At 42.3% G+C, this 144179-nt stretch overlaps 2 protein-coding genes across 51 annotated transcripts; one reads left to right on the plus strand and one right to left on the minus strand.

The window, feature by feature from the left end:
• Nucleotides 1-10333: 10333 nt before the first annotated feature.
• LOC148316169 (PIH1 domain-containing protein 2-like) lies at nt 10334-11114 on the minus strand. Its single transcript, XM_088287037.1, has 3 exons — nt 11021-11114; nt 10594-10868; nt 10334-10510 (listed from the first exon to the last, which is right to left on the minus strand). The coding sequence occupies exons 1-3, from the start codon at nt 11112-11114 to the stop codon at nt 10376-10378; spliced, it is 504 nt and encodes a 167-aa protein (XP_088143163.1). The 3' UTR covers nt 10334-10375.
• A 24946-nt stretch (nt 11115-36060) lies between these two features.
• On the plus strand, nt 36061-103481 carry LOC148316170 (uncharacterized). Of its 50 annotated transcripts, XR_015840304.1 has the most exons (18): nt 36061-36121; nt 36251-36351; nt 43438-43622; nt 45619-47606; nt 56353-56521; nt 57496-57693; nt 63967-64054; nt 65416-65480; nt 68340-68431; nt 68513-68595; nt 70082-70173; nt 74102-74229; nt 74327-74561; nt 79540-80641; nt 80720-80820; nt 84285-84314; nt 86742-86807; nt 88038-89051. XR_015840304.1 is itself a non-coding variant. In XM_088286993.1 (13 exons), the coding sequence occupies exons 8-13, from the start codon at nt 65425-65427 to the stop codon at nt 84480-84482; spliced, it is 621 nt and encodes a 206-aa protein (XP_088143119.1). In that variant the 5' UTR covers nt 36061-36121; nt 36251-36351; nt 43438-43622; nt 45619-47606; nt 56353-56521; nt 57496-57693; nt 63967-64102; nt 65416-65424; the 3' UTR covers nt 84483-85052. The 50 variants fall into 50 exon arrangements, 16 of the variants coding, with proteins under 16 accessions (XP_088143119.1, XP_088143118.1, XP_088143120.1 ...); XR_015840296.1 differs by lacking the exon at nt 68340-68431 and having other exon boundaries at nt 63967-64102; XR_015840299.1 differs by having other exon boundaries at nt 74102-74561.
• Nucleotides 103482-144179: the final 40698 nt, after the last annotated feature.

Consider the following 144179-nt stretch of genomic DNA (forward strand, 5'->3'; position numbering starts at 1 on the left):
AGATAATCAGCAAGGTCGCTCTGTCGCTCTCTTTTGTTTCAGTCCCGCAGTGATGTGGAGGCGGAACGTGTTCCTCCTCACCTACCTTGAACATACTGGCAAATAATTTATTGCAGAATAAGTCGATATTCCATAATGGAAACACTCTAAAATATAAACCTCCATCCATCCATTAGAAGAACAGAAAAAAAATTCCAGAAAATGTAAAATATACCGGCGGTCCGGTGGACTGGCCCCACAGTGCAGAGGTGCAGGGTTCGATTCCGGGAAAATTCCCCCGGAGCTCCGTGCCTGAGTGCGGGCTGTGAGCCGCGCTGAACGACACCTGTGTTGAGCAGATGATTAATGCGAGTCCATGAGGATTTTGCCATCACTAGTTTTAGATAGTTTTAATTTTTGAAAGAGCATTTTCATTTTACAGTGAACCCTCCTCTTCACCACCTCGGCTCGCCTCACGCACATTTTGTCGTGATCTTTCTTGACTCATCCGACTTGTGTTTCGCTGCTGTGACCCCTTTGCTTCGAGAAAAAGCAAGTCAAGGTTTTCATCGAGCCCCCTGGCATTCCAAAAGTGCTTTCCCGCCACTTTTTTTTTTGGATTCTTTTTTACTTAACTTTTTGGACTTGCAGTGCTATGAGTAATTTCCCGGGATTTATTTATTTTGTTGGCCCCTGCGGTGCTGTGGTGACCGCTTCTAGGGCACGGCACATGGCTTAAAGAAGGAGAATGTGGCCGTTGAAATCATTTGGAGTGTACGGCAATTCTCAAAACGTTCGATGTTTTTGCGTGCGCTCACCTCAAACTTCAGTGGATAATTTACCGATGAGACTGCCAAGTTTGGTGAAGGTACCTTTGTAACCTGTACGGCTTTGAATCAGTTTTAGCTTGTGACATTTTGAAACAACCGAATGTGTCCACAGTTTGCCGATGCAGAAGCCTATTTTGCGCCGTGCGCCAACGATGTACAGTTACCAAAAAAAAAAAAAAACAACAACAAAAAAACGCTACAGACAGGCTAACAAAACTAACATCAATATATACATATTTAGTGACGGAGTGCAAACGGTGCATGTGTGGAGTGTGATGTGAAATGTATTATCATCAAAATCAACCATTTAAGGAATCAAAAAAACCCGCCGGATCGCGAGTCGGCATCGTTTATGGTCGGAACTACGACGGTATCTGATCGTCTTCGAACCTCCGACTTTCGTTCTTGACTGTTATGCTGATGATACGCAGTTATACATGCCGTTGGATATAACAAATCCGTGCGACTGCTATAAATTAGAGGCATGCGGAAATTACAAGAATTGCATAATTAAGTATGTGAATAATAATAATAATAATAATGATGATGATAATTATGGGAGAAACAAAACAAATGCATCACCCTTGGGGAAAAAAAGAAAAATGATTCTTATTTTTCTTGGGGGGTGGGGCGTCCTTTCTTATGTCAAAATTCCGTTTTTCTTCAACGGACAGCGGGGGGCGTGACTTGCCTTCATTCTTGTGACAGGTAAGTCACGCCCTCATGGAACATCAGCTGATAAAGACGGGCCACAATTAGTCTTCCAGACTTTATCTGCGGTGCTTTCTTGTATTATTAAGATTTTCAGTTTTCGCGGGTGGTCTCTGTCCCCATTAACCGCGATAACCGGGGTATTACTGAGCTCGTGTGTACACATTTGCTATGAGAGGCATTATCTCATAAGGGAAATATTGGACAATCAAATTAATGACTGCCCAGGCTTCAGGATGTCTTTTTACACTATATAAAGGTGGAAATTTACATTGGAAACGTTTGGTTTAGCTGTTATAAAAGTTTGGTACACGTGTGTTCCTATAACAACGACCACATACTTCCATGTTTCCGAGCTGTTTCGCGCGGTTCGGACAGTACCAGAGCTCCGGCCGGCGTGCGTGGCAGTTAAGCCGTAGAGGAGCACCTTCCCCGGGCCACAAGCGTATAAAAACCCTGTGCCTTAAATAATTTATTTCTACATCCTTTGCAATGACATAACAGCAGAAATATAATTTTGAGACCTATTATTGCGTAGATCTCGAAACTCAGTACTCAGTGGTGCAAATATGGTACAAAACATTTTAAACGATTTTATCTTGGCCTCTTTTTTTTTTTATCCTAAAGTGGTCTGAATGTTAACCACGTTCTTATTTTCTGCACAGTAGGGAGACGAGGGCCAAAAGATCCTCGGCATCGAGAGGAGCTACATCATCGCCGAGGCCGAGTTTATATTATATATTCGTGCAATGATGGACTTTCCGATCAATAACGTAAACATTTGGACCAGTGCTCTGTCTATATAGGAATGTAGTATTATTATTATTGTCTTATTATTAGGGCCAGAGCAGCGACTGTAGAAATGCCCCGACACGCTGGACTACAGTTACTTGTGTAAACATTACGTCATGAGTGACGTCGTCTCTTTTGCGCATGTAGGTCACTTGTGATGTCACATGGTGATGCCACCCAATGATGATTGACAGCCTCACACCAAAAATGAATCTTGGCAGATGATGTCAAAATCCCAAGCAAGAGGAAAGAGCCCTTGGCCTTGAGACCAGAACAAAATCAAAATTACATTTCATGAACTCACCCTTGCCTGTTGAGGATGCGGGCATAACAATTTTAATCTGAGGAAAGCATTTATTTGCCTACAAAACTCCAAGCTCCGCTGTTTTGTAATCACGCCACGCTTATTTATGTGGGTTGTCGTTTTGGGTCCGATCGGCCCGTTCCCAGAGAGTTTTACTTCATTCAGTGTCATTCAGTATTATTCAAAATCTTTCAGTGCATAGATACGCCGCTTCTGCTCCGACCGCACCGGCCAATGCATTTTTAGTGCTGTAAATGCATTTTCAGCTCGCGCTAAATCCGACGGCTATCACCAACCTATATGGGGCACTTGAGCGCTGCATATACATATATATGTGTATATATCTATATATATATATATATACGACTTCCTGTAAAACCTAGCTCATTGCTCCAAGAGACTTTTTTGAGGCAGCTCTGAGTGTGAGCCACAACTGTGAGGTTGAAGAGTGCACATCCTTGCATACTTGTATCTCATGAAGGTTATAATAATGACTTTTATGCATTTCCACACTTATTCATATGCGCAAAGCTGCAATTTAGTAAGCATCTGTGCACATTTGCATAAAATAAGCAAAACAGTGCAAACACGTGTCGTATTGATTCAGCCAGCGGTACCACTGTCATTGTTCCGTAACATTTTTTAACTGAAATATTTCTCAAGCTAAAATGCAATTAATTTTACTATGCATGAATTGTCAAGTCAATTGTGGTCAATTGTCTAAAATAAATTTAAAAAAATGTAACACTCTGTCACATTCACTTCAAAACACATTTTGAGTTCCATATACTGTTGCTGGGCCACCTGGAATAACAGCGGAGCTATGCAAGGACCTCACCTACAAAAATGAACGACCCCGTAGTTGCTGACAGTACAGCAAAGCATGTGGAAAATAAAAAGAAGAAATTAAAAAAAGAGCACTCGGTAGATAAAGTCAAGGGGACTTTAGAAGAATGTGGTGCGGAGAAAGAGAAAAAGAAAAAGAAGACGGCGGTGAATGGTTGTGATGCAATAGATGGATTTGGCAAAGAAAGCCAGCAGACAATGAATTTTCAGCACTAAAAAAACGAAACTTCATTAACAGCTAAACCAAACGTTTCCAATGTAAATTTCCACATTTACTCACTTACCAGCTCAACCCCCCGAAAAATACCCTGCCCTCCAACATTACCCGAGGGCCGGCTATGAGCCGCGCCGTGCCCGCCAACAGCCTTCCACGGTCGGATACAATGTTTATTGGGCGTGATCGGGGCGGCCCGGGTGTCCATAACGGCGTCACTCTCATGCTAGTGATTTTTTTTATATAGTCATTGTTTGAGGCTGAGTGGCTTTTGTATTATTTTCATTTTTTTTGGGTATATTGATGGCATTTGATTGTCCAGTATTTCCCTTATGGGATAATGCCTCACATGGACACCATTGTTCGCAAGTTGCCCGCTGGAATGGGCACATAGAAGAAATTTCGAGGATAAAATCCTCCAGAGCGCCAGGGCGGCAAAGTCGGACACCATGGCCGTGAGCATCGCTCGTCCGGAGATTCGGCCCTCGTTCTCCGATCATTGGCAGTAAATGACACAAGGAAGATTACCTCTACATGAGCTAGTCCGCTGGTGAAGCAGCATGAGGTTCATTGTTATTGTTGTACACTCCGTTTCAGTATGAGGCCGCTCAATATTTAATAGCCGTTGCTCGAAAGCAGTTCTTGACCTTCACCCTGCCTATCGATTGATGATCTTGACCGAAGAAACTGTGTGTGTGTGTGTGTTTGTTGGGGGGAGGGGCTTATTACGTGCAGCTTTTTTTTACCTCGGGGCGTTGACATGGCTCACTTACAGAAACTGGCAGCTAAACTAAAGATCAACTTGATTGTTTAATTTCAGACTTGATACTGTAAGTGGGCAGACGGCCAACCTTTTTTGTATTTTATGATGTCATGGAAGGAATTTTGCTCTCCTTCTCATTCCACTACAGTATACCAGTGCTGCTGTGCATTAGAAGCCAAAGTCACAAATTCTCCTCATGAGATCTAATGTCGTCCCCGTAATGTCCCACTCCTCTCCTCTTATCTGAGACCACGGAGCCATCTGCGAGGCACATGCAAACGAATGAGAGTGGCAGAAAGGGGTCATGAAGAGTCAGGGATGAGAACACTGGCCCGCAAAACATCCCACCAAGAGAAAAGCATTCATGAGTCTCCCGTGAACTTTGAGCGAGCATTGACATTGACGTAAATGCCCCCCCCCCCCCTTTTTTTTGGGGGGGGGGGGTGACCGTGAGCGAGTGGTCCACCACATGGCAGCCCATCCGAGGACCTCACTAAGCCATCCAATCGGATGGCCACCTAGATGTGGAGAGGCATAAGTAAAATAAAAAAACAAAAAAACATCTTTGTTTTGTCTGCTTTTAATGAATCAGTCAAATATCAATAATAAGAAGACAAAATGAACCTAATACAAATAAATGAATGCTTAATAACTCCCCTGCACATGCTCCAAAATAACTTAAGACATTTATGCTATTAGGGTAACAATAAAATAAAATGATTTGTTATTCAACACACAGCAAACTACTCTTTCAGAAGAAGGACAATTCCTGCAATTTCTTGAGATGACAAATGTGTGATTTTCATTTATGATAAATACTTTGATGCGCTAAATATATTTCAAACATGTCTCGATCTAACGAACATGCATCTAACGCAAGCTTTGCCTTGATTTTGGACAACAGTGTGAGCAGAAGTTTCCTTTTCATTTCCTCAAAGTTATGTCACATGAGCGTCCTAACATTTCCTGATAATGCAAAGGTGAAACAGGTGTTCGGAAGGGAGTTCCTTTACCCGAAGAGATAGTACATCTTAGCTTCGTTATTTTCTGGAAGAAATACAGATTTAACTTTGCTATTTTGGAAGGCTTGTTGGAAGACTCCACCTTTATATAGTGTAAAAAGACATCCTGAAGCCTGGGGACGCTCTTCCCCTCACTCTTTCATCATTCCACGGGCGGTGCCAAGCGGCCCCTAAGTTTAACCGAATGGAAGGCAGCCCGAGTGTAAGGTGGTGATGGAATTTCTCTATGAGTGATGATAGCTGTTAGCATGCGGACCCTCACTGCGGTTGGTGTGTCCTGTACAACACTACGGCCAGCGTTTCTTTGTTATTGTCATGGCTCTGATTGATTTTTCGACGGGGCGCCGGAGCCTGCTGGGGAGACTGTGACCTGAACGCAACTTAACAGTGGTTTTTGAATTCTTCTTTGGGTTTGTTAAAAAAAAAACCCCAGGAGGCGTGGGTTATTTCTGTCAGGATGATTGTCCAATATTTCCCTTATGAGATAATGCCTCTCATAGCAAAAGTGTTCACTCAACGCGGGCACGTGGAGAACATACCATCTTCTCTATTGATTTTATTAGCACTGAATATGCTCGCTCTTGCTTTGCTACTTCCTAAGAAAGTCATAACTTCAGTAAATATTGGATTAAAATGACTTCAAGACCACAAATTGAAAACAATACAATGAAAAACAATGAGTGTTTGTACCTACACTGACACGCCCGCCCTCCTCCCCCGGAACTTCCATTCGGTACTTTGAATACTTGACATTTTTCATTCCAGGGTCAAAAGTTATTGGTGCATTGGGCACTGTTGTTTGAAATCTTGGAAGTTGTTCTATGGTTACCTGACGACAAACGCCGACCTAGCTTCTTTTTTTTTTTCTTTGTAACTCTTTGGTCGATCGAGAAGAAAACCAAACGGTTCACGACAATTTCATCTGACGTTTCACACGTTGCTAATCCTTGATCAAGTAATAAAACATGAAATGATGGCGTTGGAAAACGCAATCTTTCACAAACAAACAACACTTCAAAAATCTTCATTTGAAACACGCCACATCCTTCATTTGAACATGCACACATAGTTTCCATTCCTGGCTATTATCGTAAACGAAAACGAACGCAATAACAAAAATTATTTTTAAATTACATTTATTATACTCATTATGATCCCTCAATAAAAAATATTCGGGGGCATTGTAGTTTCGCCGAGCGGCACGACGGTGTTTTCTGAAAGTATTTTCTTATTTCTCAAATTATTTTGTCAGGGGGGTGTTGAAGCCCAGAAGTCTCAGTTTGATATATATATATATATATATATATATATATATATATATATATACCCAATAAAGCACTTGGAGCTTGTGGATGCTTTTTCCTGACTCCATGTTCTGCAAGGTACGGGTGGTCGTGTGTGTGTGTGTGTGTGTGAGTTTAGAACTGTCAGGTTTGCGTTCGTGGGGACCCCGTAGAGCCATTTTTATTGTTGACATAAATCATAGCTAATCATCTTCAGAATAAATGTACGTACATTTAAGACATATACAACAGATCGGGAGTCGTGCGGGCGTGAGCATGTCACAATACGAAAGTCTGTGTCTTCTTGTCCCTCACTTGCTTGGAAGACATAGAGTACGTGTGTCAAACTCAAGGCCCGGGGCCAGAACTTTTGGCCGACGCCGACGCCTGGCTGTGCAAGCGCAGGGCTTTATTTCAAGATATTCAATATCATTTTTTACATTTTGACGTACTGCACGGTGCCCTTTTAACGAATCTGATTGAAAATTGGCCATTGAGGATCGAGTTTGGGCACCCGTAGACAACAAAAAGACAATTGAGTTTCAAGACTTTCAAAATAAGGGCCCCAATAATAATTTCTACACAAAGTCCATTGTGGTGACCCGCCCATAATTGATGTTGAGAGAATGTAACAAAGCCTAGGAAGTGACAGAAAATTAAACCCAAAAATGTTTGCAAAAAAAAAAAAATACCAGAAGGCTTTATATTTTAATGGTACTCATTTTAAAATAACTTTTTTGGGTTTATAACTGTATATATTCTTTAATTTGTAATCTGCACTGCTCAGGAATAAGTGTTCTTTACTGATTTCTAAATGTCTAAATACTCCGCAGTTTAATATTCAAGGCAAATATACATGAGAGGAGTCAAGTCTTGCCTGGGTTGTTCGTGGAAGTTAGGAGACTCTTTACTGCATGTGCATGTAATGTATATACAATGGTGAGGGTTAGGGTTTGATTTTTTTGCCGCGCGCGGATGCCAAGACTCCTGGGGAGACTGTGACCTGACCGACCAGCACAACTTCCACAGTGGATCGTCTGTTCTGTGACACTGGCCATCGCGCTGTACACATTTGCTATGAGAGGCATTATCTCATAAGGGAAATATTTTAGAGGATTTTTAATGATATGCAGAACAAACAGTACCTCCATAATATTAAAAGTTTCAGTTGCGTCACAAAATTCGGCAGAGTAAGATCATTGTCTTGAATCTTTTCTGACTCATTTTCAGTCGTCCGCCTTTTACACGATTAATGCGGCGACTTGGAAATAGTAACGGCAGTCTGACTGTCATAAAAGACCACGCGGAATAGTCTAAAGGACCCATTCCGAAATTGAACATGAAGTCAGTTATTTGGTGAGAATTCCTGCCCCAATATCACTTGATTGATGGCGCAGTAGTGGCTTTTCGGACAGTTCCCGCCGCACTTTGATGGTCGTTTCCACCCACAAATAATTGACACGTGGCATTTTCGCTGTCTTTTGTCATTTGGCTTCTAAGCACATTGATTAAGATTAAGACCAATAAAAAAAATGCATCCAGTCTTGTTTATAGTTTGTGGGTTGTCTAATTAAAGGGAAAATGCCACGGCTTGTCTCGGGGACACAAACCTCAAGCACACGCTACTGCATGCTGCAATGCATCCTGGGTACCGGAGAGTTGCCGAAAGGTCTTTTTTGCCCGTTGCTTCACAAGAATCGTTGCCACTCATTTTGTGCTTGTGATGGCCCCCAGTGGTCTTCATCACCTTCTGTTGTCACGTGATGACTTGAGCTGCTGCTTGTAGGCTCCGCCCCTCTGTTGTCCTCACTCTCATCCTTGTTTTCAACTTCAGGGACAACGTTCTAACAATTTAAAATGTGGAAGTTTGCGCCGATCCCCAACCTAGGTAGTACGTCTGCTGTAACCTAGGTAGTACGCAATCCCTATGGCCGCCGCCATTGTGCGCCGTCCACGGCCGTAGTTGGCAACTGTTTGAACGCCACCTGCTTCTCACTAGCTTAGTATTTTTTAGTCTTCGGATGATCATGGGAACGTGTCGCCTACATTAATCCATTTTTCTTTTTTGGACCATCTTTAACTGAACCATGATGGTGGAACCTCAAACTGCATAAGCCGAGGAACAAGAAAGTAGCATATATTTTTTTTTTCAAACCTTCTGATTGACGATCAACCGGAGCTGCCAAAAATATCAACAGTCTCTGCGGACCTGATGTCCTCCGGCAGGCTATTCCATAGACGAGGACCAGAATGGCTGAATAGTCTTTGGAACTCCCCAGACATATTTGCTTTATACAAAAAATAAATCAAATAAATAAATAAATAAATAAACCTCCTCCTATACAAATCCTTTAAGGCATACAATTGATGCTTTCGCCCACCAATGTCTTGCTCCTTGATCTCATCAACAGGTATGGATGATATAGATGAAACGGTCACCGATATTAAAGAGGAAAAAAAAAAAAAAAGAAGAAAAAAAATGTTGTTGCTCACCAAAAGGGAAACCTCAACCCTCCTCTCTGCTAAATGTGGAAACAACAGGTGGATCAAATTGTATCTTCTGCCATCTACTGGACAGACTTTTACACCCTCGCTGTACCAAAGAGAGATTTCGCCGCTCCTTCCTGCCAACTGCTGTCAGACTTTTTAACAAGAACATTGGGTCAGGCCTACAAACGGGAGGGCATTAGTGCAATTGTGCAGTCCTAGGATGCAATATTAACTACTACCCCGAGTATCCACGTCTTGTAAAAGTTCACGATGCGTACCCTGTCCCGATATGTGGCATGATACTCCTCCTACCAGTTCGGGACTGTAGAGTGTTATTTGCAATGAGGCCGAGCTGGAAAAAAGAATATCACGATAGTTTGAGGATATTTTTTAAAGATTTTTCTTTTAAATCAGTGTTTATCACATAAAAAATCCATAATTAATTGCTATATATCACTTTTTCTTATACTACTATTTTTTTGTAAAGCTTTTAAGGAGTATTTAATTGAATAATGAAATGGAATAAATGAAGAAAATCACCAAACATGAAGTGACTTCGAATAGCATTCTTTGATCCTTGAATACAATCTAAATGGAGTGGCCCACCTCGTGTCTGGGGGAAGGCCATCGGAATGTGGGCGCATTGTCATTGATATCGTGAATCTCTAAAGTCGGATTTGTCAAAAGGGCACCGTGCAGGATGTGAAAATTAAAATAAAAACACCGGAACGAGCGCCGTAAAAGGACACGGACGCGAGGCAAAGAGGCCTCGGCTCTCGTCGCGGTCGGTCGGTGACCCCGCGGTGGAAGGAGTCTGCATTAAATCGCTTCACTCGGCAGATGCTTTCCCATACATTTTATAACAGCTAAACCAAACGTTTCCAATGTAAATTTCCACCTCACACCTGCTCGACGTCTCCCACCTTGGGAAACTCCAGAGTGGAAGAGACGACTGGTACCAGAGCCCAGGCTGTGTGTGGAGGTGAGCCCGGACCCTGAAGGCGGGGGGGGGGGGCGGTTGGTTAGCCCCTTGAACAACTCTACCTATTATTAACTTAATTTTCAGTTTGAGAAGTTACCTTGGTGCATTTTCAATATTTTATTTTGACTTCCATGCAAATCTTTCCCAAGACCAGAGATGTCACAAAATATTCGCTGTTATCCTAAGTTTTCGATTCCGCTTGTTAAAGATGGCAACGGCACTGTTTTCATTTACAGCTTTTGGGAAGTCCAGAAGCAAGTAGTAAATGTCCTCCACCTCTAACAAGACGTCATCCTGCGCAGAAAAAAAGAAAAACATTATCAAGAGGTCCTTGCTGTGCCTTGTACGTCCCTGCTAGAAGAGTAATCAGGCCTCACCTTGGACATCTTGAGCTGCCACTCTGACATGGAGCTAATCTTGGGCAGCTCCACGGTCAGCTCCAGCTTGGATGGAAATCCCTCGGCAAGGGTTTTCACCTCAAGTCGATATTCGGGCTTCTCGGGCCGCTCGAACGTGGTGGAGGAGATTACCTCGATCAAGCCTTTCTTGCGAACAGCAGGCCGATGGACGATATCGGCCGGCGGGCCCGTGTCGTCTTTGGCCAGCCGCAGAGAGTTGATCTGCTGCAGGAGAGTGTCTTGGTTCTGACTGGCTGTAGATAAAAGGGGCTTGATTGTTATGGACGATGGTGGGAAGTGAAAGATGAACTCGGACACAAAAAGGGCCTGCAGCAGCATGTCAAGGTGCTGACTTATTACTCTACCTTCATTTGATTGTTCGGCCGTATCTTGAAAACGGTTGAACGGCCAGCGGCCTTCTGGCAACTGAGCGTCTTGTGTCGCTGGCACTGCATCAGCGACATCTCGTTTCCGGTGCACTTGACGCCGCTCAAAATCATCTCGGTCACATTGCCTCCTCAATTACGACTTGAGGCTCAAGTGGAAATGGACAAAATGAGCCCAACACTCTGCTTTGATGCAAAAGGTTGGACTTTTCAGGCACACCTTTTTTACTTTTCTTTTTCTTAAATCTTGAGTCCATGTTTTCTTTTCAACCATGTATCACACAATATCGCAAATCTTACGACCTGGAGGGATGCCTTTTTCCAACACCCTGGCCCATACATAACGGACCGGGAGGAGGTAAATTTGAAGATTATTGTGATCTTGAAATATTAAAGTATTAGCACCTTGCTGTCACATATTCGAACAATCCTCTGTTACGCACACGACTTCAGCATGCTTGTTTGTTGGAGCTGTGGTCCTCACACCAACATGGAAATGCAAAATAAAAATGTAATTACAATGCAAATTATTAACTTAAAAGCTCTTCCAGTATTGGCAAAGTCTGTTCCTGGGTGCAGTGCTCCAAAATCCTTTGTTTATTGTAATACATTAGACGTTAAAATATCAAATTTTTCGCCATGCCCGATGAGACTGCCAAGTTTGGTGAGTTTTTGTGCATGTTTCGGGGGTCAAAAATGCGATCGAACAATCGGGCAGCTCCTTGCACGTGGACGCCAGCAGCTCCAGCAGCTGACCCAAGTTGTAAGCTTTTTTTTTTTTTTTTAAACCCATCTTAAGGTCCATGTACTAATACACAATTTTGTCGTCACCGAGCCCAGCTCTAGGCTTTTTATTGCTTCCCTTGTTCGCATTTTGTGAATAATGTTTGTAACAAGTGGGACAGTTGTTGCAAAATTGACTCAAAGCGTCATTTTGCATACAGTCTGCAGGACTTGTGGAACGCACAAATGGAACTGACTTATCAAGACAAAGAAAAAAAAAAGAGACAATGGCCAGACTGTGTTTCAATCACAGCAATGAGGATAGTGCCAGCCGAAGGAAGGACACTATCCCCTTTTTATCCTATATGGCCTCACACATAGACTCTCAGGTTCATCAGAACCACCAGCGACTGGCACATCTGTCCCAGTCCACATGAAAGACATGTTTGACCACAATTACTGGCCAGTGTGTTTTGATCCACAGATAAACCACGTCCATGTGGGAGACCAACTCTTCCTCAAGGTGCTGAAACGACCTCGTTGGGACAGTGAACGCTGGGACGGCCCTCATCAGGTGATTGCAGTGACCCCGACGGCAGCAAAGGTCGAGGGGCGTGGCGGCTGGAACCATCAGTCGCAGTGCAAGCTTCTCCGGTCCCTGCTGAAGGCTGAGCGACGCAAGTCCCTTGGAGAGGATCTCCACCACGTACACTCCAATGTACCAACAAAAGACCACAGAGAGTTCCTCACGATTCAAAGTATGGCTTTTTTTAGACGAGCTATACATTACTTTGCAATATATTGCAATAGTTAAGGCAAAAAATAAAACCGCAATTTCACGGATCTCAGCACTACTAAATTGATTTTAAATGATTATTGAATGAGAATCAAGAAAAAAAAAATAAAATAAAGAATTTGTGATTGCCGCGTCTCACCGGTACCTGCCTTGATATTGATGACCCAAAATGCACGGCTAAAATTTTTTGTTTCCGAAATACTATATGACGTAAGCTGCCCGATTGCTTTTTACGTCAAGTCACACGCACTACGGGGGGCGGCTGGGCTCGCCCGTACGGACTCGGGTCGACGCGGCCGAGGCCAACGCCCCGCCGCGCCCGGCCGCGCCAACGTGGCAATCGGTAGCTCAAGTATGAACGTATTTATTTACATGTTTGTTTTCTTATAGCGAGTGATAATAAACCCGCGGCTGTGTCTATCTTTCATCACCTGCTGCAGTATCGCAATAGTTAGTCACTTTTTTTCTTTTCTTCTGCGAGCCGAGTCGAGGTTCAGACCGAGAAGCTCGACCTCAAAGAGGAAGAAGAAGGTACGCGACTCGTCGCGGTGGTGCAGCGACCACGAGTATTCAAACGAAATATACAAAATTTAAAATAAAATAAATTAGAATTTTTTTTAATATTGTTTGCATTTCATCCAGTTTTAGTCAACGAAAACTAAAAAAAGGGTTTTAGGGAGTGGGCTGAGGCCATGTTGTCTGTAAGTCTTTTTGTTTGATCCGGGGGAAATGCTGACTCACTTTTAACCTCTTAAGCCGGGGAAGGTCAAATTGATTACTGCGGTGTGGCATTTTTTTTTTTTTTTAATTTTCTTTTTTTTTTTTTCAATTCTTTTATCAGAGTTACTTACAGGGGGGCCACATAGGAGGACGCCCTGGTGTAAAATATCTGCCATTCTACCTCAGAATAATTTATAGCATCCTTGTGTCTGCTTGTCTCTCGGTTTTTGAAATGGCTCCTTTTTGTGTCGTACTTAGCATGCCCCCCCCCACTCCCTCTACCCTTCAATCACTCCATTCCTTTTCTCCTTCCTCCCGGCGTGCTGACAGAACAGGAGAATGCTCCCTCAAGGTCTCACACCACCACCACCACCACCACACCACACCCACTCCCTGGTCGCCCTGTGTCAAGGAAGAGCAACTGAGATGAGCTTGAGGATTTTCTCACAGCAATTGAGAAGAATAAACTTATTTATGAGGAAATATGAATTTATTCACAATCTTTGACTAACACAAACTTGTGAAATATACCCCCACCAATTCGACACTAGCACGCAATGGCGTCTTACCGTGGACTCAAATTACCTTGTGAATTGTGTTTCGCACACGTTAAACATGTTGCTTGGTAGTTTCAATGGGCACTGTCTGAGGTGGGATTCGAACCCACGCCTCCGGGGGAGACTGCGACCTGAACGCAAGCTGCCGCTTTGCCAGCATCTAAATTAGTGTTTTACTGGCTGCCTCGCACCCACTCTGAAAAGAACACCCAAGAGTGAACGAGTTAGTCTTTTGTTTGTTCTATTAATGTTCATGCTGACTTAGCATCTACAGAATGTGGCTGCTATGACCCTTGAAGCAATGGATATTTGCTCACCAGTGGTGTAGCAACACATATAGACATACAGTACAATACAAACATTTCCATCTGCACAACAACCAGAGTACTTAATACGATGAAAAAAAGTTGAATTGGTGTTTTGTAACTCATAATGCTACCTTCGAAGTTGTCTATCCGCTTTGGATTGACATCTGCAGTACGGTTTTATTTTGTCACACAGTAAGGCGATTAAACAATTACATAGGAACTTAAATTAGGCTACTACTTCGTAAATTAGGTTAAGTATTGCATTAATTTACGACGAGTTATTGGAAATGGCCGCCATTAGGTTGCCAGCATCACTCTTATGACTTACTCGTTTATTTTTACGCCGCACAGGTTTGGTAGAATTTTGTGACGTCATCGTGAACGCTTAAAAGATTGCAAGTCAAAGTGTTTAGTTAGTAAACAACTCTAGGTGAAGTAGATAAATAAACTGTCTTTTATATTTACTCAAAATATTTGTTTGATAAATCGTATTGTGTTTGTTGCAATATAAATGAATTTATTTATTTACATTTTTGTACAGCGGAAGCAGGAGAGACCTTGGAAAGCAATCGCATATTCAATCCCAATCACAAAAAAATAACAAATCACAATTAAAGTTATTTTTCATAATCGTTCAACACGATCAGAAACTAAACTATGGCGGTTGGACAAGTTGCGAGAAAAAAAACAAAAAAATAGCCCGTTGGTAGTCGGCTTCAAAACTCGTACACACGAGCATCTAGAGATCACAGAAACTAAATTTATGAAAATAAATCTAGGTGTAGAAATTATTATTGGGGCCCGAGCAGCGACCGCGGCGAGGTCCCTATTGTTTATGTAGAAATTATTATTAGGGCCCGAGCAGCGACCGCTACGAGGTCCCCATTGTTTTTGTGGAAATTATTATTATTATTATTATTAGGGCCATACCACACAGACAAACGCACACACACACTCTCAGGATGGCGGAGCGGTCGATACTTGTGAGGACACGAAGGCTTAAAGGGACTTGTGGGCCCTAATAACAATTTCTAGAAAAACAATAGGGACCTCGCAGCGGTCACTGCTCGGGCCCTAATAATAATAATAATAATAATTTCCACAAAAACAATGGGGACCTCGTAGCGGTCGCTGCTCGGGCCCTAATAATAATTTCTACATAAACAATAGGGACCTCGCCGCGGTCGCTGCTCGGGCCCCAATAATAATTTCTACACAAAGTCCCTTCATGAGATATTGCAACACTTAGAAAAAGTGTACAGCGCCAGGGCCGCTTGGCACCACCCGTGCCCGGGGAAGGTGCTCCTCTTCGGCTTACTGTGACGCGAGCATGCCCTCCTCCTCCGGAGCTTCCATTCGGTTAAACTTAGGGGCCGCTTGGCACCGCCCGTGCCCGGGGAAGGTGCTCCTCTTCGGCTTACTGTGACGCGAGCATGCCGATAGTCTTTCGCCTTCTTCAGAGTGTCGCATGATGGTGCCATGCAATCACATGTCCACCATTGCTCCTGTTTCTTATTAATTAAGGGCTCTAATCCAACCCCTCGTCGTGCGTGTGCGTGCGCGCTGGCAGCCGAGAACAAATTTTTAGACCGACGCGTCCTGGGGAGACTGCGACCTGAACGTAACGCCTTAGACCGCTCTGCCAGGATCTATACAGCTCTTCAAAGTCTGCTTGTCCTGCAGGTGGGGAAAGGAGACCACTATCAATCTTTGTCTTCAGACTCTGCGGATCAGAACATGAGAGAGGGGAGAGAATCATTGGAAAAGCTCAAGAAGCAAAAATTCCAACTCCAAATGTTCTTTGCAAAAGAAAAACACTTGAAACAGCCAAAAAAAAAAAAAAAAAAAAAAAACCCTAGTTGCAAATAGGCAGAGATTTTATTTTATTTTATTGTCATCAAATTATTTAAATATATAAGAGTTTCCCATAAAAGTGGTAGTCTTCGTTGGTGTGGGGCGGCCCGTTGTAGTACAAGCCTGCAAGAGAACAAGTAGGCGTATAAGACTGGTCGCCAATGTTCCAAACTTGGCAGTCTCATCGGGCATGGCGAAAAATTTGATATTTTAACGTCTAATATGAACAGGAAGTGAGTTATGAATTTTTGAAAGTCCGACTGTTGCGGCTATTCGATGCAACTTCAGGCGGCACGCTCTCCAAAACCGACGTGCTGTATACGGTGGCGTTAAACGTTGGCGCGTTGTCGTTCACGTCCAAGATGTTGCATTTGTGTTGCTTTTGGAATCTGCACAACTAACGTATAAAATATGGAAATCTTAGGTATGCAATAGATGTAAATTGCCCATTCATTCTGTTAAAAATAACTTCAAATATAACTTCATATTTTTCACATATTTGATGGATGCGAGGCCGGGGCCGGCAGGGGCCCTCCGATGGCGGGCTGTCAATAAAACATTACGTTTGCATGACAAAAGGAGCAACGTTGAGTCTGGGTTCTTAAAGAAATTAAACACATAACCAACGTCGCTAACGTCATATTACGTATCCTGACTCGCTGTCTAAGTTAACTAGGGGTTTTCCCCCAACCCACTCGTGCTATATGTGAACAAGCGCATGCTGCAAGGAATGCATCTCGGCAGGAGGCCCAGAGTCAAGCGCGCTGCCTCTCGAGCGCCGTTGCATCTTATTGAGCTGCCGCTTCTATAGGACGAGCCACCGGCGGGTATATGTCGGACTTAGTGCAATTCGGCCCACCTCGCGCTGGAGGCTCTGAACGGCAAGAACGACTCCAGAGCAAGCTTTTGTCAACAATAACAATTACAGTACACTTCTCACCGCCAGGTCTTAAGATGCTACAGACAGAATTTTAAGGCAATCAGATGAAGCCTTTAGGATCAGGGTGCAAAAGAATGACCCCTGTAAACATGCAAAAAAGGGCAAAAGTCGGACTTTCAAAAATTCATAACTCACTTCCTGTTCATATTAGACGTTAAAATATCAAATTTTTCGCCATGCCCGATGAGACTGCCAAGTTTGGTGAATTTTTGTGCATGTTTCGGGGGTCAAAAATGCGATCGAACAAAGTAGCGAGGGTTCACTGTATGTATAAGACCAAGACCTACAAAAAAGTCTCTTGGAGCAATGAGCTAGGTTTGACGTCTTCGCTCAACTGCTGATTTCAATGGGCTTAAGTAAAAGTGCTGCCTGTCTGTATATGCGCCCTGTGACTTACTGGCGACCACTCCAGGGCATAGTCCACCTTTTATTTTCGTTGATTTTTTTCTCCGGGCAGGTTAAATGTTGAGCTTCCGGGAGAAAATTGCACGCCGTCCCATATCACCTCGGACAGCGGTCGGGTAAATTAATCTCTTGAGGGGGGGTTGTTACGGTGTGTTTGACCATGGGAAATATTGGACAATCAAATTAATGACTGCCCAGGCTTCAGGAAATAATTGCTACCTTCCATCTTGCGCTTTGCTGATGGACGATTCTACATTAAATGCAAATTGCAATAACTGCAAATTGCGATCCTTTTTTTTTTTTATCCTCGAAGCTATTGATTGTTTCTCCGAAATGTCGCCCCGCTAGTGCCCGGGCGGAAGTTGTTCCTCTTCGGCTTAACTGCCACGCACGCCGGCCTCCTCCGAGGAGGAGGGCATGCTCGCGTCACAGTAAGCCGAAGAGGAGCCTGTTTGGTGACCTGTCAGGTTTAAAACGGCCCTGACGCCTTTTTTACACTGGGAATTATTTAAATAATGATGGCTGCATGTCCAAAGTCAATCAAGCAAAGTTTTATTTTCCAATTTGCGAGTTGGTGAGAGAGAGAGAGCCGGAGGCCGAACAGGCCTGTTCGGCCTCCCACACTCCCTTCATCTGACCCCCTCCTCTGACTCTCCTCCGGACATAAAGAGACAAAGAGGGGGGCTGTCTTCTGGAATTCTAGCAGGCAGGCAGGAAACAACCAATCACAACAGTCAGTTTAAAACTTCAGCTCGAAGATTCAGAAACTTGAAACCGAATGTGTGTGTGTGTGTGTGTGTTCAAGCTGTGCTCATGTGTGCTAAATGAGTGTCTGTGTGTATACAGTTATTAGTGATACAAATAGTGTATGAAACATGATTATGAATACACAAAATTGGTGACATATCCTAACATTCCCCCCTGTTGTGAATTCAAAATCATGGCCCTACGGCTTTAGGACAGATCATCATTATGAAATCATACAACAGTGTGGTCATCCGTGGAGAGGCGAAAAACCCTCAGTAGGGACAAAAATTCCTCTCCTCTCTTCCGACGTGGAACGAGATCTTCATCATTTGATGACCATCAGGGAATAAAACATATAAAAATACATTTCAATGTGCCTAGTGAAAAATAACAAAACTGTCTCCACGCAGAGCTTGTCCCTGGGGTGACTTGATGCAGGCCCCTTGCCTCGCTGTAGGAGGAGACAGCCGTCTTTACCTCCCGGATCTTCGTGTGTGGTGTATGTGTATGCACGTGTGGGGCTTGAGCGACAAGTCCATATTCTTTTTACGTTTCAGTGTCCAGTTCGAGTCCGTCATTGTCCAGTTCGAGTTTGTCATACTCAACATCAATCAGATTGTAATGTTACTTTTGGACAACAAACATGCAATTAATCATCATTTTTGTCATAAAAATAAAGCAACAAAAACAGTCTACACATAACAAAAATGAAAACCATAATTATCCCGATATATTGTCTTTCAAATTCTTCATAGTGGTCATAATATCAATAATTGTTTCATTTTTAAAACTTTAAATGCAATTATGTTCTTCAATCAAGGCTAAAATTTCTTTATGTACGTCATTAATTTCCAAACCATATCTAATCTTTTTATTCTGTGGCTTCAACATTCGTATCTGTGGCTGGTGGTGTGGTTCTGATGTGCGTGTGGTCCGAGATTGTGACTCGGGGAGGGATTCGCGTTGCTAGGCCTTTAGCTGGAAACCGGTGAAGTTTGTACTGCAACTGGTGGATCCAGCTGCCACGCCCCGCGACCTTTGCTGCGTCGGGGTCACCGCCATCATCTGGCGAGGGCCATCTCAGCATTCACTTCCCCCCAACGAAGTCGTTTCAACACCTTGAAGAAGAGTTGGTCTCCCACACGGACGTAATTTCTGTAAATCAGAACAACACTTGACCAGTATTGGCGTCTTTTGGATCTTTTTCGGTCAAACATATTTTTCGTTGGTGGTTCTGATGAACCTGAGAGTCTATAGGGGATAGTGTCCTTCCTTCGGCTGGCATTGTCCTCATTGCTGTGATTGAAACACAGTCTGGCCATTGTCTCTTTTTTTTCATTGTCTTGATAAGTATGGCCATAACAGTTCAATTAGTGCGTTCCACAAGTCCTGCAGACTGTATGCACAGTGACGCTTTGAGTCCATTTTTTAACAACTGTCCCACTTGTTACAACATCATTCACAAAATGCATCATTTTCACTTCAAATCACTTCTTGAAATTCCAAATGTCAGGATAATTTGATTACACAACACTTTTCCCAATCGTTTTTAGCATCAGCATGTGTTGATGGAAACAACTTAATCCATTTTGAAAACATTTTAATTATAACCAAACAATATTGCAACCCAAACAACTAACACCTTGTCTAAAAAAAAAAGTTTTTTGTTGAAAAGTCTATATGTGGGAACAATTTCATATCATACTTCCCCCTGTTGACACACGACTATCTGCTCGTGTGTCAATCATCTTATTCCTCTAATCAATGAATTAGGCAGCCAGGATTTGCCATCTGCCAATTTGCTGATCCTGTCCTCAGCAATGTTTGCACCTTTGTTCTCACATGTGCATGTTCAATTAGTGATGCCTTTTTCCCTGGCCTGAGATCAACTTGTCAAGTTGATTTACTGTGTGTGTGGGGGGGTGCGTGTGTGGGTGTGTGTGTGTGTGTGTGTGTGTGCTTTCATTAAACCTCTTGTGCTTTGTTGACTCTGGGGTTATGGCTTGGCTCCAGCCTTTATTCAATCGTAATCGTGTCATTTTCTGTTCAGATAATTTTTTTTTTATTTACAAATACTTACTTAGACGTGCTTTATGCGCAACTTTTCTTTTATCTTTTGTGATTTTTAAAGCACCCGTTCGCCCAAAATCAACAGAACACAAGAACATGTTATCTTGACTGTGAGTTCCCATTGTAACCATACAGCTCATACAAGATGGGAAACTCCAAATTTTAATTAGCTCACAACCGCCTACGCTCTTCCTGCTTATCCTAACAATTTCTCTCTTTTACAAGTTATCTGTTGGTATCACACTACTAATACTCCCATCGCATAAAAGTCAGCGTGATTTCTTCCTACAACCTTGGTTCTCAGACACTTTCTTATCAGTCTGGAAGGTGCACCTGGTCTTCATGTCTTCACACGTCTTAACTCCTCCAGTCGGGAGGAAAAAATGTCAAAAAGTCAAGTCCTGGGTTTGGTGAAAATTTGGACGGCTCCACAGTCGTGTGGCGCCTTCTAAATGGTGCGTGGAAAAAGAATGACGCTGGGCTTAAATGCATCGCACCTTATTAATGTAATGTTACAATTAAATCGCCGTGCAATGTGAATGTCGTGTGATGGAATGTCATTTTTTCATTCCTTAAAGCAGCAGTGAAAGCTCTTGATCACACTCTTAAGTGGTTCTCTGCCACGAAATCCAAATTGTTGTGACTAATATGCAAATGGATTCACTTTCCTGTGTTTCTGCAGCAACACAAGTCCATGAAGCCATTTTTTGCAGTCACTGTTTGCCCAAATGGCTTATAATAATAATTTGGTAGTGCATTAAGATGCTTTGTAAATCCAATCTTGCAGTGTATCTCCACAAGTTCCAACATACACAACCCATTTTATGGCCATGATACTGTTGTTTTAAACTCACCCTAAGCCTGTTGGGCTCTTTCTCTGCCGCATAAATTACAGCCCTGAGAGACTTTGGGCTCCAACTTTATCTATGAAAGGTCAGGGACTTAATGGAGGTCATGAAAGTCCCAAGGAAGGCGTTTACACAAAAGTGGTCTGGCAAAGTTTTATTACTATTTTTCTTCCCGCTTATCACTGACAATGCGACCTTTTAAAGTTTTGACTTTTGTTTAAATTCGCCCTTGCTTATTGATTCTGATATTAAAGTCCAATTGTCAGTGTATCACGGCTTAATAAGCAAAACGCATGTTGATGTAGAAGTCCTTCTACACACACTTTTTATGTTAGTTTTTTTCTTTCGCCATGTGATCCTCTGTTGCTTCTCTCTTCGTCCTGAAAAGTTATTGTTTATCACAAGACTCTCTGCTTCCTTCTTTTTTTTTTTTTTTTTTAAAATGTTTTCTCTTTTTCTTCCTTCTGCTCAACACGTTCAAGCTTTTTGTGCATAATTTAGAATCTTCTTTTCCATTTTACAAGTTGGCCAATTTAAATTAGGTTGTTTTATTTGAAAAGCCTGTAATTCTCTTTTTCCCCTTTTCACCTAATCACAAATTTCTTATCACAAAAGTGAACTTGTTAATTCTATTTTATTTCCTATTTTCTAATCTTGTGACTTATTTCACTTTAACCAGCTCTACCTTAAAGTGGACAAGTACACATTAATGTTATCTGTAATTTCTAATTTCTTCTCTGCTTTAATGAAAATTATAGCCCTTGCCAAATTTTTCCTGTATCATTTATATTTCTGCATTTCATTGCATCTCTGGCCTACTTTAATATAAACATCATCAACTGGAATATGAAATCTAAAATATTTATTTCTTCAATTCACCAAAAAGCAAAATCTAATTTCTATCCTCCTTCTCTCACTGAACTCTCTCTCTTCCTCCTCCTCACAGGAGCCTCTCCACAGTCTGCTCCTAATTTCCAAATTCACTGTAGTTTTTCCACAACCACTCAAACCTACCAATGTCTCGAATCAAAATTTAAAAAATCAAGAAACACCTATGTTTTTGCAAAAATTCCTCATGTTCACTTTCAAAAGCTTCATCCAATTGTTAAAATTTCATAACACCTACTTCTCCCTTTCTGAAGGAGACGCAAGTATACAATTAAGTAAAAACCATCATCAAAATGATATATCTTGTCTATTGAATCATGTAAGTATAAATTGTCTCATCACTAAACTTTTTCTGTAAATTAATCACATCCCCACAACTTGGGCTCTCATTATTCTGTAAAAATAAAACTAATTTCAATTCATGCAACCAACTCAGTGTCCTTCTGGGTCCCTCAACCACACAGGTTCTAATTCTGTTACTCTGTTCCATTTTTCCACTTGCAAATCTGACTATGGGCTTTCTCACTTGCCCTATCATTTGAAATTGATTTATTATAAGCAATCCTATCTGCACCAATGTCACATAAAAAGGGTAATTGGTGTCCCATTACCAATACGGTTATTTCAGCTCAATCATTTAATCAAAAGCCAATATCTTTTGTAAATTTAGGAGAACCTCTTCATTTAAAAACTTAGTCATGCTGAAGGCTGCTTCTTCTCAAGGCAATTTCTTGCTATCTGGCCTTCTTTTAGTGTGGTCTTCCTGTGTGGTTGACGGCAGTTTCTGGCAACGTGTCCTGATCTGCCACAATTGTAACAAATATCATCTCCGGTGGGAAGGCGTCCTTGTCTCAGCCTCTTCCACCTTGATAAAAGACATTCTGACCTTTATTTTGATAAAAAGTGTCTATAGACCTCTGTTTCCTTTTATTTTCTATCTTCTCAGCATGGAGGGCGTGATTTACATACTCCTCCAGGGTACCTGTTGGCAGGCAAATGTAATGTTTATTCACCCACTTATGAATTTCCTCTCTTGATCCTGCATGTGAAGCATTCTTCAACTGCTGTTGAAATGCCCCATCCACATCACCATCTTCCTGCAGCCCGCTGTGGTTTTAAAACACAGCTGTCATTCTCACTTTGTATTGCCCAAATGTCTCATCATTTCTGTTTCTTGTCACCCTCTTCTCTTTTTAAGGCTACCCTCATCCAATATTCTGTTTCCTCAAAGCCATTTGTCTTCATCTTTTTGGGGTCTTTCTTTGTCTTTGCTATGATTGATTTCTGCAATGCGGCTATTTTTCGTGTTTTTAACTGACCATTAAAGCCATGTTCAGCTATCCATTTGTCTAAATACTGAATTTTATCAGGATCCTGTTTTTTGATGAACTTCCTTATCTTCACTCATCTTTTTAAACCATCCTAGACATCTGGGTTAAATTTTTTTATTTTTCAGAAAACGCACATCAGGCTATTTCTCTCTTTTCTTTTAAGCCTATCCCGTTGTATAAGTTATTTTATTTAATTTCTAATTTAAATGAATTTATCTCCTCAAATCATCTTCTTTATTAACTTCTTTTGTAAATTTGGGAATTATTTTTCTCAATAAGATCTCGTCACTCATAAGTAGCCTTTTGTTGGTTACTAATCCTTGATTCCATTTTATCTCTACTTCATCAATCCTTTTAGCATAATTCCAACCACTTTGATCACTCTCCCTGACATTTAGACACACAGACAGACACACAGACGTATACACGGGCCCACAAAACGACACACACAGTTCTCAACACTGAACAACTACAAACAACAATAACATGTTAGTATAACAGCAACACAATCCATCTTTATCTTTTGCCCATAATAAGTCCTTTAATTCAACTAATATCTCTCATAATTATGTATGTGCAGCCCTATAGGGCCAATGCAGCCTCTGCCACAAATGCACACTGCCACTTATACACGCAGCACATTGAGGTGAGCGCTTTATTGGTTTATCTGTCTTTTTTTTTGGGGGGGTTTCTCAGGATACAGGGGGCAGTTGCAACCCCCCTCCCCCTTCTTTACCTTCTTAAGATGCCCTTTATTAGTCCCACAATGGGGAAATTCGAGATTCGAACCCAGGCCTCCTGGGGAGACTGGGTCCTGAACGCGGCGCCTTAGACCACTCGGCCATCCTGGCAGCCAACAACTTTCTCTGTCATTCTCAAATACTGGTCCTGTTTATTACCCTTACTGCAGTACATGGGATAAAATACCAAATGGTATTTGTAATCCCCAATCACACCATTCATTCATTTTGCAAACAGTTTTTCCGCAAACATCCACAAGCAAAACGATCATTCCACATCTGACGTTGTGTGTGTGTGGGGTTTTTTTTTTTTTTTTCTTCAGCTTCTCTGCAAATTCTTCTCTCACTACCCTGAAACCTGATCCTTCAGGCTTGCCCCAGCCAGACCTCTTCTTTTGCTGTTGTCTGTTCTGCTACTTCTCCAAACCCACACACACACACACGCACGCACGCACGCACACACATTCTCACTGACTCAAACTTGTTCCTTTGTTCACACACACACAGCTGCACAGCCCCCAAAACACTTCAAATAAAAACCACCGAAAATAATGCCTTATTATTCCCTGAATTTCAATGTGAAATTGTGAGTAAGACCTTCTCCTGATTGCCACTCTTTTCCATTGTCGACACCGGAGGGAACCTTTTAATTTTCGCGGAAACTTTGTCTCCCTTCTCTAGGCGGATCAATCTCTAAAATTTGCTCAGTTTATGGCCAAATTCGCTACCATCGACGCCGAGGAACAAATCAATTTGTTCACCGTGCTATCCGTGTCTAAAATTTGCTCAGTTTCAACGAGTTATGGTCAATTCGCTACCGATGAGTTATGGCCTAATTCGCTACCGATTATTTTTACATAACTCCTTGGACTAGCACGATGCAGTTTTTGTTACCGTACTGACTAAACGGTCGAGGCCCGGCCTCTGCGCGCGCTGTCTTACCCACATAAATCACCCCTTACGAATTGTGTTAATATTTTAAATTTTAAAATGGTGGCACAAAATAATTTGAAAAACAATACCTGATTTCCTCTGGATCAGCCTTGTCCTATCGGCAACCGGCATCCGGGCGGTGCGCCGTCGCAGGAACTTGGAGGCCTCGCTTTCTCAATGTTGAAGCGCTGACGTCAGATTCGATGGCGTCCAAAAGATCCAACGACGACGCCCGTCCGAGTGCGGCTGCCCGCATTCTCCACCAAATAAATGTCAGGTTTAAAACGGCCCTGACGCCTTTTTTACACTGGGAATTATTTAAATAATGATGGCTGCATGTCCAAAGTCAATCAAGCAAAGTTTTATTTTCCAATTTGCGAGTTGGTGAGAGAGAGAGAGCCGGAGGCCGAACAGGCCTGTTCGGCCTCCCACACTCCCTTCATCTGACCCCCTCCTCTGACTCTCCTCCGGACATAAAGAGACAAAGAGGGGGGCTGTCTTCTGGAATTCTAGCAGGCAGGCAGGAAACAACCAATCACAACAGTCAGTTTAAAACTTCAGCTCGAAGATTCAGAAACTTGAAACCGAATGTGTGTGTGTGTGTGTGTGTTCAAGCTGTGCTCATGTGTGCTAAATGAGTGTCTGTGTGTATACAGTTATTAGTGATACAAATAGTGTATGAAACATGATTATGAATACACAAAATTGGTGACATATCCTAACATGACCCCGAAATGAAAGGTGGCATTCTTTATTTATTTAGTGATTGGATGATCAAGAGGACTTTTTTTTAAAGCTCTCGAAGAAGACGGCTAAGCTCATAAGTCTGTATCTTGTACTGATCAGTTGTCTCCCCGTTTTTCGGTCCTAATGAATAGCTGGTGAACACTCGGTCTTCATCTTCATCTTCACTTTGCAACTCCTGAATGTGAAGTGCAGATGTGATGGGAGCCACAATACACCATCGCCGGAACGGGGCTCAGCGGGTGGATATATATATATATATATATATATATAAATATATAACCCTACCTTTAAACCATTTTCAGTCGGATTCGTCAAAAGGGCACGACCAGAATGACAACAGTCCCACTATTCCCTTGCCACAAGAAATCCGCATGATATTACAGCAATCCAGATGATCAATTTTAAGTCCATCCTGTTGACAGATGCGCTTCCTTATGAACACAGTTTGGCGCGCGACCGCTGTGACCAATAGGGACTTCGCAGCGGTCGCTGCTCAGGCCCACCTCGCGTCCGGGGGAAGGCCGTCCTCTTCGGCCTGACTTTCACGGATGCCGGCCTGTCTCCTCCGGAGCCTCCACGCGGTTGAACTTAGGGGCCACTCGGCCCACCTCGCATCCGGGGGAAGGCCGTCCTCTTCGGTTTGTCAACACCTAGGGTGTTCTAAAAACTGGTTTCTCATCAGTAGGACAGCAACTCAATTTTCCTGTTGTCGCAATTCTCACTTCAACTTTTTCAGGTGGAGATTTCTTGTCTATTACATCCACAACAGTCTGCTGTTTATAATCCTACTGTATTACATGGGATAAAATACCAAGTGGTATTAGTAATCCCCAATCGCACACACTCCAGCTCACTGACTCAACCCCCACCCTTTCTCTTCTTTGTTCTCACACACACACATAGTCAGACTCAGACATATACACGGGCACCTCAGTAGAAATGTTCAAAACACTATTAAAGACGCATTTATACTCTTGTGAAAATTTCATAACACCTACTTCTCCCTTTCTGAAGGAGACGCAAGTATACAATTAAGTAAAAACCATCATCAAAATGATGAAAATTGTCTATTGAATCATGTAAATATAAATTGTCTCATCACTAAACTTCCTGAATTCGAGTCAGCCCGGCCCGACCTCGTCCGTCCCCGGTCTGGATCGCCCCGTCCCCGCCGCCTCGTCCCGCCCCGCTCCTGCTTGTTACGTTCCCGCCGTCTCGGGTACTTGTCTAAACCACACTAGTCTGGCCGGGCCACGGCCGGCGGGCCGGGGCCGGGAGGGGGGCAATGCCGGGGCTCGACACACGTGGGCCGCCGCGGCGAAGGAAATCTTAAGTGAAAACTTTGAAGCCCCGCTGGAAAGGGGACTTAGAAGAAATGAGGCAAATTCCCCCGGAGCTCCGTGCCTGAGTGCGGGCTGTGAGCCGCGCCGCGCCCGCCAACAGCCTTCAGTGGTCGGATACAATGTTTGAAAGTTCCCCGCTGGAAAGGGGACTTAGAAGAAATGAGGCAAATTTCCCCGGAGCTCCGTGCCTGAGTGCGGGCTGTGAGCCGCGCCGCGTCCGCCAACAGCCTTCCACGGTCGGATACAATGTTTCAAAGTTCCCCGCTGGAAAGGGGACTTAGAAGAAATTAGTAAAATTCACCCGGAGCTCCGTGCCCGAGTCTCGCTAACGATTTTCTCAACCCCCCCTGTGTTGACAAGTCGCAACACGGAGATCTACAGCTCGCAGAGCAGCCCTTTTTGGCGAGCAGCGGCAATCTCAAATCCAGAAGCTTTCTCACCACCCACAGCACAGCTCGAGACCTGCCTTTATCCAGCTCTCTGTAAAAGTTGGCAAGAGAAAGTTGCTGGTGCCGACTACGGCTCTCTGGCCCTCCTCACTAGTTTGTCCAGTCTCTTTTTGTCCCGGCCCGAGATGCCTCCTGCCCAGGAGACCACTCCATAGAAAAAGACAGATGAAACCACAGAGTCATAGAAATTCCTGAGGTGTGTCCCCTGAACGCCAAAAAAAATGCTTAAAAAAAATATACAATATATATCATAAATATATATATATATATATATATATATATATATATATATATGTATATATTTATGTATGTGTATATATATATACGTGTGAGTGCGAGGTTGTCAGTTATGAATGAATAAATGTATATATATATATATATATATATATATATATATACGGGGAGAGAGAGAGTGAAATTCATGTTATAACAAAAAAACCAAATTATTATTAAAACATATTATTTTTTAATTCCCGCATCAGTCTAAAAACACTTTTATGTTTTTTTTTTTCTTTATTGTGAGCCAACTCTGAACTGATGACATCATATGAGCCCACCTGAAACTCAACTCCTGCTTTTTGTAAAGCAGGCGTGTCACCTTTTGTGTGCGCAGACTGTCAGGGGAGCTCCAGGATATATGTTTTGAGCACTTTTACACAAAAAATCCAAAAACACTTCGTCAGGAGAGCTAGAATGTTGATATTTCATATTTGGGTGGGAGAGAAGAGCATTGTACATTTGAAAGACTCAAATAACCCTTTTTGTAATTAGAAATGTATTTCTTTAATCCAGGCGTGGGTAAACTACACATATCTCAGTGTTCTACATAGTTTTTTTTCTTGTTTTCCAAAATTATCTCATCACTTGTTATTTTGTCCGACAATATTTGACTGTTACATTCCTTACAATTTGATCTAGCCCCCTATATTATTCAGATATACCAATGCATTCTGTGCACACTCGGATGAGCAGTTTCAATTATTTTGCCTTAATGTGAATTAGAACCCCATTTCTCACTGAATTTTTACCATCCTGAAATGCAGCCCCAAAAGAAAGTTAACATCCGAAATATGGTCCTAAATTGTTTAACACATCCAGAAGTAAATAATCGCAAATAAAAGCCTGGGAAGTCATTAATTTTTTCCAGTATTTCCCTAATTACGACTCGTGTGGGAAAAGTGAAAAAGTGCAAAAACGGATCTAGATTTTACCGGACATCCATCCAACTTTCAGCGAGCTAACTTTTTCGTCTTGTGTTGCGTGTCAGCCGGGGCTGGGCTCAGCAGCTGGCGGGCAGCTGGGAGTTTTCATAACTCTTGCAAATATTGTCAACAGCGTGCGCTGACAGAAACGCGCCCATGCACAATTTGAGGCCGAATGGGAAATATGACGACGCGCCGGACAAAAAATAAAAATAAATATACTTTTCTGTCCATGGGATGGCGTAGTCAAGAAAAATGAAGCAGTCGAGGTGAGAAGAGATTCTACCATAAAAAGAACATTGAATTTGAAAATGAGAAATAGTTTTGGTAACTTTCTTAAGACTAATGAGCTGCGGGCAATGTTAAGGTACAAAGGGCGGTGAGGGAGATACCCCCGCCGCGAGGGACTACAATTTGAGTCGGCATTACCAGACGAAACATGCAGAGACACCATCAATACAGGCAGTAGTATCTTTTAACAAGGAGAGCCCTGTGAGAATAAGCACTCAGCCATGGCCACTGTCCGACGAGTAGAGCTGCAATGTTTGAGAGCACAGGCAGTTCCACTCCTTACCTAATATTTATGTATGTAACCTTAATTATAACCATAGATTTATGAAATAATTGCCCTTAATTTATATTGTAAATTTTGAATAGAGTGATCCACCGCTAAGAGTTGGTGAAGGACATTGAAGAGAGATTTTCCTGTACATAATGGAACCTAATACAAATAAATGAATGCTTAATAACTCCCCTGCACATGCTCCTAAAAATCCAAACCTTCACCGACGAGAGAGGACTGAGGTTTACGTGTTCCTGAGCTCTCTGGATGAGTAGTTTGATTTTATTTCACTTTTTATCGATGGTATGATACCTATTTGATAGGCCCCCAACATACTTTGGTGACTGGGTCCATCAGTTTCTGTGTGCTCCACAACTTGTTCTTGGTCTTCTGTCACTTCAATACATTTGCGTTTTATCTTTAAGAACTGTTCATGTTAAACATTTATTTAGGTAAAACTTTCGTACTGCCGAGGCACACTACGCCTTAACTATGGGACGAGCCAAGGGACATATTTCATTATTCATCGGTTTCCAAAGACTTCACTCTTCTTCCTTTTACTGTTTTGTTTTTTTTTTTAAAGAAAAAGTTGGCAAACCTCTCACTGTTGCGCTCCCACTGCAGTGTATTCAGGTGAGTTGTAATCGTCTTAAACAATAGTGTCAATGTAAACATTTCCAAAAATTATTTGTATATGTATGTATAGCTGTATATATGTATATTTATTTATTTTATCAGGTGTCAGGTGTCTGGGAGCTCGTTGGCATCGATCTTACTGGACCACTTCCAAAGACTGCCAGTGGGTTCCAGTACATCCTGACTGCAACGGACTATTTTTCTAAATGGGTCGAGGCATACCCATTGGGAACGAAATCTGCTGCTGAAGTTGGTCTGAATATTTGCAAAATAATATACAGACATGGGTGCCCTGCAAGAATCCTGTCAGACCAAGGCAGAGAGTTTGTCAATGAAGTAAGCCTATTAATGAAAAATGCTCATGTTTGGCAAATTATTTTAGGATCTGCTTCAGTGATCATAAAGGAACACACCAACATTAAATGCTTATCCTTTGTGAGTGATTGTTGTTACACACAGTTTGTCAACCAGGTTTGTGTTTCATGTGTGTATGAGTGATTTATTTAAAAATTAGTTTCAGTTGTCTTGAAGCTCAACACCAGGCTCTGTGAACTCCTGAAGGTAGAAAGGGTAGTCACAGCAGCATATCATCCGCAGACCAATGGTCTTGGTAAAAGCAGACAATTATGTTTTAGGTTAATTTTTTACCTGACATGTTTCGGCGAGTCTTTTGCCTTCTTCAGAGTGTCGCATGATGGTGTCTTGAGACCCGTCTTTATCAGCTGATGTTCCATGAGGGTGTGACTTACCTGTCAAAAAAATGAAAAAATCAGAGCAGTAAAAGAACAAGCACAACATGAACATTACAAATCAGCGTTGACTGGTGAACAGTTTGACAGGCATTTAGCTGAGCTCACGACAGCCAACACGACACTCACAATCGCTGACACCCACGTCACTCACCAGCACACACTCCAATTTGCGTATGACATTCTGTCCCATAAATGTTTAAAATGCCGGTAATTGCCATACAATCCTTCAAGGGTCGACGAGCGATGTTCGGGAGGAGGAGCAGTGGTGGTGGTGCGTTTCCCTCGGGCATGTGTCGGTAAATCCAGCGGAGTTCAGCGGCAGTGGATTGAAGTTGTCCTGACACAGGTTGATGACATGACAGGAACAGGCAGAAGTGCGAGAAGCAGACTGGCCTGCGGGTCCACATGGCAGACAGGTGCTAACTTTGATAGGTAAGCTAAACTTTAGCCACAGTAGACGCGTCAGCGACTATGCAATCGGTGGGTGGCATTCATGAGAATCGGGATCGCTCAACATACAGATAATAAATAAAATCACTGTAACTGGAGGGATTGTACCTGCCGAGCTTCTCTCCTCATCTCGAAGGGAGGAAACTAATTTCGGCCTCTTGTATCCGAGATCTTGTTGTTTCGGTCGCGACCCACAACTCGTGACCAAAGGTGAGGGTAGGGGTTTTTTTGGGGACAATTTTGCAAACAAAACCGAGTCAAATGACGACAACCAAATGAAATGAAGCTTTGCTTGACTTTCTAATAAATTTTAATGCCTCCATTTTTTGTTGATGTTTTGTGTCATTGCCATGTTGAGATGTACCGTGACTCCCTTTCATTCCCTTTCAGCAACCATTTTGGAAATGTTGATTTAAAAAAAAAAAAAATCTCTCATCAATAATGCTGATTTTTTAAAGTGGTAGCGAGGGTTCACTCTATGTATAAGACCAAGACCTACAAAAAAGTCTCTTGGAGCAATGAGCTAGGTTTTACAGGAAGTCGGCAGGTTGCACCTGATCACGAATTGAGCCGAGTCGATGCGTTTCCCGCAGCCGCTGTCCATCAGGATGCCGCCGTTGCCCACCACGTTATTTCCAAACAAAGACGCGCTCATGGACAGTTTTGCGTTTGGCCCGAGCGAGATTTGGCAACAAGTGGAGCGCTTGAACCAAAGTCACAACACGGGCAACCAGCAGGGCATCACTGCACCCATTCAGGTATTTAGTGGGGGTTGTCTTGATGAACATCCATTCACTTTACTCAAAGTACACATGAGGAGATTGTTCACACTTGTTTTGTTTGTCCTTCTCATTCTTGCAGGCACAGCTAAGAACCAAAGGAGCCGGTCTCGGCACTCAAGGCACCAACTACACCCTCTCTGCATCAGACACATATAAAGATGCAGTCCGCAAAGCCATGTTTGCACGCTTTACTGAGCTGGAGTGAATGAGATGATCACTGAAGTCGTACACTACATTGTCCCGCGTGCAATAAATTCATATGGAATTGTATTCTTCAACTTTGACTAATCAGATGTAACCGTAAGTGAGCATTGCCATCCAAGAGGAGAATAGTATCTAGGGGCACTTTTTTTTTTTTTTTTACTGCTGCGGCAAAGCCTCGCTTCCTCCGTGCGACGTTTCCTCCCCCATTTTGTGACTTTATTGCTTTATTGCGGCAAAACGCGGCCAGACAGCGATCGTGTCCGGGGGAACGTGCTCTTCTTCGTCCACTCTCCTCTTCGCCCACGCTCTTCTTCGGGGCGCCCAAGCGGCCCCTACGTTTAACTGAATGGAAGCTCCGGAGGAGGAGGGCATGCTCGCGTCACAGTAAGCCGAAGAGGAGCACCTTCCCCGGGCACGGGCGCTCGTTACCGGGCGGAGGTAATCCAGTGGGGCCACGCCTCCAAGTTGGCCTGCCACCCGGGCATTCGGCGCACCCTGGGCCTGATCGGGCAGCGATTCTGGTGGCCTTCCCTCAAGCAAGACGTGACGGCCTACATCCAAGCCTGCCCGCCGTGCGCTGCCATTTTTTTTTGTTTTAAGGGGAGTCCAAATCCCACCCGACCTGAAGGCCCTGCGACCACATAACTGAGTTTTTCCTCTTTGATGGTTTGTATTTTTTTGTGCAGCCTGTTAAATAAGAGTATTTTATTAACAATAAAAAAAAAGCATCATCTGCTGTGAACCTGTCATGGTTTTTTTTTTTTTTTTACATGAGCAGTGATAGTATGATTGATATTGATGATGCTATTTTCCCCTTTATGGGACTAATGAAGGTGCCCTTATCTTGAAATTGTCAGTTGGACAAATTATACCATATAAAGATTTTTTGAAAACAAGAAAAAGCAACATTTTTAGCAAGCACATTGATATTTTTACTTATTTGAAGCGGTAAATTAAAACAACTTTGGGAATTATGCTGACAATACATCTGGGCCGATATGCGTCTGTAGTGCTCAGAAAAACTATGATAGCAATTGGGAATGAGTCGGAAAGGAGGAGAAAAGGAGAAGAGGAGTTGGGGATGAGGAGGAAGCTGGAGAACGTGCGTGCTTCCTGGAAGACGTGCTGGCCGACATGCGAGAGGCTCAGGAGGACGACGGCCAACTGACGCCAGGCGGGGCCACCTTATTCGGAATGTGTGCGGCGTCTGCGAGTCGTGCAGTCTTGCGGGACCTGGCGAAAAATGCAAAGAAGAAGCAAGGAACCGACCTCAAGACAAGCCAGCATTGCTTGAATAACTTTAAAAGCCTGCTGTCGATAGAAACAAAGTTGCCCTGATCATCAAGAAGTCACTGGTGATCACTGAGATGTTATTTGTGAATATTGAGCATGAAAGGATTTTGCCGTGGCATATCAAGGGCAGTTTTTTATTGATGCCATGAACACACCCGAACATGGTCACTCAGTCAGTGGCCACATTAGTTTTCACTTGATGACATCCATGACTGGAGTTGTCACAACAATTCTACCTTTACGAATATTCTGATAATGATCAGTTTTGATTGACACTGGTACTACTTTAACAACATATTTATTGTATCACCATAGTTTATAAGATTGTTTATTGAACATGTTTGGCCTTACCGGCTACCTGGTTAGTCTCCAAGAGACATCGACGAGACGTTTCAGCCTTTACAATGAAGTGTAATCGGTCTCCCTCTCCGCCTCCTCAGCGGAGCGACGCCCTTTATTAATCTTCTCTGCCAGCCGCTTGATGTCCCTCTGGGCGTCCAACAGGAAGGAGTGGTCTATGTGATCACAGTGACCTTTAAAGTGCTCAAAGGAGTTGCTAAGGAGAAGGCATACAAATGTGTTTGTCCAGTATTTCCCTTATGAGATAATGCCTCACATAGCAAATGTGTACAGTGCGAAATGGCCACTTTAACCCCTACTGAATATTTCCCGTTTTGCCCCTGATCCAACAGCTGCTCACCATCTATATTTGAAAATTATGTCGACGTCACAAACTCCTGCTTTGCTGTCTGAGGTGGGGTAACTTTGCTGAACAATGCTTCCATTCGGTTAAACTTAGGGGCCGCTTGGCACCGCCCCTGCAAAAAAAAAAAACACCAGACGAGTACGACTTAAGTATTTTGCTGTGATTTATGGGTTGTTTTGCACCTTAAAGACGGCAGGTGGAAAATTCATCACACCTGAGTGTTCCTTCATCTTATGGTTCAGGGTGCGCAAGCCTGCAATGGCTCATAGCCTTTTTGAGTGCTTTTCCATTCTCGAACACTTCAAATTTTACAAGCATATTTGAGAATTTGGCCGTTTCCATCGCTGAGAATTTCTTGTCCCTAACAGGAGCGCACGGGCGCTTCGTTCCACTCGTGCGTGACGGTTTCCCCCTCAAAAGCATGGTTGGAAGGCTTCAGTGCCTGAAAGCAAAACACATCCCCAAGAAAAAACTTTAGTGAGAAAGAAATTTCCTACTCATTTTATTTTAGATCTTTGAAACAACTCAATTTCTCATTGTTGTCAAGATTAGCCCTCTGAAAATGCAGCATTGAAAGCTGGGACTCCCTTGGTATGGTGGTGCGAATGGCGTTCAGGGGATGTGTGAGATTCGAAGTGCAATGGCGGAGTTATATAATAATTATTCATCACGTTAAAAATCTGTCTGCTGAAGACGGTACAATTTATCCAATTCAATGATGAATGCAGACATACAACAAGACTGTGGAAAAATTCTTAATTGTTTTAAAGCTTGCAATATACAAATATACACCATGTAAAAATATATGAATTAAATAATGATAGATATTGGTGGTCAGTTTGGAAATGTTGGTTTGGTGGCATGCTGAAGTAAATGTGGAAATTTACATTGGAAACGTTTGGTTTAGCTGTCAAAAGTTCCTTGATATATATTTTATATATATACGTATATATGTATATATATATATCATTTTTTACATTTTGACGTACTGCACGGTGCCCTTTTAACGAATCTGATTGAAAATTGGCTAGAAAAGACTCAAGACATTGATCTTACTCTATCCCTATTTTTATGACTTCTGGATGACGTTTTACTGGAAAAAAGCTAAGGAAGGGCTGGTGACGGCGGTCCAGAAGGGAATCGCCTCCCTGCAGGGTGACAAAATGATCAACCCGCCCCCCTCCAGGGACCAATTAGTTTGGTGCTAGAAATAGGAGACCCTCTGGGAGCGAGAGGTACGAGCTAGTAAACTTAGATATCCATTAAAGTGCCAAAGATTAAAAACCTTCAAACGTGTGAAATAGAGACAGACAAGCAACCTGGGCCACTTAACGGCCGCGATGGCACAGCAGTTTCCATAGTGTAGTGGGGAGCTTCCATTCGGTTAAACTTAGGGGCCGCTTGGCACCGCCCGTGCCCGGGGAAGGTGCTCCCTAAAACGGCTGCTGTGACCTCATCAACGACGGCTCACTAAAAGTTTAACAAGAAATGTGCCGTGACCAAACCTAATAGAAAATATGAGGGGGAAGAAAACAGATGTATTTTTAGATTTTACTTCGTATCCATCCATTCATTTTCCATCAATCTTGCGACTGGCGCCCATGATCTCAATACGGCCGGAAATTTACATTGGAAACGTTTGGTTTAGCTGTTATAAAAGTTTGGTTTTTTAGTGCTGGATCACCGTATGAGTGACGACAGAGTCATCCATTCCCAATTGCAACTGTGACCAAATGTAGTATATGGAGTCACCATAATTACCCCATCGAGAAGCACTTACTGCTTCAGAACACAAGTGAGTGCTTAGTTTTGAGGGTCCTTCTCAAAAAAAAAAAAATTATAATTTGGCCATATTAAGATGTTTGCTTCCAGATTCGTCCTCCTTTAGCAACGTTTCTCTCAGAATTGTTGGGGGAAAAAGCACCACCTATGATTAAACCAAGGAAATCATCATGCACATACCACACTCCGGCAAAACAAAGCCCAGTCTTCAGCACTAATCCACCCTGATCACGTCATCAGGTAGGACGTGTTTGATTCTATTTATAGACGTTTAGCCGAGGCAAGGGCGGCGCCGGTATTGAAGAGTTCAGAGCGCAGACTGACCTGGCGGGACAAGAAGGTGACTGAGGAAGGTGAGCATAAAATAGAATTACTGAGTCAACATGCTGATCTTTTTTCATCTTCAGTCACTCAACTGTGCAAGACTATGCGGGTTTTTTTGTGACTTCCTGGATGAGTAATCACAACTTTTCACGAAAAAGGATGAATTTCGTCTTTGATGAACGTCCAGATCACCAACGGGAACGGTGGTAAACTGATCCCATGCAGGACGATTGATCGTTCAACTTGTTACTGCACTCAGGTAATTTTTTGTTGTTGCTGTTTGTTTGTTGTAGTTGAGTCAGACTTTTTACTTTTACTCCCCAATGGAGTTGCATGCGCACCTTCAAAAATGCTTAAAAAAAATATACAATATATATAATAAATATATAACTTCGGCCTGACTTTCACGGACGCCGGCCTGTCTCCTCCGGAGACCACCCCCCCCCCCCACTCCCTTTTCCAGGGACCCTCCGCTTGCAGTTCCTAAAAGTACTTTTTTTCCCCCCATCCTGTGGGAGGTGCAGCTTCACTTTCTCCTACAAATGTTCCCAAGACAAAAAGACAGTAGTGCTTTTCAAATCTATCATGACTCTAAGTGAACTGAATCGTCAAAATCAAAAATTCCTCATTAATAGAATTTTCTTGTCTTCTATCTACACATTAGTTTTATTGCTGCATCATCTTTTCCCATCACTGCATGGCCCTCTGGAGAGTGAGAGTTGGGTAAGGTCGCAAATTGGAGTCAGATGTCGGATTCGCATCCACTTGCCGTAATTTGTTTGTGCCAAGCATAACGGTTCGGTTTTATGGTCATAAAGTTTCACTATTTTGTAGTATCGCGTCCAACTATTCTTCAGGATCAGCAAACCAGAATTTCTGTATTGACAGAGGAATAAATTTGTCTCAATACGCCGCTTTTGTCGCCGGAGCGAAGTCAACGCAAGTAACCTCATATAAGCACTGACGATGATAAAACACTGAAGTAATCATTCACTCTAAGAGAGGAGGTTTGCTAGTCCGATGTCAGCAGGTCCCAATTTGAGAAGATAACATGATGCTGTGGGAAACCAAAATTGTACACACAATAACCCATATGACACTCTGAAGAAGGCTAAGATGCTACAGACAGAATTGATTCTGCGTCTCTGACTCCGTGTTTCAGGTTGGTGTACTTGACGACGTGAGTATTTTACAGCTCATCAAATGTCGTCGCGGGGGCTGCTGGAGCCTATCCCAGGTATCTTCGGGCAGTAGGCGGTTTATCTGGGCCACCTGGAACAACAGCGGAGCTATGCAAGGAAAAATCGGCAAATGAGACCACGCCATAATTTATTTCTGAAAAATAATGTTTGCTTCTGTGAAAAGCAACAAAGAGGCCATGTCATGAAGTTTCACGAGTTGTCGTTCATATGTATTTGTGTTGTTTATGTTTATAGCATGGCTAGCGTGGCTAGCTGTTTTTAATTACTGTTAGGGTGTCATTGTGTCCTATTGCGACAAAGCAAGGAGTAGAAAGTACAGCTATTTTTCAGAAGTCATAAAAATAGGGATAGAGTAAGATCAATGTCTTGAGTCTTTTCTAGCCAATTTTTAATCGGATTCGTTAAAAGGGCACCATGCAGTGGGCCGTCGAGCAAACACCTCTAATTGTGTTTCACGAAGTCATGCAAGTATTTTTTTCGGCACATGCATTTCATCACTTGCTTCTCCATTGTGAAGTCGTCATGTCCTGGATTTTGGCGAGCCTTTCTCCTCGCTTTGTCCCGCTCGCGCTGTCTCCGCATGAATAAATGGCGCGGGTTAATTATTTATTCAAATGTGTTCAAATATATTGCGCATTTGGAAAAAGGAGGACTGCGCCGCTGCGGGCGATAAGTGAGCAAAAGGCATCCCACGCGTCCGTTAAAATTGGGTTAAAATAATCTTTAAAAGGGAGAGCCAAGACTGCAGTGTGGCCCAGAACAGTGTTGAGGCCTTAGACCGCTCTGCCATCCTAGGTGCACCCCCGCCGCGCTTGGAACCAGAACCGAGAGCCCCCCGATGAATTTCACTCTCTCTCTCTCTACCAGTATATATATATATATATATATATATATATTTTTTTTTTTTTTTAAGCATTTTTGAAGGTGTGCCGCTACTTTGCACCTATATATATTTATATATATATATATATATATATTTATTATATATATTGTATTTTTTTTTAAGCATGCCCTCCTCCTCCGTTCAAAATGGCCGACTTCCTGTAAAACCTAGCTCATTGCTCCAAGACCCAACTTGTTATAAATGCATCACAACCTACAAGGGTTATCCTGCAAAATAAAAAAGTTTGCTCGAGAGAAGTTTCAGCACAGAGGGGGAAAAAAACGACACTGCAGCAATGTAATGACAGTTTTTGCAGAGAATATTACGAATGAGTAATTTTGCGCGGGAGGTCGAAATGTAAAATGGCCAGCGCTGTTGTTTGTTCTCTTCTGTGCGGATGACCCTGCCCTTCTCCCGATGAGCAACCTGGTTTCAATGTGTGACATAAAATATTTAAGCCGTTTCTGTGTGAGCGACGAAGGACAAGGCTGTGAATAGAGACGAATACAATGTTTTACTTCTCAATTAGCACAGTTGTATTAACAGTTTGAAGCATAGCCTACTTACACCTCCACAAAAGTGCAAAAGCAACTACTGTGTGAGCAGTTAAATCGTGAGTCTCCCATGGTCATGTACCATTTATTTGACATTATTTACCCTCGTAAACTACAGAAGGCCTCCTTCAAATAAATATCCGCTTCTCCACTCCAGACCGAAGAAATACAGAAAATATGGATTATTTTGCGAATTTCAACACTTCTGAATGATGGCTGTAAGTTTTCACTTAAGATTTCCTTCGCCGCAACAAATTATGCAGAAATTACTGTGCCACTGAGTAAAATGATGAAAAGGATTTTATTGTGTTGACTTCTCCTTTAAGTTAATGTTTTGAAAGGTTTTTTAAAAAAAACCATCCTGGCAGCTGGTAATGCTCTCTTGACTGTGTTTGCTTTGTACTTTCAATGGGCTCTGTCTGAGGTGGGAGTGCTGGATTAAAAAAAAAGGACCTAATCACTTTCAGCACACACTGCCCCTGATCGATAATTGTTTTATAGTCGCAGTTGTGCTCACTTTGCTTTTGCCTAATAGAACTAGAAAGAGAAAATGTGAGCTCTTAGCTTTTTGTTTGCGTGCTGCTAAATATTTAATGGGGAGCATTCTCTCTAAAGGGGAAGTCAAGGCAACACAGAGGTGCCTTGCCAAACAGTTTCAGAGGCCTCACTTGTATCCGGAATATATTACTCCAAGCAGAAAATGGTCTTTAGTTTTTGAACCCCACGCCTCCTGGGGAGACTGCGAACCTTTATATAGTGTAGAAAGGCATCCTGAAGCCTGGAAAGTCATTAATTTGATTGTCCAGTATTTAACACAATAAAATGCCAGTTAGCTGAGTGGCATTTTAAACATGATTTTTTGAAAACAACCTCGGCGAGCCAAGAAAGTGAGGCGTGCTCGTGATTACGCTACGGGAGCTACGTTTTGCTGAAGTTGACCGTAAATTACATGCGCAACAACAAGGATAGGGGCGGGGGGTGTGACATTTTTTGTTGAAGCAGTTAATTTTTAGAAAAAGTGTACAGCGCCAGCAGACAATGAATTTTCAGCACTAAAAAAACGAAACTGCTGGGTCCTTTACAAAGATGGTACTTCCATAAGTGCGGCTGGGTATTGAGACCGCCATTGCCATTCCTGCATCAACACTTAAAATAGATTTAAAAAAAAAAAAAACAATTATTCAATCAATGTCAGAAATTAATCTTTGAGACAATCTTGTGTACACAAAACATAAAAATAGGAAATCCACAATTTTTAAATCTTCTAAATCAAATCATACAAGAAATTTCTATTGGAATCAGACCCTATTAACAGCTTGTCTTTGAGACTTCATGGTCTATATTTTCATTTGTACAGATTCAACGCATGAATAAAAGTAATTACCGTATTTTCGCAGTCATAAGCAAACAAAGCGCCCTGTCAGTCGATGCGTCCATTAAATGGACAAAGTACCACTCACGTCCATCAGCCCTTGTCATCAACGAGCTGTTGGAAGTGCATGTTAGCACACCCTGCTGGGCAAAGGGCGAAGAGGAGAGTGGACGAAGAAGAGCACGTTCCCCCGGACACGATCGGTGGCGACGTTTCGCGCGGTTCGGACAGTACCAGGGGTGTGGACTTCTTGTTTGAGAACTATTATCCAAATTTATCATAGCAATATTATAAATAAAAGAGAAAAACTAGTGTGTGTGTGTGTGTTTATATATATATATAGCCGGTGGACTGGTGGCACTGGACGGCCTTGTACAGGCCGCCGGGCCCAAATGTGCTGTCAAAGGTAAATAGTTCTAAACACTCATTTTGCATATTTTTTTTGTCTACAGAGTATGCCAGGGGTGTCAAACCCATTTTTGTTGAAGGCCACATTATAGTTATGGTTTAGCCAAGCGGGTCACCGTCTCGGAGTAATTAAATAAATACAATTAACCAGTACTTAAAAACATGTGGCATCATATTTTTAAGCAACCAGTGCAGGTTAAGAAGAGCACTAGAATTCAGTTAGAGACTTTTAATGGCCGCCTCCGCTGACCCCTGACGCCTTCTCGTGGGCCGCACCCCATTGAAGCTGACTGCGAGGATGAACTTGTGGCATTTAAAAAGCCAAATTGCAAAGAGGACAGTCAAATATTTTAGAAAAATAAAATGCAGCATAAAACCTTGAAAAAGGAGTGAAGAAATTCAATGAAGCGCGGGTAAACGGCGAGCAGAGATTTGGGGTGACAAATTAAAACCCAGAACCCGCTGGGCGTCACCAACACCAGCGAGGGCTGCATGTGGCGCGAGTCGCACAACCACCTGTACGGCGTCACCAGCAACCCCTACGACCTGGAGAGGACAACACTTCCAGAGGACTCACAGCTAAAATGTCCACAAATCCTCCCAAAACAAATGTTGCTCACCAAGTGTTCGGAGAATAATCAGACTCTGCGGCACCGTCTAAGGCGTTGCGTTCAGGTCGCAGTCTCCCCAGGAGGCGTGGGTTCGAATCCCACCTCAGACAGAGCCCATTGAAAGTACAAAGCAAACACAGTCAAGAGAGCATTACCAGTTGCAATCACTGACCACTGCAAAAGGGAAAACCACATCATGGACCGGGAGAAGGGCAGGGTCATCCGCACAGAAGAGAACAAACAACAGCGCTGGATCAGAGAGGCCATTGAGATCTGCAATTTCACGAGGGTTTAAATGAGTAAACGCTGAGCTCCCACTCAGCGGCTAACCAGCTCTCAGTCCAACTTTTCTTACCCATGATCATTGTCAAATTCTGTCCGCCGCGAGGCGTGCCACCGTCTGTCCCAGCCCCTGCCTCTCGGCCGCCCCCGGGATGCCCTTGGCTGGGTGTCCCGCTAACCTGGGGCCCGAAGCGTTCAGCTCCCTGTGGGCGTGAGCCGTCATCCCTCTCAGCGCGGGGAGGGATGGGACAAAAAAAAAATCAACTATTTATCAGGAAGACAAGATTTTTTTTTTCTTGGGAGAGCGCACCATTTGCCCCGATCCAACACAAAGGAAATAAAGGAGCAATATTTTGATTATGCAGAATTGAGTTCAGCCTTTTGGCCCGGCAGACGATACTTGCAGGAAAGTCCCTGATATTTCATTGAAGATAAAAAGGAAAACAAGGGACTCGGAAAATCAAAAATACAAAATAACAGGTATAAAAAAAACAATAATTTTTTAAATTAAATTAAATGATGTGTATTTGAGTCAATTGCTTTTGATTAACTCAAACTTCCGTCTCATTGCGTTTGATAATTAATTTATGATGTGTGTGTCTGTATGTGAGGTTACCAAAACACTCCATCCAACTGCTCCAGGACATTGCTTTTTCGCTAACCAATATCTTGGAATATAATCACTGGTGATGTGTTATTTACGGCATCAATCGATCTGTGGAGACTTGTGGTGTATCTGTACTGTCAAACTAATTTTATCCAATTCCATTGATTAGCGACGTGATGTGTTCATGGGGATAACACGCAAACTCCACACAGAATGGAGAGCATCCTGACAAATTGGCATATTTAGCAGCCAAAATATAATGAGCCGTTGCTGAAATCGGTTTTTTGCTATACCCCTAAGCCTGGGAAGTCATTAATTTGATTGTCCAGTATTTCCCTCATCTATGTTGTTGGATCTCGAAGGTTAGTGATTTGTCCAACTGGCAATGTAATCAGTGTGGTTTGGATAGACAAAAAAGAGGCTTGAGAAATTGGTTACAACAGGGGGACCCCACTTACATTGATGCAATATTTTTTGGGTTGTGTCTAATGTTGCTGAGTAAGAACCAAATATTTTCAGGACTGCGACCTGAACGCAACGCCTTAGACCGCTCCGCCATCCAGGCAACTGGTAATGCTATCTTGAATGTGTTTGCATTCATTTATTTGTATTAGGTTCATTTTGTCTTCTTATTATTGATATTTGACAGATTCATTAAAAGCAGACAATTATGTTTTAGGTAAACATTTTGCTAAAACAACCAAGATTTCTGCAACCCAAGTCACACATTTTCTTTTTTTTTTTTGCAAAACTAAAAATATCCACGGCTCTTTTCATCAAATAGAACCTCTGCTGGGCCCCCTAAAAAATAAGAATTTGGCCTAACCCTGTCTATTTTGAAGCTGCGGCAAAATATAGCGTTTTTTTTTCAACGTGGTTTCGACTTTGGAATTTCCGCGTCTGTGTTTGTGGAGTGTTCTGTGGCCGGTGTCACTGCACTTGTGGACGCATCTGGATTAAGGACTTTCTGACCAACAGACCCCAGACTGTGTTGCTCGGTTTGTTCCTCTTCCAAACGTCTTTCGTATGCATCATGGCACAAAAATACTTTGCTCATTGAGGACAATGTGGATTCTGCTCAGATTTGAATGTGTACAGTTGTATTGTTTTTTTTTCTTTTTCTGTTCATTCACTGAAGATCCAGAAAGCATCGAGATTCATTCATGATTTTTGGGAAACTGTCCTCGGTTAGTCACTGACAAATTTCCCTCTTTGCTGTTTTCGTGCTCAGGAATATGCCGTGTCTCAGGTAAAAAATGTTGCTTTGGTGCAATCTGGTGGCAACTTGGTGCCAAGCACCTAAATTGAACAACTGATGGGAGGAATGTCACATATTCAAGCCATAACAATGTGTACTAGAAAAAAATACTTTGTTACGAACACTATATGTCAAATTGGCGAACCTGACATACAATTGGTCCTTCAGAGCCGTGGACCCAACATACTGGAGGCGTCCAGGGGCGAAGCCGACGACCGAGGACAATCGTGGCCACAACAAGGATTTATTTTTTTCCAGGATTTCTTTTCTTTTTTGGACCTGGTCCTCGACTTTGCTACTGGATGCTGAAAGTTGAAGGGAGGCTGCGGAGAGAGACGTTCAGCTCATCTTGGGTGAGTGTGTGAAGTCCGAATGTGATGAATGAGTGTGATAAATGTGGGCATTTGAAGGGGTACGTAGTTAAATTCTGCGTTAACAGGAGGGCGGCTCGGTGGGAACGGCATTTTTAGAAGAATGCTTCATGCGGTGGCTTCAGCTCATTCCTGAGTCCTCTTTACACACGCACACGCGCACCCCGGAACACACGCACACAAACATAGGTGGAAGCAGACGGATTTAGACACGTATATGTGGACATCTGGGTTGTAAAATGGCACTGACATGAACGCGCCACTCAAAGGCTGCGCGTCACCAGTATTTAGGAGGATATTATACCAAATTAGAAATTAGAGGGACAGTAAGCTGCAGTCCAGCAGCGCTATCGCACCTGCACGAAGCTTTTAGCGTCCGTCCGCGCGCGCCCATGTTGACACAAGATGAGAGGAGCCTTTCAGGCCGCCGTCGGGCTTCCCACGGCCGCCAAGACCTGCAACGCTTTCCTCGGCCTTGAGCACACCAAAGAGCAGCTTCAGCGCGAGTTTAACCAGCGAAAAGAATTTGTTGACGTCACGAGCAGCACGCCATCGTCTGCTGGGGCGCAACTTTTAGATTTGAGAAAGGAAGGTTCAGCGCGCTTGCTTTTGCATTTGTGACGTTTTTCAGATGTCGGGTTATTGATTCTGGTTCTGTTAAACTGCTGTCCTGTGTCCAGGAGTTGTGTGTCTGTGTGGTTTCTTTTTGTTTTGGTTTTTATTTGTTTATTTGATCATTGTTTGCCTTTTTGTTTTTGGAATTAAATTGCCTTACTTCTCTGTTTTTTTTCCTTGCCTCCACCATCACCATCACCAATGAAGTGAACCTTAACACTGGAGTTGTTTCTTGTCTTGTACAATAAAATTGTTGCTGGTTGTGGTGGCAGTTAAATGATTGTTCCTTTTTGTCAATGTGAATCTGGCAACCTGAGTTCAACATTACTCCACTCAACTTTATTCATAGAGCACTTTAAAAACCACAGCTACTTATAAAATCAGAATCAGAATCCCTTTATTGTCATTGTACTCAAGTGTGCAACAAATATGGTTGAAAGTAAAAATCAGACGTGAACACAAAGTTAAATCAACAATTGACATAAAAATGTAACCACAATGTAACTCTACGACAATGTCGACTCATGTTTTCTGTCTCTTTTTTCATTGTTATTGGAAAAAGTATACTTTAGTCGGCACAACATTGCCAACATCGTAACATTTTCTTCCAGCAAGTCTCTTGCTCTTGCATTCAACTTACATGTTTTATTTTATTTTGTCTCGTCAAATCTAAGTTAGTTCACAATTTGTTAGGAAAACAAAATTCAAGAAATTACAATAATTTCATATTTATTCCTCTACCCAATGCCTTATCCGAGTGCAAAAAGCAAATTGTTTTCACACACAGGACCACCAGCGAACACAGGGGTTACTTGAACGCTAGTTGCCAGAAAATAACCTTTTTGATCTATTACATCAGACAAGAGGTGATAGTTCGGGCAAAGTTTTAATGTGCAGGTCAAAGATGCACCTTTGTCAGAGACATCCCACATGTCTGAGATCAGGGCCCTCAAGTTCTTCCCTACTAAACCCATCCAGGCTAACGATCCTCCCCAAAGTCTTCCCACAAAGTTTGTTTTGTTGAAAATTCTGAAACGAGGTTTATTAAGCTTTAGGAAAACTAAGAGCATGAGCCCAAACCCTGATTGATTAAGAGGTGTGTCTCATCATTGTTTGTTTGGTTTGGATTATTCCACAACAGTAGTTTCCTGTAACAGTGTCTGCAGGACAGTTCAAAGCTGTCAAACTGGCTCAGTAAATCCTCTCCGTGGCGTGAACATTTCAACACCTCTGCTTACAACACGGCAGCTGCTGCTTATGTGGCACTCTGTAAAGTAGTCATCCCAATCTGATTTGTTTTTATAGCGCATGACTGTGTGGGTCGGTGTTCATTGCGGTTGATGTCACTGTGATGCATTTTCAGGTAACTGCATGTTATGTCGGTGGTCGGTGGGTGGCGCTGTGCGGCTGCATCACCAAGGGGGTGATGAGCTGAGACCATCGAGGGAGACTGTTGTTCTATACAATGCATGAGACGTATGAAACGTGATGCAACCGATGTGCTGACACATTATGCGTTTGTTTCTGTGTTAACAGGTAAAAAATATGTTCTTCAAGTTTGCGAATGAAGTGGGATGTAAATATAGAATGTGTGTACAATGCAGATGGGCGGGAAAACGATCGGTGGGAGCTACGTTAGCCGCTCTGGCTGTGTTACCCGCGCTAGCTATGTTAGCCTGTTACCCGCGCTAGCGATGTTAGCCGCGCTGATTGTGGTATCCCCGCTAGCGACTATACCCGCGCTGCGAATCAGGGGGGGTGCATGTTGGGACGCCACAGGGAAGTGGGATGTAAATATAGGATGTGTTTGCAATGCTGCTGGGCGGGAAAACGATCGGTGGGAGCTACGTCAGCCGCTCTGGCTGTGTTACCCGCGCTAGCTATGTTAGCCTGTGACCCGCGCCAGCTATGTTAGCCGCGCTAGCTACATTACCCGTGCTTGTTGTGTTGGAGGAGCTGAGACCATCGAGGGAGACTGTTGTTCTATACAATGCATGAGACGTATGAAACGTGATGCAACCGATGTGCTGACACATTATGCGTTTGTTTCTGTGTTAACAGACCCCCGCCCCCCCCCATGAGAATAAATAAATATATTGCACTTGGATGAGCTTTGCCCGATGGATGTGTTCCTCCACCGAGGGAACTGCCACTGCGCGCTCCTGCTCAGCAAAAAGGGGGGGCTGGTAGCCAAGACATGCCCTGAACGGGGACTCATTTATCCTGCAGAATGTGTGTGCGTGTGCGTGTGTGTATGTGATGTCCGTGCACGCAAGACAAAAAGAGAGCAAGGGAGAGCGAGAGCGAAATGTTCATTGTCATAGATGGGACCAGGTTTGGTGTCCATCCAGAATGACACAATATCACCCTGTGCGGTTGTTATTATCCGACTAAATGGCTGTTATCAGTTGTCAGGGATTCTGAGATAGTGCCTTCTCGCCCTGCTAATAGGCTCGATATTACTTCCGAGGGACAGGTAATCATGAGAAAATCAAAGAAGGGTGTCTGCTAATGTCGGCCCAGGACAGCCTTTTGTGGGAGATGGATGACAGACTATATCAAACGGAAAGATTTTGCCACAGGTGACTCCTGTCGCTATTACTTCTTGAGGTGAATGCCGTACGGACCCGACGCTGCGGGTGGGCCATAGGGGGGCGTGGCCACACACCAAGATACTTGTGTATGTTAAACATTTCTTCAACTATAAAAATATATAATTTAAGTAAAAAAAAAAAAAAAACAGAAAAATATCCGCCAAAAATCTACACGTAAAAAAAAAGCAATTTGACAGCTACTCAAAATTGTCACAGGTGGCGCTGTTGAATTCGTTTAAGGCCGTCACGACGGTCATTTTTTTTCCCCCTGCAATCTTTATTCAAGTCCACCAAAAGGAGAACTTACGTGCCCCCGGGACACGGATACCGATGACGTTTATCATAATTTTACCAGAATATTTTGGACAATCGTATGATTCCAACCAATCAACAGGAAAAGATTCTTTAGAGCTTTAGAACAATTTGTATTGTCGTATGATTTACCCCGCTACAATTCATTTGGCTTCAAGCCTTCGGAATTTACCGAGCATTTTAAAAACAAAAACTTAATTCGTTAAAAACAACCAGCCCATATAAACGCACTCAGGATGCATTTTACGTCTCTCGAGTCTGCAATAAAGAAGAACAAAGTTTCAGAACTATACACGTTCCAGATATATGACAGTGCCTCGTTAACTTGCCGTCGTCCATCTCAGGAGGAAATTTTAAAGACTACAAAAGTCCGGAGTGGTACAAATGGATTCTTTGAGTTTTTGGAGTTTCCCCCGCTTAAGATAGTGTCATCACCGCTGGCAAGGTAAGACCTTTCAAAACGCTTTTTTTAAAAAAAAATTTCCAATAAATCATCCATTTTCTTCTTTTACGTCTAACTTTGTATAATCAAATATTTCGTGGACTTATGTGACACGCCTTGTCATTCTGTTTCTTGCTTATAGGGCAGATGTGGGCAAACTACGGCGTGGGGGGCCACATGCGGCCCGTTAAACTTATTAATCCGGCCCGCCGAACTTGAAAAAAATTAAATGGATAAACCTTGCTAATGTTTTATTTTCTAAATACTGTGGTTTTTCAAAGACATTTATATTGTTGTAATGCTTTTGTTCACTTTCATTTAAAATTAAATGTTTTGGGGTTTTTTTCTCCGATAAGGTGAGGTGACCAAAACACTCCATCCATCTGCTCCTGCTCTGGCCCCTCTGTCAAATTTTAGAACCCAATGTGGCCCGCCAATCCAAAAGTTTGCCCACCCCTGCTATAGGGTGAACCACGGGAGTTTCCACATGACAAAAAAAATCTAACTTGCACAGCTACATACAATATATAATGTGTATATCAATTAAAAGAGATAAAAAAAATATTTTTGAGAGACAATGAGAAGACACTGATAGCCCTCCTGCGGTGTGCCTTCACCCCTTCTCTCATATAGTCCATCACCCCCCCCCCCCCGCCCTGCCTCTGAATAACCCTCCAAAACTTTACAGCTCCAGCTTTGAATGGAGCCCATCAGGCGATTGCTAAGCCATATCTGACAAAGGCATGAAAAATCCGTCCCACCCCTTATCTTACACCTCCCTGTGCAGTTCAATCACTGTCAAACGCAAAGAAAAGGGGTCTCTTGGGCAAAATTTCATGATTCACAATTGATTAAATAAGGGTGTCATTTCAAAGATGGGGGTGTCACCGGGCGGTGTAGATGTCCGACAGCGAGGGGAGAGGGCAGCCAATAATCCTTTGCGCTGTTTTGACTGTCCTCTGGAGCCTCACTCTGTCCGCCTCAGTGCAGCCGCTGTACCAGGTGATCTGATTGACTATCGCAACTGTCTAGCAACTCTAAGATTCCGTTCACTCACACAGCGCAGGAGCCTAGCAATTTGATGTTCCCTGCAGCCGTGGAAACATGCAAAACAAGACTTCAACTTTGACCATGAAAAGAAGCAAGGCAGTAATGTGTTAAAAAAAAACAACATTAAAATGAGAAAAGATATTAACCAAAATAGAGGAATTAGCCGACTACCGGGCCACCTCGCCCACAGGCAACATTTGCAGAGGCTACGCAGCTACAGCGCCGGAGAGGTACACAGGAGGAGCAGGCCTTGACGTAATCTTGGACATCCTTTCGCAAGTCGGGCCACCAGAAGCGTTGGGCGTTTCCCGCTTTGCTGAAACCAGCACAGGATGCGTGCCCGCTCAACACACAAATCATTTATCAGTAAAATAACAAATGGGCATCTATGTTTGACCTTTTTATTGTATTCAATAATTGGTGAAATAATTCCAATACAAAAAATAAAATTAAACAAGATGAATTCTTACTTTGCATCCATACCCGGGGTCGGGTCGCGGGGGCAGCAGCTTCAGCAGGGGAGCGGGAACGCAGCCCAGAGGTTGGGGGGTTTGAACTCCAAGTTGCTGCTGATGCTGCGTCATCGGGAGCAGGCTCTCAATGGACGAGTGGTAGAAGGCTAGCAGCAGCTTCCTGTCCAGGTTGAATTTCCTGAGGACTCTCAGGAAGTGCAAGCTCTACTGGAGCCAATACATTTCTCAGTGATAATGCCTGCATGTTCGTTGCAAAAATGTTAAAACGATTCTACGCAGCTATATTTAACAAAAACACTTAATTGACCGTAACAAAAAGCTCCCGGGAGGAAAACATGTGTCAATGTTAAACCCGATGACAGAACGGAACAACGTAAGAGTAAATAAACTGGTTCATTGCGCTGATATTTACAAATAGCATTCTCAGAACTCACTTGTTATAAACTTGAATACCAGCCAGCGGTACTTTGCAAAAAATATGACTGACAGAGTATTCCTCTGCAGTTTGCCATGCCGAATGGAAGCTCCGGAGGAGGCGGGAAAAAGTACCTAAGAATAGCGATGACAAATAATCACGCAGCAGTAGCAAAAAGTGTGACAATGCAACAAATGTGCTCGAGACAATGCTGGTAAACAAACAAAATTACCACTAAGCAGTAAAATAGCGCTCTATAATTTGTCGCATGAGCAGAAGCAAAAAAAAAAAAGTATACCATTTATTTAAGAATTTGAACACAATGCGTCATTTTGGCCTGCGCCTCATTTCTTTTCCCGACAGAACGAAAGAAACGCTCTTCAAAGCGCTCATAAAGTGGCCTTTTTGTTAATGAGCTGAGCTGGACCAGACTTTTGGATTTTAGTTCAAGATCAGGTTTAAAGACTGGACTGCACCTGGGTCAGAGGCCGACATCCTGTTTGTTCTGGTCGGGCTGAGGGAAGCCGAAATGGCTCGCCATGGCCCTCGAGAAAAGTTAAAAAAAGAATATTCTGGTTTCAGGGATAGAAGTTATACCAGGAGTAAGAATGGCAGGTGTTGCAATATCTCATGAAGGAAATACTGGACAATCAAATTAATGACTTTCCAGGCTTCAGGATGCCTTTCTACACTATATAAAGGTGGATCCCGCCGTTGGGTTTCCGTCACAGACTTTCCAGGGGAAAAATGTACAATTGGATCATCTGAATCATTTTGCAGGAACTTTTGTTGCCACGGAGAATAATCAGACTCTGCGGCACCGTAATAGCCACGCCCTTCGAAGGAAAGTCACAAAAATAGGGATAGAGTAAGATCAATGTCTTGAGTCTTTTCTAGCCAATTTTCAATCAGATTCGTTAAAAGGGCACCGTGCAGTACGTCAAAATGTAAAAAATGATATTGATTGGCGCAAGGTGTATAACTGAATATAAACATATAGATGTCTTCAGGTACAGACTCTTTATGTACATGTGAAGTTTTGGATTTTTAGTGGAGTATTGCCCAAGACTTGAGGTGCAGAGGTTTCAATCTCTTCGGCTTACTGTGACGCGAGCATGCCCTCCTCCTCCGGAGCTTCCATTCGGTTAAACTTAGGGGATAATGCTGTTTTTGTACAGGACATAGGAACTCCCCTTCATCACACATGACACCACAATCTGGGCCAGCTCTGAAAACAAATTTAAAACTAACTGAATTTGAAAAACCAAAGTCAAAATTAAATATAAACTGCGTATAATGAACAATCCAAAAACTACCCAACATATAATATCATATTATAATGTATATAATATGTAATATAATCCGTGAGTAATTAACGCCCCTCCAATTAGCTTCAGCGCCGCACCGTGCAGCCAGATGTGCGCTGCCTCCCGGCCCCCCTTCGCGGGGCGGCGCCGGGTGTCCGCCGGTGAAATACCACTACTCTTATCGTTTCCTCACTCACCCGGTGAGGCGGGAAGGGCGACAACTCTTCTTCAAGGTGCTGAAACGACTTCGTTGGGACCCATATTGGCCCGCTTAGATGGAAAGCCAAAGATTTCTCGCAGAAAACAGCACCAGCATCTACATTAAGAGGGTGGAGGCCAGAATCAACCCAATGCCATTAGTTCCTGAGCCCCAGGTGAATTGGCCACAGTTCCACATGATTAACCCAGATAATTGTGTGTTGATAGAAAGCATGGTCGCTTTCGTATTGTGACATCCTCAAGGCCTAAACACTCATCCGAGCAAATGTAAGGTAGATTTTGTTAACCTGCCCGGAGAAAAAAATCAACGAAAATAATTTGTATTTGTTTTAACCAGTTGGTGGCGCTACCACTGCGATCAAAAATAAGTTGGCAGCCGTCTTCAGGGCCTGAATATCCTCAAATGTGAAAAATTTTGAGGAGAGGATAAGTTTGTAAGAAATTAAAATGGTAGATAGTGGCGGAACTGGCGGGTGAAACGAACAACATGGAGAACCTGCAAACGAGGTCCTGAAAATACATTTAATTTTAAATGAAAATGAACAAAAGCATTACAACAAAATCTCTGTGTTTGACACACCAGAGTATGGGCCGCTATCCGGCATTCTGTCTCCCTATTCCAACACATTGCGATTCCGAGGTTGTGAGTTTGTGTTAAGGTTAGGGCGGGGTTTAGGGCTGGGATCTGGTATGAAACCCTTCCGATGTCTGCTTGGCGCCACTCCGGTCTCGTGACTGTCCAGGCTTCAGGATGTCTTTTTACACTATATAAAGGTGGAAATTTACATTGGAAACGTTTGGTTTAGCTGTTATAAAAGTTTGGTTTTTTAGTGCTGAAAATGCTTAAGTTACTGTTTACAAAAAAGTGAAAAAAAAATCTGTTTACCTGACCAGTCCGCTGTTCAGGGCCTCATCGCTGAAGACATCTACCAACTTATTTTACATCGTAGTAGTAGCGCCGGATTCACATAGAAACTTTGCCGGTGTTAAATTAACAGCATGTCATTCATGGATTTTTTTTTAATTCGATTTTGCATATCTGGACTACTAAATTATATATTGTATAGCATCAAACGAATCCAGAATACTGTAAAGTCAATTCAATCGAAAGTAATACAAACAAAACTAAATTAACGGACGGGAGGACGGGGTGATATCGTCTCCTCCTTGCCTGGCGTTTAGCCCCCGCACGACATCCCCGTCTCTTCCTCCTCAGCTCGCGGGGAATATCGGGTCTCGCTCCGGGAGCCCACGCGGGGTTAGCACGGAGTGCTAACAGCTGATGTCACAGAACAAGTTGAAGTAATACCGATTTTTTTAATGTAGTTCAAATTATTTTACGGATCTCCAAGTCACGGTTGCTTGGTACTTTCAATGGGCTCTGTCTGAGGCGGGATTCAAACCCTCGGAGCCCCCCCCCCATCGCACTCCTCCGCACCCCGTCAGTGTTGTCAAAGGGCAACCAAAACTAAGTAGTTCATCCTACAAGAGTCAAATCATTTTATTTGTGCACCGCTTTCGAACGCGAGATCTGCACACACAACTTCTGCACGCCTGATGCAGACCAACGCATTTAAAAAATGTAAAAAAAAAAGGCCGGGCACGGGCGGTGCCAAGCGGCCCCTAAGTTTAACCGAATGGAAGCTCCGGGGGAGGAGGGCGGGTGTGTGTCAACCTCATAATCAGCTTTGTTTTATTGCCGAACAGTGCAATGCCACTCCCACAACTTTTTTAATTAAATGAAAAAAATGTGCTTTTGAGTTTAAACAAATGTAGGGCTGCCCTTCCCAGATTAAAAAAACAAGGGAAATATTGGACAATCAAATTAATGGCTGCCCAGGCTTCAGGATGTCTTAAACCGAATTACCCAGAGGAAACCCACCCCTCGCTCTAAACAAATAACCCAATGCCCAAGTAACCAAAAGAGTCAGTGGTCAGGGGAAAAGAGGCGGTGAACTACTTGTTGGCCTGTTTACTATTTCTGTTCTTTTTGTGGAAATTTACATTGGAAACGTTTGGTTTAGCTGTTATAAAAGTTTGGGTAACTCCTCAGGTTCATCCACACCAATTAACGGAAGGTTATCTGACAAGTGATCATCGGAAGGTTGTCCAACTGATGAATTTTATTGGTTTTACATGACTTTTCTGACTAATTTTCAGTCGGATTCAGTTCTTATTGTGTGTCATCAATATTGTACTTCAGCGATGATTGAAGTTTGGGACAATATAAACCTAGAATAGGGAAGAAAATAAGGACGCTAATTGGAAACATACAATTTCCAGATGCCCTCTCTACCCCTCCCCCAAATCATGTTTGGAGAAATTCCTTCCTGCTGTTCTTCCATAAATAGACATGGAACCCTTGCATGCTTAACAAACACATCCAGACAATATACCATCCTTGATGCTCTGACTTAGCAAGCACAATGCCATGGTGGAGCAGATGAAGAATTGAAAATAAATGTCTATTTTCACGATCACAAGGGACACCGTATTAAAAGGCGCTATCTCAGTTGCGTGTGCTATTTCCTTATTTAACATATACATACGGCTCACCGTATTATTGGGTGCAGTAAAACATACGCTATCTTAAAACATTGAAGCATGCATGCACGCTGAAATGTATGCTACCATGTATGCAAGCATGTTTTTAAATAGGTAGCGGGATTAGAACTGTGCAGAACTGAGTTCGGTTATACTTTATTGAAGTATTTAACACACAGGTTGTTGAGGGATTGTGAACCTATTGTCTCAGCCTTGTTTTTGTGCTCGCCAAAACAGTTCCATTTTCTTCTGCGTATCCGACGTCAAATCCCGTAGGCAGCAGCTTTGTCCCTCTACTCTTTCCAATTTGTATGGGTCATCATGATTGTAATCACGACGTTCTGAAATTTGGGCGTAGCTTAGAGTCCTTATCAAATTCATAACAACCACTTGATGAAACTAATTTTAGAATGCCGTGTTTCAGTGTCTTTCTTGCTCTTATTGTGACAGCTTTTCATTCTTTTTTTTTTTTTTTAAATGGATGGAGGAAAAAAGCAAATTGCTACGCATTTCATCTAATTTTAAGGAAAAACTACATAGGATGTATAGTACATATCGTTATCGGGTTAAAAAAATACCTATATTAGTAGAAAAAAATTGTATCTGTTTCACGCAGCATTAGTGCCAGGAGGAATGAGTGATTGATGCAATCACCAAAGATACTGTGTTTTTTCAAAGACATATATATTGTTGTAGTGCTTTTATTCACTTTCATTTACAATTAAAAAAATGCATTTACAGCACTAAAAAACCAAACTTTTATAACAGCTAAACCAAACGTTTCCAATGTAAATTTCCACCTCACTGGGCTCACAAACATAAAACAGCTGGCTATCCATCTGGGATCCGAGGCCCATTTGCAGTCCTAGTTAAGACGGGGATCTGAACCCGACTCCCTTTCGGTGGAGCTAGACACACAGGTGTCAATTTCAGAATCACAAGGCCCCTCTAGATGGCACTGCGCACAATGTTTCAAAGTTCCCCGCTGGAAAGGGGACTTAGAAGAAATGGGTTCCGACAACCTAACTTAAACCCTGATGTTGCCAGAATACAAAAATCCAATTGGGACTTCCTTGAGTCAAAGATGAAAATGCTGACATTGTTGAGGAACCTTTGAGGTCAACTTTGAAATCTGAGTTAAATAAACAGCCCGCTCTAGATGGAACCCTCTGTTCTACTTTTGGCGCTGTTGGTAACAGCTGATACATACTCAGGTGACAGAGCTCTGATTTGGGAAAGTCATTAATTTGATTGTCCAGTATTTCCTTCATGTAATTATATTCCGAGCAAGGGTGGTTTAGTTTGATTCAGAGTGAACCTCTTCATCGTTTCACAGATATTATATTTGAAATCAACTTTATTGATCCGTCTAGAACCAAGAGGTATCGGAAAGGAAAAATGCCCAGCAGGGTGTGCTAACATGCACTTCCAAGAGGATTGTTGTTCTACGTGTGCCCTGTGATTGAACAGTTGGAATTGTTGCACGGTGTCATTTAGCCAACATGCGGAACATTTAGCAACATTTGTGTGACAAGGAATGGCTTTGGAGCAAGGAATGTACGGCAGCCCGGCCCAGCGGAAATTCACCTTAACGTCCAGATCAGTCACTCGGGGTCTGGATGTGTTGATTTAAAACGAGACAAAGGCACACTTGTGATTAAAGAGCGCTTTGTGGCAACAAAAGCTCCGGCAACATGACTCAGATGATCCTATCTTCTCGGCGCACGCCGGCCGTCTAACCGCTCCAGCACCCCGTCGTGCCGCTCGGCGAAACTACAATGCCCTCCGGTCGATGGCACACCATGGTCATCTCCAGGTCGTCGATAACCGGGGGTTCACTGTACTTGGCAATGATAATCACCGACTTTTCCGAGGCAGTTATTTTCCCCATCCAACCCCCCCCCCCATTCCTCCACCCCCAAAGCAGACCAAAGACGGCTCACCAAAAGGGACTTAAGGATCATCTTCGCAGCCATAGCGGGAGATTTGAAGGCAACCCTGTTTCTTTTTCGGTTTTGTGCCCCAGACCACTTTCTATTTTGCTTCTCCATCGTTAACATCAACAGACGTTTGAATTGTAAACACTCGTCACTCACGTTCTTGAGGGCGCACGCACTGAACTCTGTGTGTGCGGTGCAAAGAAGGTTTGAGGAGCTGACACTGATGAATCAGTCAAATATCAATAATAAGAAGACAAAATGAACCTAATACAAATAAATGGATGTCAAACTGAAGGGATGGATCTCTTTATTGCATGCACCAAGCATGTTATACATTTTTCTGTCCACGGGATGGCGTAGTCAAGAAAAATGAACTCGTGCAACTCATTCAAGTTTTATATTATTTGGATAGATGAAATGCTATATATATATATATATATATATATATATATATATATATATATATATATATATATATATATATATAAAAAATTAGAAATAATGTGATTTTTTTTTATGATATACATTTTGTAGAATTGTTTTTGCTCCATGAAAAAATTTCAAATTTCCAACTTTATATAGAGTAAAAAGACATCCTGAAGCCTGGGCAGCCATTAATTTGATTGTCCAATATTTCCCTTATGAGATATTTTATTTAAAAAAAAAAAAAAAAAAATCAATGATTGCCAGTAGATGGAGCCCGAGCAGCAGAGGATGTGTGGTTGCCCTTAGGTTACTTCTGCCTCTGTGAACAGCAACTTACAGATCTTGCTTGTAGCTGTTTTTCTCTGTTTTTGTCAGGAATGGCGACGCCATCTTGGGGAAAAAAGAAATTAACCGTGGGCGCGATACGAAGCAAAACGACGCGTTCCGATACGGAATTAGGACGAATGCGCTCCGCTCAACGTTTTGGGCTGTTTTATGTGAGCAGAGTTTCAAACGTTAAAAGAAGCGCATCAAGAAAAAAAAAGTAAATAATGAATGCACACACACAACGCGCAAAAAGGTCAAAAGTTGACATTGAGAGTTTTAACTTCTAAAATAGGACCTGGTAAATGTTTTAGCACGCAACTGAAGTTTTTTATTTGGCTTTGGTATCCGTCTGAGATTTTTTTTAACCCTATTCGTGAAGTGATTAAGATTCACGCAAGTCAATTTGTTGGAATTCCTGCAGACTTTTTTTTTTTTCTTTATGGGGAAAAACCTGCAGCAAAGAAAATATTTCAAGCCTTGTACTACATCATAAGTAAATTCACACCTTTGCAGACAAAGGTGTGAATTTAACTTTGGCTTAATTCTGGCGTTTAACGTCTTTCGCCTTCTTCAGAGTGTCGCATGATGGTGTCTTGAGACCCGTTATATATATATATATATATAAATATATAATATATGAAAAATTGTGCAGATTATGGTGTTAGATACCCCCAATAACGTTCCGGTTCCCCCCAATAAGGTGTCGTGTTAACACTCTCTGTTCGAAATTGGGGACGTTTCCATTTGACATGTGCTAGTATCTCGAATAGATCTGCCCCTGTACCAAACAGAAGTATTTCCACATTCAGAAAACAAAAAGCAATCTGTAGTAAGATGGCTGTCTTTATCGGAGTTTACTTGCGGATCATAGTGTGAAATATTCACAAGTCGTACCTTGAGAAAAGTGCAAAAAGTGGAGCAAACCAATTTTGCTTCAGAAACTGAATTACTTTTTTTTTTTTTTTTTAATGAAGAAAGTTATTGTTCCTATTTTACACAGTCTCAAACAGTTTGTCAAATGCTACTTTTAATCTTGAGACTTTGGCTTAGGTACTTGGTTTCTTTTCCCCGTAGAATTCGAGTCCATTTGGAGCACCAAGTATGGATGAATATTTAATCCAAAGTGCAGGAGGAACAGACTTTACTGTCAAGACATTGTGCATTGTGTGTTGTTTTTTTTCCCCCATAAAGGAGCCCGTGTCACAGTCTCGGGGCGGCTGTAGAATAAATACGTCTCTGATGCAGTGCCGATCGAGTGTGCCCAAATGGAAGCTCCGGAGGAGGAGTGCATGCTGTGTGACAGTGAAGCCGAATAGGAGCACCTTCCCCGGCCGGGCACAGGCGGTGCCAAGCGGCCCCTAAGTTTAACCGAATGTCAGTGTTAGGCAAGTGGGTGTTACATTGGTGACATGTGCGCACTTTGTTTGACTGGGAATGGAAAAACACTTGATGCTAGAATTCCGACAGGGACAATCAATAAACCTCGTAATGAAAAAAAAAGAAGTCCTTTTGACTGATTCACTCCCATTGACGGGGCAAATAAGCTTCAGTAAACATTTATGAACTGCGCGGCGAGCCACAAACTGAGCAGGAAAAAGGTTTTTCACCACTGTGTGTTTTTCTGTGCCCTTTTAAAGACAACTTTGAAGATAATGAGTCTCTCATAGCAAATGTGTACAGCGCGAGCTGAAAATGCATTTACATTCTCGACCATAATCCGTTCCTGAACCCTGTTCGAAAAGCGAATTGTTCGAACACCGAAACCATTCCTTTACTGCTTGCACTGACTTATCTTGCCGCAGATTCATCACTGCTCGTATTCATTGTCCAGAACCCCCGCGGGCGTCATTGCTCATCCTTGCCATCCCACTAAACTGCATTATTTAGTTAGCAAGTCACGCCGTCGCCCTCCGACAATCATCCACATTCACGCATTCAATATGCCAGTGTGTACACGCCGTCGAACGCGCTTTACTGGCTCAATTGGGTAATTAAATTCAAGTGTTGGATTGTAAATCATTGTTGCTGTTGCCGACCACCTAAGTGGCCCACCCCTGGTCGCCTAAGTGGCCCACCCCTGGTCGCCTGGGTGGGGGAAGAGAAGCTGCAGTCAAACAGGCAAAAATAAATTACTCAGGTAATTACCAATCACTGCTCACCTGTTGTCTGAAGTTGAGCCACAATTGCTCGTCAATTGGCTCAAATAAATGAATGGCTCTCTCACAGCTGCGAAGCAATTCTCATCGTTCACCCCAAAAGCGCCATTTAAAAGCGTAGATGTTTTTCAAGTCCTCACTTATTTCCCAATTTCATCAAAACGGGTTGGCATGGTGCCCTCCACGGATCCGGGTGGGTAGTTGAGGTCCCTTCTCAGGTTGTGAGGGAACTGATTCATCGGTCCACAACCCTGAGAGCATACTTCTTAACCCTTACTGTTTTTTTCTTTTTGAGTCTGTTTTGGCTGCCTGTGACGAAACATCCTAGTTATTTGCTTTTTCCATGTAGATGCGGCAATGGTGTATCAAATGCCTCTTAAATCTCGGTTCCGGACAAACCAAAATGTCCGGATCAATTCTCAAAATCGCCTGCACCTCATTTGGGAGGTTGCTGGTTGTGTTTTTACAGTATGCATCGGCTGAATGACTATTCTGATTCGACTCACGTTTTGACAAAAATAAATTAAGAAAGAAAGAAAACAACCCATTTTCTGCCCCCTTTTCCCCCGGCTGGGGGATTAGGTGACGGTGACCCACTAGGAAGTTTAAGGCATTGAGATCCTATCTTCTCGAAGTTGTACACCTTCTGCTGTAAATTCTCTCACCTCCTTGTGTTTCAGCTCGCGCTGTACACATTTGCTATGAGAGGCATTATCTCATAAGGGAAATATTGGACAATCAAATTAATGACTGCCTGAATTTGAGCATATGCAGTATTGAATTTTTGGTCAGCTGTACATTTCGAGCACTGCGAGAGAGAATGAAAGCAGAAGAAAAAATCGGGCTCCCTCTCTAATATCATATCTGCGCAATTCGCGTACTTTAAATAAACATACACCAGTAAGAACAAGACATATTTTTATTATTTATAAGTCTGCAGTGTACAAATTTGAGCAGCCACATTATCTTAGTTTATTTTTACTTCCCACCCTCAAAATTATTTTTATTTCCACCAATAGTGACTTATAACATATTCATATATGCTCCCAAGGTACGTAAACTTGTCAACAGCTTTCAATCGTTGTCCATTGATTGTGTCGCAGTTTTTAAAAAGGAAAAAATTTTAAAAGGCTCCACTATTTTTACGAAAATTAAATAGTGATTATTCATTAATGTCCATTCAAGTAAATTGTATTGCACAACACAAAAGTTGATTTTAAAATGACCCGCCCCCTTTTAAGTAAATTCAAAATGGCCGACTTCCTGTAAAACCTAGCTCATTGCTCCAAGAGACCACCTTTGACACAGTCAGCCGCGTGCGTGTGTGGTGTATTGTTTGTGAAGATGAAAGAACAAGGGAATATGGAATTATTATTATTTTTTTGCTTACCGCTTTTCCCACTGAAAGGTTTAAAGATGACCCCATGAGGCACCGCCCCCTAAGTTTAACCGAATGGAAGCTCCGGAGGAGGAGGGCATGTTCGCGTCAGCAGTTGAAGATGTTGCTCGTTCTCTTCTTTTATTCCACAAAGATCGGGCTCCTTCCCTGCCAGATAGATTCCATGTCCCAAGAGCTCGTTTTTGTAGCAGGGGATCAGAGCGGCTCCAGCTGGGCTGGAACATTGTCTGTGTCCACGGAGAAAAGTGATGAAAAAAGAGAGATATCCTCCTCAATAGCTGCAAAATCCCGCACCTTCAAAAATGCTTAAAAAAAAATACAATATATATAATAAATATATAAATATATATATATTGTGCAAGAAACCACCCTGCCCGAGGAAAAGCAACAAATCAGAAACAGAAGTTCAGCATAAGGAATGTTGCACTATACTTGGGTGAAGGATAAGAAAAATAAAAACCAGGAAATGATTCACACATTCATTAGAAAAACAAGTCTGAATCTTCTTTCCCACGCCTCCTGGGGAGACTGCGACCTGAACGCAACGCCTGAGACCGCTCTGCCATCCTGTCTCCCTGGAGACAGACCCCCATTATCTGCTAAGGTATGAGTTTGCCTCAAATGTATTTTATTATTTTATTTATTTATTTTACATGCCAGACACATCTAAAAGGGAAAAGAAGACAATATCGATATAAAATCAAGTAGAATGCGCTTTAAGCACATTAGTGATAGACCGATATGCTTTTTTCAGGGCTGATACCGATACCGATATTAGTAGTCATGGCGGCCGAATAGGAGCACCTTCCCCGGGCACGGGCGGTGCCAAGCGGCCCCTAAGTTTGCCCTAATGGAAGCTCAAAACATAATTGTCTGATTTTAATGAATCAGTCAAATATCAATAATAAGAAGACAAAATGAATGGCCAAGTGTACCTAATCAAGTGGCTAGGGAGTGTAAATTAGCAGCTGAACCCACGCCTACTGGGGAGACTGCGGCGATCCGGCGGCGTTATTCCCATGACCCGCCGGGCGGCGTTCTGCCCGTCAGCTCCTTCTTATCCACCTGCAAAGCAAATAAAAAAGCTTGGCAATATATGGTCGTCTTTAGTTCCATGTCACTGCTTTACGTCCGGAATGTGCACATTATAAAAGTTTGGTTTGAATGCATCATGGGGGCATTTCTACCAAAATGTACATGTGAGGGAGCTAACGGTCGTGATTGTCACAGCTGTTTACATCCGTGGGCCCACTTTGGTTAGCTCTGCTCAATTCATTTCTGATGGCCTAAAACCTTAGCAAATTAATAAATGTAATGATCCAGAAGCTTGTAAAAGCAGCCTTGGAGGTGAACAAGAAGTTCCCACTATTGTTTGACATGTTTGTTATTAATTTCTCCTTATTTCCAGATAGAGGGAAACAAAAGTTATTATTATTATTATTAGGGCCCGAGCAGTGACCGCTGCGAGGTCCCTATTGTTTTTCTAGAAATTGGGACGCCATTGCAAAAACACATTCTGAAAGACAATTTGATTTTGGAGCACACATACATGCACACTGACAAGATTACAGGGGAGCAGGTAAAAGTCGGAGTAATTAAATAAATACAAAAAGAATGGCTGGGGAATAAAAAAATAATACGTTTTAATAATAATTTGGTTTTTTTGTTATAACATGAATTTCACTCTGTCGTCAGCAAACTTGACGATGGTGTTGTTGCCATGGGCCGGGTTTATAAACCAAGAGCTTTACAAGAAGCTACTGCCACGCGTTGCGAGCTACGTATAAAATAAGTACGTCCAAGTGCAATGTCCGCCGTAAGTTGGCTCTTTTTTTTTTTTTAAACGGATAAGAAAATATGTTCTACCAGGGGAATTTTTACCATTTATATAGGCCAATTAAAAGAATAATGTGTGTGTGCGCATGTCAAAAATAAATATTTAAATAAAAATTGTGCCACCAAATTTGTAATGATTTGAAACTACTACAACAATTACCATCATCACCCTAGTGCCTTCCCTGTGGATTTTGTTGTACGCCACAGTATCCACTTAGCTGGCCTGTTTTATCGCTGTTCATAGCCTCCTGTCGTATAAGTTACGAGCATATATGAGGGCGACAATTTCTACACAAAGTCCAATATATACAGAGAGAGAGAGAGAGTGAAATTCATGTTATAACAAAAAAAACAAATTATTATTAAAACGTATTATTTTTTTATTCCCCAGCCATTCTTTTTGTATTTATTTAATTACTCCGACTATTACCTGCTGGTACGCCGTCCGGTGTGCCCTGTGAAATGAAAGGTGGCATTCTTTATTTATTTATTTATTTATTCATTTGTCGTTCATGCTGTGTCAGCATGGTCAACTTCCATTCGGTTAAACTTAGGGGCCGCTTGGCACCGGAGCTTCCATTCGGTTAAACTTAGGGGCCCAGATTTTTGCAAGGTCAGGTTAGTGAATATACAGTATATTAGTTTGTGACCTCACCTGCCCAAATGTGATTTTATGTGACATGAATGTGAGCGTTGACAAGTGTTATTGTGTGTCGCACAGAAGCGACCCAGTGAGTTCAACAGTTATGTACGTTTCAAGAATGAGGGGTAAAAACAAAACACACAAGAACAAAATATTTTTTTTTCTTCCAAGGATAGAGTAGTATCTTTGTGAGAATACTCAGGCCCTGGTCCTTTGGGGGCCCTAACCTCGGAAGTGTGAAGCAAACAAACTCGCCGCTTCGTCACTGTGCTGTCCTTACTCTTTCAAAATTACCTTCTATTTCAAAATAATAGTAGGCTATCATGTTTCTTGTAACTGCACAGGAAATAACGTTCTTTGAGGTTATGTTGAACAAGACTTGGAAAGATGGGTCAAGGGGCAATCACAAACATTTGTCGGAGGCAGTAATATTTTAGACCACATGGCCATTTGGATGTGTTTCAGTTTGCGAGATAAGTTGGTGAATTCCCTTCAGACAACCTCAAGCATTGACGCACTTGTCTTGCCTAATCGGAACCATTTTCAACATTTGAGATTGGTCAGTAATATTTATGCTGATCTAATTTAAAATCACTGTACAGTTTAAAACCCAAGTTTGACTACTCAAATGAAACCTCAAGTCTGGGCCACGTTGATTGCCAGGGTCTCGTTTAGCACACGGCTTTGCTTTTTAAAATTTTTGGACACATGTGCAGTTCCACCCGACCTGGTCCTGTCCATCTGGAAAACCAGTGACAGAAATAGACGTGTGTGAAGGACAGCCCCTTCATAGCGCACATCCTGCCTGCTGCAATGGACCTTCACCCAGGCACGGTGCCCTTTTGACGAATCCGACTGAAAATGTGAAATTTGGAATTTTTAGGAGTGCCAGGGGGTTATTATGTATTTTGTCCTTTGTGGCGAAATAATTATTAAACACAAACTTTGAAGCCCCGCCCCTGTCATATAGTATTTCGTATATATATATATATATATATATATATTTATTATATATATTGTATATTTTTTTTAAGCATTTTTGAAGGTGCGCCGCTACTTCGCCCCATGAATAAAGACTGCGCCTCTCGCAAACACATTTCTGACAGAGGGCAATGGGTATTGGTGTAATCGTAGTGCCATCTAGACAGCAGCCCTGAAGACATCTACCCCATAACGTTGATGATGGCCCAACGTCTCTCCTGTGTGTGCGATGCCGAGGGGGGCGTGTGTGAACCTGGGGAACAGTTCACGTACCGAATAGATCGTGTCCGGGGGAACGTGCTCATCACAGTTGCTAGGGTTCACACACTGGTTGGACTCCTCTCTCAACTGCCTTGATGTAAACTGAGGGCAGGTTCCTAGTGCTCCTCGCAGTGATTTATGAGAGATCTCTGAAATGTAAACCTGAAAAATAAATCACATGCAAAATATACAACACCCAAGGAGGCCCGAGCCGCGATTGGGACACATCCATCACCCGCCAGCACCAATGCCCTGCTGGCTCTGTCCTTTTTGTTATTCTCAATTTTTCCTTAGCCTCACACACTTGATGCCCATCTGCTTGGACATAATATAGATCTGAACGGCCCGGTCTACTTTACGCCTGGTTAATTGTTTGTGTGCTGCAGGTTCCCCGAGGGCTGCCCTACTTTGCTGTAGACTTTGGACTCCAAGATTCGTGGTGTGGGAGAAAAATCAACTGTGGTGTCACAAGAGGTTCGAATCCCACCTCAGACAGTGCCCATTTGAACCCATGACCTTCAGGTTAGGAGACAGCCACTCTAGCATTGAGCAAGGCCACCCTCTTAGGAAGCCGGACAAAGATTGGCAAGGCAGTAATAATTCAATAGCCTTTACTACTCTAAACATGTCATTCTGATTCATTAATATTTGATTTTTAAATTAATCCAGATGTGATTGTTTGAACTGTAGACTCTCAGTTTTAGTTTAAAACAGGGGTGGACAAACGATGTTAATTAAAATAATCCCAAATTTTCAGTTCAGCAGAAGCATTAAAATATTATTACTTTTATTATTATTATTATTATTATTATTAGGGCCTGAGCAGCGAATTCAGGTCGCAGTAACCCCAGGAGGCGTGGGTTCGAATCCCACCTCAGACAGAGCCCATCGCTCCGGAGCTTCCATTCGGTTAAACTTAGGGGCCGAGATTTTTTATTAAGCATTTGCTAAGATGGATTGTTTAATTTTCACGTACTGCACGGTGCCCTTTTGACGAATCCGACTGAAAATTATTCAGAAAAGACTCAAATTAATGACTGCCCAGGCTAATCATGACAAGACACGACAAACACGAGGAAAAAGCATGAAACTAACACTTGGCCCGAATAGGAGCACCTTCCCCGGGCACAGGCGGTGCACACGGTGCGTCGTCTCCGACAGATACGAATTAATCCAAGAAAGCGCTGAACCTGAAATGCCAACACAAGTTTCAAGGCGTTTTAATAATATGTTATGATCAAGTGTCAAAAGCGGCGCCAAGATCGAGTAAGAGTAATACAGTGAACCCTCGGTTATCGCGGTTAATGGGGACCTCGTAGCGGTCGCTGCTCGGGCCCTAATAATAATTTCTACAAAAACAATAGGGACCTAGCCGCCGTCGCAGCTCGGGTTTCATCGTAGTAGTAGCGCCACCAACTGGTAAAAGCTAATACAAGTTATTTTCTTTATTTTTGTTTACCGCAGCTGAGACTTGGATGCCTTCTAGTGTTGTGTTGCTCAGTGTTATTATGTACAAAATGGCCCTCCTCACTCGTTTGACCCCCGAAACATGCAAAAAAATGTTCATTATGTGCAGGCAAAGAAGCAGATGTATATTGACCCTATATATATATATATATATATATATATATATATATATATATATATATATATATATATATTAGATATTTATTATATATATTGTATACTGGCGAAGTGCTTACTATCCAGAAAAGGCCCTTTGTCAGTTCTTCCCGAGCCTCCTGGACATTAGCGTTGGCACAATGGTTGCTTTTCCCTGCTTCCTTCCGTTTGGAGATATTTTTCAGTTGAAGTCTTGTTCTTATTGCTTGCAGTGGAAAGCCATGCCCGATGAGACTGGTACCCTTCTGGCCTCGACGATTGGCCCAAACACAGACTGGTACTGTAAACTCAAAGCAAAACCTACCCGCCTACGCTTCTCAAAGTTCAGCGCCAGCAGACAATGAATTTTCAGCACTAAAAAAACGAAACTTCATTAACAGCTAAACTAAACGTTTCCAAGTGAGTACAGCTCAACCTTTGAAAACATTCGAGCGGCGGCCGCTGGGGACACTCAGGAGAGGAATGCAGGAAGATTAGATATTTTATTTGGGAAGTGACCGCTCCGCCATCCTGGCAACTGGTAATGCTCTCTTGACTGTGTTTGCTTTGAACATCTTGGCTGGATTACTAAAAAGCACTTTACTTTGGAGTCAGCCAGCACTTCAGAGTTCATTTTAAGATTCTGATATTTGACCTCCAAGCTCTAAATCCATGATTCCCAAAACCTTCGCTCAAGAGAGGAGGTGGCAACACTGAAAAGTGTTAAGAACGCTCCTAAAGCTAACGTTAACGATGCGGCCAAACGGAGGGTTGCTTTCAAAGACTTTGGGTCGTCCTCTGGGCCTCCTGCCGGTGGGACATGCCCGGAACACCTCCCCAGGGAGGCGTCCAGGAGGCATCCCGTCTAACCACTCCAGCGCCCCGTCGTGCCGCTCGGCGAAACTACACCGCAACATGCTTTCTGCAAAACAAACAATCAGATGAAGCCTTTAGGATCAGGGTGCAAAAGAATGACCCCTGTAAACATGCAAAAAAGGGCAAAAGTCGGACTTTCAAAAATTCATAGGCCATTGAGATCTGCAAGCGAGGCACACCTTCAGCAAGCCCGGCGCCGTGGCCATGTAGCCCGCCACCTCGCCGGGCCGCGCTCGCGTCAGGCTCACCTCCACCATGTAGGCCAACGCCTTTTTTTTTGTCTCTGGTTGGCCTGCGGGGGGCAGCTAATCTGCAAGTGGGAGATGTAGTTGTGATTGTGGACAAGCAGCTGCTCGCCCGCCGACAGGTGGCGGTACTCGGGCCGCCGCCGGTACACGAACTCGGCGCAAATTAAAGAACTGAAAAATAAACAACACAAAAACAATAATATTCTGTACGAGCAAAAATGTGCTTGCGCTTATTACTGTGATAGCAACGTACACCGATTGTGTTGCTTCTCAATGCCAGACTCATCTGATGATTGTACTGCCTTAATTACTGGTGCCTTTTTCCCTGGCGTGGGATCAAATTGTCAAAGTGGATGCTATCCAGAACTGTCCCACCTGGTTCCCTTTCAGAATGTGCACAATGATCGTTGGACCGATTACACAATCATCTTTGAAGTAGCTATTTCCCCACGCCTCCTGGGGAGACTGTTGTCGCGCCATGTTTTTGAGAAAACGTTTCAGAAACTTGGCAAGCCAACAGCCGGTGCCAAGCGGCCCCTAAGTTTAACCGAATGGAAGCTCCGGAGGAGGAGGGCATGCTCGCGTCAATACTACAACAGAATGATGTTTGCTTATTGTAAAGTTGCAATTGGCACTGACATTGTCAGCCAATGGTCACTTGCGTGTGGAAAAACTACCAATGCGGCCGATGTAATTGAAAAGTCTAAATTGTACCTAAGTTCAAAAGTCATTGCAACAGAATATGGTGTAAAATGTCTGGCTCTCATTTTTTAGACTTACTTTCACCACAAAAAAATACTCATGGAGATAGAACCAAACAAATTGACACGAAACTTTTATAACAGCTAGACCAAACGTTTCCAATGTAAATTTCCACCTTTATTAGCAGAGGTGTGGGGGGGGGGGGCTTTAGGCCCACTGGCATCTGGTAATGCTCTCTTGAATGTGTTTGCTTTGTTCTTGGGATTCGAACCCACGCCTCCTGGGGAGACTGCGACCTGAACGTTGCGCGCAGAAGCAGCGACTCTAGAAATTTCTGCATTTTTTTTTCTTTTATAAACAGCTGGCATTTTTACTCCACCATTTTAGTTATGAAAACATTTGTTTCCCCCAATCTGATGATATCCTCTCCTCTACCCATATTCAACGAAAACTTTGAAGCCCCGCCTAACTCATTCACTACAAGCCAAGTAAAAAAAAATGGATCTTTGACGTCTTTAGCCGTCAATGGTAGTAAATGAGTTCATTCTGAATTTTTTTTTTTTTTTTTTTAACTCACAACTTAATTCTCATAAGATTACGATGATTTTTTTGGGGGAGCTTTTATAACAGCTAAACCAAACGTTTCAAATGTAAATTTCCACCTTTATATAGTGTAGAGAGTTGGGTTCAAAATGCATCTAAAATATTTCCTGTATGTAAATGAATACGCTGTATGTTGTTTTATCTGTATGATCATGTGAGGAAACTGCAGAGTAAGTGGAAGCAATAATAATGTGGAAGGCTCAAGACATTTTGCCTGGTGTTTTTTTTATTTTATTTTTTTTTATTTAAAATAGCTGAATTTGTCATTTATGCAAAAGAAATTATGGCTATTGTTAAAAAAAATATTTGACCAATTCTGAATCACAGCACAGCTTGAGAAGGTATTTCCCTCCATCCTTTTTTGATTTTACACATTTATCACACCACATTGTTTTAGATCATCAAGCTATTTTCAATTACTATCTCAATGACAAGTAAACAAAACATTTTTAGATGATTTTATTATTTTTTTTAAGGCAGAGGAGCCAAACCAAAAACCATCTACTACCATCCGGGACGGACTTCCCAGCTCTGCTAATTACAATTGGTCGTCCCACCCTTGAATAAATGAAATCATCTAGAAAACACATTTTATATTCACTTGATATTCAAAATCTCAAACATTTGTGAATTTTTATAACTCATTAAAGGGCAAATGTTTTTTTAAGGCACTTGTAAAGTGCTATTTCCATTTTTTGATAATATAACATTTTTTTAATTTAATGAAGTAAGTTGGCCCATCTGGAGGATACCATCAGGAAAATACTGATAGAGACGGGAGAAAATGACCTGGACACATTGGTGGAAAACTTCTTAGGAAGTAGGTCAAAATTCAACAGTGGTCAAGAAGTCACAGTGGTGATTTTCCTTAAAATTATTTTGTGTTTTTCTTTTTAATCAGTGGAGCAGGAGAACTATTCTTTACAGTGCTTTGTAAACTATCAGCACTGGCATGTGGAAGACATCAAACAGGAGATCGCTCAGGTTGGTGCCGCTTATATTCAACACATAAAAGCACCGTGTTACATAAAATTAAGCACCCATTGGTATATTGTTAAAAAAATGCATGAGCAGATTTCATTTAAAATTAAAGAAGATGATTCACGGTCTGACATTGACTGTACAGCTGCCCTTGAAATCTTTAAAAACGGTCGCGTGGATGTCGGCCACCAGTGTCCTCATACCCGTCCTGTACGGGAGAAACTCAAACTGGACTCTGATGCGGTTGTTGGGAAGCAAGTTGACAAGTCTGAGGAGAAATAAAGAACAAGAAAACAGTTCAGTTCTTATGATCGTGTTACCGATAAAATTCGGTGTTGACTGGTAAAACTGGGATCACGGGCTGCATTTTTTTAATGTTCTAAGGTGCATGAGAGGTTGAAAGGACTGCTTCAAATCAAAATGGCCGCCTTCCTGTTCAATTTCCAACGTAGGTCTTCGAGACTTTTCGTGCATTCTGTTATATGTCGACCCAGTTTTGTGTCCATCGGAAAAACGTGTCAGGGGCGGATTTGATTTCAATTTCAGACTCAGATCTTTGATATGAACCCTGTGGCCTTGGCAGAGGTCTTGCTCGAAGGAGTTTGTTACCCGTATTTCAATTCCTGCCGCAGGAGTCCACTTCCCGACAGGGTCAATGTCAACCCTGTCAGGGTTCGGGAGGAGAAACTTAAACGTCTCACTGCTGGAGCAGCAGCGGCTTCTAAGTCCCCTTTCCAGCGGGGAACTTTGAAACATTGTATCCGTCCGCCTTTGCCTCGAGAGGCATCGCAAAGGACCACAATGGATTTTCTATCATGGGGAAGGCCCGGGACACCCTCCGCGCCCCTCGGCCTAAGTTTTGGGAGCACTTTATTTTCTTGAGATATTCCACCTTCTAAAAAAAATACAAAAACTAAACAAATGTACTGTACAAATTTCTCAAGTAAACCATTGAGGAGGTCAAAAACTCCTCATGCCACATATTCCAACCAAACATGAGCAAGGCAAGGCAAAACCTCTACTTTGAGCCAAACCCAGGCTCTGCGGAGCGACCATCTGTTGCAGCCAGGTGGGTTCAAATGTAGAGTTCGGTTAGAGGGACTAAAGTAGCGATGTCAGAACAATCTGAAATGAAGGAAATACTGGACAATCAAATTAATGACTTTCCAGGCTTCAGGATGCCTTTCTACACTATATAAAGGTGGAAATTTAAATTTTTTATGTAATCAGCCATAAAACATATATTAAATATCATAAATTATTACAAATATATATATTCTCTCTCTCTGTATATATATCTATCTATCTATATATATATCTATATATATATCTATATATATATATATTTATTATATATATTGTATTTTTTTTTAAGCATTTTTGGGAGCCAGTGATCCATCTGAGGATCAGGGGTGTCCAGATTGAAATTGATGTTCATAAATACATTTTCACAAAAAAGGATATAAATAACTTTTTTTTTCTTCCACAGAATGTTTTTCCCATTCTCTGGCCGCGGCAGCGGGCCGCTTGGCACCTTTGGCGAGGAACAATTGGAGGGCAAGTCTGGTGCCAGCAGCCGCGGTAATTCCAGCTCCAATAGCGTATCTTAAAGTTGCTGCAGTTAAAAAGCTCGTAGTTGGACCTCGGGACGCGAGCTGACAGCATCAAATGGGCCGTCAATGCAATCAAATGATTTTTGTAACCATCAATAACGACAGTCACTGTAAAAAAAACAAAAAAACATGTATATGTATATATATATACATACATGAATGTCTAAATTTATGAACAGTGAACCACATGTAAATGAGGGATTTCAGAACTGATACGTACCTTCTGAAGGGTGGGCGTCCGTGCGTACATGTTTGGGCGACAGCATTAAGTTCCACTCTTTGCCGTGATCGTAGCAAATTGTCGCTGACTGATTATTTTCCATTGTTTTCAAGTACCAAGCAAGAACAATGGAAACACAGTCCTCCCACACATCAGTGACTTCAAAGTGTGCACATTAATAAGCGTACAGTGGCAATTTTTAGCTTTTTATGTATAAGTGTGTCTAAGGCGTTGCGTTCAGGTCGCAGTCTCCCCAGGAGGCGTGGGTTCCCAAATTCTGTCAAGATAATGCCCGCTGGAAAGGGGACTTAGAAGAAATGAGGCAAAAAGCCAAAAAAATGGCATGCATTGTAGTTTCGCCGAGCGGCACGATTAGACTGAAGCGTGTGTGCGTGTGCAATCTAATTTTCACGTACTGCACGGTGCCCTTTGCTTGTTGTCATAAAAAATGGATAGATATTGTTAAGAAGTGAAAATAATTGCTGGTCCGCACCAGTTCTAAGCCAGCTGCTAGGCGCCGGGCCCTCTGAGGGAAACCTATATATATATATATATATATATATATTTATATATTTATTATATATATTGTATATTTTTTTAAAGCATTTTTGAAGGTGGTGAAAATATATCCATTGCCAACCTCTAGATGTACCAAATTGGCCTCCCGCCAAATGCCTATATGATTTGATACTGAACATATTATCACTTTATATTATCACACTATCAATTTCTATTGTTCCCGCCAGCTCAACCCCAAACCTCACAATCACATCAATGTGTAGATTAACCTTATGACAACAGACCCAAAAAAGCTGCACAACTAACGTATAAAATATTGATAAATTTGCTCGCTGCAAAAAATGGCTTCGGGGTCCTGGATAGCTGCTCGCTGCGGCGGACATGGGGGGGACAAAAAATACAAATCAGCAATCCACCTCTTACAGAAATTAAATAACCAAAACTAATAATTTCCTAATTTTTTTTCATTGGCCAAATCTTTATTTTATTTTATTAAGACCCATTTTTTCAAACAGCAACATGTTTTTTTTGTACACGTTATTTCATTGAAAAAAATCTGTAAGTCAGCAAAATGTCATCAAATTACGAGAATTAAACAGAGGCGGCAGAATTACTTGCGATTCATCCTTTTTCGTGAAAAGTTGTGGGAGTAGCATGCTTGTACTGCAACTGGTGGATCCAGCTGCCACAGCACGGCTCACTCACTGGAGCCTTGATGCGTTCGCTTGAAGTGTTCACTCACTACAGCTTTTCTCCGTCATTTTTAATGTCCGCAATCCTCACAAAAAAACAAAAGTCTGCATGGGAAAATGCACGCATACCCTTTAATTTCTGATCAATTCTTTGGCCTACTAACTACTGTCCTGCAATTGACTGCCGACCAGCCTGAGGTGTACTACACCAAAGTATTTTTTGACATGATGCTTGAGGTCAAAGTTCCAAGAACCAATGGGCATTGTCTAATGCTGTAAATATTAATCTTATCATCGTGTTTTTAAATCAGGTTGGAAACCACTGGTCTCATAATCAGCATTTCAATTCATCAGGCATGGATTCTCCTTTGATTGCAGCCAGGGCATTGTCGACCATCTTCTGCACCATCCTCGATACCATGGCCGCCGATATGGCTGTATTTTTTTTTCCATTTGATGAATGTTTTGTTATTATTTTTTTTTTTGCATTTTTGATAATCAACCCCTGAATTCTGCTACCAGGATTAGTGCTTTTTTCTATTATTGAAAAAACAAAGCATTGATTCAACCGCCCCCAAAGAAAGCGGCGTGCCGAGTAAAACCGAGCCTAATCCTGACGAAGAAAAGAACCGCACTCAACATGGCTGCGCCCTTTTGATATAGATTGGCAAACAATGGCTTCTGCCAAGGTGCTAAATGACTTGCAGACGACTGTAGAAAGGTGGAAATTTACATTTGAAACGTTTGGTTTAGCTGTTATAAAAGTTTGTTTTTTTAGTGCTGTAAATGCAACGGGCGGTGCCAAGCGGCCCCTAAGTTTAACCGAATGGAAGCTCCGGGGGAGGAGGGCGGGCGTGTGTCACAGTTACGCACGGAGCTCCGGGTGAATTTTACAAATTTCTTCTAAGTCCCCTTTCCAGCGCCAACGCGACTGACAGACGTACAAACGCCCATCCCGAGTGAACGCGATACGGTCGGATACACCTGAAAGACGAGGACACAGAAGGCAGATGAACACCGCCTGACCAATCAGAACTTACCGTCCCTCCATCTTGACACTGCAGGGGAACTGGGGCGGTTCATCTGGGAAGAAGTGGGAGAAGTTCTGCTTATATTTATATATATATATATATATATATAACCTAATTAAATAAGTGAAATAATATGAGTTGAAAAGAGTTGAGACACTAGTTGGTCTTGACACACGGTTGATAAATTTTTAGGGGTAACATTTCAAGAAAGATTCTTCCAATGGAAAAAAAAGTTGCAGCACCGTAATAGCCACGCCTTTTGCCAAAACGTCACAAAATTCGGCAGAGAGTAAGATCATTGTCTAGAGTCTTTTGCATGTCCCCATGGCAGAGCGGTCTAAGGCGTTGCGTTCAGGTCACAGTCTCCCCAGGAGGCGTGGGTTCGAATCCCACCTCAGACAGAGCCCATTGAAAGTACCACTTCAGCCCTGAAGACATCTACCAACTTATTTTACATCGTAGTAGTAGCGCCACCAACTGGTAAAAGCTAATACAAGTTATTTTCTTGGATGTTTTTCTCCCTTTTAAAGCCGAGGACCCCAACCAGCGCCGCAAACACAGTCAAGAGAGCATTACCAGTTGCCGCCGAGTGAGTGTACACGCGTCGCTTATTCACTCCCGGCCACATTAATAGGGACAACTACACCTTCTAATGGGATTCAGTGCATTCAATTCGAGCATCTTCTGTGGACATTGATGTCTTTCGCCTTCTTCAGAGTGTCGCATGATGGTGTCTTTAGACCCGTCTTTATCAGCTGATGTTCCATGAGGGTGTGACTTACCTGTCAAAAAAATAGAATTCTTGCCAGCTGAGGTGTAGATGAAGAGCGAGCTAACGCCCAGGACACCCTGGAGTCCATAGCCGGCCCTCGGGCACGGAGCTCCGGGTGAATTTTACAAATTTCTCCCCAGGAGGCGTGGGTTCGGGTTGATTGATCAAAAGCTTGCATTGTTGAAAAAAATCAAGATATGCATGAGTGAATTAGCATTGGTGTCTGTGCAGATTTAGACTTTCACGAAACGCTCCCGGGAAAAAAGGTGGTGATACAAAGATATTTATTATAATCACAATATAGTCAGTGTAATCAGCGCGTCTCGCAGCAGCTGACGGTATGGCGCGAGACGATCGCTGGAGGAACGCCCACACAGCTGAAAAAACAAAAACACATGCCTCGTGCCCGGGCGGGAGGTCACGGCGCCGCCGCCATACTTTTATAACAGCTAAACCAAACGTTTCCAATGTAAATTTCCACATTTATAGATTGTAAAAAGGCATCCTGAAGGGCCATTTGTCAACGGATTCGTCCTCTAACTGCCGCACTCTGAGCAGTTGTAAGGCTGCAGGCCACTGTGGACTCGCTGGTGCTCGAAAATTTCTCGAGGGCCATGGCGAGCAGGATGCCTCAGTTCTGATTCACACCAATCTTCCCCCAGGGAAACACACCGAGGAAGACGAGCTGGAGGAGCAGTTCGTGAGGGGCTCTGGACCAGGGGGGCAGGCCACCAACAAGACCAGCAACTGCGTGGTGCTGAAACACAGCCCCTCTGGGATTGTAGTCAAGGTTAATTGTTGTTATTAAATCCATCATTAGTATATAAAGGTGGAAATATACATTGGAAACGTTTAGTTTAGCTGTTAATGAAGTTTCGTTTTTTTAGTGCTGAAAATTCATCTCAGCTAAGCAATCTTCGGGCCATGTGTAAAGCGGCCCGATGACCGAGGCCCGGGGCAACCCGCCGCGTTCAGGACCCAGTCTCATCTCAATGGGTCTCATCGCACATACTTCCTCTAAATTCCAAATTTGGGCAACTCCAACTCTGGGATTCGTCCAAATGAGCGGAAAGCAGACATTCCATTTCCGACATCGTATCCCGTGGGCGGCAATGGCAACTGGTAATGCTCTCTTGACTGTGTTTGCTTTGTTCTCAGTCGCACTTTTAAGTGCCATCATTTTGTCAAAACGTGTATATTTTTTGTTGTATTCTTTTTCTCACATTTTGAGCGCTATGTGAGGCATTATCTCATAAGGGAAATACTGGACAATCAAATTAATGACTTTGACAATCTGAGAATCAGCAGGCACGGCCGCGCCTGCCTCACATAGCAAATGTGTACAGTGCGAGCTGAAAATGCATTTTCAGCTGATGTTCCATGATCCTGACGAACGGAGTTGAGGATGGCCTGAACTCGCGGCACAGGACAAACGCGGTGCCCACCCCTGGTCACCTAAGATTGTCGATTTGTGATGAGATGAGCATTATACTGTTTCGAATTCTCTTAATTAGTTCTCAGGAAGTCTCATTTCCCTTCCAGTATATTTATTATATATATTGTATATTTTTTTTAAGCATTTTTAAAACGTTTTAGCCACAAGGTATGAAACTAGTGAAAAAAGATCTTTTATCCTTTTCAAATCTACAGGATGCCTTTCTACACTATATAAAGGTGGAAATTTACATTTGAAACGTTTTTTTGACCACATAATTCATGTCTTTCGTGCGTTATCTGCACAACCGCTACCTTTTTCCTAGATTTTGAACTATGCAGTTAATACAACGGTGCGGCTTTTCTGTGGATTTTTCTTTCACCGGTAGGGGCGCTCTATAGTCCAGAAAATAAGCGGAATAAATCTCGATTTTTATTTTTTCTTGGGTCTGTTCTGTTTTAATTTGCAAAGTTGTTACCGTGTTAAAAGGCACTGTTTTAAGAATTTGTTTATGTACCTCTATGTGCATTCACAGTACAAAATCGTTCTGTACATGCAGTAAACAACTCATGTTTTTCAACATTTCAACGGAGAAAAAGGCGTGGCTATTAAGGTGCTGAAAAGTCAAATAGTGTTGAATAATTGGAGTCCACATTTACTGGTTACTTTTTTTTCTTTATTATTTTTTTCTTCATACATTTTTTTTTAGATTGAGCTACGAGGCCGATACCGTGCGTGTGCGTGTGTGTGAGCCCTACGTTGCAGTTCGAGTGACATTGTGTGTCCTCTCATCCTTCCAGCTTGACACAGCACCCCCCTCCTCCGCTGCGGCTCATTGTGGTGCATTTGTGTTTGTTATCAGCTTAAAACACAGTTGTTGCCTCAGAGTTTTATCACGAAACCGCCACGAATTCAACTGCAACGTGAAACGTTTTCGCCGTAAGGGGACACCTCGTTTGCTCGTTTTATTTTGGCCAAGGAAGTTCTGCATAGAGGGTCAGATGCAAGGGTTAATGTTGCATGGGGTTTTGACAAGACACCTATTGATCAGGCCAAGAAGTGGTTTGACACCTCGGGGGAGTCTCTTATTTTTGGCGAGTCCTCGGCTGGGGGGGCGGGCGATATGCCCCCTTAAGGCTGGGCCCTGATGATGGATCAATGCCCCCGAATATTTTTTAGACCCGCGAAGCACTGAACCCGCGAAAGGTGAACCGCGAAGTAGCGAGGGTTCACTGTATGTATAAGACCAAGACCTACAAAAAAGTCTCTTGGAGCAATGAGCTAGGTTTTACAGGAAGTCGGCCATTTTGAATTTACTTAAAAGGGGGCGGGTCACCACAATGGACTTTGTGTAGAAATTATTATTGGGGCCCGAGCAGCGACCGATTGGATGGCTTAGTGAGGTCCTCGGATGGGCCCCGCCGGAGGCCGGCAGCGGTGCCGGCGGCTGCGTCGAGAAATGCAGGAGCACATACGCCTCTATGATTGATCACTCTGCTAATAATTTCCTGATTTTCATTCCTTTGAGGGACTTAACAGCGGAGAAGCCATTTTTCCTTGTCTCCTTTGAAACTGGCTAGTTACACTCAGATGAAGAGCTGTGTGTTAAAAATACCGTAGGCTTGATGAGAATATTTCCGCATGAGCGCGACACATACACAGACGTTCGAATGAACCATGTTTAATCGGAGGTTAGGAGGAGATAATAGAACGTACTTATCATTTTCACGGCTTCTGCTGCGTTTGGGTGTGTATATATATATATATATATATATATATATGCGTTTTGGTCAACGTGGGTACGAGCTGTCAAGCAGACAAAATAGGAAGTGCAAACGAAAAATTTACTGCGTTAAACATCACACAAACGGGATCACATTCGTCTCCGACGTCATGCCGAGACACGACAACGGAGCAAAGATCATCCCCTTCTTTCCACTAATCCTCCTGCTTTCTTGCACAACTCAATCAAGCTCCCAAGTGCAACGTACACGCTACTTTCTGGAAAGGAACCTAACCAGAGCGAAGAAACTCAAATTCTGAAAAATGTCAGAAGAATGTCTCGTTCTCGTCTCTTTAGTCGCTATTGAGACTGACATGTCCGCACGACACATTGACTTGGATACTAATATCAGTCTTTTTATGGAGAGGCTGATGAAATTTGCATTTAGATTGAAATGACTTGGGCACGGCCAGGACACCACCGAGGGCCGCAGAAACGAAAGAGCGAGGCGAGCTTTCAGGGGACGGCGAGTCGAAAGCTTTGTTGGCTCATCCAACTGCAAAAAAAGACAACAAACGACAGGCCGGTGCATGCTCGCACACGCTCGCAGTATCATGCAAACTATTTTCCCAATTATTCTCCGCAGGTTTGCAAGGGTCGGGCTTCGGGAAAAAAAAGGTTCACCATCTCAGGGGGTCAAAGACATACTGCATATGCGTAAATGAATTATGTCGGACAAAACAGAAGTGGTGGTCAAGATGCTTCATTTGTATCATTTCAAAGACATTCTTAATTTGCATAAATTGACAAGAGTCAACGTGCACACAATCAAGAAGATTACATGCATGTTTACTAATTTTGAATAAGTAATGCTATTATTATAATGTTAGGATGAGATTTTTTTTTTTTTTTTTTTTTTTTTACAAAGACTGAGTAATTTCTCCTCAAGATGTGAATAAGGAACTTTTCAAGCCCGATGACGACTGACTTTTGTATCGAGCCGATTTCAAATGCGGTTAGGCCACCCAGATATCCATTAAGTGGACGATCGAGTTGAGCCATAGACAGTCCCTCAGCCAAAATGTGCTTATTCTAGCTATACTCTTGTAACATTCCAACGGTGCGACCAGTTCAGGGCGGGCCCCTCGTTTCGCCCAAAGACAGTTGGGATAATCTCCAACACTTTTGATACTATAGACTGTACAGGGAAGGAATGGTTGGAAGAATCTTAAGCAACACCCCTTAAGAAAAACAGTGCCATCTGCAGAAGTCAAAAAATACAACTGTGTCCCTACTAGTCTCAACTTGGTATTCTGCAGCTTAGCCCTATATTCTTGTACTGTTATTTTTATTACCCGCGTGCGTCGCCTTCCTTGCGTCTCGTTAACCTCACTGTTTTTCTGAAAACATAAAAACAATAACACTAGAAATACAGACTATTGAATGTTTTTATGTATTCAGATTGGATAAGATGTTCGGCCAGCAGTTTATTGTATATAAGCCTCGATTACCTCCGATTAGCGCCATGCCAGGTGGGGGGTAGGCCCCCCCATTCACCCGGATATCCGTCCATCCATTCCATTATCTGGTACGCTTCTCCTCACGAGGGTCACGGTGGTGCTGGACTCTATCCCAGCTGACATCGGGCATTAGGCAGTGTACACCCTGAACTGGTTGCCAGCCAATTGCAGGGCACACATAGACGAACAATCATTCACCGTCCCAATCACACCTAGGGCTAATTTTGAGTGTTCCAGTAACCTACCGTGCATGTTTTTGGAATGAGGGAGGAAATCAGAGTACCCGGAGAAAACCCACGCGTACACTGGGAGAACATGCAAACTTCACGCAAGAAGGCCAGAGTCCGGATTCGAACCCTCGACCTCTCCACTGTGAGGTGGATGGGCTAAACAGTCATTCACCATGCCGCTTTGAATTCATTTGTCAGATAATAATATAAATATGAATGATCAGGCTTACACTTTTTTTTTTCTTTTTTGTTTGCTTCCGACCACTTCGCTTGTCAGTTGGTGCTGAACTATTGTTTGTTCTGTGATTGTAACTTGGTATCAGCAGAACCAGTAATTGTACACATTTCATTTTTTACACCATCTGGAAAGAAACTGAGGAGGGTGGACATTTTTTTTTCCTAACAAATGATCACTGGAAGTACGACTTAAATACGACGTCGGCGAGGGTTACTGATAGACGATAGCATGTTTCCAGTTGACAAACATCACTTTAGTTTGACAATATTATTACATTATAAAACAAAATAAGTTTCTCATTAAATTAAGATTTGTTTTTAATGATAATTTTCCCAACAACGTTAGCATCCATTTCATGAAATGAGGCTTTATCATTTTGAGAACGACTATTGTGAGGATCTCGAAACTCAGTACTGTTGTGCAAATATTGATGAGATGATAAATATTTTGTGGTGATGACATTGAGTGTGCTAGCGCATGGACCTTAAGTTACATTTGATAATTTCTACAAAAACAATAGGGACTTCGTATCGGAATTTGAACATGTCTTACTGGCTAAATGAATGAGGGAAAGATGATTACGCTGCGGATTATATTGTCTGGCTTCATATCTTTAAAAGTGGTCTTCTCAAATCTGTTACTAATGGCCTCTAAATCAGTTGTGGTAGAGAAGGGGCGGGGCATCAAAGGATGGCAGGCGTGCTGGAGAATATCCCAGCCGTGTCCATTGTAAAGTAAGTCTAAAAAATGAGAGCCAGACATTTACCCAAGATTAATTAGTGTAAATTTCCACCTTTATATAGTGTAAAAAGACATCCTGAAGCCTGGGCAGTCATTAATTTGATTGTCCAATATTTCCCTTATGAGATAATGCCTCTCAAAGTGTGAATTAAGCGAAACAGACGCATGCATGTATACTAACGAGGATGCCTGTGTCCGACGTCGGCCGTTGAGGCCAACTGTCGCGTCAGCCTAGAAGTCAGCGCGTCGGATGGGAAAATGACAGAAGAACACATCGCGAAAGCCGACGGAGAATGGCTCTACAGCAGGGGAGTTATTAAGCATTCATTTATTTGTATTAGGTTCATTTTGTCTTAATTATATGAATCTAGCGTTGATACCAATGGGCTCTGTCTGAGGTGGGATTCGAACCCACGCCTCTATCATTTCGTCAATGGCTCCACTGACGTCTTTTTCTCATGTTTCCATCCATTTACATAGATACACTAAATCTGAAGCCACACATTTGCAACCCATTCAGTCTATGATTGGAGGTGATTTAACGTTAGTTTCATGCAGCAGCTCTAAAGAGGTGTCTCTACTTTAATGCTATTAGATTTCATGAGTTTTTACCGTTAGTTTATTTGTTTCTATTTTTCTAAAATGTCTCTGCTTTCTTGTTTTGGCAAGTTGTTGTTTTGCAGAACGTCTGGCTTTCCTTCTCCTAATTATTCTGTATGACAACTAGTGGAAAGGTTATATGTGCAAATATGGTCGCTTTGTGGGAAGTAAAAAAAAGGGGACTTAGAAGAAATGAGGAAAATTCCCCCGGAGATTGCTCTGATCTGATTAGTACACTGATCTGACCCTCTAGTCCTCCTTTTTAATAAAATGTATTTTGGGGGGTGGTGTATATAGGAGGGTAACAAATTACAATGAAAAACATGTATCTCTGTTTTTTTAATGTATTTTTTTGTTACCACCCCTAAGTTTGCCCTAATGGAAGCTCCGGAGGAGGAGTGCATGCTGTGTGACAGTGAAGCCGAATAGGAAAAACACAAAGAGATCTCCAGAAATCAAAGAATATTTACTGATGAGAGGCTGACATTCCGAGGACTCATTGTAAACAAGGTCTCCAAAAGTATTCAGTAATCGGGCTGCATTGGCCTCCGGCTTTTTCCGTCCTTCTTTTCTAAATAAATTTGATATTTTGTAATTCAGATGTCTTATTCGCTCAAGTCAAAAGCTCCGTTAGAACATAAGACCTCTTATTTGATAGCAGCTTCGCAATTCTTGCATCCATTGAACTTGTGATTTTTTTGGGGACCCAGCGAAGGTAATTACAGTGTTATAAGAGCTTTACAGGCGTTCTGACGCCTATGTAGTCTTACGGGAGTTATTTTCTCATCATTAGATAATGCCAGTTCAAGCATGGAAATGGATGGGAACTCTGACCACGTGTCTGAAGGCAAAACTTGATCATGTCGGAAATACATGCAGACTGCAAGAGAACAGGTAAATGAAAAAAAATGAATGAAGCTTCTCCACACCTGCTAATTGCCACATTAACTATACTTCCCTTTATTGCATTCAGTAAACACCATTTTTTAAAATTTACAACACAATACGTCGCTGTTCAGCAAGGTAAGGGTGGTCGTGATTGGCTTGGCGTTAATGTCCCTTTGTGCTTCGATAAATGTTTTATATCAGTGTGGGGGTGAAACGTTGGTCTCTGCGGAGCTGTCTGAATATTGGAGAAGTGAGAAGACAAAGTAAAACAGAACAATTAAAATCACTCTTCAAATACATATTGTTTGGTAAGCAAATCAGACACGAAGTTGAAGAAGCGAAAAAAAATAGTCCCCTTTCCAGCGGGGAACTTTGAAACATTGTATCCGACCGTGGAAGGCTGTTGGCGGGCACGGCGCGGCTCATAGCCGGCCCTCAGGCACGGAGCTCCGGGGGAATTTTCCCCTCATTTCTGGGCCCACTTAAAAAATGAAAAACACAAACCCTCTTGGCATTTGGAGCCCGTCCAGCTGGAAGGACAGATGCACTTGGCCAGGAAAAGGAATCGGATATCTGCGCGCGGGGATTTCATGTTAGAAAAATGTTTAAAAAAGAAAATAAAGCATCTTGAGGATCTTAACCCGGGCTAATGAAGTCATTTTTTGCAGTCACCGATGCAACGGTGTGGCTTTTCTGTGGATTTCTTTCACCAGTAGGGGGCGCTCTCGTCTTAACAAGTGTTGATTCGTTCCAAACACTGTCATTACGTGTTATTTCCAAGCCCATTTCTGATATAATATTTGATTATCTTTACCTGAAAGCCATTGTGGAAGTTTCTTTAAGTACAGGTTATTCGTCAGGGCGCCGCAATTGTCAGCCACGCGCGACGAAGCGCAGACACAATGCGGAATCAGACGTTCTATTTCACACTTCAGACAAGTTAATGAAATAGGAGCTGTCAGGGTGGCAAATAAAGCCTCACACCTGCAGGGCCACCGGCTGTGAAATTTGGATTGGTGTACAAATTGCTGCAAATTGCTAGTTGTGATGTTTTGAGGTGCATCGTTGCCTCTGGTTGCCGCACTTAGCGGGTCAATTTGATATATGGAATGTCTGTTGTAGGTTGTCTGGTAGAGAAAAAAAAAAAAAATCATAATAACGTGCGTCTGTCCAGCTCAGCGAAGCTTTGTGGTACTGTCTCGGTGGTTGATTCTAGTGATGGGAAAATGAAGCTTCAAATTTGCTTCATGAACCAGTTGTTGTATTTTGGAGTCCTCTAGGTGGCACTGTTGATTTAAAAAAAATGGCAAGTTCAGTGTGCTTTCAGCCCAATGTTGAACAGAGAGTGCCCTCTACTGGAGTGCAAAAATACTACAACTGGTTCGTGAAGCAGATTTGAAGCTTCGTTTGTAATGTGATACAAAAAAAGCTTCTTTCGACTTTTGTTGATTTGCTTTCAGGACCATAAAAATAGGGATAGAGTAAGATCAATGTCTTGAGTCTTTTCTAGCCAATTTTCAATCGGATTCGTTAAAAGGGCACCGTGCAGTACGTCAAAATGTAAAAATTTATATTGATTGGCGCAAGGTGTATAACTGAATATAAACATATACGCGTGCAGACCAACGACAACCACACGTCAGGTGCGGAATGCAAAGGTTCAGCTTTAATTTTGCGCCATTAACCGCTTGGCCGGGCGGGCGGGGCGGGGATGTGAGCTGCACGGCGGCGGTGAAATTGGGCGGTGGGATGAACTGGACAGAAACGTTATAGCAAACGAACCCTAACCCTAACAAGCTCGATGGGGTTGAAGTCTGGAGATTCTTTTTCTTTTTTTTGTTTGTTTTGTTATTCATTGAACTTGAAATGCTTGACCTTCGCTTAAAAAAAAAAACAAAAAAATAAAAATACGTGTTCTCTAACTTTTGACCGACACTATTGGAAAAATCAACTTTTTAGTGCCATAAAAATACAACTTCATCATATGCACATGAAAATATTTTTTTTCAAGAAAAAAAAAAAAAAGAAACACTCGGCTCAAGAATGATTGAGTTGTGCAAGCTGTCCCCGTTCCAAAGCAATCAGTTGAATCCAGTACAACTCTTGGGGCCCTCGAGGACCGGAGTTTGACACCTGTGTTTTCAAATCAATTGAACAGGAGTTTCCGCAATCTACCGGCGATGCTTGGTGGCGGCAAAGAAGAGGAAGGTGACGAGCGACGCCCCCTCGATACCAACAGAGCAATCGAAGTATTTCTGGAACTCACTCTGCGATTGGCTGGCAACCAGTTCCGCCTCCCAATTTAAATGCTTCCCTCGTTATATTGTCAGATTTTTATATTTTAAAAGAAGCCTTGTTTCAGATCGCTGTAATCTGACTCACAAAAAAAAAAAAAAATTGCTGCTATTCACTCCATCAGCTCCCTGCCTTCACAGATCACAATGTCATCTGCAAACATTACGGCCACTCCGATGTTCGGCATGAATGCTGGAAACGGCGAGTAGTCGAGGGGACGCATGCTCCCATCTGGGTTCTCTCTCTTTGACTTCTGAATTTGATTAAAAAAAAAATAATAATCGGACAAATTAAATTCTTTGAGACACTATTATTATGCAAGTTCCATTTGGACCAAATTTATATTAAAATAAAAAAAAAAAGTGCAAGTGTAGAAATATTGGACAATCAAATTAATGACTGCCCAGGCTTCAGGATGCCTATTTATGTTTTTGAGGCTTGGGCTTCCCGTGTCCTACGCTGAAGTGCACACGCTCACCGATTCGAGTGTCAGAGGTCTTTGCTTAGGGCCAAACGCACGTGTGGAGCATACAAAAAGGAAGTTTGACAATTCACTTAAAAAAATAATGAAAATGTAGACACTTTTCTTCATAATTGTGCTAGTTTCGAGGCTGCACTCAATGCCTGCCCCCTAAAAATAAAATTAAAAAAAACTCCCGACCTGAAGACATCGTAATGTTATTATTTTGTTATACACACAGTGCCGCCAAGTGGAATCAAAAATTACATTGGAAACGTTTGGTTTAGCTGTTATAATGGATGAATGTTTTTATGGCAGGCCTACTGACGGGCTTTGACACTTTGGTTTTTTTGAACTTGCCTGAATAATTACTTTGATAGACTGACATTTTTGAGAAATCATATCTCATTGCTGAGTCTGATTGGAACGGCGCCGAAATGGTGGTGAATATTAAAAAGAAAAAAAACACCTTCCCCGGACACAGACGGTGCCAAGCGGCCCTATTTTTGATTTTAACTCATTCACTGCCTTTGACACGTATAATGGTCAAAAACTCTGCAGTCTTGTCCAGACCCTTGACTGCATGTTCAATAGTATCCTGCTTTGGGCGCGCCGGGGTGTTCGGGTGGACGGTTCCTTCGGCCATGTTGTAAATGTACCCGAAGAGAAGACTGATTTTATTCTCCCGCTCTTTTCCGCTTTGTTTTGCCTCCAGGAGAGCTGCCAGCGGCTGCTAACTGCTCGAGTGAGTGTTGAAGTTATCATAAATTCATGGCACATTTTATCTAGAGTCAACTATTTGCAAGGTGGAGGGAAACAATGGGAAAACTTTTTAAGAGCTGTCTCCAGGCTGCTTTGGATGCCAAGTGGGCAACATTTGACACATACAATGATGCTATACAATGTTAGATGAGATAATGTGAGAAGAATGCCACCTTTCATTTCACAGGGCACACCGGACGGCGTACCAGCAGGTAAAAGTCGGAGTAATTAAATAAATACAAAAAGAATGGCTGGGGAATAAAAAAATAATACGTTTTAATAATAATTTGGTTTTTTTGTTATAACATGAATTTCACTCTCTCTCTCCCCGTATATAGCATTATGCCTCACGAATGAAACGTTGTCGCTATTGGAGTTAAACATTGGTGTGTTGCGTGTGGGCGAAGAGGAGAGTGGACGAAGAAGAGCACGTTCCCCCGGACACGATCGTCTTTGATCATGTGACTGAGCTGGGTTGTAAATTTATATTCAGACAACTTAAGGTTCGTTGTACTATTACGCCGTTTGTCCTTATTTTTAAAACAACTTTACAAGAAAAAGGGCATATATATATATATAATATATATTATTATATCAAGAAAGTATTTTATATATATATATATAAAATATATATATATATATATATATTTGTCGGCATTTGAGGAATGGATGGACGCGGCCCGCCAACACGTGGTCAACTGTGAAGAGAACCATGACTTGATAAAAAATAGCGGAGTGTGTGCTTGTCCATATTTGCTAACTGTCTAACATTGATAATTTGACATGTTGTCAAAATAAATATAAATGAAGCAGTGGCATCTGTCTTTCTGTATAAGTGACTGGATAACTTGCTGAAAAATTGCGCTCTGCGAGAGGTCAGGACCAATTGTCAGAGTGAGCTGAAATGACCCAGACGCACTGAAATGCAGAGTTGAAAGGAGTTTTGTCCTAAGTGATATCGCATGAAACCTCAGGACTTTTCTAAAAGAAAAAAAAAATTGCGAAAAATCTTACAATATTCTCAAGATTGATTCCCCCAATAAACATTATTCTTACAAGATTACAATTTTTCTTCCCCCCAATAAAATCCCAATTCTGCTTATAAGACTGACCTTTAAAGTTTGTTCTTGAAGTTAAATCAGATTCTTGTACTACTTTTTCTTAGAAAAAAAAAACTATTCTGAAAAATATTGAATTCTTGAAAAATATGACAAAAATCTCAAGATAGACTTTTATGAAAATATTCACGGAACTTTTGAGGCATTTTTATTCTAGGGTGACTTTTTAAATGGGATTTTCTTTTCTTTTTTTTTTTTTTAGATTTTAATGATTTTTTTGGTCAAAATTGATCAGTGATTGTACTTTTTTTTTTTTTTTTTTAAGTCCACCTCCATCCTGCTCTGCAACCTTTCCTTGCCTGTGTATGTTGGTATTCAGGCCCTGAAGACGGCTGCCAACTTATTTTTGATCGCAGTGGTAGCGCCACCAACTGGTTAAAACAAATACAAATTATTTTCGATATTAGTAATCCCCAATCGCACACACACACACACCCACGCACACACACACGCTGAAAGTGACCAAGTGCAGTAAAGATCGGAGCGGGCAGACCGCCACCAAGTTTGAAACGTCAAATGAAAAGCACAACAAGTCTCAACAGCTTCTATATATATATACGGGGAGAGAGAGAGTGAAATTCATGTTATAACAAAAAAACCAAATTATTATTAAAACGAAAAGTGAGTTATGAATTTTTGAAAGTCCGACTTTTGCCCTTTTTTGCATGTTTACAGGGGTCATTCTTTTGCACCCTGATCCTAAAGGCTTCAATCTTGTGCGTAAATGTATGTTGAAATATAATATAAATTTAATATAATAATATCCGAGCCCCATGGCCGCATATTTTCCCCCACTTGATCACATTTTTACTCCAACATGCATCAATTATATGTACCAACATTGTTCAATTTTCTTCTGACAAACCACATAGAACTCCTTCCCCTGTCTTCTCTCTAAACTTGATTTAGCCTGACGACAAGCTGCTGGGCCCAAATCCACAACAAGCCTCTTCATTATTGTCTCTAATTCCATCCATTTTCTATACCGCTTATCAGTGGCGGGCCAGAAAATTGAGCTTTTGTTAGGTTTGATCCTTTATTGCTGATTTTTACACAAGCCTTAACCAGGCCCTAATAATAATAATAATAATAATAATAAAAGTAATAATATTTTCTACAAAAACAATTGGGACCTCGCCGCGGTCGCTGCTCCTTGAACTACGTATACACTATCGCTGAGACCAAAGCACATTTATGATTGTATTATGATTTAACTTTCGCTGAAGTTAGCGGGTTAGTTTTTGTTGTTTTTTTGTCGGTGGTTTAACACATCTGATATTTTTTCCTGGCAGCGAAAGGAAAATTCCCCCGGAGCTCCGTGCCCGAGGGCCGGCTATGAGAGATTCCGGTTTCTCAAGGTAACTCAGTCACATAATTAAAAATACATTTAAAAGCATTTACAAGTAAAGTAATTTTAGACATTTAAAAGCAAAGTAAATTTATAAAATATGTCTTACTAAAATTATTAGAAGAACACATCTCAAGGAAAATATTTCGGGGAAAAAATGAAAAACGACACATTACGTCAGATTATTACAAACGTTTGCAGGCCAATATATGAAAGCAGTCAATAGGATTTCAATAGCAGATTTGTTGGGATAGGAAACACCAGCTGGTAGTAGTGTGTAGTACACCTCAGACACCACATCATATCAGTAAATTCGCACTTTAAAGAACACAAGGTCGAACCTAGCCTTTGTTCACGTTCTGCTCCTTGTTCATGTTCATGCTCTGGTTCCCCTCTTCGTTCCCGTCTTTCAGTATCAGGTCACCAAACCGGATCCCCTCATCGCCTCGACTGCGCCTAGAAATTCTGTCCATAAAAGTTATGAACAGAATCTGTGACAAAGGTTTTTTTTTTTCAAAAACTGCTTGTATAACAAACTAAAAAAAAATACATATGAAACATGTTACAAAACAACACGATGAAAATGAACCTCAGTCTGGATTTTACCTATGGCTCAATCTTTTAGCTGAAGTGGGTAAAAAAAAAAAAAAAAGTGGACACCGGTGATGTTGTTCACAAGGCTGCATGTTGAGCGAGAAACGCTCGGATTCTCTGCAGGAGCTCCTTCTTCACACTGTCGGGAACCAGCGCTAAGGAAGGGAGGGAGAAAGGTATCTCATAAGTCCAACAGGAAGTCAGATGTACAATTGTGAATGTATTATGGCAAGTAAGATGTCAAAACATTCCCCGGTTCCCCCCAAGGATGCCGGGCCGTAGTTTGCGTCCCAGGGTGCTTATTAGGCATGGACTAGGGAACAATATAATAAGATAATAAACAAAGATTTTTTTTTTTAATTCTTCAATCTAAAACCGAGGGACGATTTATTTAAAAAAAAAATAAAAAATGTTTGGAAAATTCCCTCCGAGATTTCTTGTCTATTACATCCACAACAGTCAAAAAATAATTAAATAAAAATTCTCCGTATTATCTCGCGTTTAATTGAAATTTCTACTCGAAAGTTACGCCATTTTTATTCATTTATTACCTGCCCGGAGAAAAACATCAACGAAAATAATTTGTATTTGTTTTAACCAGTTGGTGGCTCTGTCTGAGGTGGGATTAAACCAATTTTTTTGACAGGTAAGTCACACCCTCATGGAACATCAGCTGATAAGAGATTAGACGGCCGGCGTGCGCCAAAGAAGAGCGTGGGCGAAGAGGAGAGTGGACGAAGAAGAGCACTATCGTTTGCTTAATTCAGTCATTTTTGACTTGCTGTTGCATAACTGTATTAACTCATAGCCAGACACAAGCATTAACACTTATATAGCTGAGATTCGAACCCCAAATGCCAAAAACCGTGTGGCAGTCATAGCCTTTGCTTCACATGTTTTGATTTTATTCATTTATTATTATTTTTAAGCATCGCTATATTAACGGGGATCAATCAGCCCCAAAATGTATGTGGAAATAACAATTTAGGCTTACTTCAACCTCTGAAAGTATCAAGACGCTGCCGCCCCCCCTCTGCATCGAAGGCGTGTGTGTGGAGAGGGTCCACCCTATGTAGTGATGCTAATTGTCTCGGTCGCCGCGGGGCTCAACTATATTTTGAACTTTGGTGATGCATTTTATTCGGGTTGAAATGACCCTCGGGCACGGAGCTCCGGGATTTGGTCCAACTCATTCCCTGAGGCAGAGGTTTGTGCCTCTTCTTTTAATCTGTTAGTTATTATATAACAATATGACGTAAAAAAAAAATGAATTCACGCAGGATTATTATTTTTTTTTCCATAAAAATTTGAGGGGAAAAAAGTCATTCTCTGAAGAAAAAATAATTAACTCTCCTCAGCTTGTCACACACGTCGTTACAAACGAGGCACCTTAAAATGTTTCCACTTAAAGCCGTACTGTAAGAAAATACTGTTCTTTTTTTTAATTGTTTAATATATTTATATAATCTAATTTTTCTTCTGTCATTTTTGTACATCTTCATTCCAAGAAGGTCTCCCCGTAAAACGCGGTCGGAAAAACACAGTGCTAAAGATGATATGCGCAAAGTGTCTGCATTTGCACCCCACTTAGGGGTGCGCGACTTCACTGGTGCCGGCGCGCCGAGCCGCTATTTAGACCAGTTTCACTATTACGTGCTAGTTGCTGGTACTTTCAATGGGCTCTGTCTGAGGCGGGATTCGAACCCACGCCGCCTCTGACAGAGCCCAAAACGCTCTTTATCCCTTGGTGCATCTAGTGAACCGAAGAAAAAGCATCCTGAAGCCCGGGCAGCCATTAATTTGATTGTCCAATATTTCCCTATGAGTCGGCCTCCGTGCCGCCAACTAGTTGAACAAGTTCAGTCAAAATTTCTCACTCCCAGGTGATCCTGCAAAAGGACCTGGAGATCCAGGCCCTTCACGCGCGAGTCTCATTATATTTTTGTGGAACCAAATGTCCCTTGAGAAGCATTCTGTTAGGTCTCTACTCGGCCTAGTCAGGACCTTTCTGGATGGATGGGAGGTGGAACGTCCGGTTCTCACCTCCTTGGCATCATCAGGCTCTCCGTGGTTGAGTGCTGAGTAGAGGATCAGGAAGGGCAGGGAAGCGTCGCAAATATGATGCTCACGCAGGGCTGCAAAACGGAGCATTTCTGGCTCAAATGATGCATTGTTTTGTTCTGTCGCTTTTTGAGCGGTTTAAAACATAGCTTTGTTAGCCAGCATCAGGAAATGGAGAATATTGTTTGCCTGTTTGTGACGTTTTGGCAAAAGGCGATCCGCGATCCTGAAGTTTTTCACTGTCATCCAGGCGCCCACTTGCAATGCGTTCGCTCGGCCGCTCATAACATGGGCTATTCAGCTCTTTATTACAGCAAGTTGTGGAAAAAAAACATTGAAACATTCAACAGTTGCACATGCAAAAGGGAGCTCGTTAGCACTTCAGAGGCTATTCAAGAGCTAAATCAAAGCCCTCTCAGTGCCGCTTGTTCAAATATTTGAGACAATTTATTGAACGTTGTTAATAAAATGCTCGTCGCCGTGGTGCCTACGTCACTATTGGTGCGTCCTAGCCTGTCTGGTTAATTCATCGCACTTTATCACATGTCCACTGCTTTACAAGCTTTTTTTTTTTTTTTTTTTAAACACAATCATCTGTCTCACCGCGTTAAGATGAGATTCAGCATAATCAAAATGTGAAATTTGGTATTAAGTTTTTAGCATCTGAAGACCTGGGACAAACACTGGGGCTGAAGTATCCTCAAATGTGTACAACTTCACGCCTCCTGGGGTTACTGCGACCTGAACGCAACGCCTTAGACCGCTCTGCCATCCTGGCAACTGGTACCTCTCTCTTGACAGGCGCCACAGTCTTCCCTGATTTTGGGGCTGGAGTTGTTGCAAACTCGGATTTAATTTGGGGGTTGATTGTTTAGGAGGCACATCGAGTGATTTCAGGAGAGGTGGCGCAGCTTGTTTCTCCAATTTTTCGTGGTTTAGAGTGAAAGTGTTGAACATTTTTGGCTTCCGCAGCGTGATCTGACTTAAAGACTGAAGGAGCAACACAACGACAACAACATAACGTTCACTCCCCTGCTGCCTTCATAGCCTCCACAGAAAAGAGGAAAACACAGAACCCTTGAACCATTTACAAAGTCGCTACACTATCTTTGTATCACCACCTTTTTTCCCGTGTCTGTGTTTGGAGAGTCCTGTTCAATCCTCCAGCAGGTAAAAGTCGAAGTAATTAAATAAATACAAAAAGAAGTAATTGAATAAATACAAAAATAATGGCTGGGGAATAAAAACACAAGTTTTGCCTCCCAATATATTAAAATAATTAATAAATTAATATTCTTTCCCTTCCAAAATTTTACACCTACAAAATTTGCTAAGGGACAACCATTTTATTGACATATCTGAAATTTCCAAAGTGGCGATAACGCAGCTGTTGTCATTAGCAGCTGTGTGTTTCAACACTACACAGGAATTTTCAGCACTAAAAAAACGAAACTTCATTAACAGCTAAACCAAACGTTTCCAATGTAAATTTCCATAAGTTGCCAGCCGTCGTGCTCATTTGAACATTGATTGATCACATTTCATTTGTCATTCTTTTGTAGTATCTTTTAAATTTTTTCTTTTTCCTTTTTTTATCTTCAATTTTTTAATTAAATTAAAATGTTCTTTTTATCTATTGTATTTTTTCTTCTTTTTCCTCTTTTTTCTTTTCCTTTATTTTTTTCTCTTTTTTCTTTTTTTTATAGGGGCATGAACTCATTTTGTTTGTGTCAGGTCTCCAATGTAACAGCCTCCACAAAATCAAAAATACTGTGCCGATCACTTCTCCACTTACACATGCTGAAGCGGACAAGAGCAAGACTGGTAGTACAGTACATTTCCCTAATTTTATTCATATGATTTCAGTCCCGTCGATAATAAAATATAACATATAAAAAATATAATGTAAAAAAAATATCTAAATATATAAAGTATAAAAAATTGGATTGGTGCCCAGGTAAAATGAAATATGTTTACAAGTACTTCTTTTAGAAATTATAGGTAGTTTCATAGTATTAGTGAAACTCAGCATAGTTTTTGGTTCCATTTATAATACACTAAACATTTACACGCTTGCACCAAACAGGTATGGTGAGACTAATGACTAATATAATGTGTATCATTACTTGAAAATTCTTTCCAAAGCCACTTCAGCAAGCGGCGTTGCGCTTTGATTCGTGGTTTTCCTCGAAGTTCCAAACTTCTTTTCTTTTCTTAGAGTCCCAGACTCTGTTTGAAGGTGATCAATATCATGATTGTGTGTGCGCAGGACTGCTGATGGCCGTGGTGGCAAAGTGAAATTGATAACACCTGTCAGAAGCTTATTCACTGCCATAGATGTGAGGATTATGTTGATGTATTGTTAGGAATTGTTTCTATGTAGATCAAACTGACTTGACTTTAAATCAGAACATTTGGAGCTATTTTCACCACTTTACATTGGCTACATTTGCCTAAAAATTACAAAGTGGAGACGTACCATAATACAATGCAAGCGCACATGATTTAGGGTGATCGCAGTGCCTCCATTCAACTTGTGTATTTTGTAGTTGACTTCCGTTATAAGCTTAGAGCATACACAGGAAACTTTCCTTGGGACTGCCCATGGTAGAACAAAGTCTATGACATCAGCGCCCTTACTTACTTTCACATTACACCATACATGTGCCTGTATGCATCTGAACAGTTCCTTCTCTCCCCCTGATCGGTGAACTGTGTAGAGAAAAAAGATGTGCAGACGTCAATGGACTCAAGGATGATTGTTTAATCAATTGCAACTTGATAGTGGAGCAAACGTACGCGGTGAATCGGATCACAAAGGCACACTAATCCACATTCCGGGGCCACCAATAATAACACAATACCTTTTTCCTTGACACTGTAGCTGTCTTGACACTTTCAATTAAAACATTTTCATACACTGGAGCGGCGGCTGGTCGTCGAGCCCCGCCGAGGAAACAAAAACAGGAAGTAGCTAACAAAATAAAAAAAATGATTGACAACCGTGTCTTATTCTAGTTTCAATGGGCACTGTCTGAGGTGGGATTCGAACCCACGCCTCCTGGGGAGACTGCGACCTGAACGCAACGCCTTAGACCGCTCCGGGGAAAACCCCAAAGTACAGGCGCCAAGCAGGGGCGCAATAAGTATGGCGCAGAAAATATTCGGGGGCATTGGTCACAGGGCAGACATAGACACAGTCACCGTTGTGATGGAAAATAGTATGAAATTGGAGAAATTCTCAAGAAAACTATGTTATGATTGTCTTTGTCGTTGTTATATGATCACTCTGCTACTGGTTGCCCCCAAAAAATAAATGAAATATCATTGTTATTATTGGAGTTGTCATAGCGCGGTTGTAACTCACGTCGTGCATTTTGCCTCAATTGCTTCAAGACGCGGCTGGTCTGTTGCAGTTTGAAGTCAACAGGTGCTCGTAAACAAAAACTGTACGTATGGATATATTTTACCAAACCTTTTCTCCGATCGTCTCGCGCCATGCGGTCGGCTGGTGGGCCACTGGACTTTGTTTATATAAAAAAAAAAAAAAAAAAATATTGTTTGGTTATAATTAATGTGTTTTCAAAATGGATGTGTAAATTAATCAGTAACCCTTTTTTTTTCTGCAAAAAATCAACATGGGCCTATTTATAAAGATCAATATGGGAGAAAAGACTTCAAATTTATTAATGCTAAAGTTTGAACGATAGCGGAGTATTTGGCGCAAATGGCTGCTTCAATCCAAAATGGCCAACTTGCTATTCAATTTGAAGCTTGCTTAGCTGCCACTTTTTTGTGCGTTTCTCTTCCAAAAGTTCCAGCAAGAGAGACTCCAGGGAGGCTCAAAGTGGAGAAGCACGTCTGTCTGACGCTATCGAAAACCCGGAACATCAAACATTCACAACTGCAACTCTTTTCTGTGATGATTGTTGTTATATTTAAAAATTTTATTTAAAAAATGCGTGCGCTGTCTTCAAACAATAAAAGTCTTGCTTGATGCAAGATATTTATAAACTTGCTGATACTTACCTCTAACTTTGTTTCTTTCTTTATGAATCTCTGCCTCTATTTGCAGTGCTGCAGCTCTAAAAGGGCTGTGGGTTTGGCTCCTGCGCGCCTGCGATGCTTGTGAGAAAAAGCAGCTTAGATAATGGAAGGATGGATGCTCTCTAAACTAAAAAAAAACAAAAATCGAATACACACAGCGCCGCCAAGTGGAATCAAAAATTTGTTTTTATTTTAATTTTCACGTACTGCACGGTGCCCTTTTGACGAATCCGACTGAAAATTAGTCAGAAAAGACTCAAGACAATGATCTTACTCTCTGCCGAATTTTGTGAAGTTTTGGCAAAAGGCGTGGCTATTACGGTGCTGAAAAGTCCGATTGTACTCTGTGGCAACAAAAGCTCCGGCAACATGACTCAGAAATTGGATAAATAAAAACACATTATGTTGCTGTTCTGCAAGGTAAGGGTAGGTGTGTGTGAGGGTTCAGCATGGAGATGGCTCTCGGGAAGAAACTGTTTTTCAGTCCGTTAGTCTTTGTTTTGATGCACCTGTAGCGCCTGGCAGAGGGAAACAGGTCGAACAGGTGTGAGCTCGGGTGAGTATTGTCTTGGGCCAAAATCGGGATTGCTCAAAGAAACATATACTGCCCCCTCAAAAAAAAAAATGAACTGCACACGGTTGTATCATTTCACACTTTTATAACAGCTAAACCAAACGTTTCCAATGTAAATTTCCCGCACGCACGCACCACTGTTCGGCAATAAAACAAAGCTGATTATGAGGTTCTAAATATGAACGACAACTCGTAAAACTTTACACACACATCAGGCCGAGCAAATTTATCAATATTTTATACGTTAGTTGTGCAGCTTTTTTGAAATGGCTCGCCATGGCCCTCGAGAAATGTTAAAAAAAAGCAGCTCTGGTTGAGTGTTTCACCTCGCTTTTTGTAAATTTTATGGAGTACAGTGAACCCTCGGTTATCGCGGTTAATGGGGACCGAGACCATCCGCGAAAACTGAAAATCCGCGAAGTAGCGGCGCACCTTCAAAAATGCTTAAAAAAAATATACAATATATATAATAAATATATAAATATATATATATGAGAGAGAGAGTGAAATTCATGTTATAACAAAAAAACCAAATTATTATTAAAACTTATTATTTTTTTATTCCCCAGCCATTCTTTTTGTATTTATTTAATTACTCCGACTTTTACCTGCTGGTACGCCGTAACAACCTATCATGACTCACCTGTTACTAAACGTTTCCAATGTAAATTTCCACCTTTATATAGTGTAAAAAGACATCCTGAAGCCTGGGCAGTCATTAATTTGATTGTCCAATATTTCCCTTATGAGATAATGCCTCTCATAGCAAATGTGTACAGTGCGAGCTGAAAATGCATTTACAGCACTAAAAAACCAAACTTTTATAACAGCTAAACCAAACGTTTCCAATGTAAATTTCCACCTTTATATAGTGTAGAAAGGCATCCTGAAGCCTGGAAAGTCATTAATTTGATTGTCCAGTATTTCCTTCATGAGATATTGCAACACTTAAAAAAAGTGTACAGCGCCAGCAGACAATGAATTTTCAGCACTAAAAAAACGAAACTTCATTAACAGCTAAACCAAACGTTTTCAATGTAAATGTCCACATTTATATAGTGTAAAAAGGCATCCTGAAGCCTGGGTAGTCATTAATTTGATTGTCCAGTATTTCCCTTATGAGATAATGCCTCACATAGCAAATGTGTACAGCGCGAGCTGAAAATGCATTTACAGCACTAAAAAACCAAACTCATATAACAGCTAAACCAAACGTTTCACATTCTCATGCTAAATCGCCGGCAGGCCGAGCAGCAGAAAAACACGCGTGTGTTTAAGTCCTCCAAAATAAATGTTTATATACGTAAGAATACTGTCTATGGTAATTATTATTGTTGTTAGTATTTATCCCCATAATTATAATGCTGGTTTTAAAATTAAAATGTATTGTATGTTTACGTCAAAATGTGCGCTGAATTAACCCCCTCAACCAAATCAATCAAAGGCAGTCAACTAACAGGTTTCAAAACAACAAATTGTAAAAAATTAACCTAAAACATGAGAGAGAGAGAGAGAGATGATATCAATAAAAAATAAATTAAATGGAGTTGGCAGGTTTGTATTTTGGGGGAAAAATGCTTAATTTGACTTATTTTCTAGTAATAAAATAAATGACACAGATAAAGACAAAAAGAAAAATCTTGAAAAAAAACATAACATTTTTATTTCATTAACAATTTTCAATTATTTCGTTAGTTTTTGTGACTTCCGTCTGCTCCCCGGAGGAGGAGGGCATGCTCGCGTCACAGTAAGCCGAAGAGGAGCACCTTCCCCGGGCACGGGCGGTGCCAAGCGGCCCCTAAGTGGGAACCAAACTGAATTAATTGATGAAATGTCAAGAATGACAAACATCATTCTATTTTTTTTCCTCTTGAAATGGCTCGCCATGGCCCTCGAGAAATGTTGATCTGTTGCGAAGCATTAACGTTCTTTTACTGCTCTGATTTTTCATGCGCCACGCCGGGGCACCCCCGCCGCGCTTGGAACCAGAACCGAGAGCCCCCCGCGCGGGGCCCCACACCTTCCAGGCCTGCCAATCAAACCCAAACCTCCGCACGCCATTATATGCCGCAGCTTCTCATTTGTTTGTCTTCTTTTATTAAACCGTGCTCTAGAAATAGCGAGCTAGCTCGCGCATGCTAGCTCGCGCATGCTAGCTCGCGCATGCTAGCTCGCGCATGCTAGCCCGCGCATGCTGTAAAGGACAAGAGGAGGAAATGTGCGTGCGGGGGCATTGTAGTTTCGCCGAGCGGCACGACGTCATGCATTGGATGCACCAACATCTAATGAACTATGTTAAGCTCAAACTCTTATATTCCTTTAATATGGGTTTTTATCATGAGTATTCAAGCAAAGTGAAAAAGTTGATTTAAAAAAATTTTTTTTGTTATAACATGAATTTCATTCTCTCTCTCTCTCTACCCGTAGGTGTGTGTGTGTGTTACATTGGAAACGTTTGGTTTAGCTGTTATATCAAAAAATATTTTATTTATTTTTTTTTTTTAAAAGGTTCAAGTGCCCAGCTGTGTCACATCTTACTAAAATGTGTCACTCTGTGTTTAATTAGAACAGTGCTTGCCCGAGGTTTTGAAGTTGCAGTTACAAGATGATTTCTTTTAAATATAGAAAGCGTAGCAGATTGTGTGCGCGTGTGTATGTGCCAGATGACCCCGAACAATGATGTTTGCATATGTTCCTTCATCATTTAAATATTTTAAATCCCCCTTCCAGGCTGGCACGGAGCCATACACATCGCCAATGGTGTTTTTCTTAAAAGCTTGAAATTCACAAACGAGCAGATTCAAATCTTTCCCTGCTGCAACACACCTGAACGATCGTTATCTAACTTTTATAGACCTTGCCCCCGGAGCTTCCATTCGGTTAAACTTAGGGGCCGCTTGGCGGTGCACAGGAATCTTCCTGAAAATTCTATCAAATAATTGCGTCGTCGGATAAATTATAAATTTTTGCTTGCTGAAAGAGCAACTAAGAATACAAAGTAAATAAAAAAAATGAGAGTCAGAGGGTGTGCGGGATTGAACTGGCAAGACGGCTGTTTCGCCTCCTGGCTCCCTCTCCCATTCTGAATGGCACAAAACGAAAACTTTAGTAAGTTATTTCAGTCTAAAAAAGGCGTCAGGGCATTTTTAAACCGGACAGTAAGTCGCCACTGTCTTGGTTCCTTTTTGTGCCTTGACCCATACCGGAATTATTGAAAGGATGCAGTCCTATTTACAGGCCCCAGTGACACCCCAGGTTTCTGTTGTTTGTACGAGGGCGCTTAATAGGTACTGCTATCCGCCAGCGCTTTGTGTTTTTCTCCTAATTTATCGACGGATGTAATATTAAGATAGTTAGACTTAAAATCCAATTTGTCCATAAAATATAATGGAAAGTATACGTTTACAACAACCGGGCCATCTTGCAACGTTTACTTGAAAACAAGTTGTGCGTCAATTGCTTGGTACTTTCAATGGGCTCTGTCTGAGGTGGGATTCGAACCCACGCCTCCTGGGGAGACTGCAATTTGAACGCAACGCCTTAGACCGCTCCGCCATCCTGGCACCTGGTAATGCTCTCTTGAATGTGTTTGCTTTGTTCTTGCTTGTCACGTGTCCTGTGATTGGCTGGACAAAAAAGCTGTAAATTTTCAGTCAGATTGCCTGGCAGGTTTACAGTTTAACGACATTCACCAAAGGGTCAGAGGTCAACCAGTGGGTGAATCAATAATTTTTTTACCAGAGTGGCAAATGGCCAAAGTTTTACAAGAGTTAGCAAGCGAGGGGGCCAAAAGTGATTAAAACCAAATAAAGTCCCCAGAAGATCATCTGTAGTCAGGTGAAGGACCCTGTGTCCTACTCAAAGCTTAACAAAAATAACCGAAGAATGACAATTTCGAATTATTTGAAACCCTTGGCCGACCTTTGGCATCGAGGTTTTCTAAATTTTAGTTGGAGCAGATGGTGCTTTGGCTCAGTGCTTCGCGGGTATAAAAAATATTCGGGGGCATTGTAGTTTCGCCGAGCGGCACGACGGGGCGCTGGATTAAAACCAAAATCATTGGTGGAAGCAACGTTGCCCTAGCAGTTTGTGACAAGCCTGAAAATATGTCCCACCTAAGGGGAGTCACTGTCCGAGGTTGACAGGTATAAAAACAGCGCGTCCAACTTCGTTCTGGAGCACACTCCGCTGAGCCCTCTATTTTATTAGGGAAGTCCCTAACAATACATGGCAGAGCTGTCTAAGGCGTTCAAAGCTGACTATGCAGTGAGAATGTCAGAGATGTTTTGAGCTTGCCCCTTGTTTCTTTCTATACTGTAAAAATAGAAGACCCCAGGCTTTCCTGCGCGCAGACATCTTAATGTTATTATTTCCTTAGACCGCTCTGCCATCCTGGCTCGGCCGAATTGGGCTTGCGGGACCGGTTTGCCCGCGGGAAACGGGCAGGCCAGTGACAAAGTCCAGTGATGACCTCGTGCCAGTGGTTTTGCAGTATAGTGGAAGCGCAATTTAATCTATGAATAGTTACGAGTTTCATGTGGTGTTGCAACGTGACGCAAGCAATCAGATGAGCTCTCAATGAAGTACAGTAAATGAACACTTCTCTCGATACGGAATGTCGTCAATCATTATACGTTCGACTTGCATTTCACAACAGCTCCAGGTGTAACAAAGCGCTAAATGTGAATAAAGTTTAATTGTATTGTATTGTAATGTATTTCACATTGTTTACCGCTTGTCATCAATTCATAATTCATAGCAAATATTTTATGTTCAGTACTTCAGTGAGGCCCAATATAATGTTAAAGTTTTGGTCATTATGTTCAGCCAAGTATTTTTGAATGTGGTCACCAGCCATTACAGAAAGGCCACTCGCTGAAAACGTATTCATCTGACTGATGCGTGACCTATAGAGTCCACTACAGTATATAAAAATTCCGACATAGTGAATAGGGAGTAGGAAACGAGTCAGCCGCAACGTGACATTTTAATACAATCCTCGAAGCAGCCGATGATAAAGGATGAAGCGTGAGTCATAGCGTTTCTTAAAGTCTTCAATATTAACGAGGGAGTTTCCAGCCAACAACTCTTGCTGACAGACAGAATTTGCGAGTGTCAGTATTCAGCAACACAGTGTCAACACATTGTGTCACTGTGTCGAAACAATACAGGATGCCTCATCTACCCATCACTACGGTGCACCTTATGTTGAGCCGCGGACGGACGATTCTCTTTTAGTAACAAACATATATACATATATGTGTATATATATATATATATATATATACATATATATATATATATATATATATATATATATATATATACTGCATATTAAACTCATTTGCCCACTGAAGCCCCCCGAGTGAGAGAGAGAACAAACGGAGCATAGTAGAGGCTTCCCCCGTGATATTTTGTGGTTCACTTCATTACAAAAACATTGCCCCCAGACAGTGTCAAATATGCGCACACATTGGCAGGCTGCTGCGTTCTGCTAATCCACAGCTCCAGAGAACCAGAAGGCGGGACGGTTGTAGAAGCATGGTTGACAAATTTTCAGGATGCAGGTTTTCAGCTGAGGGCTTCTTGGGATATTGCGCCGTGTCCAGCTTTGTTATCGCTTTTCCATGTTGACCATTTGACCAAAAGTGTGGAGTCAAATAACGTAGTTTAAAAACTCAAAGTTAATCAGCTTAGCAGGGGAACTCCGAAGGGAATTGAGCGGCCGGACATGATATCAATTACCTGGCCATTTTTAATCACACGGTCAACAATGGCGAGCCACAATTTCTGCATTGCTTTTGCTGATGAACATGACGTTTTTGTCACCGCATTGTAAAAGAAAATTGAAGGTTTGGATCTGGCACACACGCAAACCCACGTTTCTTTAGGCGTGGTCCGTTGAGGTGAGCGATGATATTGGACTCCCTGTGTCTGCAACCATGTTCCAATTGCTCTCAACCATGATGATCCTCACCCTTTGACTCGACCTTGACCTCTGGTGGAGATGGGAGTGGTTATCCCTCGATTGGCAACAAATCCGTTATACATTGTAATAATGATGGTGGCTGTATCATCATTTTTTTTAAAACCGACCGGTTTCTTGCAGAAAATAATGACCTGAGGTACAAGTCGGTGAGCACCGGTTCGCAGTAGGCGGGCAATATTTCCCTTATGAGATAATGCCTCTCATAGCAAATGTGTACAGCGCGAGCATATATATATATATATATATATATTTATATATATATATATATATATATATATATATATATACGGGGAGAGAGAGAGTGAAATTCATTTTATAACTGGATTTAGACTGTTTCTTTTTAGGGTGGGAGGCCGTGTTAGTGCAATGGAAAATAATACTGAATATATATATGTATATATATATATATATATATATATATATATATATATATATATATATATATATATATATATATATAAAATCTTATTTGCAAAAAATCTACATAATAATGATAAATACTGGATGATTTTAAAAACAAAATTTAATAAAAAGAAATACTAAATCAAAGACTTGAGTCACAACACATCTCCCGCTGATTTGGAGTTTGAAGTGCACCTCATATATATATATATATGTGTGTGTGCATATATATATATATATAAAAAAAAATTTATACATGCCCCCTGGCCAGTGCTCCTCCTGACTACTATGTACCTCTGCCATTGGTGTTGAGTGGTTCAATTTTTACAATATTTAGTAAATGGCTTTATGGACTGCTCTCACTGATATGCGGGCTGAACTCTTGGGGTAAAACTTGAAAATTTACTAGACAGGACTCTCTCCTTCAAACAACACCTAGAGAAACTTAGTGCATTAATGTCACATTGGCGCGTCACACCGGTGCCCCTGTTCTCATTCGAATTAAACGACTGTCCATAAATTCAAACTAAAAAACTTTCTCTGAACTGTCTCCAGCTTTTGCAGACTTCCCCAATCTCATGCAGCTAGACTAACCTGCAGCTAATTACATAATTATAAAATTAACACTTTAACCTGGCTTCCCCATCACAGATGTAAAAATATTCGGGGGCATTGTAGGGGCGCTGGAGCGGTTAGACGGCCGGCGTGAAGCTCCAGCTGTTGTGATTTAAACACTCCCACTGGCTGATCTAAGGCTTGGCGTACAATAATTCTTTCAGACAGAGCTCATTGAAAGTACCAAGCAAGAAGAAAGCAAACACAGTCAAGAGAGCATTACCAGATGCCAGCATAGATCTCCCCTTTCCTTCGCCGCAATGGACAAAATGCATCAGCAATGTATGCTTTTGGATTCGGTCCTTCAAAAAGTTTCTGCCGCACCTGGTAATGCTTTCTTGAATGTGTTTGATTTGTTCTTGCTTGGTACTTTCAATGGGCTCTGTCTGAGGCGGGATGACACTAAAACGTAAAAACACATGGACCAGCCAATAATCCTTCTGTGAATAAACAAATATACTGCTGTAAAATAAAAGCCTGTGATTTTTTGTTTGTTTTGCCTTTCCATGCTCGATACGATCCATATAATTCTGCATTAAATAAATAGAAATCATGTACAAAGAGACAGATTCAAAGGTGGCACCAGCTAAAAAAGCGTTTGGCATCACTGAATGCCAAGGGGGCGGGGCAGGGTGGGGGTGGTTGTACATGAGCGGTAATATGACACCTGTCCTGATGATATCATCATTTTCATCATGTGCTGCAAAGTAGAAAATACACGGCTTCCTGTCCAGGTTCAGAAAATTCCCCCGGAGCTCCGTGCCCGAGGGCCGGCTACAACTTTGGCTTAGGGTCCCTCGGCTGAAGTCCAGCGAGGTTTGGCTCTTGGCTGGTCAATTCCAAACAAACCTGAAACTCTGGAGGATTCCCCATTCACCACACTGGTCATACATGACAGTAATGTTATTATTTTGTTATACACACAGTGCCGCCAAGTGGAATAAAAAAAGAGCCCATTGAAAGTACCAAGCAAGAACAAAGGAAACACAGTCAAGAGGCCGTCTAACCGCTCCAGCGCCCCGTCGTGCCGCTCGGCGTCCTTTTTTTTTTTACGTGAGTGCATGCGAAGGCGTACAAAGGCGAGGCCATTGAGATCTGCAAGCGAGGCATAAAAACCATGAACAGAGACAAGGGAGCCTGAGAAACGGCTACCACATCCAAGGAAGGCAGCAGGCGCGCAAATTACCCACTCCCGACACGGGGAGGTAGTGACTATATAAAGGTGGAAATTTACATTTGAAACGTTTGGTTTAGCTGTTATGTATATATATATTCACACACACACGTTTTTTTTTTTTTTGAAGGTGCGACGATGCGGGTGGACTGGTCGCCAGTCAATCGCAGGGTACGTAGAGACAAAACAACTATTAATAATCACATTCATTGTGGATTTTTTTTTTTTGATAGTAAGTATGTTTTACATGTCTCGCTGTACGAGCCGTACATCTGGAAATTGCATCTTCACAAATACGTCAGCAGGCTCTCGATGGACGAGTGGTAGAAGGCCAGCAGCAGCTTCCTGTCCAGGTTGAATTTCCTGAGGACTCTCAGGAAGTGCAGACGTTGGCGGACCTTCTTTACCACTGCTGTGGTGTTGTGACTCCAAGAAAGGTCATCGGAGATCTGTACTCCCAGGAACTTGAACGTGTGGACCCTCTCCACACACACGCCTTCGATGCAGAGGGGGGGCGGCAGCGTCTTGTTCCTCCTGAAGTCGACGACAATCTCCTTTGTTTTAGCAGAGTTAAGGTGCAGTCTGTTGTCCTTGCACCAAGTTGTCAGTCTCTTTACCTCCTCTCTGTAGGCTGTCTCGTAACCTTCCGAGATCAGACCGACCACTGTCGTGTCGTCAGCAAACTTGACGATGGTGTTGTTGCCGTGGGCCGGGCTGCATTTTGAACTAACTTTTAATACTAGACATGGGGAGTCGGTGGCACAAGCACATGGCTGCTTTGACAGATGGACTTTGCCAATGCATTCTTGATGCTATTTCAGGCATCCTGGATGTCGGGCGTCTCTGCAGCAGCATATTATCTTAAACCTTTTTTTTTTCTTATGTTTTCGGGGGCTTTTTACAACAATTCCTCTGGCTTTTTTGAATTGTGATGATGGGCCGTATCAACACACCGCCTTTGGGGGTATTTCAGAGTCCATGTTAGCACATTGATTGTAGTGCAGCGGGAAAAAAAAGAATATTTCCCAGGTTCACCCGAGCCCCCCTCAGCATCGCCCCCCCCCCCCCCCCCCCCCCGTCCAAGGGGGGACCAACCCACTATTTGAGAAGCACTGCCGAAGACAGCTGGGATCGGCTCCAACACCCCCCGCGACCCTAGTGAGGAGAAGCGGTACAGATAACGGATGGATGGATGGATGGGTTTAAGTCCATTTGAGTTAAAACAAGGCATCAGGACGTCACTTTCGGCGCGACATCTTTTCCTCCGCTTTTATCCACCGGGCGAGTAAACGCAACTATGGTTTCGTGCACCACCACATGCAACACTTGCACCTTTCTCATGGAAAGACTCTCCCTGCTAGAGGGACGTGTCCGCCAGCTAGAGCAGAGTAATGTGGTAAGCGTAAACGTGGCGGACACGACTGTTAGCACGGGTTGTAGCCAACCTGCTAGTCTGTTTAGCATTGGCCGTAAACGGCTTGCTAATCGCGGTGAGCCTGTTAAGACACATAGCAGTTCCATTCCACCTCGGTCTCATGGCTCCCGCACCTTAGTGATAGGTGACTCCATTACCCGCAACATTAAGCTTGAAAATCCAGCCACAGTAATGTGTATTCCTGGGGCCAGAGCACCCGACATAGAAGCTAATCTTATGGAGCTAGCGCGCAAGACACCTATACACCAGCGCTGTGCAAACAACGCTAGCTATTCAGATATAGTGATACACGTTGGCTCCAATGACACTAGGATGAAGCAATCAGAGATCACAAAGAAAAACATAGCAAGGACTTGTGATCTCGCCAGAAAGATGAGTCGGCATCGAGTAATTGTCTCTGGCCCCTTGCCTGCGAGAGGCAATGATGAGAGGTTTAGTAGATTATTCTCGCTAAATAAGTGGCTGGCTAGTTTTTGTAGTGAGCACGGACTGCAGTTTATAGATAACTGGCCTTCTTTCTGGGGCCGACCCGACCTGCTGAGGATGGACGGCCTTCACCCTAACTGGGAAGGCGCCATCACTCTTTCTAGAAACATAGATTATTGTTTGAGCCTTCCATGACTATTCATATTAGAGCAGGTCGGGCTGCAGGCGAATAGTGAGCCTGTAAGGAAGGGTATGGAGTCTGTAAGGCTAGAGCTAACTAGCGCTATGCTAGACTTAGACAACACACATAGCTTTTCTTCTAGATTTGAGCGCTACACACCATACGCTGGTAGATCTCATACTGATATAATTTCTACTGAGGTGGCAATACATGATGGGTTTAAGCATTCCTCCTCGGTCGGTTTTATTGACGACGAGCCGTTCTCTCAAAATAATAGCACTCGAAAGCTGGTAAATAACTATCGGATTCCGACCGTCAGAATTTCTCGCCGCGTTTATAGTCGCTCGAGGTACAATCCGGGACCTAGGCAAGGCAATCTCCTTAATATTATGACCAGGAGTCCTGTTGCGCGGAATAACTTAGATAGACCTATTTTACTGAAACTCGGTTTTTTAAATATTAGATCGCTTTCATCGAAAGCCTTGTTAGTTAATGACCTTATTAGAGACCATAATCTTAACATGATTGGTCTTTGCGAGACCTGGTTAAAACCAAATCAGTTTTTACCGCTAAATGAGGCTTCGCCTCCAAACTTCGTGAGCTCGCATGTTGCGCGCCCTCAAAAGAAAGGCGGGGGTGTAGCCCTCATTTCCGAATCTAACCTAAAACTTAGTCCTCGTTTTAGCAATTCCTTTAAAACATTTGAAGTTCTCATTATGCGATCCTCAGCCGAGCTGCCGTTTTATCTTGCCGTTCTTTATCGTCCACCTGGCTCTTACTCCGGCTTTTTAGATGAATTTTCTGAATTCGTAGCTGATTTAGTAACTCATGCGGATAATATACTTATCATGGGCGACTTCAACATTCATATGAATCTCCCGTCGGAACCACTTACGGTAGCGTTTCGGACAATCATTGATATGTTTGGTTTCACGCAAATAATAAATGAAGCAACGCATATAAATGGCAATACGCTAGATTTGGTATTAACCCGAGGCTTAGCATCTTCAAAAATAATTGTATTACCATATACCAGTGCTATATCTGACCATTACTTTATCAAATTTGAAGTCTTGGCTCACTGTCATCGTTCTGACCATAATCAAAATTATAGCAGCCGTAACATTAGCTCCTCAACCATCGTTGCGCTCTCTGAGCTACTCCCTTTAGCAACTGCTTCGTTTCCTAATTATATTGGTACGATTGATGATCTCACAAACAACTTTAATGTCGCTTTGTTAAATGCGCTTGACTCCGTCGCGCCTTTAAAAACTAAAACTCGTCCAAAGAGGCTTACTCCGTGGTTTACAGAGGAAACGCGCGTACTGAAACGATCTTGTAGGAAGCTTGAGCGCAAATGGCGTGCGACCAAACTTGAGGTCTTCCGTCAGGCATGGTGCGATAGTTTACTAATATACAAAGAAGCGCTTAATTTAGCCAAAACTAATTATTATTCTAGATTAATTGTCTTACATAAAAACAATCCTAAATATTTATTTGATACCGTAGCAATGCTAACGCAACAGCGACCAACCTCGGATAGCTCTTCCTATTCAGCTCACGATTTTATGCAATTTTTTACTCAGAAGATAGAATGTATTCGTGATGAGATTAAAGACACTGTTCTTAAAATTCCGTCGAATTCCGCGATAAATTGTGTTAATAGGGACATTAGGGCTGATAACTGTCCGATAACCTTATGTCAATTTAAAAAAATATCTCTTGAGAGCCTAACAAAATTGGTTAGTGCGGCAAAACCGACAACTTGTGTGCTCGATCCGCTTCCTGGCAAACTAATTAAAGAACTGTTTACGACCCTAGGACCGTCTGTTTTAAATATAATTAATCTATCACTTACCACGGGTGTAGTACCAGCAGCTTTTAGGACCGCCGTTATCCGACCGTTACTTAAGCAACCAAACCTTGACCCAGAGAGTCTCATCAACTATAGGCCGGTTTCAAATCTTCCGTTTATTGCAAAAATTCTTGAAAAAGTCGTAGCGCAACAACTTAATGAATATATGACTGTTAATAATCAATTTGAACCTTTCCAATCGGGTTTTAGAGCCGACCACTCTACTGAGACGGCCCTTGCTAAAGTTACTAATGATCTTCTCATAGCTATGGACGCCGACACCTCATCAATATTACTCTTACTCGATCTTAGTGCCGCTTTTGATACCGTTGATCATAACATATTATTAAAACGCCTTGAAACGTGTGTTGGCATTTCAGGTTCAGCGCTTTCTTGGTTTAATTCGTATCTGTCGGAGAGGACGCACCGTGTAATTCATGGCAATACGACTTCGGATCTTTGTAAGATCATATGTGGAGTTCCGCAGGGATCGGTACTTGGACCTCTATTGTTTAGCATCTATATGCTACCGCTTGGTGATATTATACGGAAATATAACATTAGTTTTCACTGTTACGCTGATGATACGCAATTATACATGCCGTTGGATATAACGAATCCCCGCGACTGCTATAAATTAGAGGCGTGCCTTGCCGAAATTAAACAATGGATGTCTTTCAATTTTTTGCGTCTTAACTCAGATAAAACCGAGATGCTCATCATTGGACCAGCGCGTCATCGGTACCTTTTCAAAGACACCACTCTGAATATCGATAAATGTAATATTATCCAAAAGGATTCAACAAAAAATCTCGGTGTTATATTTGACGCAACTATGTCTTTTCAAATGCACATTAAAAATATTACTCGAACTGCGTTTTTTCATCTGCGTAACATTGCTAAAATTCGCCCAATTCTATCAACGTGTGACGCGGAAATCTTAATCCATGCGTTTGTTACATCTCGCCTCGACTATTGTAACGCTTTGCTCTCGGGTCTCCCCATGTCGAGTATTAAAAGTCTGCAGTTAGTTCAAAATGCAGCAGCTAGACTCTTAACTAAGACGAGAAAGTTTGATCATATTACCCCGATATTAGCCAATTTGCATTGGCTTCCGGTCCACTTGAGATGTGATTTTAAAGTTCTGCTACTTACTTTTAAAATATTGCACGGCTTAGCACCTTCTTATCTCGTTGACCTCGTGGTACCATATGTTCCGTCCCGAAACCTTCGCTCACAAAATGCTGGTCTTTTAGTGATCCCGCGAGCCAAAAAGAAGTCCGCAGGTTCTAGAGCGTTCTCTATTCGGGCACCAATGCTTTGGAATGCACTTCCCTCAGATATTAGAGGCGCCACCTCAGTAGAAATGTTCAAAACACTATTAAAGACGCATTTATACTCTTGTGCATTTAGCTGAAATATTTGTTGGCCTGTTTACTGCCGCTTTTTTTTCTTTTGTTTTCTTTTCTGCCCCCTTTTCCCCCGGCTGGGGGATTAGGTGACGGTGACCCACTAGGAAGTTTAAGGCATTGACCAACTGGGCATGCACCTGTTCCAGTGATGTCGTCTTCCTGCAGCGCGACATTTGATCAATTTATTTATATACTTTAGCATCTAATTTAATTATTTGTTGGCCTGTTTACTGCCGCTTCTTCTCTTTTCTGCCCCCTCCTTCCCCTGCTTGGGAATTAGGTGATGGGGACATGCTTTGAAGATTACGGCACTGACGAACCGGGAAGGGACCTGCTCTGCCGAAGTCGTCTTCATGCAGCGCCTTTTCTGATTTCCTTATATTTCAGCACTTCATTGAACTACTTGTTGGCCTGTTTGCTATTTCTGTTCTTTCTTTTCTGTTCCCAATTCCCCGAATTAGGTGATGGCGATTCACTTGGAAGTGGCTGTACTGAATTTACACCAACTGACCGGTACAAGATCGAAGGCTCATCTTCGGATATGCTGCCATGGATATTACGGCCCTGGATGAGGACCCACTCCACTGAAGTCATCTTCCTGCAGCACTTCATTCAATTGACTCTTATATTATCTCATCTATTATTGCATAGCATCATTGTATGTGCCAAATGTTGCCCAGTTGGCATCCATTGCAGCCTGGTCATCCTGGAAGGGGGATTCCCCCATCTGTGGTCCCTTCTCAAGGTTTCTCACTTTTCCCCTAATGAGGTTTTGTGAGTTTTTCCTTGCCCTCCTGGGGGTTAAGATCGGGGATGTCGATTGTGGCTATGTAAAGCCCTTTGAGACTGTCTGTGATTAAGGGCTATACAAATAAAATTGACTTGACTTGACTTGACAATCAGTGTGGGGGTATTAAATTCGGGTTTTAAGGCATGGTTAGACCAACCATTGCCTTAGCTTTGCATAATATGTGGAAAAACCATGATAATCCTCAACAAAATTTACGTGAACATGTGTAGCCATGTTCTAATCATAGTCTGAATATATTAGAATAAAACTCGCAATTTATATTTTTCCTATTTACATCGTAAAGTTGCCTATCTGAGTCGCCTCATAGAGAAAAAATATTATCACACAAAGAGCTCAAGTCAGGGATTTCAAAGATTTGAAATTAAGGGCTTCAAACGACTATTAGGTTTTGAAGTTTGTGTTTGTTCCAGGCAATATTACGTTTTCAAACAGCGACTTTAAACAAGGGTTAGGGATTTTAATGAGGCTTTTGAGCCTGGTTTAGGATTCTAATTAGGATTTTTAGCCAGGGTGACTGTTTCAAGGAAGGTTTGGGGTTTTTAATTTGGGTTTCATGACAATGAAACTTCCAACTCTATTGAACCTGTCTAGCATTCTCAAAAGAAAGATCTGAGATTGGGAAAGGAAAAGGAAAAATATCTCCAAGCAGTACCTCGCCGCGGTCGCTGCTCGGGCCCCAATAATAATTTCTACACAAAGTCCATTGTGGTGACCCGCCCTCATGGAACATCAGCTGATAAAGACGGGTCACAAGACACCATCATGTGACACTCTGAAGAAGGCGAAAGACTTTCGTATTGTGGCATCCTCAAGGCCTAAACACTCATCCGAGCAAATATAAGGTAGATTTTGTGAACCTGCCCGGAGAAAAACATCAACGAAAATAATTTGTATTTCTTTTAACCAGTTGGTGGCGCTACCACTGCGATCAAAAATAAGTTGGCAGCCGTCTTCAGGGCCTGAATATCCTCAAATGTGAAAAATTTCGAGAAGATGGATCATCTGAATCATTTTGCAGGAACTTTTGTTGCCACGGAGAATAATCAGACTCTGCGGCATCGCAATAGCCACGCCCTTCGAAGGAAAGTCACAAAAATAGGGATAGAGTAAGATCAATGTCTTGAGTCTTTTCTAGCCAATTTTCAATCGGATTCGTTAAAAGGGCACCGTGCAGTACCCTTGAAAGATGAGCTACTCAGAAATTGAGTCTGATTGCTGCCAAATTTGAACCACAGACAGACACGCGGATGAGTGTTCAATCGGCCTGCCATGCATGTTTTTGGAATGTGGGAGGAAACCGGAGTACCCGGAGGAAACCCACGCAGGCATGGGGACGCTTGCTTGCAGAACATCATACACAAATAAAATGAAAATATATTATGATGGTTGTTTTGTTAGCCTGTCTATGGCATTTTGAATTGAGCTTTAGCTTTAAACTAAAAGGCTTTTTTGTAAGGCAAAGAAGGCTACCTGGTATGTCTAAGACAAGATAAGACAACCTTTATTAGTCGATACGCAGTGTGTAATTGTCTGAGTATATGAAACCACAGAAATCAAGTGAGATATGACTTTAACCCATGCGTGACCATGAACGTAAGTCAAAGCACTCGCATCTCAAATCATGGGCGCCATCTAATGATGAAGACGCGAATGCACAACTCGTCCTCTCCAGCTGGTGGGCAAAGGTAAGCTTGGATGCAAAGGAAACATTTTCTTTGTTGTTTTTTGTTTTTGGTGTGGGCCCGAGGGGCCTCTGAATGTTTCGGTGAGCGCATCTTGTATTTACTGTTAATATTTCCCTTTTTAAATTTCCACCTTTATATAGTGTAAAAAGACATCGGCAGGATTGTGGGATGCGGGGGTGTGCGCGCATACACGCACACTATTGAGCCTTCGCGTGCATCCTGAAGCCTGGGCAGTCTAACACTGCTAACACAATTCCTTATTTCATTTCCTCAATGCGCGTGCATTGTTTACGTACAGGTACTATCGCAGAGTCCATGTGATTAGCAATAAATGTCACACGATAAGTTATTTCCTCTCATTTTCACAGTACAGCATTTGCACGGTACCACAACTATACCAAGGCAAAAACTTAAAACAGGCGGGCGTGTGTCACAGTTAAGCCGAATTGGAGCACCTCTTCCGCCCGGGCACGAAAATGCGATCGAACAATCGGAAAAATAATAATAATAATAATTTCTACAAAAACAATAGGGACTTCGCAGCGGTCGCTGCTCAGGCCTGAATGTGTTTGCTTTGTTCTTGCTTGGTACTTTCAATGGGCTCTGTCTGAGGTGGGATTCGAACCCACGCCTCCTGGGGTGACTGCGACCTGAACGTTGCGCAACGCCTTCGACCGCTCTGCCATCCTGGCATCTGGTAAAACGTTTTTTCCCCATTAAAATCATGACAGCACAAGATTAGAGTAAAAAAGAAATCAGAAGCAAAAATGTTGACTTCCAGCTCCTGGCACATTCCAGAAAGTGGCTCGGCATGGACAGCTCATCACCCAGTGACCCGCTCAAAATACCAGTCAGTATTAGCACAAACACTTCAGGGTTGTGCCAGAACGCTGTGAAGCCTGGGCAGTCATTAATTTGATTGTCCAATATTTCCCTTATGAGATAATGCCTCTCATAGCAAATGAATACAAAAGAAGAGCAGCCCAACTGAAACTAATTGTATTCTAATTACAAATTCATTTGCAAGTGAAATGTTGTAGGTGAATGTCAAACAAATGTCCAAGGAGCGAGCAACTGTTTGATTATTCAGCTACACCATCCCGGCGCTTAAATCGGGACTTAGACAGAAAATGAAAATCCATGCTTTACTGGTAATTCAAAGTGATGTCTGCTGAAAGTACTGCACTAATTCCCCCATGACGCTGACAAAAAGCCTTGCTCCGTCTCGGGTACTTGTCTAAACATCGTAATAAACATTTGAAATGCCCCCGCCCCCTCTCAGGCTTATTACATCTTGAGTCGAGCCCCCTACGAGATACGAGGCAGCGTGAAGAAATTCGGCATCCGGAATCGAACCCTGATTCCCGATCTCTGAGCCCTTCAGGGTTTACATTCAATCAGCATTTATTTAATGCAGTCTTGACCCAAACAAACCCGGGATCAGTAGCCATGTCCCGGTTATCTGCAACATTGCCCATCAGTCAGCTCATGGCTGCCTCTTATTAACTTTTATAACAGCTAAACCAAACGTTTCCATCGGTTACAAAATTGGGCAATTTTATTTTGACACTGATGTTTTCTTATTTCCATCTTGAATTATGCTTTGACGCCTAAAAACAAATCTGCAAAAAATTGCTGAACAGTGCAATGCCACTCCCACAACTTTTCACGAAAAATCACGAATTTCGTATTGTGACATCCTCATGGCCGAAACAGTCATCCGAGCATATATGAGGGCGACCTTGTTGAGTTGCACGGAGAAAAACATCCAAATCAAAAATTCATAACTCACTTCCTGTTCATAGCTAGATGCTAAGCTAACTAGCTCCGTACAATGTTTGTGGCCCCCGGGCCGTAGTCTGCCGAAAACAGACGATGCGGGCGTAGCAGGCGATTCGGCGGTTGGAGAGTCGCGAGTTTCGGGCATCGGGCACATGAGCGGATGCGGCCGCTGCAAACTGGTGCTTGTGAAATTTACATTGGAAACGTTTGGTTTAGCTGTTATATAAGTTTGTTTTTTTTAGTGCTGAGGGCCGATGTCCTGCCTGTTTTCCAACTCTCCCTGGGCTTATTGTTTGTATTTCTTATTATTATTGCTGACAAAATCAACGATGTCCCAGAATCACTTGTCTTTATGAATCAAATAAAAGATGCATTAGTTCGTTCATTAGCTGAACTACTTATGAGGAAGAAAAGATGGCGGACTGTATCCCGGGCTCACCGGTAAAACACAAGTAAAAAGGTTGGGTGCGCACTAGATCGCCCACCATTATTTTTAAAGTCGAAACCTGTAAAAATAATCATGAAGTCATGAAAACAGCAATCGGAACCTGCCAGCTACTCGACACAGTAGTTCCAAAATAGAATTCGTAGTAGCCCCCGTGCGCGGTGAGGAAGTCGGCTGGGCCTCGGTATGTGCTCGGTCCGTAGAGGCCGCGTTACCGCGTGGCGGTCAGTCGCGGGAGGGAGCCGGAGAATTGTGTAGATCGTGCTGTGTTCGCTCAGCTGGGCTTTCATAGAGATCAATAAGGCTGTGTGATGTAGACACATGTCCAGCGAGTTTTCCGCCGAGGCGGGCCGAGTGGCCCCTAAGTTCAACCGCGTGGAGGCTCCGGAGGAGACAGGCCGGCATCCGTGAAAGTCAGGCCGAAGAGGACGGCCTTCCCCCGGACGCGAGGTGGGCCGAGTGGCCCCTAAGTTCAACCGCGTGGAGGCTCCGGAGGAGACAGGCCGGCATCCGTGAAAGTCAGGCCGAAGAGGACGGCCTTCCCCCGGACGCGAGGTGGGCCGAGTGGCCCCTAAGTTCAACCGCGTGGAGGCTCCGGAGGAGACAGGCCGGCATCCGTGAAAGTCAGGCCGAAGAGGACGGCCTTCCCCCGGACGCGAGGTGGGCCGAGTGGCCCCTAAGTTCAACCGCGTGGAGGCTCCGGAGGAGACAGGCCGGCATCCGTGAAAGTCAGGCCGAAGAGGACGGCCTTCCCCCGGACGCGAGGTGGGCCGAGTGGCCCCTAAGTTCAACCGCGTGGAGGCTCCGGAGGAGACAGGCCGGCATCCGTGAAAGTCAGGCCGAAGAGGACGGCCTTCCCCCGGACGTCCACCCGAATGGTCACGGCTGGACTTGCAGTTTTGGCCACCCGGACGGCCGCCTGAATGGCCACAGTTGGACTCTCTGGTTTGGCCTCCCGGACGTCCACCCGAATGGTCACGACTGGACTTGCAGTTTTGGCCACCCGGACGTCCGCCTGAATTTCCACAGTTGGACTCTCTGGTTTGGCCTCCCGGACGTCCACCCGAATGGTCACTAACATTAAGATGTCTTCAGGTCGGGACGTTTTATTTACAGGTGAAGGTTTGGATTTTTAGGAGCATGTGGTCATTAATTTGATTGTCCAGTATTTCCCTTGCATGTTTCGGGGGTCAAAAATGCGATCGAACAATCGGAAAAACTGTCACTTATTTTTTTTTTTTTATATGATTTTTATTCCTCCTTGCTAGCACATAATTAAGTGTCCAGCATTAGGAAAAGCTGGCTGAGCCCTTTGGTCAAAACACAACGTTTCCAATGAAAGATTTATTAACCACGTCACAATCGGAACAAAGTGACGTACTGCACGGTGCCCTTTTAACGAATCCGATTGGTTCTTCGAATCTTGGCCATCGTAAATCGGCGACTGCGACCTGAACGCAACGCAATTTTTCCAAAAACCGGTGAAGAACCAGACAAAGCATGGCTCAGAAACAGGTTGGACTTCTAAATTTGCTATTACCTCACAGGCTTTGGAGCGACTCTTTTGGTTGGAAACAATCTTCATTGTGACTATTCCATTGGTTTCTTTCTGTAGAAAGAAGATGGCAACCCACGCCGCCTCCACGTCAGCTGATGTTCATTTGAGGTCCTAACTCTGTAACGTCCTCACCGGATGACAATACGCGTCGGTTTAGTTCTTTAAATGATGAACCACAGTTTACCCTCCCCACCTTAACTGTGTGTGTGCTATTTATAATTTGACAACATTGCTTCCCAAAACAATTACGGTGGGCGCTCGCTCCCTGCCTGTGCCCGGGGAAGGTGCTCATCTCCGGGCTAAGTAAGCCGATCGTCCAAATTGTTTCATGAAGGAAATACTGGACAATCAAATTATTGTTTATACAAATATAACGATTAAAAAGTAAAGATGTGCGGATGTGTCTGATCCAAGGTATCAAAATTGACGGTAAACGAACATGCAAAGTTAAGTCCCAGGTCTTAAGATGCTACAGACAGAATTTTAAGGCAATCAGATGAAGCCTTTAGGACCAGGGTGCAAAAGAATGACCCCTGCAGTCTCCCCCACGAAGGCACTCTTGCAGAAAACGTGTGAAATATTTCTTATAACGAGAAAATAATTTCTCAGAAAAGGCAACTAATATAAAAACTTCATGGAGACTCCTCAAGATGATGTCACATCACGGAGACATCTACTAAAGATTATACATTGACATCTAACAATTTTGTTCTGCTTCTGTTAAAAATGACTCCCACAACCGTACTGCTCCCAATTTGAAGGTTGGCTAAAAAAATAAATATGCTTTGTTTTTTCCCCCGTCCCTATCACGAGCGGGGGCCCGCCACTGTCACATAGCTGTGCACTACGATTATTTACACCAGTTCTGCCCGATTGGTACTTTCAATGGGCTCTGTCCCTTCTGTGCTGGCATCAGCGTGTCAGGCATATTACTAGAACTGCATTACCGAAGAGCTCGCCGTTCGCCGGCTACAAGGAAAAGGAAGGAGAATCGTTTGACGATTACAGGGCAAGATTAACTGCGTGTCGGAAGCTGCGCGCTTGCTTATGACGTCATGCTTTAAGCGCGTATTGGCAGGGAGGAGTGGCCAGTAAACTGGAGCCTTTGCCAAAATGAAGCCAAACACAAAAATGACAACAAAAGTGTTTTGATAATCTTTTGCCGTCAACCGTCACCGCTAATCGCAAGTGCCGTTTAACCTCGGCCCGTTTTTGACTAACTACGACAATAACCACGACGCACTTTGCTCAAACCACTTAACCGTGATGTCTTCAGATCAGCAGAGAGACAGGCAATGAACGCCATGTTGCTTTTGAAGCTCGACTTTTTTACCTTTTGAAAGATTCGTTGGGAAATCGGTAGTTTACACTAGTGATGATGCTCTCTTGACTGTGTTTGCTTTGTTCTTGCTTGGTACTTTCAAAGTCTCCTGGCCTGTCGCACGGAAAATGCGAGACGCTCCACAGGAGGAAGGGCGTGGCTATTGCGGTGCCGCAGAGTCTGATTATTCTCCGTGGCAACAAAAGTTCCTGCAAAATGATTCAGATGATCCATCTTCTCGAAATTTTTCACATTTGAGGATATTCAGGCCCATTGACAGTGAATGTCAAAATAGGTTAGCCACTTTCACGTACTGCACGGTGCCCTTTTGACGAATCCGACTGAAAATGAGTCAGTGATCGCCTTAAAATTAGGCTTTATTTTAATAAATAGCCTTTAATTAAATGCATACGCTGGTTCTATTCTGTGCCTCAAAACCGAGCTGTTTCCTGCCTTTAGATAGATATGCCATCTGTGTCCCTCGTAACGAAGGTCAGGTCAGGTGTTATTCACGGACACATGCACTGACGTAACGTGCCGTAGCATAGATGCTAATTTCCGTTAGCTCATGTTATTATTTTGTTATACACACAGCGCCGCCAAGTGGACCTCCGTTCGCTCCCAAGTATACTGTCTGAGGAAAAAGAAAAGCATTTTCAGCTCGCGCTGTACACATTTGCTATGAGAGGCTAAGTCCCCTTTCCAGCGGGGAACTTTGAAACATTGTATCCGACCGTGGAAGGCTGTTGGCGGGCACGGCGCGGCTCATAGCCGGCCCTCGAAGCGCAAAACCTCTGATTAATATTCATGCCCAACGCAGGCTTTGTCAGTGTCAATGCTACTCATAAAAATGATGAACAAAACGTTTGGTTTAGCTGTTATAAAAGTTTGTTTTTTTAGTGCTGAAAATGCATTTTCAGCTCGCACTGTACACATTTGCTATGTGAGGCACAGGTCAGGGAAGGCGTGATATGTTCTATAATTAGTATATAACCCACATATTTTTAGGTCATGATCATGATTCATGGAGAATAGAAATAAAATATTTGCTATAATAATATCTGTTAAGAAACTTTTCCATTGTGATAACCTTAAAGAACATTGAGAGTGTGTGCAACATCCATTGCAAAAGTATTTTATTTAATTGACAGGAAATGGCCTTAAGAAATTCAATACCACTGATGACTGCATTGGTCATATAAACTTAGAGTTTGTTTTGATTCACATTTATGATCTATTTATCTATTGATCTATTCATATTGGATCTTCTTTGATTGGACCTAATGTACAGAATATGGTGATTGTAGATGTTTGTTGATGCTCAGTATCATTTTAATAGGCAGATTGTGGGTCACTCTGACAAAACAGCTTCACATTTGAAACACGATTGCAGCGGAGGGGGAGGCGGCTGCGCCCGGTCCGCCGCCACTCCAAGTTCCTGTAGCCTGGGCAGTCATTAATTTGATTGTCCAATATTTCCCGATAGTGCCAGTGGGTAAGGGAGTTGAGAGATGGCAGTTGGAGTAGGCGAGAAGAGAAAACAAAAGAAGGAAAGGACAGTCTGCTACTGATATTTGCAGACAAAGGTTAGTGACGTTGGTGAATAAATATTTCATCTTGAATTACATGTTCCATTTGACCCCTAATAATAATAATAATAATAATAATAAAAGTAATAATGTTTTCTACAAAAACACACGTGCGCACACAGACTCATCTCCGTGCACTCAAATTCACACTCCTGTCCACGACACGCTGATGTTTGGCCTGTCGTCTATGAATTTTTCCCGGTCAAAACTACCGGTCGGATACAATGTTTGAAAGGTCCCCGCTGGAAAGGGGACTTAGAAGAAATGAGGCATTAATATGCACAGTCTATTCGGGGGCATTGTAGTTTCGCTGGCAATAAATTAAAAAGGAAATATGCTGAGTTGCAAAATTCATTTACACAAGACATTTCTTTTCTCAGATTTCTGTTTCTGAAATCAAGACGTGACAAGTGACAAACGTTCAAGTAACAGACTTAATTGAAACAAAACTCACAGTGAGTTCTGCTGACCGGTTTTATATTTCTTCTGTGCAAAATAAAAAAATAGATTGAACCACAAAAATCTCGACTCAATTGCGTCACCGATTACATTTTGTCTAAAAACAGAATTTTGATAGCACCAGTTAGTTTATTATTATTTTTTTTTTAAACACATTATCTCATAAGGGAAATACTGGACAATCAAATTAATGACTTCCCAGGCTTCAGGATGCCTTTTTACACTCTATAAATGTGGAAATTTACATTGGAAACGTTTGGTTTAGCTGTTAATGAAGTTTCGTAAAGTTGAACAACTGAACAATCAATTTCTATTGTAAAGTACACAATCAATATAGAAGAATAAAACTGGCAATGCCAACCAAGTGCCACTGAAGCAACCTGAGGCACATGCCACAGCTCACATCAAGCTTCCTGCTCCAGCACAACAGCGTGAGTAACAGTAGCCTGACACAACTGTTAATAGAATTGTCATTCTTGGGAAACAATTTTTAATCATTCTTTGATTTAATAGTGCTGTATAGCGTGAGACTTTTTTCCATAAATTGTCAAAATAGGTCCGAGAAAATCTATGACCTCGACGGCCGCGTGCGCGTCCTCGCCGCTCAGGTCCCTGTTGTTTTTGTAGAAAATATTATTACTTTTATTATTATTATTATTATTATTATTAGGGCCTGAGCAGCGACCGCTGCGAAGTCCCTATTGTTGCAGTGGAGTGCTGTTGCCCGGAAATATGAAAGGGGAAAATATATAGGCAAAAAAAAAAAACCTTGCCCAGCAATGTTTGTTTTGTGAATGGCAGTCGGGTCATTCTTTTATGTACTTTGAATGACATTTTCATCTGCCTGTTGTGATTTTGGAATCTGCTGTGACGGCTTGGCCACATTAGTCTGTATAATATCTTTAACCTATGCTGATGCTGCCCCCCGCCGCCAAGCCGACCGCCGCGACCTTCCCGCCGCACGGCGAACCCCCCCTATAGATTTTAACCACTTTTGTCCTCTCCGATACGCACACTCTCAAACCCCCTTTCTTCGTTCAAAGGAGAATGTCAATAAAAAGGCCCATCGCTCCTCTTGACCCTTGACCTCTGTACTCGGACAAAACACGTAGGTGACTTTAAAAGAGTGACCGAAATTGCACACATGCAACTGTTTATCATAATGTCATAATTTGTTCCCGGGTCGTCGATTTTGTGGACCACGGAGCGGCCGGGCGCGGCGGGGCGTTGGCCTCGGCCGCGTCCATTTTGAATTTACTTAAAAGGGGGCGGGTCACCACAATGGCGAAAGACTCGCCGAAACATGTCAGGTAAAAAATTATCCTAAAACATAATTGTCTGCTTTTAATGAATCAGTCAAATATCAATAATAAGAAGACAAAATGAACTCACGGCTCCCTTAGAGATGAAAGGTTTTGGGTTCGAATCTCTGCTCAGGCCTTCCTATATGAGGCATTTGTATGTTCATCTTGTGCTCACGTAAGTTTTCTAAAGTCTTCATGAAACATTTATGATTTCATTATGATGATCTGTCTTAAAGCCGTAAGGACATGATTTTTAAATCCACAACAGGGGGGAAATGTAAGATGGGCTGAGGATAGGTAATCAGTTTGTGTGTTTCCAATGTAAATTTCCACCTTTATATAGTGTAAAAAGACATCCTGAAGCCTGGGCAGTCATTAATTTGATTGTCCAATATTTCCCTTATGAGATAATGCCTCTCATAGCAAATGTGTACAGCGCGAGCTCCTGCTTGAAGATACATAGCTCTAATAGTGTCGAACAAGAGATCGATTAATACGATTTATTTACAACTTGTCGCTGTAAGTCGCGTCATCAGCGCTCTAAAAACTTAGCAAAGGTATTAATTAAACTTCCCAAACATGAAATTTAAACCCACGTCTGGAGGGAAGTTGCCGCTTTGTTGCGGCACTCATTTGCACCGAATTCTAATGGACTCGCCAAAATAGATTGCCATGGCCTTTCTCAGCGCTCTACAAACACCTGCCCCTGAACAACAAGCTGTGTTTCAAGCTCAGGCTCCGACGCAGCTCTCTCCCATCCGGCAAGGCGCTCCGATCATGCGACACTCTGAAGAAGGCGAAAGACTCGCCGAAACTATATGTTTGAGCTTAATTGACCACTTCACCACAAATCCCTTGTCCATAGGCTGTGAACTGTGACACACGCCCGCCCTCCTCCCCCCTCAACTGATGTCTGACATGTTTCGGCGAGAGACTATATTAACTTCTGCATGGAGAACACCATTCGTCTCGAGTGCTTCAGTGTCATCCCTGGACCTGGTAACCACCCTCTCACTTCGATAAGGCAAGATGTCCAACTGCCATAAACGTTCGAGTCAACATGTTAGGACTCCGAGAAGGGCCGCGCCCCGGCGCCCCGGGGGCCACTACCGGCCTCACACCGTCCACGGGCAGAGCCTCCATCAGAAGGACTCGGGCCCCGAGGGGGAGTGTTTTTTTTTTTGTGTGTGTGCCTTGAGCATTCATGGGATCCCAATGAGATGATTCACCGTGTGCAAGTTGCAACCCTCTGCTTCTTCTGCATGAGCCCACCGCATCTTCTTCGCACACCACCACCTCCTCCTCTGTTTAGATTGTGTTAAACTTTTGCCTTTTCCTAAATATTTCCGTGGTGACTAACTGAATGAGAATTTGCGCAGTTTTTGTTTGTTCTGCTAACTCCATGGCCCTCGAGAAATGTTAAAAAAAGCAGCCCATATATATATATATATATATATATATATATATATATTATATATATATATATATATAAAGTCCGACAGTCAGATTTTTTTGCATCCTGAAGCCTGGGAAGTCATTAATTTGATTGTCCAGTATCTCACTATTTTTAGAACAGGTCCATTCAGGCGGGGAAACAACTTTGTGCTTTTAATATCTGTGCGAGCAGATCTGAATTGGTGCCTCAAGACAATTCTGTGCCATTCAAAGTGGCAGTACGTGAAAATTAACAAATTATTTTCGATTTGCAATTACATTCAAAGACAGGAGAGGGCTCAGCGTGCTTGAGGCAAGTGTTGTTCAACAGTTGTCGTTCACAAAAAAATTGTATTCAAGGTTCAACAAAGCAATTAGACAGTCTTTGAATCGGGCCTGCCATGGAGATTCGAACCCAGGCCTCCATTCCCACGCCACCTGATTGGCGCTCAGGGGCAGCGTGTGGAAGATACTGTAGGCGTGAAGTCGGGGAGATCAATTTATTTCTTAATTTTTTTGCTTATAACTTTGTTCTCACAGAATTCACATTTTATCTGGCAGAGCGGTCTAAGGCGTTGCGTTCTGGTCGCAGAGTCGTGTTTCTTCGAGATCCTCTTGAATACTTTCCACATGTTGAAGCTCCGTTAGAGGAGACGGTGGATGACAACAGACTTAGTGTGCCCCAGCGCTCATCTGGTTGGCCAGCGCCTCATTTGCTATGTGAGGCATTATCTCCCCCAGGAGGCGTGGGTTCGAATCCCCGTCCGTTCAGATCACAGCATGCAACATATGTTGATAAAGAACTGAAAGATGGTCTCCACTCATGTGCTAATTTTGGAATCCTTTTTCTCCCCGGCTTCATAAGCACAAAGTTGTGCGTTGTAAAGGGGTGAGCGATCCGTGTACTCGCGTCGCCAAAGTGTGCTCCATCCCAAAGTCTGTCCCGGACGCCCAAAATAAACAACACGGACATGGATGCCGTCATGTGCCGCGAGGGAGTAGTATAATAAGGTTAAGGATGCCATGACATCTTTGCCCCACAATTAATTAGACCATCAACAACATTGGCATCATGAGACATTTTATTTACAGGTGAAGGTTGGCGCGCCCTTTGAAGTGCTAACAATTTTTCAATTTATTTTAAAAAAGGATTGGTAACAAATAGCAGCGCAGTTAACACTTATCTCCCTGTCTCGCATTCATTGCATCTCTCTCTCCGGTCAAACACGTTTGTAATAGCCACGCCCTTCGAAGGAAAGTCACAAAAATAGGGATAGAGTAAGATCAATGTCTTGAGTCTTTTCTAGTTTTGTTTGCCAATGTAACAACTCCAGCTGTTGAGAAATGCGCTATATAACTAAAGTTGTATTGTATTGTATAAAGGTACACTGAATTCCGTGTCTCATCATGGAAGGACATTAGTGATCTAATGGCTCCAACGATACACAACTACTTACTTACCCTCTCATAGCAGACCACTTCCGTAAATAATGCAGGTAGCCGGGCATTTTTCCTCTGTGCACATAAAGCTGAATAGACGACGAATTTATAGTATTGTCGCGGGCAAACTACGGCCCGGGGGCCACATGCATTTTGCAAATCTAGTGCTCGAGACGGCACATTTTCCCCGATAATACCCACTTGTTTATTTGGCGGCGGAGCGGTCTAAGGCGTTGCGTTCAGGTCACAGTCTACAATTAAATTGAGTCGATCGACAACGTTGGGGTACTGGCACGTTGGAAATGTGAAATATTTCCGATCTGATTGCCTTAAAATTCTGTCTGTAGCATCTTAAGACCCTGAACATTCTGTTCTAGTAGTGGGTGGAGTCCCTGGGCTGTATCACGTACATGCTGCCAGGATGGCCGAGTGGTCTAAGGCGCCGCGTTCAGGACCCAGTCTCCCCAGGACAATGTTGTTGTGTTGTGTTGAATTTGAAATGATAGATACTACTACTTTCCTATACATACAGTATATCGCTAATGAAACGTTCCGTTGAAATAAGTAAACAAATAGTGACTTCAATTCGGTCCCAGCCTACATTTCGTGAAAACACGTGCAAATTGAACGTCACCTTTGGGCACAGCTCTGAGGGGGCGGCGCGATGCCGAATGAACACACCCGGCGCACCTTCAAAAATGCTTAAAAAAAAAATACAATATATATATATATATACGCCGCCGCCCCCTCACTCCGAGTCCGGGGCGCTCGCCCGGGTGTCCTGGCAGCCCACTGAAAGTGGACGGCCTTGAAAATTCTCTGATTTGTGTAGTGACCTTAAAGGGAAATTAGCTCATTGGGCAGCAAAACGCAATATTTCGCATTGTGCTTTATCAGAACATTTGCAGAGATAGAAATGTTAATCTTCCTTGCCACCCCCCCTCTAGCAGTAGTGGAGAGAAATGCAAGGCGATGAAATGTGTGCATCATTTTAGCTGCCATGCAGCAGCAAATTTAGTAAAAACTCCAAAGTCACATGATTAACGTGCATGTGAACATATATTAATAGGCATATATCATGCAAAATCAACTTTATTTAACTTTTAATCATGTTAGTGTCACTCTTATTACTTTTCCATCAATGAATTAGGCAGCCAGGATTTGCCATCTGCCAATTTGCTGATCCTGTCCTCAGCAATGTTTGCTCTCCAGCACACCCTCCAAAGACTCCAAAAAGGGTGGGTACTCTGAACTGCTGTTTGGTGCATAACACGGCGTCGGAGCGGCAAGACAGAACGCTCGCTTGTTCAACAGCTGGGAAACAAACGTGCAATCATGTTGATGTCTCAAGCATGAAAGAGTACGCTCCTTTAAATTGTGGATGAAGTGTATCAGTTTGCAGTTGATGTTAAACATTTCCTGTCAAAAATAGCAGTGTCAAATTTCCAGCCAATAGCCGAGATAGGCTCCGCCTCTTCGCGGCCTTAATTTTAACAAAGAATTTCTCGCCAGCAATCTGAGCACAGCTGGTAAATGTAAACGTCATTCCACCACAACGAGTTGATTTTTAAATAATACGTTTTTTTTTAAGTTTATTTGTCATAAGACTAACGCGAACAGCTTGTCTTGACACTTTGACAGCCTTGAGGAACGAACTCTTGTCAAGTGAGCGACTACCAGCCCCCCTCCCCGTCAATCCGCTAGCAGCCTAGCCGCCTTTGAGAACGCCTACCTCGGCTGAGATGCCATGGCGTGCGCCGCTCTCATTCGCTTGTCAAACAACCGAAGTTGGCCGTCGTGTGCTCCTGACTTTCGCCGCCGAGCTCGTCTTCTCGGCCCTGAAGACATCTACCAACTTATTTTTCATCGTAGTAGTAGCGCCACCAACTGGTAAAAGCTAATACAAGTTATTTTCTTGGATGTTTTTCTCCGTGCAACTCAACAAGGTCGCCTAAATGAGGGCATTATTTTGCGAACGATATTGGAGTCTATGAAATCAGCCAGTTAATAACACGACATATGTGGCAAAAAAAAAAACTTCCCGTGAGGAAGTCGGCTGGGCCTCGGTATGTGCTCGGTCCGTAGAGGCCGCGTTACCGCGAACATAACCCGTCCACCTTCCAATGGTTCCGCATACAAGTCCTCACGGACCTTCTGATCTTTCTGTACTTTCAGAGCGCACTCATGCAATGTATAACACTGACTTACAAAGATTTTATTTTTACAAATTACAAAACAATACACATTTATGTTTTGGTATTAGAAAAACTACAAACTTTTATCGAAAAATACAAACAAAACCTTTTTAGCAATTTATTAATTTTTTTGCATGTTTTAGGATCATAGTTAGGGTTTAAACTAAATCTAGGCAATTTCATTGGTTGGTTGGATGTGTGCTGGCTATCGGTAAATCTATTAACGGCTTCCGCGCGAAATGAGAAAGTCGTTCAATTTTGACTTGAAAATCGTGTGTTTAAACAGTTGGAAAAAGTGTTGTGTAATCGAATTATCCTGACATTTGGAATTTCAAGAGTGATTGATCTCCAGAAATATAGAATGAGATTGAGTCTTTTCTGACTAATTTTCAGTCGGATTCGTCAAAAGGGCACCGTGCAGTACGTGAAAATTAAAATAAAAACAAAAGAACGTCAGCTACAAGCCCAGCTGCAGACAATTACGATGGAATGTTGGTTAAAAACTGTTAAAGTTGTCATTTTTATCTTTTTTACTTGAATTGACTCCCCCTTTCAAATATGTGCCTTGCGTCAACAATTTTTTTCAGAGACAGAAAATTGCTTTAGCATTGATGCTACTCATTGAGTATCCGTGAAAAAGTGATAAACATTGGTGGAGAATTACCTGCGCTATAATAATAATGCCTTAATTAGTCCCACAGCCACCTTTCATTTCACAGGGCACACCGGACGGCGTACCAGCAGGTAAAAGTCGGAGTAATTAAATAAATACTAAAAGAATGGCTGGGGAATAAAAAAATAATACGTTTTAATAATAATTTGGTTTTTTTGTTATAACATGAATTTCACTCTCTCTCTCCCCGTATATGTTTCCGGCCGCCCAACCCGAACCCATCCGACTACGACCTCAGATCAGACGAGACGACCCGCTGAATTTAAGCATATATATATATATATATATATATACGGGGTCATTCTTTTGCACCCTAAACTTTGACAGGACCTCCCCCTGAGCTTCTTATCACTGAATTCAATGTGTAGCACATTGTGACGCATGGTTAACAATTTTTTACGTATTTATCCGTCAATGGTATTGAATCGCGCTGTACACATTTGCTATGAGAGGCATTATCTCATAAGGGAAATATTGGACAATCAAATTAGAATTGCTTTTTAGTTATGTATTCAGGACCAATGTTTGAAAACTGCCAATGCAAAGTCGGCGTCTGGGGACTGAGATGGCCATGAGAGGAGCTTGATTCAATTTCCGGTATGAGAGTATGCTTTTGCAATAAAAATGGTTTGTAATACAATCATGGATGGGTTCCATTGAACAGCAAATAAAACCTTTCCAGCGGGGACCTTTGGCTGCGACGGCATTTCCAACATATGAACTCAACGTACTCATTGCTGAAAAGACAACCAGACTTTCAATCTTGAGGAACAGAGTGTTTGTTTCAAAACCTATGAATCAATTTCAGGCCGATCTATGCGACATGCAGGCTCTGGCGGAGTACAATGACGGTTTTAAATATTTACTCACGGTCATCATCCTGAAGCCTGGGAAGTCATTAATTTGATTGTCCAGTATTTCCCTTATGAGATAATGCCTCACATAGCAAATGTGTACAGTGCGAGCTGAAAATGCATTTACAGCACTAAAAAACCAAACTTTTATAACAGCTAAACCAAACGTTTCCAATGTAAATTTCCACCTTTATATAGTGTAGAAAGGCATCCTGAAGCCTGGAAAGTCATTGATTTGATTGTCCAGTATTTCCTTCATGAGGGCCCCCCCTCCCTGCGCTACTCCCCCTCCCTCAGCCCCCTGATTCACATTTTTTTAATGCAAACATTTTTCTCAAACGTTTTTAGTATTCAGTTCCTTCTGAGAAAAATGTTACTTTTATTGTAAAAATATTGCGGATTGTTTTCTTAATCAAATTGTTAGGTTTCGGCAGTTTTTTTACAAGCCGTACCACTCGCTGTGCAGTTGATATTAAAAAAAAAAAGAATCATGAGACATTTATAGAGTGTAAAAAGGCATCCTGAAGCCTGGGAAGTCATTAATTTGATTGATAGCTAGATTTGGTCAAAATGGGCACGGGCGGTGCCAAGCGGCGCACGACGGGGCGCTGGAGCGGTTAGACGCATCTAAGGCCGTTTTTTTTTTTTTGTTTTGGTGCCACCGCGAGTCTTGGATGGTAAAAACAACCCAGCAAATTTTAAACTCACGTGTGTAATGTGAAGTTGGTCGCAGTCTCCCCAGGAGGCGTGGGTTCGAATCCCGCCTCAGACAGAGCCCACTGCTGTATCAGGATTTCCGAACCACCATCGTCCAGGGCTGAAACCAGACCCTGCCACAACCAGGCCGATAACCCCAAAGTTCGAGTGACGGGATAAATGAGCAATCGGGGCAAACGCGTATAGAGGGTGTGGCGGGAGCAATGCACCGACGCCAAGCAGTCGATAAAAATTGACATTATATTTTGTAGTTTTCCCAATTATCGTCAACTCCAAACCTTTTAAATCATGCCAGGATGCCTTGCTTTCTCCACCATTTTAGTGGGTTTTAAAGAGGCAGCAATGCGACAGTCAAGTAGGGATAAGAAGGATTTCAAAAAAAAGACTAGAAGAGTCCTACAACGGTACACTCGAAATTTACATTGGAAACGTTTGGTTTGGAGAATATCACCACTTCGAAGTTCGAACTGCTGTTGAAACGGAGAGGTAAGGTGCGCTCGTGTGGGGCTCTGTCTGGGGTGGGATTCGACAAATCCAAACTACAGAAACGTACGAGGCCGATGCACTTAACCACGGCGCTACCCCTGAGCGTTGCGGACGACCTGCTCGATGTCCCAGGTGGCCGCTCCCAGTAGGCAGGCCGAGGGAAGAATGGGCTCCGGAGCGTCAGGGCTGGCGGGGGGCCGAAACCCTTACCTAGGTCCAATTCTACCTCCTCAATGTCATCTGGGTTGCCAGACCTGGAGCGGATTGCTTTGACCTTGGCTGCCGAAGAGACCGAGTATACCCGCCTGTGCCAAGCGGCCCCTAAGTTTAACCGAATGGAAGCTCCTGATTTGCTGCGTGTGTGTGTGTGTGTGTGCATTACCCCTCGCTTTGTGTGACTCCCCTAGTGCTTGCTCTCTCTTGGTTCTACGCAGTGCAAAAAAGCACATACCCCGGGGATTTCTTTATTTTATGGACTTCAATGTGTTCTTATTTTCAGGGTGCTTGTAGTTGACTGGGACATACATCACGGTCAAGGCGTGCAGTATGCATTTGAGGATGATCCAAGGTGTGTACATGTACAGAATTTATTTTCTGTTTTCTAATAATTTCCAATGGCTTTCCTTCACACACATGTGTGTGTATATATATATATATATATATATATATATACACACATGTGTGTGTATATATATATATATATATATATATACACACACATGTGTGTATATATATATATATATATATATATATATATATATACACACATGTGTGTGTGTGTATATATATATATATATATATATATATATATACACACATGTGTGTATATATATATATATATATATATATACACACACACACATGTGTGTATATATATATATATATATATATATATATATATATACACACACACACATGTGTGTATATATACATATATATATATATATATATATATATATATATATATATATATCGGCAGAGAGTAAGATCATTGTCTTGAGTCTTTTCTACACGGCTTCCAGGAGACCCAGATGGAACCGCTAACAACTCCGCCCGCACACTACTGCCAAGCAGCAATCCCAGCAAGCGCACTCCTAAAAAAACGAAACTTCATTAACAGCTAAACCAAACGTTTCCAATGTAAATTTCCACATTTAGAAATTATTATTGGGGCCCGAGCAGCGACCGCGGTAGTAGTGAGACCTAATGTTTTCAAAAACACAATTTCAGGCAGCAGAGAACGGGGGGGGTTCGCCGTGCGGCGGGATGGTCGTGGCGGTCGGCTTGGCGGCGGGTGTCCTCCGCCCGGGCCCCCCCGGCGGTTCGCCTCGGCCGGCGCCACTTGGAGGAATAACAACTGTGACCCATTTTTTACATAATTTTTGGAGCCTCGCACTTTTAAAACTTAATACTAATACACCATTATCTTTAACAATAGAAAAGATGGATGGATAGTTGATCTATTTTTTTATAGTGTCACACGATAAATTCAGTGATTAAAAAGTGCACGTCCTTTTTCGTGTAAAGTTGTGGGAGTGGCATTGCACTGTTCGGCAATAGTACTATTTACGCCTCCAGCTGTTCAATACGACCTTATCCATCACATGCACTCATGCGCTCCCTGTTCGACAGCAATACACCCACAAAAAAAAAATAATCAATTGACTTGAGAACCGTATATAGTTTGGTTAAACTACAGTTGGCAAAGTTGCATGGTGAGGCAAAACAAGAAAAGGTGAAACAAAAACAGATGTATCAAACTCCAGTGGGGGCTGAACGGCGCCAAGGTCAAGGGTTCCGTGGTAGATACAGAGGGCGTGGTCGTTTTTTTCTTCGCTTGTGTGGACTGTCCCTGTTACACTTATATTGAAAAAGGAAAGGCTTGAGAAAAACTGTTACCTTCTAACATGCGAACATGTTAAATGTCTCACGATTCTAGCAAAAAGCCCAAAAATAACCACTTGATACAACAAATGTAGTCTTACTACAATCATTTTTCAACGTCAACAATGCATCCAGCCAGAGCTAATTATTCTCGCCATGCCAACAGCATTCACTGGCATCGCAATGCTCTTAAATGGTTAAATAGTCCGACGTGCGAATTTCAAGAATCTAATAAAACGTATTGCGGATCGTAAGAGAAGGAAAAAGTTCCTCTTGAGTCAAGCATTCATTTTGTGTGCGCAGCATCCCCGGCTCGGCCGTGTGCGCCTCCAACTACTTTTGAACCCAAACTATTTCAAATTATGTAATTTATTGTCACCTTTTCCCTTTTTCTATTTAATATGAATCTTTTTTTTTTCCCTTGGCTTAGTGAGGTCCTCGGATGGGCCCCAGTAGTAGTAGCGCAAACCTTCACCTGTAAATAAAACGTCCTGATGGTGTCTTGAGACCCGTCTTTATCAGCTGATATATATATATATGTATATATATATATAACATGCTGCTAAAAATCCAAAACTTCACATGTACATAAAAAGTCTGTACCTGAAGACATCTATACCTTTTCATTTTTTTTTTCAATCTTTTCAGTGCATCTTGCGTTAGAATAAAATGAAGGGAAACAACGATCGGCCTCATCTAGCTCCATCTGTGGGATGTAAGGTGAAGATTCCCTCCATGAAGGTCTGATATCACGATAGCTCTAATCAGCGTTGTTTTATTGCCGAACCGTGAAGTCGTCTCGGAGGAAGTCTCACATCTGTTTTGGACCTGTTGTCGTGGAAACCAGAGAGTAAGATCATTAAAGCTAGCAAAAAAAATTCGAACCCAGGCCTGCTTCATTGGATTTCAGGCCTAACGGTCATTTCTTGCGAACAAATGAAAGACGAAGTCAGAAAGGTCCGAAACATGTCAGGTAAAAAATTAACCTAAAACATAATTGTGTGTTTATGTGATATTTATGTGATGGGGCTTATCTCATTTGGCACCCTGTGGGCACTCCTCCTGTTTTCCTTTCTTACCTCCTTTGGATCTCCTCGTCGGCCAATCAGCCCCTTGAAATTCCTTGTACACAAAAAATTAAACGACTAGCATCTGAGCGGTCTTCACAGGTGGAGACACAAGATTCTCCTGCAAAAGTATAAAAAAGAGCATCTCAAAACAGTCAAGAGAGCATTACCAGTAGCCAGGATGGCGGAGCGGTCTAAGTAGTTGCGTTCAGGTCGCAGTCTCCCCAGCAGGCGTGTAAACTGAAATCAAATTTTTGCAACCTGCTGCCAAGCGCGGTCTTTCCTTTCAAAGTGCACCCCTGTCAATAAATACTCCGTTATTTTTTTCAAAAATGGAGACGCACTAACAACCCGTTAATGAAGTGCCGCCTCCGCAAGTAAAACCACAAGCTGCACAACTAACGTATCAGAAAATAATGCACAATTGTGTTATCTGTGTTTTAGATGTGATTTTAAGAGTCGGGCCTCCTCCGGAGCTCTCGTACGGTCCGAACCGCGCAACACCTCTGCCGCCTGGGCCGCATAATGGCCGCGGACATGGAAGAAGAAAACAAACTCAAAACAGGAATGGCAAACACGACAGTGCAGTACTCCGTATTTGTGACTGTAGCCATAAATGCCACACGATGGTGGCAAAGCACTGTGTTTCCATTAGACAAGGCCACCGTCATTTTTGCTTGGTGCGCATCGTACATCATGCCGACTACAGTAATATATTCACTTGTGCCAAAATAGAGTACGGGGAAAAAAACTCAATATAAGCAATTGCAAGTCCCTTGGGATGGGTAAATTATTCACTGTAATCATGCTGGTGAAAATAGGAGGTGAGGTAATGACAGTTATATATATATATATATATATATATATATATATATATCCATTCGGTTAAACTTAGGGGCCGCATCAACGTTGTAGCCGCCATGCATCTTTCACTTAACTCTTTCGCTGCCATTGACGGATATACATACGTATAAGCCAAAAAGTACATTCATTTTACGTGGGCTGGTTAAGGTCTCTTTATACTCCCGTGTCAGCACAGTCGACACCTGACACATTGCAATATGTGACCGACGCGTTGTGCTCCGCAGGTCATGCTAACATTAGCATTTAGCACAAAAGGACTCCGCCAAGATGCTGCTCCAGGTGGTAGAGAGGATGAAGGCTCCCTTGTCTCTGTTCATGGTTTTTATGCCTCGCTTGCAGATCTCAATTGCTTCTCCTCCTCCCCCGGAGCTTCCATTCGGTTAAACTTAGGGGCCGCTTGCGACCTGAACGCAACGCCTTAGACCGCTCTGCCATCCTGGCAGGGGGCATCCGGGGCTCAGCCCAGGGGGAGAGGTAAATAGATTGTTTTCAACCGTTGAGTTTTAGTCGTTGTATAAACCCGGTGCCTCAGAAGGGCTCTCAACATCGTCAAAGACAATACCCACCTCATTCAGAGGGGCTCGTGTCTGAAGTGTGATCTTTATATAGTGTAAAAAGGCATCCTGAAGCCTTTGTTCTGCGCTTCCTGTCGCCTTTGCTTTGCAGCCGGTCAGTTAGCAATTGCAAATCTCCAGACACGGCTATCAAACCTTTAACAGTTGGAGCAATTTGCGAGCCGGATCCCAGTGATGCTCACGCCTCCTGGGGTGACTGCGACGTGATGAAGCTCCTCAACTGTCTTCAACGTAGTTCCTCGGCACCAAGAATCAAAATTCGGCAGAGAGTAAGATCATTGTCTGCAAAAGGTCAAAACATTTAGTTGCTTATTTTCAATCTTCTCGGTCTTGGAGCTGTCTATGTCTTGTAGAGCACCTTTTCTAATGTTATTATTTTGTTATACACACAGTGCCGCCAAGTGGAATCAAAAATTTCCTGTAAATAAAACGTCCCGACCTGAAGACATCTTAATGTTATTATTTTGTTATTCGTGGGACTGTGTAGGATAGGCAACAGGCAGGGCAGTTGAAGTGTGGAATGTAACCTGGCGGGTCAGAATGCTTAATAACTCCCCTGCACATGCTCCAAAAAATCCAAAACTTCTTATTAAAGTTACTGTGCATTTATTAAACACTGTGAAATCTCATAAATCAGCTGTGTCAAACCTGAGGCCCGGGGGCCGGATTTGGCCCACCACTTAAATTCTTGAGGCTTACTAAAGCAAATCATGTGCATCCTATTCATGTTTCTTGCTAAAATCTTCATCCAAATTACAAATTGTACACACCTTTGCGCAAGTATTTTTCTCCCACCAAACTCATTTTCAACAAAAATGGGAAAATAGTTAAGGAGCTGTTTTCCTTGCCTTTTTTAAAAACTAGATTTGTATTTATTTAATTACTCAGACTTTAACCTGATGGTACGCCGTCCGGTGTGCCCTGTGAAAAAAAGAATGGCTGGGGAATAAAAAAATAATACCAAACCTGTGGAGAGAGCTGGAGGAGTAGCAATTGCCAGTAAATTTCCTGGTGGGCGCCAGGATCAACGCCTGGGTCTCCCTCACCTGCATGCACCCGTCACCCCCAATAAAAATAAAAATCAGGCATCAAGACACCACTTTTGTCCAAATGAAAGTCAGGCCTCATGCAGCCCGTTAAACGTTTTAATCCAAACGTTTCCAATGTAAATTTCCACCTTTATATAGTGTAAAAAGACATCCTGATGCCTGGGCAGTCATTAATTTGAGGGGACCAAGTCATTTTGAATCTACTTTGTGCAAATGATAGAATACTTTTACGGAAGTAAATAGTGGTACTGTATGTGTCAGTTCTGACAGTCCCGATATGTTTGATTAGGCCTCTTTGGCACGCATAATTAAATAGGTGATTTCAGCTAGGCCGTAATCGCAAATATCACCTTTCTACTTCCTGTGACCTTGGGTGTGGAGTTACATATTGTACAGTTATAGCAGATTGTCGAAATGACACGCCCTCATGGAACATCAGCTGATAAAGACCGGTCACAAGACACAGTAACTGTCACGCAAACAAATCTCCCTTGATTGCTCCGGTTAGAATTTTTAATTTATTTTTAACCACAGCTATAATATACTAAAAACGTGGTAAACCATTTTTATGATTCTTTTCGAACCCTCAGGTCTGTTTTTTTCGTCCCGTTACTTTGTGGTATTTAGAGTGTTCAATCGGCCTGTTTTTCCCCAAACGAGAGGAGGAAGTTACTATTAAAAAAAAAAAAAAAAGAAAAACGACGCCATCTTTATCATGTCACGGTGGTGGTGGAAAGAGCAGCACTAGCAATAACGGCTGACACCCTGAAAATGATCCTGCCACTGCTCCAGCATCAGACCCTTATGTACACTATGACGTAAAAAAGACAGGAAACGTACTTATATATATATATATATATATATATATATATCGTTTATCGGACGTTTTGCTGCAGCTGTGCCTGCGTATAAACACAACGGGCAGTCATTAATTTGATTGTCCAGTATTTCCCTTATGAGATAATGCCTCACATAGCAAATGTGTACAGCGCGATATGCAGTCAAGTGATCAAAATTTTTAACTAAAATATTGCATGATTAATCGTGATAATCACATTTTTCAACTATTCTTAGTGAAGCTTCTAACAGATATTTACTTAAATCATATCTTGGAATAAATATAAATGCAAAATCACCAAATATTGCGTGTATTTTATTTTAAAGACTGTTCTAATAGCTTTCTTTGATTATTGAATATGATCTAAACTGAGACCTTTTAACTGGCGTTTTTCTTAAAAACATTTTAAAAAACTGCCCTTTTGTTCTGAGATGTTCAGGTAATATGATACAGTATTTGCAAAATATGCTTATTATTTTTGGAACGCACTGTGCAGAACTTATTGGGTCCACTGGCACATGCTGGAGATTGTTGCCGGCGCCGTCCTGTAATAACAAAATTAGAATGATTTTAGGAAATTATTTGCAAAACCAAAACATTGTGGTACGATAATAATGCATATAATTATTCTACGCAGCTATATTTAACAAAAACACTTAATTGACCGTAACAAAAAGCTCCCGGGAGGAAAACTACATTAAATGTTTTTTTAATAAAAAAATGTTTTAATAATTTTTTTTTTTTGTTATAACATGAATTTCACCCTCTCTCTCTCTACCCGCTCGGGCCCCAATAATAATTTCTACACAAAGTCCATTGTGGTGACCCGCCCCCTTTTAAGTAAATTCAAAATGGCATTCCCATTTAATGACTGTATCCGATTTTTTTTCTTTACCATTTCCATGATTGTCAGGAATCCGAGGCACAAATTTTCAGCAGACTTAACCGAACACTTCCCCTTTCCAGCGGGGAACTTTCAAACATTGTATCCGACCACTGAAGGCTGTTGGCGGGCGCGGCGCGGCTCAGTCCAGCGGAAGAGACCATAATCTCCTGTTCGACATACGATCAGTCGATAGTTCATTAGTTATTTTGCGCCAAGACATACGAGTTTACTGCAAATCATCTTGTGTTGGTTGGAGAGCCAATTCCGGAACAAGCTTTTTGCTGGAGCATCATTAAAACGACAGACTGTCCAGAGTCACAGTGTAAAAAGGCATCCTGAAGCCTGGAAAGTCATTAATTTGATTGTCCAGTATTTCCTTCATGAGATAATGCCTCACATAGCAAATGTGTACAGTGCGGTGCAGTTCCGTTTTGGCAGCCCTTCATGAGGGTCATCAAGGACTGACAAGATGTAAGGGCTTTGTTCTTGCTTGGTACTTTCAATGGGCACTGTCTGAGGTGGGATTCGAACCCACGCCTCCTGGGGAGACTGCGACCTGAACGCAACGCCTTAGACCGCGCCTGCACGGTGCCCTTTTGACGAATCCGTGCGCTCGGCGAAAAAAATTGCTTGGTACTTTCAATGGGCACTGTCTGAGGCGGGATTCGAACCCACGCCTCCTGGGGAGACTGCGACCTGAACGCAACGCCTTAGACCGCTCTGCCATCCTGGCAATCGCACCGCCACAGCAACACTTTGTGATGAAAGACTTTTTTGCGTACATGTTCACACATCTGGTTGAGTGATTTGTTGCTCAAGTACTGCCGATGGTATGCATAACATCCTCCAGATCTTGAGGTTTGAATGATTGATCGACTTTATTTGTGATAGCCTATGAAGCATACATGCATCATCAAATTTTCAAGAAGTTTGATATTCAAAATCATATGTTCACACTCTATGTATGTGATGTAAATAAAATCCTAGATGATGGCACAGCAGGAGCAGCCTCAAACAATGGCACCCCTAGTGGTGACTCACGCACGCACGTATACACACCAAGGATGAATCTTTTTTTTTACGAGTCCACTTAATAATCAATTTTCCTCCAAGTGGCCCCTGATCTAAAATGAGTTTATTTGGTAATTACAATCCTTTGTCTGATTTGGGACCTCGCCGCGGTCGCTGCTCGGGCCCCAATAATAATTTCTACACAAAGTCCATTGTGGTGACCCGCCCCCTTTTAAGTAAATTCAAAATGGCCGACTTCCTGTAAAACCTAGCTCATTGCTCCAAGAGACTTTTTTGTAGATGTGGGGAATCAAATTCCAGATAGCGCTTCACATAATCTTCTTATATTTTTTGCGCTACCACTGCGATCAAAAATAAGTTGGCAGCCGTCCATTTTTTACCTGACATGTTTCGGCGAGTCTTTCGCCTTTAATTGAAGGGAAAAGCGTTCTTGAGACTTTTTCGTGAATCTTATGAGCCACATCACAGACAGAGCCACCGGACCGTATATATATATATATATATATATATATATATATATATATATATATATATATATATACATATATATACATATATATTGTTGGTCGTCCGCCAAACTGTTCACAAAATAAAAACTTCTCAGACTTCCTTAATGCCAACCAAGGACTCCCCACTCCAGTCCAGATGTTGGTGGACACTGGAGCAACACAGTGTTTTCTTTTTTTCTGGAGTTCGGCGTGTATGCGCCCCTTTTCAGTCAAAATGCGGCCTAAATATGTGACTTCCTTTTTTAACAGGAAACAACCTGTGACTCAGCAGGAGTTCAAAACAGACTGACGGGAAATCCGTGAAGCAAAATATGTGAGCGTGCTGATGGGACGGTTTTTTTCTTGTTTTTTTTTTTTTAAATGAGGTCCAAGTTCATTTTGGAGTGTTCACGTAGACGAAAAGTACGCTGACTTGAAGTGAAGTGTGTGGGCTCCGTTTCTAACCCAATCAAATCTGATGTGACATTTCAAAATAAAAGGAGGAGCTTAGCATCCTTGAAGAACATTTTGGCGATATTCTTGGAGAATACGATCCGAATTAACACTGACGCCATAGAGTCTTTGGATTATCTCAGTAGCTCGGGACGGTGATGACTTAAATCTGTGTGTCAAATGTGCCTTTTTGTTTCAATCATTCCGCCAATCAGCAGCACGGACGAGCGTACCGTGACACGTGCGTCCGTCGCCGGCGAAGCCCGAGGCGCATCGGCACGGAAGCCCGATGGTAGGCCCTGTAGCTACCATGATGGCAGTTACGCAAACGAATTGGCTGTAAACGCTTTTTGTTTATTTAACACAAGTCAAGAAACGGAATATGACCGTAATTAGATTCACTCATTTCAGAATCATTTTATAAGATTCTTCATCTCCACATTTGCTATGAGAGGCATTATCTCATAAGGGAAATATTGGACAATAAAATTAATGACTGCCCAGGCTTCAGGATGTCTTTTTACACTATATAAAGGTGCAAAAAAATGGGTGGATTTTACATTTGAACTCTTATTCCGCAAACACAATATGAAGAATGACTAGAATGTTGTGTTTGGAGTAGTGAAAGCAACTATTTTATTGCAAATAATTCTTTGGGCTTGACTTCCCCTTTAATAACATTTTACTTGAACAAATTATACTGACAAAGTATATTTGGGGGAAAAAAATAATATTTTACATTTAACTTTTTAAATTCAAATATGTTTGTTTCTTTACTAAAATTAGGGGTCATTTTTAATGAATTGAAGGTTTGGTAAAACTTGATTTTACATCGGAAAAGAAATCTGTTAAATTCACATCAATTATTAAATGTATTTAATAATAAAATTATTAATTTTACCATAAATGTAATTTGGGATTTTTTAAAATATATTCTATGTTAATGGATTATAATCCAAAAATGATAAATAATCCAGTTTAAAAATTATAATGACCACTTAAGATTTCTTCATTTTGTAATGATTATTATGAGATGTTGAGTATATAATTTGAGGGGACAAATAATTTTAAAATAATTAATAATTTATCATAATTAAATAATACAATTTTTCCAAGCGCCTGGGCGTCAACGGCACATGCGCGGAAAAAGATAATTGTATGAACAAAGATATGTCAACTGTTGATGCCAGTGCGACTCCCAGAAAATGGTAGTTGGCGTCTCTGCCTTTTTCACAACCTTTGATTGTGATTATCAGACAAGAAGGTTCATCATTCAAATTCTGAGCAATGGCGAAACGAGCGGAAGTTGTCCTTGTATCATCATCAGAGACAGACTTACGAGGTGACAATACTGACTGCAGGAAGTCGGTGACGTGGAACATTTGTGTGTCTATCTCTGAGTGTCTACAACTCTTGTCTTCAACATGAACAATTAAAATGAGAACTATGCATTCATTTATTTGTATTAGGATGCCTTTCTACACTATATAAAGGTGGAAATGTACATTGGAAACGTTTGGTTTAGCTGTTATAAAAGTTTGGTTCTCATTATATGTGTGAAATGTTGTATTTGGCATTATTTTATGCATCTAGGCAGAGCGGTCTAAGGCGTTGCGTTCGAATAGGAGCACGAGAGAATTATCAGTTGCCAAGATGGCAGAGCGGTCTAAGGCGTTGCGTTCAGGTCGCAGTCTGACCTCTTGGTTTTGCCTCAAAATAATTGTCTGCAAAGCAGTCTGTGCCATCCGCATCATTCCCCTGAAATGCCATTTGAGACTTTAAAAGCGGGGGAATCGGAAGGCGAGGATGATGCTCGCAGCTCGCAGCGCACACGTTAAAGTCGGATAGTCTCTTGGAGCAATGAGCGAATCCCACCTCAGACAGAAACTTGTCCAACCAGCACAGGTCAATGTTTAAATAGTGCAGTAATCAATGACTTGTCGAGTGACGGTTTCCCAGGATAGTTTTCCATTTCAGAGTTAAATTACTGAATTTCCACATATCTAAAGTGGTAAACTTCTACTGATGGGATTGGAAGTGATTTCACCTCGCTTTTTGTAAATTTTATGGAGTACAGTGAACCCTCGGTTATCGCGGTTACAGAAACACAATTCAGCTGTTGACATAACTGCTCAACTAGGTGGTGGTAATCTGACATTTATTTTAGCGTTTTTTTTTTTTTGGGGGGGGGGGGGCGGGGGGGACATGGACTTGGGGCAGACGCGGAACCAGGTTTTATAATGCAGAGGGTCGCCTTTAAACGTAGGAATGGAAAGTTCGGGAAGTAGCGATGCTTTTTGACTCTGTAAATCTTATTTTAGCGAGACACTGAGAACACAAACGTGCACAATTATACATAAAAAGAACTCTAAAATATTTTTAGTTTGTCTGAAATTCAGTGACCGCTGCGAGGTGGAATAATGGCAAAACATTTCTGCCTGGAACTGGCTTTTATAAAGGGGCTTTTGTCTATCCCGAGCTTCCATTACAATACCCTCATTCCCAAGAATGACATGCCTACCAATACAGTTTCACATACTTTTCACTGAACTTGTGTCATTGTTAAATGAACTTCATTTTAGATATAATAATTGTCTCTCCACTTGTATACTTTGCATATTATTCACTCTCTCTCTCTCTCTCTCTCCCCGTATATATATATATAAATATAAATATTTATATATTTATTATATATATTGTATATTTTTTTTAAGCATTTTTGAAGGTGCGCCGCTACTTCGCGGATTTTCAGTTTTCGCGGGTGGTCTCGGTCCCCATTAACCGCGATAACCGAGGGTTCACTGTACTCCATAAAATTTACAAAAAGCGAGGTGACTGCACATTAGAAATGCATAAACTCAATATTCATGTCTAAAATGTTTATCTGTAAATTATTCATTCACCATGTTTGCTAATAAATGTTTAAAAAGATTTGAGCTGAACTGGAGACGCTATACGATGACTAAAAAAGGCTTTTCGTTCTACTCTATTTAAAGAACCTGAAAGCTGATACCAACAGTGTGTGTGTGTGTGTGTGCGTGCGTGTGTGTGTGAGACGACGTCCAGCTTTTTTCGTTTCCTTGAGTTTGACTTGTTTCCTCATTATTTGTCTCATATGAATCTGGGAATGTGTCCATATCATTGGTGCTCATCGCAGCGCCTTCAAGATGACTTCACGACAACATACAGAGAACAATATTGTCTTCATCAACATCTCCACAACGTCTCTTTAATGAAATTCTGTCTGTAGCATCTGAAAACCTGGCACAAACACTGGGGCTAAAATTTTTTGTTTCCGAAATACTATATGACGGGGGCGGGGCATCAAAGTTTTCACTTAAGATTTCCTTCGCCGCAATGGACAATGCTAGGATTAGACACTGACAATCCCCAAAAAATAAACAGTTCATCCTTTCTAAAAGCAAGAAACAAAAACATTTAATCCAAAAAGAAAACGTTTTTTTGAAAAAGTTTGTAAAACAGTGATTTAGTTACATAAATAAATGAATCAGTGTATTAAACATCACTTTCATGACTGCCCAGGCTTCAGGATGTCTTTTTACACTATATAAAGATGGAAATTTACATTGGAAACGTTTGGTTTAGCTGTTATAAAAGTTTGGTTTTTTAGTGCTGAAAATGCATTTTCAGCTCGCACTGTACACATTTGCTATGTGAGGCATTATCTCATAAGGGAACTACTGGACAATCAAATTAATGACTTCCCGGTTGATGAGGCCAGAAACCCTCTGCACCCAACTTAAATAAAAACCATTAAATTGTTATCAGATATGTCTGGACGTGAACGCAACGCCTTAGACCGCTCTGCCATCCTGGCAACTGGTAATGCTCTCTTGACTGTGTTTGCTTTGCCAGAGACAATAAAATATTGGACCTCTTCTATGCCAACACCAAGGAGGGGTCAAACATCTTTCGACTCCATCTTTCGCAGGCCAGTTTTGTAAAAAAAAAAACACAACAACACAGGCCCAATTAAATAAAACACTGACTGATGCCTCTAGGCGCACGCGTGTACAAAAGCGGCATGTGTACATTTACCGTACGCGTACGTTCAAGATATGGCCTCAAGACATTGATCCGGAATGATCCAGACGGCGGAGCAGTACGAGTTTGTCCCAGCATGAGGGTGGAGGACGTGTAGGGGCCGACCAACACAGTACGCCAAATAATGAGCAGCTGAGATGACAACAAGTTTACCAAGCAAGCAGGATGGCGACATGGCCTTCAAACACATGGATTGAATGAGTTTTAAGCATACTAGCACTGTTTAATTCTAATTCAGAACTAGAAGCGGCTAGCATGACAGGCATTTTAGATTTTGTCCAAGTCATTTGGACAAAGTGCTGATTTGTTTACATCACATTTAGTCATCCCAATTCGTTATAGTTTTAGTCCAGTTTTAGTCAACGAAAACTAAAAAAAGGGTTTTAATGTGGGCTACGCATACAAAGCATCTCGTTGAGGGGAATGGTTATTTAGATTAAAAGAAACATCTGTTGTTGTCGTTGTGACAAAGAATAATGTACTTAAACTCATTCAATCCATAAAACATACATATACGCTTTAAAAAACGTAGTCCCTGCCTCCCAAAGACGTGAGTATGCAGCGAAGTTGCGTTGGCGCCAAAATATTTAACAAGTTCTACGTTTGCCAATCTAAACGCCTCATGAAAGTAGTTGACAAGAGGTACGAAAATATGTGTCCGTCTGTGCCCGGGGAAGGTGCTCCTATTCGGCTTCACATCTCATAAGGGAAATACTGGACAATCGACGCCTACGGCCGCCGGAGTCGAACGGATGATATTAAGCGGAGCGCGAGGCTGTCAGTTATGAATGAATAAATGAATAAATAAATAAAGAATGCCACCTTTCTGCCTTTATCTTTTATATATGGAAAAATAATAATAATAATAATTTCTACAAAAACAATAGGGACTTCGCACGGCACTGTGACAGTAGGGATGGAGCCACTTCTAGGGAAGTCAGTGAACGTGCTACAGCCCCAGCTGTCACCGGTGATGTTGGATTTCTCACCACAATGGACTTTGTGTCGAAATTATTATTGGGGCCGCTTGGCACCGCCCGTGCCCGGGGAAGGTGCTCGGACGAATTTCGTATTGTGACATCCTCATGGCCGAAACAGTAATCCGAGCATATATGAGGGCGACCTTGTTGTATTGATGTTTTGGGGCTGGCGTTCATATTTCATTATTAGCACAGCAAGGGCCACAAATTGCGAGCGTCGGCGTGGACAGCGTCGAGTGACGCCGACGTGCAGGTGTCGGAGTGGCATGAAAATTCATTGTCTGCTGGCGCTGTACACTTTTTCTGATTTTACAGACTTTATTGGTAGGTAAGGGCCCGCCCTGCGCATCCGTCGATTTTCCAATCCACTTGGAGCATCACGAGCGCAAGCTCAAAGCAAAGTTGCAACAAAGCATCTCCACTCCGATGTCGTATGAAAGCGCTTGAGATTTCAAAGTCAAGGTTGCGGCAAGTACCTTTGACCGGATGTATCCCACTTTAATATAGTCATCCCTGGGAAAAGCAGTGCTTTGCCCATATAAGGTCGTCTGCGCCGCTTGTCAAGATCAGGACACTACGAAAGGGCAACGCGTGCACACTCAACGTTTCCAATGTAAATTTCCATTTTCAATGGCTGCTGTCAAATGTGACACAAAAATATCAGTTAAAATAGATGCATCAAATCAAGGACCAATAGACTGAGGCGGCACTGTGTGTATAACAAAATAATAGACGTCATGGTGCATTTAATTGCATTTGTTATAATAATAATTAGACAGTTGAGCTTTGCGCTAATCCCAAAATCTGCTCATTATGATGTACAATGCATTACATGATTACTATTTAGACAATGAAAAAACTCCAGTTTATCAATGTGGAGGTTACAAATGGTCGGCCATTTTGAATTTACTTAAAAGGGGGCGGGTCACCACAATGGACTTTGTGTAGAAATTATTATTGGGGCCCGAGCCGCGACCGCGGCGAGGTCCCTATTGTTTTTGTAGAAATTATTATTATTATTATTTTTCCGATTGTTCGATCGCATTTTTGACCCCCGAAACATGCACAAAAACTCACCAAACTTGGCAGTCTCATCGGGCATGGCGAAAAATTTGATATTTTAACGTCTAATATGAACATCATTTGTACATACTCCTCTATGGAGTTTGCATGTTCTCCCCGACGCTAGCATCCAGCTGGCCGGGCGCTCGCTACATCGCGAATCACATTCTACTCTTCCCTTCCAAAAACAGGTGCCGGCGAATGTTCTTCTGGTCAAACGGACTAGTAAACGAAAACATCTGAAAATCAAATTGCTACGGCCGAACAGTGCAGTGTGCGTTAGGAAAATGTTTTGTCACAAAAATAGGGATAGAGTAAGATCAATGTCTTGAGTCTTTTCTAGCCAATTTTCAATCGGATTCGTTAAAAGGGCACCGCCGCCAGCCAGCGCGGTACCTCAGCAGGGCCAGTCCGGTCCAGAGAGAACGGAGAGAGTTGTCCGATTACCGCTGCAGGCGCTTACTAGTAGTGTGTGTCGCTGAGGAAGTGGAGGAGGAGGAGGAAAAAAAAGAGAGAGAGAGAGACAGAGAGAGGGGGGGGTGGACTGGGAAGGGAGGGAGAGGTTGTGGCAAAAAAAAAAAAGCAGGAAAGTTGCTCTAACAGGAAGACTTTGGTAAAAAAAAACCCTCTCAATGTCAGTTTTTAACAAACTCTTTCAGCTGCGCACCACCCCACCCCAAATGCCTGTAAAGTTTACTCTGTTTAGATCATATTGAAGGATAAAAGAAAGCTATTATCAGATCACGAGTTGATGACTGTAATTCATGAGGAAAATTGAGCCGTGGAAAACACCTTTCAAGTGTTTTATGATTTTTTTATGCAGCCTAAATGACATATTGTGCTTACACGACGCTCAAACACCGGTGGGTTGTCATTTATGTCCAGTACAGTGATTGTAACATTGACCAGTGAAGAGAGGGGCACAGGTGAACCCTGATCTGATGCGCGCACCTTTATCTGATAAAATGGCTGAATCTCTCTGTCGAGGATGCGTTCCAGTGATGTGTCCCGTCTTTCTCACTGCAGTCATGAGGTCTGTTCTGTTTTAATTAGTAAAGTTGTTGCCGTGTTAAAAGGCACTGTTTTAACAATATGTTTATGTACCTTTATGTGCATTCACAGTGCAAAACTGGCACAGCATCTTGATTCCCCGATTTAAAAAACATGCACGATAGGTAACCTTAGGTATGATTTGTCTGTTTGGGTGAAAGATATTTGCTGATGATGGGCAGCAGGTGCACAGGGCACACCGGACGGCGTACCAATCATTTAGATTTGATATTGCTTTCAGGCCTCATCATTAGTCAGTTATGCTTCAATTTGGGTAGGAAGGAGTTATATACATTCAGACTACCGAGGCAAAAGTGGAAGACAAGACACCTAGGACCAGCACAGACTTGCCCGGACGGGGGAGCTTGAGTCACATATTGTTGCAGGTAATTACATATGTCTTATCTTCAAACTTCTTTCAAGCATCCAGTCTCCTGGCTCCACTAGTTACAAAATGACTTCCATATAAAGTGACAACTGAAAGATTTTGAATGTTTTTAGTCAACTAAGCATGGTTCACTTTTTTAAAATTCACCAATTTCTGACACATTTTTGTGCTCTTTCTGTCACATCCTAAATTGGACACATAGCCAATAGGAGAATAGTAGGATATCTTTGCTTTTTTTTATTCCACTTGGCGGCGCTGTGTGTATAACAAAATAATAACATTAAGATGTCCTGCCTGCTAAGCTCCGGAGGAGGAGTGCATGCTGTGTGACAGTGAAGCCGAATAGGAGCACCTTCCCCGGGCACAGACTGTGCCAAGCGGCCCTGGCAAAGAGCTCAAATCGGCGCCTTTGCCTACATAAGAGTTAAGTCTCCCTCTGGGGCCTTCTCAGATGCCACAAAGGGCTTAAATGAGAGATGGAGGAGGAGAAGCTGGAGGAGAATGAGGATGGACGTGCGGGTGACGCTGGGGAGATCCTGACTCAGCAACAGCTTACCTGACGGATGAGTTGAAGCACCTGTGGCGTTTTACTGCTCTGATTTTTTCATTTTTTTGACAGGTAAGTCACACCCTCATGGAACATCAGCTCAAGACACCATCATGCGACACTCTGAAGAAGGCGAAAGACAGATAAAAAGGTCATGCAGTGACAATGTAGATCTCAACGTTTGTGCCACAAACTGAGAAGAAACTTAAACTCGAGTAGCTTATTACTCAACAATGACAGCAATATTTTAAAGAAACTTATTACTCTGACATGCAAATAACAATAATATGTAATAAATTTAGGAAGTAACTTGCCCGGTCGGAAGAAACGGACAGAGACATAAAAGAGGCTTGAATGGTGATTCAAGAGGAAAAAGTATGCTTGATTGAGTAATTGAAACGGTTGTTTGTTTCTTTCAGCGTCAGTGGTCGAGTGAAAGGCAGAGGGAGATTGAGACTCAGAAGCAGCAGTTGGAAACAGTCATCCGAGCATATATGAGGGCGACCTTGTTGAGTTGCACGGAGAAAAACATCCAAGAAAATAACTTGTATTAGCTTTTACCAGTTGGTGGCGCTCTTTTGTGTTTTGTGCTATTTGCTTTTGAAAGAGAAACACAAACTATATTCAGATGTCCCT

The sequence above is a fragment of the Idiotropiscis lumnitzeri genome, chromosome 22 (assembly GCF_059441095.1).
Source record: "Idiotropiscis lumnitzeri isolate Australia: NSW breed Sydney's pygmy pipehorse chromosome 22, RoL_Ilum_1.0, whole genome shotgun sequence".
NCBI classification, from domain to species: Eukaryota; Metazoa; Chordata; class Actinopteri; order Syngnathiformes; family Syngnathidae; genus Idiotropiscis; species Idiotropiscis lumnitzeri.

Excerpts from the sequence above, each read along its gene's own strand:
- LOC148316170 (XM_088286991.1), top strand. The coding sequence starts at position 47,398 with ATGCATTTTACGTCTCTCGAGTCTGCAATAAAGAAGAACAAAGTTTCA. Across the intron at positions 47,607-68,512 it reads GTGTCATCACCGCTGGCAAG|TGGAGCAGGAGAACTATTCT; the intron begins GTAAGACCTTTC and ends CTTTTTAATCAG. Across the intron at positions 84,315-86,741 it reads AGCGGCTGCTAACTGCTCGA|CGAAAGGAAAATTCCCCCGG; the intron begins GTGAGTGTTGAA and ends TTTTCCTGGCAG.
- LOC148316169 (XM_088287037.1), bottom strand. The coding sequence starts at position 11,114 with ATGATTTTGAGCGGCGTCAAGTGCACCGGAAACGAGATGTCGCTGATG. Across the intron at positions 10,869-11,020 it reads TTGCCAGAAGGCCGCTGGCC|CCAGTCAGAACCAAGACACT; the intron begins GTTCAACCGTTT and ends TTTTATCTACAG. Across the intron at positions 10,511-10,593 it reads GGCAGCTCAAGATGTCCAAG|GATGACGTCTTGTTAGAGGT; the intron begins GTGAGGCCTGAT and ends TTTTCTGCGCAG.